This window comes from Barbus barbus (assembly GCF_936440315.1).
Source record: "Barbus barbus genome assembly, chromosome: 39".
NCBI lineage: Eukaryota > Metazoa > Chordata > Actinopteri > Cypriniformes > Cyprinidae > Barbus > Barbus barbus.
Window position 1 is genome coordinate 26,747,929 of NC_136717.1, and position 144,179 is coordinate 26,892,107.

A 144,179-nucleotide genomic window follows, 5' to 3' on the forward strand; every position below is an offset into this window, starting at 1 on the left:
AGATAAAAAGTCGCAATTACCTTTTGAAATGTTTTATTCCATTGCAGAAGCAAAAAGAATAGCGAGATGTAAACTCATAATTTAGAAGAAGGAAGTCACAATTGCAAGATAGAAACTCAATTTTACATCAATTTTGTTTTAAATCTCAGAATTCTGATCCCCTCTCTCAAATTTGAGATAATTATTATTTATTTTTTTAATTTTGTGGCGGAAACAGGCTTGCATATCAAAGTAATCATAAATGGGAATGCAAAAATTATATTTGTTTGATTTCGACTTTTTCTTGTTAAAAAAACACAGAAATGTAAAAAGGGTCTTTTCGCTCTGCAGTCATCTTCAGTGTAATGTAAAGATAATTTTATGTCCGTTTATTCAGTTGATTTATTTGTTTTTAATCTGTGTCGTGTTATTACAGTCACAGTGCATTATTTTCTCTCCGTCCAGGGCGAATCTCTTTCAGGAGCTGCTCTTCAGACGGACCAACATAATGCAGCCCCATCAGGACTTTCTGTACGAGGGCCGACGCCTCATCCTCGACCCCAACCGGCAGGCTCAGACCTTCCCCAAGACCTCCAGAGAGAATCCCATCATGCTGCTGAGCAGAGACCCCGTCAACACCGTCGGCCTGCTGTTTGAGGACCGTGAGTCTGACCACGACCCCAGTCACTAATCACTAATAACTAGGGATGTCACGATATCAAAATCTCACTATACGATATTATTGTGATATGAAGTCCACGATATGATCTTTATTGCGATTGTAAAACAATTGCACTGTAAAATAAATGAAAATGAATATTTCATAGGTAAATCATTTTTGCTTTACACTACAGTAGGGAAATTACAAAACTTCTTTCCAAATTTCTACACTTGAAAGAGATATTTTGAATTTGGAGTGCTTTTAAACCGCTGGCTGTCTGCCAGTAATACTGCACTCTAAGCTTTTATTTCGACGGCAGTAGAGCTTTTATTTTGAAGGATAACTCCAGCTTCAGTGAAAACAGGCTTACAAAAACACGTCTCACTACAAATCTAGTGAAATGCTGTAGTCATCTGCTGTGAAAATAAAGCCTAGCTGGTGGCCGTTTCGTTCCTAAACACGCGCTAAACTCACAGCATGTGAAATAAACGAGTTGACTGCATTGATTCAGTGTGAACGGAGCCGTTGTGAAGACCCCGGATCACCAGCTGATCGCATGAACAATGTGTGCGCTTCGCTTTGAAAACAGACTTGAAGAAGGGATTAAGCCATATTGTGCTTTCAGTTTTAGTTCTTTTGACAGATACTGTACCAAAGCATAATGGCCCAAAACAAATATATTTTAAAAACTACACTTTTTGCCCAGAAGACCTATCGTTTCATATCATCATGTGACCACAATAATATCGAGACAGTTTTGCTATCGCGATATCATCACATCGTTTGCTAATAACGATGGCCTGTGTTCTTCTTCCTTTTTTGGCACGTTGCGTTCTTTGCGTATATCGCCACCTACTTTTGCTGTTGTGCAGTCATGATTTATTTCTAATCAGTTTTTCCTTGCTTGTGCTCTTAACTCTCACACATATCCATAGGAAGAGTTTTATAACTCTGTTTTTTCATTGTGCATTCCGATTAATCTCAAGTAAAGCCGAAATCACAGCACAGCTATTGTCTTTATCTTATGTGTATTTGATTTCATCAGACGACGGCTCGATTATCAGGATTTTAGCAGAAACAGTAAAATATACCAATGAAAACAGATTTATTGAGAATGTAGCTGCATCAAAATACAGCATGTGGGCACAGAGAGGGAAACAAATGTAATAATAAGTAATAAATGTACATTTTGCATGTTCAGGAGAAGTGAGCTGGGTTTGTGTCAGTAAATTGCTCCGTGCAATGAAAGAGAAGTAATGGGCACCTGGTATTTCTTTGTTCATGTGTCTAATAGACATAAACAAGTTCTTTGAAAAACATCTATAACCTTTGAAACATGTCTAGTCTTCATGCTCTGTGTTGACTATGGTTTCAATAATAATAAACATATTTGCATAAAGCATCCGTATTTATCCATGCCCATGTTGATTAGAGTATTAAAAACTTGAGAAGGTACATTTAGAACAAATAAAAATGTGTGATTAAGTTGCGATTAATCACGAGTTAACTCATGACAATCATGCGATTAATCGCGATTAAATATTTTAATCGGTTGACAACCGTAATATATATATATATTTACATATGCATATGCATCCATATACATATACACACACACACACACATACATACATATTTGTACTTCTATATAATTATTTGATGCTCCATCCCACTCCATCTCCCAAAGTCCCATCTGGCGCTGCGTGTTCAGCTCCTCCAGAATAGGTCCCTAAAATCTTGAATAGACTAGACTAAAGCATTCTTATTCTATATTGAAATCCTTTCTATGGCCTGTGTTTGCAGCCAGCCCACCTAAAGTACAGCCGCGCTACGATCTGGATCTGGACGCCAGCTACGCCAAGGTAAGAAACGACTTTCTGTCCGTTTAGTGAAATCAGAGTCTCTTAATCTGAATTTGGTCAGAAATATAGTTTATTTTAATCACTGCTGGTTGTGTCTCTGCCAAGACGTTTGCTGGTGATGTTGGATATCTGTGGAAGACGTCCGATTCTTTGCTTCTGTACCAGGAGCTGGTGAGGAAAGGCGTCCGAGGCCTGATGTGAGTTCATGAATCAAACGAATCAAAGCGACTCGCGCTGATGAAGCAAACTGAATTGAGTCACTATTGTCTTCTGTACAGCAGAAATGACAACAGAAACTTGTCAGATTCAACGGATTGAACCAAAATGAACTGAATTGATCTGAACTATGGCACTAATTGACACTTATTGAATCAACACTGAAATTAATTGTTTTGGATAATGACTCAGAGCTGTTTTTGCAGCTGCAATTAAATTAGTTTTATAATTGATGAATTTTACTACATTGATATTGAACAAAATCAAAATTGAACTGAATTGATCTGAATAATTGCACTATTGAACTGAATCATGCTGGATAATGACTCTGAGGTGTTTTACAGCTGCAATTACATTTATTTCATAATTGATGAGATTGACAACATTGACACTGATATTGAACTGAACTGAATTGATCCGAATAATGACACTATTGTCTTCCGTAGAGCTGCTTTACAGCTGAAATTAATTTCATAAGTGAAGAATTTGCAGTATTAACTTTATCACTGTTATTTTCCTGTTTTCAGCGAGCTGATCAGAGACGAGTACAGTGAGACGGCACACAAGAAGACGGAGGTGATTCACATGTGTAACTACTGCAGCCAGACGCTGGAGCGAACCGAGCAGCTGTGAGTGACGCGTGATTCAGACGGAGCTCTGAGCGAGATCTCGCCAGATCTTCATCGTCCCTGTGTGTGTGTGTGTGTGTGTGTTTCAGGTGTGAGGTTCTGATGCAGGGAAACCTCCTGTCGGCGGAGTACGATGAGATCCGGGACACGAGGAAGAAGGTGATGCGGGTGAGATGCTGATGATTCTCAATGTCTCGTGAAAGTCTGGGCCTGGTTGCATGAAAGCCCTTAAGCTAAGAAATCCCTTAGTTGTAAGGTTAAGGGAACCCTTAATGAAACTTGGGTTGCAAGAAAAAAAAACTAAGGGTCAACTTAAGGAACCCCAAAATTAAAATTGTATGTGTATCTGCTTACCCCCAGGGCATCCCAGATGTAGGTGACTTTGTTTCTTCAGAGATTTTTAACTCAAACTGTTGCAGTCTATCAGTCATATAATGGCAGTCAATGGGACTCACGGCTTTGAGAGACAAAAAACACACAGACAAAACCAAATTAAACCCTGCGGCTCGTGACGATACATTGAGGTCTAAAGATGCGAAACGATGGGTCTGTGCAAGAAACTGAACAGTATTTATATCGTTATTTACCTCTGATCCACCGCACTGTCCAACTGTCCTGAGCGCCACCAATAACATGATATTTAGCCCCTGGAATGTGATTTTTATCAGGGAACTCCCCTTGAAATGCATTTGAGCTAGTTTTAAGTAGCAGTTGGGTGGGTTTTGTTGTGAAAACCTGGCAACCCTGGGCTGCCATTAAGTATTTCCCTTAATTATTTAAGTGTTGCTACAAAGTCCTTATTAACCATTTCACCCTAATACATTTAAGGGATCAAAAGAGCTCGCTTAAGTTATCTTAAACACATTGGCTGATTTTAGGTTAATTGAAGAGGAGGAAGAATCAAGGCTCGTTTTAATAATCAAAATAGGCATGGTTTTATATCAAAACTTAATTTTTGATTAGTAATATGCATTGCTAAGAACTTCATGTGGACAACTTTAAAGGAGATTTTCTCAATGTTTAGATTTTTTTGCACCCTCAGATTCCAGATTTTCAAATAGTTGTATCTCAAGGATACCATTAAGGCAAAATACTTCAGGACTTTAATGCATCCGTGAGCTCTTCGTGAAAGCGTGTTCATCACGTGTGCTCTGTGTGCAGCTCTCCAGCTCTCTGGGCTCCATGGAGCAAACGCTACAGGACATCAGCAGCATGTTCCTGCCGGGAGGAAGTCTGAGCGATACGTGGACGCAGCAAGTGGGAACACACCCGGAGGACAGGAAGTGAGTGTCACTGCTTCAGTGTTCATTACACTGAAGAACCAATCGTCTCATTTCCTCAAAACAAACAGGGCAAAGCGCTGTTCATAACAATGCAACAAATCAGGTTCTTCCTCATTGCATTTGTCTTGTTTTCCAGTACAAAATGAAAATAACGAATAAAATTAAACTTCCCTAGCAGACGTGTTTATCCGAAGCGACTTAGAAAAAAACTAATTTCATTACTTGAAACAAAATACACGTTAGCTGAAGGAAATCAGGATAAATTTACTGGAGAAAATTACTATAGATTTGAAGTTTTGTTTTCTGAATAAAATATCAAAATTAAGCTTAAAACAAGAACAAATATCTGCCAGTGGGGTAAAAATTAATTTTGGTAAATCTGTCAGAAAACAAAACTCAATATTTTAATTAGTGAGACAATTAATCGCATCCAAAATAAAAGTTTTTGTTTGCATAATATATGTTTGTGTTCTGTGTATATTTATTATGCATATATAAATACAAACACATGCATGTATATATTTAAGAAAAAAAAATTATGTTTATATTTTAAATATATTTATATATAATATAAGTAATATGAATATAAATATATATACATGTAAATGTTTTGCAGTATATACTGTATGTACACAACACACACACACACACACACACATATTATGTAAACAAAAACTTTTATTTTGGATGCGATTAATCAGGAATTAATCATTTGACACTAATTTTAAGTCATTTTGCTAATCCAGTAAATGTATCTTGATTTAAGATTGTTTAGATATTTTACTGGAGAACAAGACAAAAAAAGTTATTTTAGTATCATTGAGATATTATTATAGTTTTTGTTCATATTTTGTTTAAATGTGTGTTTTTATTCGTTTTTGTTGTTTTGAAATATCTATGTTTTTAGCTTACATGAAAATGAGAAAAGTTGCTTTGAAAACTAGCTGAAATACAATAAGTTTAATCTTTTTTTCAGTTTATTTTGTTTCAAGGAATGAAAATATATTTTTTTATGGTTTCAGGTTTAGTTTGTGTTGACTCTAATAGCCCTGAGAAAAACACAGAAGAAGATAATGTTCTGCAGTGAACACATTGTAAGTGTTTCTGTGTCTCTCGTCTAGTGTGGAGAAGATCAAGGTTCTGCTGGACGCCATCAGCAGCATCTACCAGCAGTTCAAGAAGGACAAGGCCGAGAGACGTGAGTCTGACAGCTCCTGAGATCTCATTAGCGCTCGTTTGCTTTTTATGTTTTTGACGTGTCTTATCTCCTCAGGTTTGCCTTATAATGAAGAACAAATCCACAAGTTTGACAAGTGAGTATCGTGTGTGTTCGCTGTAGCTGAAGAACTGAACGCATGTGACGCAGAGTCATGATGACACGAATCGCTGTGCTTTCTGCAGGCAAAAGCTGGTTCTTCACGCCACCAAAGCGCGGGCGCTCTTCACAGACGAGTGCGCCATGAAATATCGCCTCTTCATCTCCAAGAGCGAGGAGTGGATGAAGTAAGAGGCTCTCGTTCAGCAGTCACCTGTGATCCAAACAGTCCAGCTAGAAATGATTATAACAGTTATAAATGTTATTATTAGTGCTGCCAAACGATTAATTGCATCCAAAATAAAACATTTTTGTTTACAAAATATATGCTGTGTATATTTATTATGTATATATAAATACAAACACATGCATATATATATATATTTAAGAAAAATGTATGTTTAATATTTTTTTAAATATATAATGTGTATTTATATATATACAGTACACATACATATATAATGTAAACAAAAACTTTTATTTTGGATCATCGCGATTAATCGTTTGACAGCACTAGTTATTATTCAATCATGGATTGATTTGCTCGTTGTTTTTCATTATATTGCTGTTTCAAGCTGCTTGAGTTCATGTGTTCAGGCACGTTCACACTGAAAAGACAACGATAACTATATTAGCATCCACACCAACGGACAATAACTATAACGATAACGCAAGGCAAGTTTATTTATATCGCACATTTCGTACACAATGGTAATTAAAAGTGCTTTACATAAAAGGAAGTAAAATAATCATAAATTAATCACAACAATAAAACAATGAATTTAAAAATAGAAAATGATGATATATAAAAGTGCAATCAGTTCGGATGCAGCACAGTGCTCATTCAATAAATGTATAGTTGTGGTGTGAACTCACTGTTCTTATAGAATTTGAACGATTATTAAAACTTTAACATTATAGTTTTTGTCATTAGTGTGAACGGGCCTTTACGGTGATTTTACCACAGGTAAGTAACCGCAGTCAGTGTCAATGGCTCTTCTGCTGTGTTGCCATGGAAACTGTGTCCGAGATGTTCTGGAGATCCGGCAGACACATGCAGTGACTGATGCATTAACGTCTCCTTACAGGAAGTTCCATCACGTGCGGAAGCACCTCCTGTCTCTGACTGGTCAGTTCAGCAGCATGGAACAGGAAGTGACCCTCTTCATGCAGCGCGTGTATAAAGTGAGTAAACAGGAAGTGCTGTGCGTTTAGCTGCGCTGTAACGACACCCAGATGATGCTAATGGCTCTCATGTGTGCAGCTGCTGGAGCTGTTACCGCAGAAGATGGTGCCCATGACGTCCGGAGGAATCAAACCGCAGGCGTACCTCAGTCCCAACACACTGGTGGAGATGACGCTGGGGTGAGAGATGAGCACATGTCCGCTGACGCCGATTCACTCAGTCCAGATCAGAACGGATCATCACAGACTAAAAGCATCATCCCAGCTAACAAATTTCGGTTCCCAAGAATGTTCCCCATTGGTTAGCCAGGAAAGTTTTCTTAACGTAAACAGAACGTTCCAGAATGCTCTCTTCAATTAGACTCTCGTATAAATATATTAATCATAAGTAATTATTCATTAAATGAATGTTAGTCAGTAAGTAAAACACAATCATTAATTTGTCACTTCCGTGGAAGACAGGAGAAAACGAAGGGCTGGAGAAGCATGTGCAATCAAAGAAACTGTTTATAATATGCTTTTCAGAGGACACTTAACCTTGGCTTAATTTCATTTATAAAATTGGAATTATATTATCATTATAATGTGATTTGACTACTTGATTAAAAGCTTATTTCAGACACGAAATTCTGCTAAAATAGTTTGTTTATGATTAAAAAATACACATTTTGGCATTAGAATAATCAGAAACTAATAATAATTTTTTTTTAAATTAGTTTATATGGTTATGACAACTAAAAATAACCTACAGGGAACGTTCTGGGAAGGTTCCATTTGGGCAATTAATAAAAGAACCTACAGGGAATATTGCTAGAACGTTCTTATTTGGTTCCCAAATAAATAACCAAATGGGAACGTTTGGGGAATGTTGTGTGTTTGTTGGGATAACAGTAGATCAACCTGCCAAGAGCTAGTTTTAGGGCTGTCGATTTATTTCCTTAATTTGGTGTGATTAATTGTTGAAAGAATAATGATTTGTGCATTTAGCACAGCCTCCCTGTTGAGACCTGTCCATCATCTGACAGTGATGCAACTGCTGTTGAACACGATGCAGGACGACTGACTGTGTGATTAGAATGCAGTTATATGAGCCTAAAATTCAAGATATTCATGATATTCTTATATTTATATGATATGATATAGTGCTGTTTTCCCCCAACATCTGCACCATTGCAAATGTGATTTAGTACAACAGTTCAATAAATAAGAATTATTATTGTGTTACATTTTAGACACAATAGAGTGCATTAGTGCTGCCTCCTTTTTCAACGCAGTTGGCTCCAGAAGTATTTTTTCCGTAAGCCATGAACCAAACCAACCATCTACGAGGAGAATTACAACATTAAAAAAATGTATTTGGAGCAAAAAAAGCATTTGAAAATCAGACAAAAAAGACAAAGGGACAAGACTGTGAACTGAAAGAACTACAATCTCATGAACAACTGTGAACGGTATAATCGAATTAAAAAACGAAGTAGAAATCTATCAATTTAAAGTTGTTCATTGTGTATATAGAAACAATATATTATGAGTTTATTGTAAAATATGCATATTTAAATATTAAAGTGTTTTGGGAGACCTGGGAGATTTGTTTGCTGCAACTCTTTGATTGGTGGAATTTTCTGTATAGCATGATGGGTAATGTAGTTTTTCACCAAAGATCCTGCTGTTGAACACGATTATTTAAATAATGCAAACTGATGGCTATGACAAAAGCATAAACCACTGATTAACAACCCAAGAGCACGCAGTAGGTCTGTCCTATAATCGTTTTATAAGTTATCGTTAAAATCAATTTCCCTGTGGAGAAAATGAATGGCTGTTTACTTCTGGAGCCGACTGTTGTGCTCATGAAGCGGTGTTTTGTTGCTGAATGAACCTGCGGTTTTTAATGAATCGAGTCAGTGATTCGTTTCTGAATGAATCAGCCGTTTGAACGAATCAGTTGAATGAATGACTCACTCATTAAGACTTGTTGCCACCTACTGGCGCATTTTCTTTCATGTTTAGAGTATTATTTCATTGTTTTTTTAAAAAAGCATTTGTGATTTCAATATGCTTTAATAAACACTACTCATTGTTATCATTATTTATGCAATGTGTTCCATCTAAATATTTCTTTCTAAAGCTTTTTTTTCGTTAAGTTGATTGATGTGTAATCAATCCACAATTAATTGGATTAATTAACCATCATGTAATTAACTAGATGTAATATTTTAATCAGTTATTTTATTTTAGAAATTATCGTAGAGTTGTAAACATGCAGAGCCGATGATCATCAGGTGTGTGTAATCTACAGGTGCAGAATGGGTTAAGTTATCCAGTGAAAATTCATCCTAAACGCATAATTCTGTTTAACAGGATGAAGAAGCTGAAGGAGGAGATGGAAGGAGTCGTGAAGGAGCTGGCGGAGAACAACCTGTTCCTGGAGAGGTCAGCTTTTACATTTACTCGGATTTCTATAGCGCTTTATACAGGAAAATAACATTGTGAATATTACAAAATTCATCAAATATAAAACAAATTAAATTTCAGCTCTAAAGGACAATAGAGTCATTATTCAGTTCAAAAGCAGTAATAATTTGGGGTGTTGCAATATACAGTGAAGATCATGATCGTAATATTTAAAAATGAAATATCATTATTGTGTTAATTAGGGGTGTCACAATAAATCACAATTACCATGATGATGAATCATAAAATGAAAAGTACATCGTGCGTAATTAGTTTCATTCATACTCGCCGCTGGAGGGCGCCCTCACACAGAAACTCCCCAAGAGAGACTCACAGGAGTAATAAACCAATGATGTTCCAGGAAATCCCTGAAATGGACGAGGGCATCTGTTATCGCTGCAGCTGATAGAAATGTTTGGCTGATGAAACGTGAAGAGAGTTAACACACTATTGCGACAGTATATGGTTTATTTGTGTTCTTCAAGCCATCTCGGGTATTTTTTAAAAGGACAATGTATATTTATAATGCAATGCTAACCAACATAGCCTTTAGCACTGTTCAGAATAAAATAATATAATTTCTGCCTCTTCTGTGATAAGAAGCCACATCAGCCACACAACGCGAGTTTAGAGGAAAAATATGTTGTTATTCTCATGTATTGTTGTACTTTGACGCTGGACGAGTCGGTGATGAATCATTTGAACCAATTGCGTCACAAAATGACTCACTGTTTCGAATCACATGACGTCTGCTGGGCATAAGCTTTTAAAACGGATTGCAAAGGTTTAATAGAAAGTATAATATGTGACCCTCGACCGTCATAAGGATCAATTTTTCAAAATTGAGATTTATGCATCATCTGAAAGCTGAATAAATAATCTTTCCATTAATGTATGGTTTGTTAGGATAGGACAATATTTTAAAATCTGGTATCTGAGGGTGCAAAACAAGAGGTTCACTACAACAAATTCCTCGTATGTGTAAACATGCTTGGCCAATAAAGCTCATTCTGATTCTGATAAAAAAAAAAAATCTAAATATTGAGAAAATCACCTTTAAAGTTGTCCAAATAAAGTTCTTAGCAATGCATATTACTAATCAAAAAATGAAGTTTTGATATATTTACAGTAGGGAATTTACTAAATATCTTCATGGAACATGATCTTAATATCCTAATGATTTTTGGCATAAAAGATAAATCAATAATTTTGAGCCATACAATGTATTGTTGGCTATTGCTACAAATATACCCCAGCGACTTAAGACTGCTTTTGTGCTCCAGGGTCATATATATATTAAATAACATGTTCTTTTATTCATTTGTTTTGTTTGTTTTATGGTGGGCTTGTCTAAACAGGCCAAAGTGTAAATGGCCATGATAATGGTGTGATAGTGTGACAGCCCTAGTATTAATGATGTAAACCCATCAGCGATGTAACTGTAATTACGCTGGCGCTTGTGTTTCAGGTTCGGGACGCTGACGGTGGACGCTGGCATCAGGGCGGTGGATCGAATGTGACGCGCTCGTCTCTCTCGGATCATCATCAGCACAAATGATGCACTCTGTTAGTTGTACATATGAATAGAATGTAAATAATACACATCTTAAACTCTACTTTATGCCATTATTTCAATCTTGCGTTAATTCTCTGAATGTCTACATCAAACTATAGTTGCTCTTAACCCGGAATAAGAGATTTGATTTCTGTTCTTGCCATAAAAATGAAGTATATTCATCATTATGATTCATAAGCATTTGTGCGGTTCGTAAACGCTCGTATCAGTGACTGTTACAGAAGGATTCACTAAAGCAGAAGTGTTTTCCTTAAGTGTAAATGAAAGCACTTGAACTATTTATAGACATTAATGTTTGTTTCTGTAAATGAGTAAAAAGAACAGCTGAGTTCTGAGAAAACCTTTGTGTTTCTAATTTCTTCACACCACACCTGTACCCATAATGTTTTGCTTCTATTCACAGATATATTTATGTAGTTTTTATGTTTTGATGTAAAACTTATCTTTTTTTTTTGCTTATTCATTAAAATGCAGCTGCTCTGAAAACACAGGAAACACTGACGCTGGGGGTCAAAGGTCAGCTGGAAATGTGGTTTCATGTGTGTAAGCTGCGTTAAAAAGCATCGTCCTCCTCTCTGCATCTCTGATGATACAGTTATCAGTCGCCATGACAACAGACACAAAAGCACAATCTCTGCTCAGCCTCTGCTGCCATGGCAACACTCAGACAACAGCTTCAGTGTTACAAGCATCCACTAGCAGACGTGATGCTCTTTTATATTCATATCCACTGATGCCAGAATGATAGTACACAAACAGCTCTGAACGAAACATAATATATAAGTATCGCTTTTTATTTTTCCTCTTTCCTACAACTTGTTTCACTGTTTCAGTTTTTATAACCATTTCTTACTATAAGTGTTGATGCCTGTATAAGTTTTATTTCATTTTAGTGATTTTAGTACTTCATACTATATGGAAATGAAATAATATATATTGATTTTATTTGTATATGTGTGTGGCTGTACACACATGTAGTTGTTTTTTGGCTTATAGTGTTATAAGCATTATTATACTCATACCTTTTGTTGTTTTAATATTTTGAATTGTTTTTAGCTTATTGTTTTCATTTAAATGTTGTATGCATTTGTCAATTTTAAGTAATTTCTTAAATGTGTGTATAGAGTATTTACAGAGTTTTGACTTTTACTTTTTCTTATCTGTAAGTCGTTTTGGATGAAAGCGTCTGCTAAATGACTAAAAGTAAAGTAATATGCAGAAATATAGTGTAGACGATAGAATTTCACTTGCTCAATATTAACACAATCAATTGTTCCCACGAGAAAACATGCTAAATAATGTACAAATGAATATTGTACTGATGAAACTGCTACAGCAATCGATCACAAAGAGCTGAATGAGAGAGAACTTAAAGACAAGGAACCTGGACTTAATAATAATATTAATTATTATTATATGAAAAGTTTTTATTACACATTTTTGCAGTTACTAGTGTTTCAAAGCTGTTATAATAATTACATTTATATATTTTTATTTGTTAAATATGATACAATAATAATGTATTAAATAGTATTATATATATATATAATAAACTATGAACAATTACATTTGCAGTAAGCACATAATCTGTGGTCAAAATGATCATAAAATGCAAAATTATATGCCTAATCAGGGATAGATCCATTTCCAAAAGCATCAACATAAAATTACATTTGAAGTTTGTGAATATGATATAATAAAGTTAGAAAATGTTTGTTAAATACTGTTTTATGTTCTCATATTTATTGGTTTATTTTTGTAATGTGTTTTTAAGTCATAATTGTACACTGTAAAAAATTATCGTGATTTAACGGTAAAAAACTGTGAAAATGCTACGGTAAAAACCTGTTCCCCTTCAATTCGGTCACTCAACATTGCTTTGGGAAATACATTTTCCTCGAATATTACTGAAGCCTTATTGAATCACGCCAGTGAAACTGGCCAATGGCGTTCAAGCGCGCGAAATATGAGGAGGCTCGTCACTATATAAAGCAGCGCTTGTACGTCATCCATTCAAAATTTTTTCCTTCAGCAAGAAGCCTATCAAAGAATCTACGGCTGTGTACAAAACCCGGAAGTCGGTGTTTGTGAATTTGGACAGCCTACCCTTCTTTCTGTTCCCTCCCTTACCCGTTGCTCATATCCTGTCGCCTAGCAACCGTGACAGCGCCAAGCAAGAAGCTGGAAAATGGACAAACAAAGAGTTATTCTCCTCATTTTAATTCTTTTGGAAGAAATAAAGCAATTAAATAAATTAAATACTTTCTTTGCTCGTTGTCGGAGAGTTTTTTATATCAGACTACAAGACAGTCACATCCAGGTAAGCCATTATAGCCTATTTTTATTTGTTTTTAAGTATTCTACTAATTTCTCCTACAAATTCATTGAGCCGAAGCATAAACTTTAGCTTGTTTTGTCAGAGAAACTCCTCTCACACTCCGCTACCGCTCGCTTCGTCCACCATTACGCTCTGCCGAAAAGAATTATGGGATAGGTAGGACGGGAAAGGATCCACCACACCCATCCTTCCAATTCGGGGAAAAGGAGGACGTATTTGTGGGCCGCATTTGAAGGATCCTACGAATTTGGACAGCCTTCGTCGCGGCGCTGTGACGTAACATCCTTCAAATGAGTACTCCGAAGGATGCAGACCCTGAATTTGGACACAGCCTACTACTCACCGTGATCTACACGCTGCAGCGGACACGCCTTCTTCCCCTGCTGTGTTCCGGTAAGTGAACTTCGGACGAACAAAGATGACCTCTCGCGAGTGGGGCAGCCGCGGCAAACTGGAGGGTGAGAAACAACGCGTCTCTCCCCTCTAAGCGATCGGCCGCAATATGGGGAATCTTGTGGTGCTGGATCGTCACCTGTGGCTGACTTTGACCGAGTTGAAAGAGTCAGAGAAGACGGCTCTTCTGGACGCTCCCGTGAATCCCTCAGGTCTCTTTGGAGCGGCGGTAGAGACGTTCACGGAGCGCTTCGTTGAAGCGCAGAAGCAATCGAAGGCCATTAGCCACTTCTTACCAAAGCGCGCTGGCGCGATCCCTCCTGCGCGTTCCCGCTCATCCTCAGCGCAGCGCGCGGGAAGACCGTTCGCCCCTCCTACTGCGGTTCGGCGCGAGCATGAGCCGGCGGTGAGGCCGAGACAGCCTTGGCCAAAGCGCCGCCAGGGCTCGAATGGCCAGAGACCCCGCCCTGACAGAGACAGCAGGCCACCGGCTACGGAATTAAAGCCGCGTTCCTGATGTTGTCTCTCGGAGGTGGAAAGCTACACTCAGCGCCGAAGACGAGCCACTGAGAAAGTCTGCTCGCTCCCCTGTGTGTGTTCACCACGCCCCCCTTGCCTGTGGCGGGCGGCGAGAACGATTGTCATGTTTGTGTTTTGACTGTTCCACAGTGCAGTGCAATAAAGTCAAAAAAATACAAAAATCACCTCCATATCAGGGCAATTTTCCTCCTCTCACTCCCCTTTCCCCCATCACTCACTCTCACACTCGTGTGGTATTAAACTCCCCGCCCCGCAACGGCGAGTTATCCCTCACGGTGTGCAGTCCGCCTCGCCCGCTGTCACAGTTCACAGAAGCGTGGCAGGCACTGCCAGGGGTATCAGAGTGGGTTATGAAATCAATAAAGAACGGCTACACGCTTCAGTTCTTCCGCAGACCGCCCCGTTTCAACGGTGTGTTAATGTCCACTGTACGGGAGCAGAATGTCTCAGTTCTGCGAGAGGAAATTCACAACCTTCTCGCAAAGCGCGCTGTAGAGGCAGTCCCCCTCACAGACCGCGAGAGCGGCTTCTACAGTCGTTATTTTCTGGTGCCAAAGAAAGACGGCGGGCTCCGCCCAATCTTGGACCTGAGACCGCTGAATCGCGCGCTTTCAAAGCGCTCGTTCAAAATGATTACGCTGAGACAAATCCTCTCACATATCAGAACGGGAGATTGGTGTATCTCCGTGGATTTCAAGGATGCTTATTTTCACATTCAGGTAGCCCCCCGTCACAGGCGCTTCCTGAGATTTGCATTCGAAGGGATAGCGTACCAATTCACGGTCCTGCCCTTTGGCTTATGTCTGGCCCCTCGTACGTTTACGAAATGCATGAATGCTGCTCTCTCTCCTCTGAAGCAGAGCGGAATGCGCATCCTAAACTAGCTCGACGACTGGCTAGTGTTAGCCCAGTCAGAGAGCGCGCTGCTCAGCGACAAACTCAGACTCCTCGCTCACGTTCAGAGCTTAGGACTGACTGTAAATATGCAAAAGAGCATGCTGGTACCGAGCCAGAACATCTCCTTTTTAGGAGTAGAGCTGAACTCAATCAAAATGCGAGCGCGTCTGTCGGAGGAGTGCTCACGAAAACTGATCAGTTCTCTCGCAGTCTTCAAACTAGGGCGTTCTCCCCCGCTGAAATGCTTTCAGAGGACGCTCGGCCAGATGGCTGCCGCCTCGACAGTGTGCAATCTAGGACTCCTACATATGCGTCCGCTTCAGCTCTGGCTAAAGAGCCGGGTGCCACAGAACGCATGGCGCACGGGCACCTTGCGCATCAAAGTGACGCGCGACTGTTTGCATACGTTGAACCCTTGGCGCGATATGACTCTATATCGCCGGGGTGTTCGTATTGGCCAAGTGATCAGGAGAAAGAATGTCACGACAGATGCATCGAGTACGGGTTGGGGAGCCGTATGCTATGGCAGACCATCCTTCGGGGCGTGGTCAGAAACGGAGAAGTCATGGCACATAAACTGTCTGGAGCTCCGTGCTGTGCACCTAGCGCTCGAGTGCTTTCTCCCAGACATTCTTCACCGTCACATTCTCATCAGGACGGACAGCATGACAGTGGTAGCGTTTATAAATCACCAAGGCGGTGTGAACTCACGACCACTGCTGCAACTGGCGAGAGACCTCCTTCTGTGGATCTCTTTGCATCAGCGGAGAACAATCAGAGAGGAAAAGGAATCTGTTCTGCTAGTGGCACCGAAATGGCCCAATCAGCCGTGGTTCCCAGAACTGGTGGAGATGCTGGTAGCCCCCCCGTGGACTATCCCACTGAAGAGGGACCTTCTCTCTCAAGCACAAGGGACGATTTGGCACCCAAATCCGGAGTCATGGAGCCTTCATGTCTGGCCGCTCGACGGAGCTTGCCAGTAACAGATGCGCTTCCTCAGCGCGTGCTGAACACTATATCTGAGGCTAGGGCTCCCTCCACAAGGCGTCTCTACGCACATAAATGGAGAGTTTTTTCAAGTTGGTGCGTATCGCGGGGCGAAGACCCAATCAGCTGCCCAATATCAATAATCCTTGTCTTCCTTCAAGAGCGATTTGATAGCGGTCGTATGCCATCCACATTGAAAGTGTATGTGGCCGCTATAAGAGCCTTTCACGCGCACGTCGAAAATCGCCCGATCGGCAGAAATGACCTGATCATACGGTTTTTAAAAGGAGCAAGAAGGCTGAACCCTCCTCGCCCTTCTACTCTACCCACTTGGGACTTGGCGCTAGTGCTTGACGCTCTCACGGGACCCCCGTTCGAGCCCATACAATCAGCGAGCTTGCGAGCGCTCTCTCTCAAGACAGCGCTCCTGCTCGCGCTGGCCTCTGTTAAGCGAGTTGGAGACCTACAAGCGCTTTCAATTGACGACTCGTGTATTGAATTCGGGCCAGGTGATTGCAGACTCACCTTGAAGCCTAGAAAAGGTTATGTGCCTAAAGTGCTTTCGACTCCATTTAAAGCGCAGGTCATATCACTATCTGCTTTCCGCCCCGAAACACCAACCGGGACAGAGCCGCTTAATACACTGCTGTGCCCTGTACGAGCGGTGCGTACTTATATCGAGCGCTCTAGACAGTTCAGACTCTTGGAGCAGCTATTCGTATGTTTCGGTGGACGTACAAAAGGACTGCCTGTGTCCAAGCAAAGGCTGTCACACTGGATCGTCGACGCAATTGCTTTGGCTTACAGCTCTAAAGGTGTGGAATGTCCGATAGGGGTTCGTGCCCACTCAACCCGTGGCCTCGCATCATCCTGGGCCTGGGCAAATGGCATATCTATTCAGGACATTTGTACGGCGGCAGGTGGTCGTCACCCAGCACTTTCGCGAGGTTTTATAACCTAGATGTGTCGTCGCTTGCCTCGCATGTGCTGTCAGTGCGAGCGGCGCACGCGCTTACTCAGCCATGATCTGAGATGTGTATCAATGGTTTCGACTAGGTCGTATACACCCTGTATAGACGCACCACCAATTCAACGCTGTCCCTATCAGTTTATCACAGTATTATGATATAGTTCACCACGTCTTCTAGGACTTGGTCACCATCATACCGGTACGGCTGTGCATTATAACATGATTTCATTGAAATTAAACAATTTCAACTAATCTATTTGTGAAAGCGCCATTTCACATTCTTTGTTTCACCGGAGTTAACTCCGCCCCTGATGTGACGCGGCATCGTCTAGCTGCCGCGCCCCTGACTTTACATGGTTTCGACTAGGTCCTGTAGACCTGAGCTGTGTTTACTAAGAGCGCCAATATCATTGCCGTTCTCATTACGGCTCCGAATGTGAAACTTGACATACTTAGTCGAGCTTGGCTCCATCGCTGTGACACGGCGGGATTTTATACATTCCCAAAGCAATGTTGAGTGACCGAATTGAAGGGGAACGCTCTCGGTTACTCACGTAACCTCGGTTCCCCGAAATGAGGGAACGAGACATTGCTCTTATTGCCGTGTCACCGAGCTCAGGATCTTACAATGCTTAGTTGCTTCAGTCAAAGATTCTGAATGGATGACGTACAAGCGCTGCTTTATATAGTGACGAGCCCCCTCATATTTCGCGCGCTTGAACGCCATTGGCCAGTTTCACTGGCGAGATTCAATAAGGCTTCGGTAATATTCGAGGAAAATGTATTTCCCAAAGCAATGTCTCGTTCCCTCATTTCGGGGAACCGAGGTTACGTGAGTAACCGAGAGCGTTTATCCACTACAGAGACATCAGAGCCAGCGGCAAATGTCAGAAGGACTAGCCGAGGTTATGCTCCTCTCTTCGGCATACATGAGCACGAGCGTCCGGTGATCGCCTGGAGCTCACGGCTCCGAAATCGGCAAAGCACATTTTCAAATAGGGGCTGTTTTTATAAATAAACCGCAGATTTGAGTTTTAAACAACTACATTCTCGGCTGAAATACACACGTCCAGTGTTTCCATAGCACATAAAGGTGATTTTATTTGCCAAATTCTATACATATGCTCTCTGTGGCAGTCATACCTGTGCGCCTGGCAGAAGCCCCGCCCATGATGCGAATTCGCGTCTGTTGTGCAGTGAATTTCCCATGACGCGAATTTCACGCGCGAATGAAGCGAGTAAACCCAAAATGTTCACGCGTCCAACTACGCGCGAATAGCGCGATTTATTCGCGCAAGTCGCGTCCGGTGTGAATGAATGAATGAATGAATGAATGAATGAATGAATGATGCATTTATATAGCGCATTTATTGAATGCATTTATTTACTGAATGCACCATTAGTCTTTAGCAAAGGTCTCAGTTTACTCTCCATTTTTATTTGCCGATGCAGCTCAGTGAAGCTTCTTGTATACAAGGAGTGTAATAGTGTAATAGTCTGGATTATTTTCTGAAGCTAATATGTGATTGATATGTCTTTGAGCAACTAAAACTCTTTGGTAAACTAAAATTAAAGTAAGATAGACACTATTGAGTTAATAGTCTAAATACACCAAGAGCTTTACATGGAAACCAGCTTCAATCATTTGGTCGTTGAACAGTTTGATGAGAATTGTTTGAGTTGAGATCTCTGATGGCAAACTATTATTCTGCCAAATCTGCTCTGAGCAGTTAGCATCATGAGACATTGTTGAGATCTCTTTTGAAACTAGAGGAGAAACGTGAGATTAGTGGGATCTATGGCAAGCCGTTTTGACTTTTATTTCTTCTCAGGATATGAATTCATAGGGATCTTTTTTGCAGGAGAAACATGAGAAGTAGGAGACTTTAGCCAAGGCCTAAATTTACTCTCCATTTTTATATTGCTGATGCAACACAGTGAATCATTTGGGCTTGTAGGAGCTTTAATGTGATCATCAGACTGATTTTTTGCAGCTGATGTGTGATTTATTATAAATGTCATTCAGTCTAGTGTGTGTGTGTGTGTGTGTGTGGTCTCACCGTACCGCGTTCCCAGCGCTCTTACATCGCTTTAAACTCATCAGATCTGAGGGGGGTCACTTTACTGACTCGATTCTGATCCACGCTTGTACTGATGTGTGTACGGAAAATCTGCTGGTATGTTATCATGAAATGATCTCAAAATGAGCAAATAGTTCTTGTAGCCTGTAAAAGTTGTGTGAGATGAGAGCTGCTGGAAAGTGGGAAAAGCGAGTAAATCCCAACAGCGCAAAGCTCCATCCGTACGGCTGATCTCAGCCTTCATTAACTGCTGTAAGCTGCTTGTGTGACTTTCATCAAAGGCAAACAAATAAATGTCAGAGAAATTGAATTAATTCCCAGCATGCTGAGTGCCAAAGACCCCCCTCTGCCATGGAAAACCTGAATGTTGATGCTCTGGGTTTTGGTGTCTTGGAGAGAGAGGGATTTGGGCAATGCTGCTCTGGTTTTTCTAGCAAACCCTATAATGCATAAAAACTCAGGAAAAGCCAGAGACAAATGCATGATTTTTTGAGGCTTTCGTATGTTTGAAAATAAATGTACAAAATATAAAATATTTTTAATGCATATAACTTGACAATGGCTATAGAGACAAATGCATGACTTTTTGGGCTTCCATAGGTTTAGAAACAAACAAATGAATATGTATGCATAAAATAAGTATTTTTCTAATGCATATGAGCTCAAGAAATGACAAATGCATGGATTTTATACAATTTCTAATCTATTTGTGAAAGCGCCGAAGCCGCCGCCATTTCACATTCTTTGTTTCACCAGAGTTAACTCCGCCCCTGATGTGACGCGGCATCGTCTAGCTGCCGCGCCCCTGACCATGGTTTCGACTAGGTCCTGTAGACCTGAGCTGTGTTTATCAATATCAATATCATTGCCGTTCTCATTACGGCTCCGAATGTGAAACTTGACATACTTAGTCGAGCTTGGCTCCATCGCTGTGACACGGCGGGATTTTATACGTTCCCAAAGCAATGTTGAGTGACCGAATTGAAGGGGAACGCTCTCGGTTACTCACGTAACCTCGGTTCCCCGAAATGAGGGAACGAGACATTGCTCTTATTGCCGTGTCACCGAGCTCAGGATCTTACAATGCTTAGTTGCTTCAGTCAAAGATTCTGAATGGATGACGTACAAGCGCTGCTTTATATAGTGACGAGCCCCCTCATATTTCGCGCGCTTGAACGCCATTGGCCAGTTTCACTGGCGTGATTCAATAAGGCTTCAGTAATATTCGAGGAAAATGTATTTCCCAAAGCAATGTCTCGTTCCCTCATTTCGGGGAACCGAGGTTACGTGAGTAACCGAGAGCGTTTTTACTTTGAAATAACTATGTTTCTTCTTAGTTTTTTCTTATGTTATGTTTATTAGGGTTGTATGTTACATCTAATGTTGTTAAATTAATGTTTATAGCATATTTCATTTTAAGGAGTCTCACCATGATGGTGTTTAGTGCTTGTATGAATGACACGGCATCTGCACCGTCTATAAACGTTATTGTTTAAAAGTTGCTTGTGTTTGGCTTTGTCTCATCATGAGATTTTCTCAACATCACCTGCATCTGGTGGTTATCAGTATATTTCAAAAGAACAAAACAGATTTCAGTACTTTAATAGGTTGGTATATTAAGATTATATCAGTTAAAGAAATTACGGTATCTAACTGTACGGACCTGAAACGTTGCTACTGTATTTTATACGGTAGAATTCTGGCAACCACAGCTGCCAGTATTTTACCGTGAATTTGACAGATTTTTTTTACAGTGTATTATATTACTGTTTTATTATCTCTGAGTACTTCGGACAGAACAGAGCTAATATGTGTGGCTCATGAATTAAATCTGGGGAACAAATTCTTCATTCGTGGCCATGATATAGTCCTATGTATAGCATGTTAAATGAAGTCAGACATTATTGCACTTTTCACAGTACACAAAGCAGACATACTTTAACATTGAGCAGTTTTAGCTGGGCGATGTTGATCAAAATGATCCGCATATATTTATATGTAGCCATATTCTTTATTTTAGGATTAGCAAAACCTTATATGATGATAATTCACTGTAGTTCAGTAAAACAGGACAAACCTGCAAATGGTTTTATTTTAAAGAACAACTGCGGTGACAAATAAGACAATAATACCATATAGTCCATCAGCGTGAATAAAAACCTTGCTGAAACAATATTTTTTAATTTATTTTATTTGCATGTAGGCCTATTTTAAATGTTTTTGTTTACTAAAACAGCTGTTATTAAATCTGACCCACAGCAAATATTATTATTAATGTGCTTTAGTGCGTATTTAAGCAATAAATGTTCATATATTTTCTCTACAACATTTTTATTTATACTTTTATATATATATGCACAAATTAAATGACTGGTTTTGTGTCTCAATCCTTTAAAAAGAACCAGGAATCACTGTACTATATTAGGCCTGTACTGATTTTAGATTTGTAGTCTTTAATAAATACAAAAATATTAATCACAGAGGTCTCTTTTACTCATTAAAAGTAAACATTTTATTAGCACTTTATAACCTAGAAGTTTGTGATGCATTGAGCAATGTAGGCTATAATAAACGGTTGTGCTTTAAAACGCTGATGTTCGTGTTTGTCCATCTCTAAAATACAGTAAATTATCATCATTTGCGTATAAAATCCCAATTTAATATGAAGAACCAATGACTTCATCTGACCAAAATTATCATGGCTACTAAACATAATAATCTATGATTCTAGAGTTAGCACATAATATTTCTGTAATATGGCCAAATCAATTACAAAATCGTACACAAAGTAATGCGCATGCGCATCTCATGCAATGTAAATGTAGGTGGGCGGAGCGACACGTGTCGCCCCGCCCCCATCGTCCAGTTGCACTCTGGAGTACTTGCGTCACGGATCGACTCTGATTTGCATACGCTGACTGGAGCGCGCGCGCGTGCCCGTGGCTCTGCTCGTCTGGAGTGATGCTGGATGCTGTGATTGATTTGTGAATCTGATGTAAAGAAAATATAAAGAAACACGCAGATGATGATGATGATGATCGACGCGGATTCACGATGGAGGCAGTAAACGATCCGAGGAGGAGGAGCAGAAACTGAGGTGCGTTTCTGAAGCATCTGACAGAAACACGACGAGTGAGTGAATGTGTGTCAAAACAACACGATCTAAACACGACTGACATCTAACATCTCACAGGAGATGATGCTTATTTAATCTATTCACACCTTATCCGTCATAAATCAGGGGTTTGAGCTGATATGTTGATATGATTGTAATATGTAAATATAAACGAGGGTTTTCCTCGAAGGAATCCGTCATGAATCTTTTGTGTTGGGATTGTTTTGGCAGATGCTGCAGTGTGTTTGGATGAGATGATGATGTTGTCAAGGCTTCGTGAATTATAGCAGCCACCAGAGTAAACACACACACTCACACAGACACACACACACACACACACACATGTTGGTTTTTGTGGTTTATGGGGACTCTCCATAGGCGTAATGGTTTTTATACTGAACAAACTGTGTGCTATTGCCCTACACCAACCCTACACCTAAACTTAGCCCTCACAGGAGACTTTGTGCATTTTTAGATTTTCAAAAAAACACCATTTAGTATGTTTTTTAAGCCTTTTGAATTACGGGGACATAGGCAGTGTCCTCATAAACCACCTTCATATTGTAATACCTCTGTCATACCCATGTCATTATACAAATTTGTGTCCTCATAAACCACATAAACATGCACACACACACACTCACACGTGTACACACACACACACACACTCACTCAAACACACACACATATACACACACACACACACACATCCTAATGAATATCTCTGGAGGAACATCTTCAGCATTTAGTCTCGGGTGGCTTTAATTAAATTTCTGCTTCAGCTCGAGCTCTCTGGAGGATTCTGATCACAACAATTTAATTTAAAGGAATATAAATGAAAATTCTGTTATTAATTACTCACCCTCATGTCGTTCCAAACCCGTAAGACAAATTAAGATATTTTTGATGAACTCCGAGAGCTCTCTGACCCTCCCATAGACAGTAGTAAGGACATCGTTAAAAAAGTCCATGTGGCATTAGTGGTTCAACCAGAATTTTTGTGTGCAAAGAAAACAATAATAACGAATTTATTCAACAATTCGCCTCCTCCGCGTCACCCTGGACCTTGATCGTGTTAGCATCCTTGCTCTTAGGTCTTAAATCCGATCAGAAAGTCGTGAATTAATAAAAAGTCATGACTGAATGTTGCATGCACTGCAAAAATGGATATCTTCCTCAGTATTTTAGTTTTATTTATTAGTACAAATATCTAATAATCAAGATACGTTTACTTGAGATGTAAATTAAAGATAAAGTCCTGTTTTATAAGAAGTTGTACAGAATTAAATAAGTTTATGATTAAAACAAGAACATGTCTGTCAATGGGGTATAAAAACATTTCACTTTGAAATAATTAGATTTTTTTGAGCCCATTGACATATTTGTTCTTGTCTTTAGCATAAACTCAATTCATTTTGATCAGTTTCTCATAAAACAAGACTTCTTAAGTCATTTTGCTTCTAAGGTAAATGTATCTTTAGACATTTGCTCTGGAAAACTGTTCGGTATTCAAACTTAATAAGGAATACATTGAATGGAAAACAATACATATGTGACCCTGGAGCACAGAAGCAGTCTGAAGGCGCTGGGGTATATTTGTAGCAATAGCCATTGTATGGGTCAAAATTATAAATTTTTCTTTTATGCCAAAAATCATGTTATTAAGTAAAGATCATGTTCCATGAAGATATTTTGTAAATATATCAAAACTTCATGTTTGATTAGTAATATGCATTGCTAAGAACTTCATTTGAACAACTTTAAAGGAGATTTTCTCAATATTTAGATTTTTTTGCTCCCTCAGATTCCAGATTTTCAAATAGTTGTATCTCAGCCAAATATTGTCCTATCCTAACAAACCATATATACATATGCACAGTACACAATCATATATTATGAAAAAAAAAAAAAACATTTATTTTGGATGTGATTAATCGTGATTGATCGTTTGACAGCACTATTAAAAACTCAGTTGATGAGTTTTGCTCACTCATCGCTCTAGATTTCCATCTGATTCAGATGTTTCTACAAATAGTCATCATGTCATCATGTACTCACCATCATGTCATTCCATATCCAAGCCGAACGTTTAACCTGCTCGTTTCCAATAAGCAGCATCATGAAGTTCATCTCATCTGAGTGTTTGTGTCTGTAATGACACACTGGGTTCAGATGCTGGAGTCTTTCCTAATGAGCTGCTGAGCTCCATCACATGTGTTCAAGAGCTCGTATCATTCATCTGATTTGAATTTATGTACTTCATGTAAGACATTTCTCACCTGCACATGTAACATCATGTGTTTCCACCTGCCTTCAAATCCTTCAGCACATCGAAAGCAGATGATGATGCACCTTTACCTGTTGAGACCTTCCTTGTGTGTGTGTGTGTGTGAAATGGACCCAGAAATAAATGGTTCTAGATGACAAAATCAGATAAACTGTCCCTGGTTACGGATGACAGGCTTGATTCAATGGGAACAACAGCTGTGGAAACATGTTTTGACGTGTTTTGCAGTGAACACAATTGATTTTCTGATCTGTGAGCAATCAAAAAACCCAGTGTTAGGGTTAAAAGCAGATGATAAAGCAGAATAAAATTATATAAATATCTCTATATCTCCAGTAATATGTCTGATATTTAAATGATTCAAACATATAATGCAATGCTGATTGAGAGATGAAGAAATAAACGCTCCTCAGAAGATGTGAGATGTTTTGGAGGCTTGTGAAGATCATTCCTCCGCTGAGGAACAGAGAAAGTAAAGATTCTGGAAACAAAACGAAGCACGAGCTGAAGGTGGACATTTATAAAATAATACTAAAAACGCTTTTACTTGATAAAAACGTCTAAACTATTAATCAGGTGATAGAAGGCATGGAGTAGATTGTGTGTGAAACAGCAAAGTTATATCATTTAGAGGCCTTACTTTATAAAAAAATCACATTATGAAACACTTGAGTTCAATCTAATATTAAAAATCAAAGATTTCACATTTGCTTATATTGTCACAAATGCAACTATATTACCGTCCAGCTCTAATCTACTTGAAAGTAACTTTATAGGGTGAAAATATTATAAACATTAAAGGGATAGTTCACCCAAAAATGATGAAATGAATGAATGAAAATTCTGTCATTAATTACTCACCCTCATGTCGTTCCAAACCCGTAAGACCTCCGTTCATCTTCAGATCACAAATTAAGATATTTTTGATGAAATCCAAGAGTTTTCTGAGCCTCCATAGACAGCAATGCAACTGAAATGTTCCCAGGTCCAGAAACGGGGTAAAGACATTGGTAATTGAGAATACTTTTTGTGCACAAAGAAAACAAAGGACTTTAATTAACACAAAAAGTATTCTCGCATCTTTGTAAAATTACAGTTGAACCCCTGATGTCCTATGGACTGTTTTAACGATATCCTTACTACATTTCTGTGCCTTGACCATGGTAGTCCCTAGTGAAAAAATAGTATACTTAAGCACATTTTATTAATATTTACTGTCGTATAACTAAATGTATTTGTGGCACACTATAAATAATTTTAATAATGTTAAAATTACAAATACTTAAGACACTTTTAAGGGGCGAAGGAACAAACAAATATCAATACACAGAATGTGATATTGTCTTTTGTGCCATAGTCTTAGGTGTGAGCTCATACAGCAGCCTTGTATATAACTAGGTATTGCAGTCCAAATTCAAAATATTGGAGAGGGTTTTTTCAGCCGGCCCCTCCTGCTCAGACTTGACGCACACACAGGTTACCAGATTAACGACACCAACAGGAACGAGCGCACATGACGATGAATGACATGAAATACGCTGTTTTCCGCCAACTGGCAGCCAAAACTGGTGTTATTCAATAACTGGTGCCAAAATACAATTGGGTAAACTGGCAGTGGGTGGGTTTCACAAACCAAAACAGACATTCGGCCCCGCAACGCACATTTCTAAAGGAGAGTAACTGACTGTAGCATTGTTTTTCAGATAAACAAATATGTTAACTTAGCATGTTTCTTAAATATCTGCAAACATTTTATGTTATTTGTATGGTTTAGTAGAGTCAAAAACCTACATACAAAACAGACATACATTAATATGCCTTCATGCATGTACTCCGGATCATAAGATGAGTTGCCTCATTCATCCCTTACCGAGACTAATTGTTTGGTTGAGTAAGCATGGACATGTCATTGATTGAGTTATGAAGTGAGCATTCTCTTTCAAAGGTTTCATCCAGTTAGTTTATATGGGTGTGTAGGTCATATTTAAAGGTGCTCTGATTTCACCATTATGAAAATCACTTTTTTAAACATGTTTTAAATGGAATTAAGAACCAGTGTACTTTCTTAAGGATAAAAATATATATAAACACCAATGACTTGTATAAGGGTACTGTCATTTTAGACACATCCAAAACTGTTGCAACCGAGATGGAAATACAGTTTTTAAATGCATGAATTATGTTTTACATTAATTTACAAATGAATTTGTAGTGCACTAAGTTTGTGCTAGATGAAAGCATGAAATATCTACATTTAGAGTGTATTTTCAGTTAGTATCTATTTTTAGGATACTTAAAATGAAATAAATATATTTTAATTACAATTAAGTATATTTATTTTTCACTAGGGGTACCCTTGCTGTTTATGAAAGGTCAGAAAGCTCTCGGATTTCATCAAAAATATCTTAATTTGTGATCTGAAGATGAACGGAGGACTTACGGGTTTGTAACGACATGAGGGTGAGTAATTAATGACAGAATTTTTGGTTTTGGGTGAACTATAACTTTAACATCATGATTGTCCTTCGAAACGCAGTGATTTAATTGTACTTGTCGTGTCTTTCAGCTTTGATCCGACACAGAGAGGGCAAATGATGTACTTCCTGTCTGCGGAGGGCATAAAGCCCTCGTTCCACTCCGCCCTCCTCTTCAACCCCGCAATCAACTACTCCGACAGGAATGATTCCTCCACGCCGACACCCGTCGCCTGCCGTTTGGACGCCTCCCCGCAGAGCAACGTCTCGCTGACGTCGTACGACCTGTCGCCGGCGGAGGTCACGCTCCTTGGCCTCGTGTTTGGGGTTTTCTGGGTCATATCGGTGCTGGGGAACTCGCTGGTGTGTCTGGTGATCCATCGGAGCCGCAGAACTCAGTCGACCACCAACTATTTTGTGGTGTCGATGGCGTGTGCGGATCTGCTGTTGAGCCTAGCCTGCGCGCCGCTAGTTCTCCTGCAGGTTTCCGCCGGTCACTGGCCTCTGACCGCGGCCGCGTGCAAAGCTGTACGATACTTGCAGCACCTGTGCCCCGGCGTCCAGGTCTATGTGCTTTTGTCCATATGCGTGGATCGTTTCTACACCATCGTGTATCCATTGAGCTTTAAAGTGTCGCGCGAGAAAGCCAAACGAATGATTCTGGCGTCTTGGCTCTTTGACGCTGCGTTCGTATCGCCGTGTTTGTTCTTCTACGGATCGTCTGCGTCGCAAAACCACTGCGACTTCTTTCTGGCGGACAGCTGGGACGGGTTGGCGTACGCCGTCGCGCATCTTCTCTTTGGTTTCTTGGTGCCGGCGCTGCTCATCGTGTCCTTCTACCAGCGGGTGGTGCGCTACATCTGGAGGATCGGCGCTGACGGGCGAACGGTGCGCAGGACCATGAACATCGTCCCCAGGACTAAAGTCAAAACCATTAAGATGTTCTTGATGCTCAACGCCGTGTTCCTCCTCACCTGGATGCCGTTTTACGTCGCACAGCTTTGGCACCCGACAGAAAAGACGGGCCCAAGCAGGCGGTCGGCGCTGTTCTTCATCGCCGTGGCCTGGATCTCCTTCAGCTCCACGGCATCCAAACCCACGCTGTACTCCGTGTACAACGCTAACTTCAGACGCGGCATGAGAGAGACGTTCTGCATGTCGTCCATGAAATGTTATCGCAGTAATGCGTACACCATCACCGCCAGCTCGCGGGTCGCCAAAAAGAACTACGTGGGCGTGGTCGATCTCCCCGTGCCGGCAAAGACGCTTGTCAAAGACTCGGTTTATGACACTTTTGACCGGGAAGCAAAGGAGAAGAAGTTAGCATGGCCTATTAGCTCTAACCCACCCAACACGTTCGTGTAAAGGCTCAGAAATGAACGTTGAAGAGATGATGACAATTCTGGCGTTATTTACTCACCCTCAAGTTGTTTCAAACCTGTATGAGTTGCTTTCTTAGGGGCCGTTCACACAGAACGCGTTTTTCCATTCCAATGCGCTGCTTTTTCATTGTTTTTTATGTAAACGCATGCTAGACGGACGTGTATGACTGGTACGCTCGCGTGTAGCACATGAGCGCTGCGATTTTAAGATGCCAGGTAAAGTTAAAAGAATTTAAACTTTTACACGCAGCGCCGCTCATCAATGTCAGTTCCAAAACAGTGGACCAATCAGAAGAGTGCGGAGGCGGGGCAAGCATTGCAAGCTTTTGTTTACTGTAGCAAGTTGGCATGGCAACTTTTTTATTTGATGGCAATATGACGGAAGAGGCGTTCTGCACTACGCTTTGAAAAAAAAAAAAAATGTGTCGCGATTTTAGACACAAAAGACACGTTCTGTGTGAACAGCCCCTTGTAAAAGATATTTTGAAGAATGTTGGTAGCCAAACAGTTGATGGTCCCCATTGACTTCCATCGTGTTTGTTTTCATACCATGGAAGTCAATTGTTTGGTTACCAACATTCTTCGAAATCTCTTCGTTTGTGTTCAGCAGAACAAACTCATAAACACTTGGAACAACTTGAGGGTGAGTAAACGATGACAAAATTAAAATTTTGGGGTAAAAGATTCCTTTTACTCATTATAATGATACGTGGGTGGCTAAATAATGAAAATTTTTGAGCAAACTGTTGCTTTAACTGCTGTTGCACCACGATTACACGCAACAGAATCAACATGACTTGACTAAATGCTAACTGGTGCTAACTAGTTCACATACTCGCTGATGACATTGGAGGAAGACTACAAAACACCCTTATCGTCACTGCAGTGATCCAGTGGAAGGAAAGTGTTGATCGTCATGTGTTCTTCTGTTTGTGTTTCTGATCAGTCTGTGATCCTACGGTGGCCTAGTGGCACCAAACAGGGTTCATGTTAATCTTCAGAAGATGCGTTTGTGTTTTTTGTGCCTGTAGTTACAGATAACTTTTGTCTCATAGTTTTGTGTGTCATTTCATGATGTCCCTGTGATTTTACAATTAAACATTCTGTACGATTTAAATGTAAGCCACTGTCTGAATGTCCCTGTTTATATTTACTAAAGCTGTACTTCAAAGAGCAGTTCACCTAAAAATGAAAAGGAACTGAAAATGTGCTCACCCTCAGACCATCCAAGAGTTTGTTTCTTCATCAGGTTTGTAGAAATGTGTCTCTGCATCAGTGTCTCAGCAATGGATGCTCTGCAGTGAATGGGTGCCGTCAGAATGAGAGTCCAAACAGCTGATAAAAACATCACAATAATCCACACCACTCCAGTCCATCAGTTAACATCTGGAGAAGACAAAAGCTGAAACAAATCCATCAAGATGTTTTTTTTTCATAGTCTATAGTCCATAATAACGCTTCCTCCAGTGAAAAAGTGAATCTCCTGTTGTCTGTCGCATCAAAATCCAGCCAACAGTGCTTGATCTGTGCAGATTTCTCTCTTGATTCAGACCAGAACACTTATTATTATGGATTATGGACTTGTATTTTAGTTAAAAATGTATTAAATATGGATTTGTTTATCACAAACACACAGCTTTTGGTCTCTGGAGATGTTAACTGATGGACTGAAGCGGTGTGGATGTTTTTATCAGCAGTTTGGACTCTCAATTTGACGGCACCCATTCACTGCAGAGCATCCATTGCTGAGACACATTTGTCCAAATCTGCTGAAGAAACAAACTCCGATACATCTCGGATGGCCTGAGGGTAAGTACATTTTCATTTGTTCACTTTTTGAATGAACTATTGATGTAAAGCTACACATGCAAACTAATCAAAATATTTTACTCCCACAAACTGTGATAATGAACCAATTAGAAGATTTTAGTCATTCTTTTAAGTTTGATCTTCATATTACTGAGCTGAAATGACTGAACCCGATGAAGACTCGTCGTCTGCTGCTCAGCGTGACATTTCCAGCACAATTTCTCCATGTTCAGTGTCGGATGACAATGCTCTATTGTTATTCAGCATGAAAGGGAAGGGCTTTAATGAAGCACACATCATAATGAGATTTCATATTGAGAGCGAGGACAATGAAAGCGCTTGTGCTGCTCAAATGACAGCAGCAGCACATTTATCAGTCTGCGCTAGAAATATAATCATCACTTTCAGCTTTGTCAGTTATTCTGTCCATCTGACAACACACAGAATTTTATTTTGGGGTGGGAAACCCCCTAGTTTGTAATCACAGGTTTGATCTGAGCACTAGTGCAAGTAATAAACGAGCTCTAATCATAAACTGAATCGATGCAAGAAAGATGAGAAGATTCAAATTCAATGTTTTCATGATCACAAAGCAAAGCTACATTGTTTAATAAGACATTTATCATTAATAAGCATCATCCTGCAACAAATTTCAATCTACATTTTATACACGCCATATAAAAATATACATTTGAGCTCTAAATATTATAGATTATGCCAGCCAGAAAAGAGACTCAAGAGTCAGGAGTCGCGAGGAAAAGTGCTGAAGGCCAAAGAAAGTGTTTCACGTTCATTAAAACTTGAACTTTTCACAAAACACTTCTACCTCTCTGTGTTTGGGCCGATCAACACTGATGAAATAGTTTCACATTCATTACATTTATTCAGATCGTAACTCATCTGTGCTGAAATATTAGTCATTTTTGTTTGTTTTTGGCAAACCTGCCAAATAAAGCAGAAAACTGAAACTGAAAGTACAAAAATTAGAGCTTTGAAGGAAAGTGCTTTAAGTTTCAGTTAGTGAAATAAATACACGATCAACAAGACACCGACAAACTCTATTTGTACGAGAGAAAAGGGAAGTGCTATGCGTTGAAATCTTTCAAATCTCGTAAAGTGCAAAGAGCCGAGCAACAGATTTTGGCAAAAGTCCATCTTATAATGTCTTTGTCTATAGGTTTAAAGGATTAAACTGATTGTAAGACACATCAAAGTGACGAATCGTCACATTCTGCCACATGAAGCTTGTTTCAGCCATGGAATAGTGAATAACAAAGGGACTTTTTCATCTCACAATTTTAAGAAAAACTAGGAACTGCCAGATATACTTTTTTCGAATCTTGCAATTCTATTTTTGGGTTTCACCAAAAAAAAAAAAAAACAACAACAAAAAAAGTAATTGCTACTTTTGATTTCACAACTCTGGTAACTTGGTTGTAAGCCTGCAATTTTCCGTTAATATCTCACAATTCTGACTTTTTGTGACGTGTAAACTCAGAATTGTGTGATAAAAAGGCACAATTAGCTTGGTTTTAAAAAAAATATACTGGTAGATTGGACTCACGAACGCTGAATCCTTCATCAGAAGTGATTTGGTACCAGAACGGTTTCAAAATAAATATACAAAGGAGGAGGAAATGTTTACGAATCACACAGAACGCTCACGCATCAACACAAAACCTGAACGTGAATAACTCTCTAATGTCTGAATGGTCATGTTATTGTGAATGCAAACAGAAAAGCTTATTTTAAACGTCCCATTACTATAAAACACTGAATCAACACTGTCCAAACGCACTCGCTCCGGATCCGTCTAAGACGTCTTGTTCTTGCCGTTCTTGGGGATCTTGTTGCTGGAGCTCTGCAGTGCTTTCTGCTCGTCTCCGGTCAGGAGGGCTTTGATTTCGGACGGGATCTTCCCCTGGTCCATGGCCAGACACCACTGCTTGTACTGCAGACACAGGAACAGCATCAGACACAGGTTAGCGTCAGCGACAGATCAGACGGAGCGTGTGTTTACCATGTCCAGCTCCTCTCGCAGCGCACAGATGGCTCTCTCCTTACTGGACACCAGCTCCTCCAGATACTGGTAGCGCAGCTTTTTCCTGGCGCGACACTCTCTGGCGCTCTGCCGGCTTCTCTCCAGCTTGGCCTTCAGGTCGATCTTGGCAGGTTTGCGGCCACGTTTGCCTGGTTTCTTCACTTTTCCAGCAACCATCTACAGATCAGAAGAGCCTTTACGGTGAAACACTCATGTGGTGATCATGCCACATAAATAAACAACACAATAGAAGATATAAGTGCTGTAAACAAGACAAAATTACAGGTTGGCTAAACGATTAATCACATCCAAAATAAAAGTTTTTGTTTACATAATATATGTGTGTACTGTGTATATGTATCATGTCTATATAGATACACACACATGCATGTATATATTTTGAAACTAGTTACATATAGATATAATTTATATCATATATAAATAAATGTTTCTTAAATATATACATGCATGTGTGTGTATTTATATATACACAGTACAGACATATATAACGTAAACAAAAACTTTTATTTTGGATGCGATTAATCATTTGACGGCACTAAAATTTATGTTTCATAATTGATACATTTTACAATATTGAGCTGAACAATAGCTCTATTTTTCTCTGTAGAGCTGCTTTATAGACTAAAAATGAATTAATGTCCTATTTTATGAGTTTCACCATTGTTAACACTGTTGTTTCGCTGTTGTATTGAGCTCAATTCAAACAAACCTAAACAGAATTGACCTGAATAATAACATTATTGTCTTTTGTAGAGGTGCTTCGCGGCTGAAATTGTGTCTTAGCTGAATAATTAACTGTTATTTCCCTGTTTATTAATGTGTAGCCGCTTTGAAAGAATCTGTATTGTATATAAATAAATGTAAGTTGACGTAATAAACATTACATTTTACATTACAAGTATTTTGACGGTAAAATAATGGTATCAGATTTGATTACCATTGTATTTTTATATATAGCAGCTACCACGATTCAATTATATTAATATGCTACTCCGAGGTATTTGACAGAATATGAGAACTGAAGTCATAGTCAAAGTTATGTTCATATTATTATGTTCATATGACGCACTTTGTCATCCATCGGGTGTTTTCCAATCGACGCGAGTCTGCAGTCGCGCGCTGATCCTCGATCATTCACCTGTAATCGATCAGAGAGTCCGATTGAGATGATTATTGATCAATCTTCCAGTGGAGCTGCCTGTGTTTTTAGCCGAATGCTAACAGCGCTCTTCCGGTTCTGGCGCAGGTGACGCCCACCGCGCTGCATGCTGGGACCTGTAGTTTCTTCCTGATGGCCAAAATGAACCATTCTAGAAAGATCATCAGTGTACAAACACACACACACACATACATTTATAGCCTACACAACACCGATATAATAACTGACTGGTAGCAACACTGACTGTGTGTTATTTCACATGCACTGAAAAAAAAACAAGTTCAATTTACTTCATTTTTATTTTGCAAGTTTTTGCATGCATATTTCTTAAGTGAAATTTAAAATAATGAATTAAGTAAAATCTACTTAAGTTATGTAAAATTAGCAAAGGAAATAAGTCAATTTAACGTGGCCACACTGTAAAAAAAATCTGTCGTTTTTACAAAATAATTTAGGCAGCTGTGGTTGCCAGAATAATTTGGTAAAAAATACAGAAAAACTGTAAAATGTACATTATAAAACAAGGAAATCTGAATGTAAACCAGTAAATTCAACAACACACACTGCAGGGGGTTCGTGAGTTTAATGAAAAGATAATAATTAATTAGAACATAAAAATGTAATATCAAAATAAATTCAAAATGTATTTGTTTTTATTTGTTCGCTAGTCATGATGCCATAGTGCTGTATAACTAATATAGGCAATATTTTATTAATTTTTTCCTTTTTATTTGAAATATTCCCAAATGTGTTAACTATATCATGAAATATCTCCATTCTCAAATATGTGTAAGTAAATGCAATTTGCACCTTTATAGATCATGTTTATTTATATTGTAATCTAAGTAGCCTATCTGTCTTTTTACTTAAGTACCAGATATTGGTGTAATATTACAACATATTTTTAATACGACTGGCTTTGTATTTAACGTGAATTTAATAAAAACATTGTAAGTTTTAAATAAGTCTTAACTTTTGATGAGTGACAGTAAAAAGGCACACATTTTCCATCCAAATAACATAAAAAAGAAGAAACCACAGATGCCATAGGTCAAAATTATACATTTCTCTTTTATGACAAAAATCATTAGGATATTAAGATCATGTTCCATGAAGATATTTTGTAAATTTCCTACCGTAAATATATCAAAACTTCATTTTTGATTAGTAATATGCATTGCTAAGAACTTCATTTGAACAACTTTAAAGGAGATTTTCTCAATATTTAGATTTTTTTGCACCCTCAGATTCCAGATTTTCTAATAGTTGCATCTCAGACAAATATTGTCCGATCATAACAAACCATACATCAATGGAAAGATTAATTAATCAGCTTTCAGATGATGCATCAAATTTTAGATTTATTTATTATATTTTAATATTATATTATGCGTATTATTTTACAAACAAATCTAAGTTAACAATGTATTTTTTTGCTGAGATTTGATGTTGTGACACAACTTTGCGTCATGATTACGCAATGACGTCATTGCGCGATGACGTCACAACATCATTTAGCAACTTTTCTCTGAAAACAGCTGGTTTTTTATGGTTTATGGGGATTCTCCATTGGCATAATGATTTTTATACTGTACAAACGGTCTTTTCTATCGCCTACCCCTCACAGATAGATTTGTGCATTTTTAGATTAAAAAAAAAACTCATTCTGTATGATTTATAAGCCTTTTGAGTTACAGGGACACCGAAAGTGTCCTCATAAATCACCTTCGTGTCGTAATACAAATTTGTGCCTTTGTACACACACACACACACACACACACACACACACACACACACAGACAGACACAGACACACACACACACACACACACACACAGACAGACACAGACACAGACACACACACACACACACACACACACACACACACAGACACACACACACACACACACACACACACACAGAGGGGGCCCTCAGGGGACACTGGCCCCAAAGAGGACATCAGGTATTTGTCTAATGTCTCACCTAAAAGTCTCAGTTAATGATTTTTAGTTAATGTTGACGCGTGTAACTCGTAATAAAGCGAAATGAACAGAGTTCTGCTGTTTATTATGTAATGAGCGCCGGATCAAGCTCCGCCTCTTAAACTAATTTACACTGTTTTACACTCATTTACACCCAGAGTCAGTGTGAAGAGCCTCATCAGCGGATGTCAGCAGATCTGCGGCTTTATTCTCGGTTTTAGCTCTGTTTGTTGAGTGTGTTTGTGGCCGGGGTGAGTTTCAATGACGCCATGATGTTATTTTTACCCGATGAGCTCACCAGCTTTAACTAGTTTAACTACCCACCCGCTCATCTCTACTCATCCGGTCATCTTTATCTGTGGATTTACTGTGAAATGAGACGGACATGAAACTTTGACGGTGAGTTTGACATGAGTTAAATAAGAAATGTATCGCGGAGGGCCGCAGTGTGTGTGTGTGTGTGTGTGTGTGTGTGTGTGTGTGTGGAGACACCATGTTCTTGTTAGTTTCGTTTACTTAGTAAACTTGGTTAAAACGAGTTTAAAGTTCTGGAAAGTTCCGTACGTTAGTGTGTGTTTAGCTGAAGTTTTATAGAGTTAGTTTCATCTTTACTTTGCTGTCATTATGAGACACAATGCGACTGACATCCACAATAACACTGAAAACACTCGTGTTCTGTTGACATTTACTCAAATGTTACTCTTTAGAGTAAAGTACTACTGTGGTGAAACCATGGTACTGTGATGGTATCATACAGACTATGACACTGAATGATTATCACATTTGTGTACTTAAGAGAATACTACCATAGTATATTCTGTTCATACTTATATAACAGCACTAATATCACTAGCAGTCACTTTGGATAAAATGTGTGCTAAATGAATACATGTAAATCCGTCTATTTCAGGGCTGTTACAGTTAACTATAGAAGGATTGTATTGTGCTTCAGTTAACTTTTTTTCCATATAAAGCAACAAAAAATGTATTTCATAAAATCATTTTTTTTTGTTGCTTTAAATGAAAAAGTTAGCTGAAGTACAATACTATATATTCTTATTTGTAAGTCGCTTTGGATAAAAGCGTCTGCTAAATGACTAAAAGTAAAGTAATGTATAGATCATAATATATGAGTGTGTGCTGTGTATATTTATTATGTTTATATAAATACAAAAACATGCATGTGTATATATTTAAGAAAAATTTTATGTTTATATATTTATATATAATATAAATATATAAGCTTATATATTTTCAAAATATATACTGCATGTGTATGTATTTATATATACATAAACACTGAGCACACACGTATTATGTAAACAAAAGCTTTTATTTTGGATGCGATTAATCATTTGACAGCACTAATATATAAACGTAAACCTATTTTATTTCAGCAACATTTCTCATTTCCCTAAAATAACTGGAAATAAAAAAACAACAAAAATAATTAAAAATGACAAAAACATGGCACAATTAGGCTACTAAAACTTTAACTACAAGTGACTTCATATGAGTAAATTCAGAAAGTATATAAAAAAATGTTTTACCAAAACTGTAATAGGATCTCAATAATACAAAAAATAACACTGATCAAAAAAATACTGATCAAATATATCTTTCTGAAAACACGGTAATACCATGGTACTGTTATTTTCTGTTTTCACTGTGTGAGGGTCACATGATCACGTCTCTCATTTCAGGATATTTCTGAAAGGGAAGTTCAGCATGTTTATTCACCAGCGGCGTTATAAAAATCACCTGTGGAGGAACAGAAAGCGCTTATGGTGTTGTGGTGCGACTGTTTCTATGTTACAAACACAAACTCAGAGTAAACATGGCATGTGTTATCAAGGGTCACTACCTGCACTAAAACATCATTTCTTCACAAATACGAGTCTCTGAAAGACTTTCCCATTGATTTAAAGACAGTATTTCCCAACAGAACGGCTCTAACCAGAAGAGTACAAATCAAGCCAAAGATGGGTTTGGGTTTGTGTGTTTCTATCATGTTTAAGCGAGTCTGAAGGTGTTCAGATGTCCATATGAAGGGTCAGTCAGTGTGATGTTGTCCTGTGAGCGTCTCAGGAGGAAGTCGGTCTGCTAATCGCGGCCTGGCGTCGCTCCAGGGGTGTGACGGCACTGAAGGAGAACTTCCTAAAATTAACCTCTCACACTCTTGCATCCATGTTTAAAGAGGATGTCGTGATGTGCGGGTTCTTTACGACTGACAGCGGACAGACGGTGAGAGACATGGTGCGTTTGGAGCTCGTTATCGTCTCCTCGTTAAACACGGGCACGCAGGAGGAGGCCTGTCATTAGGATCTGCCTTGACTTCCTGGCGGTTTGTTGTGGTTGCGAATCTAGCAATGAGGAACTCGTCTCTGTGATGTTTTGGAGGAATCAAGAATTTCCCCTCGTAAAGATGAATGCGCTCACGTCACCGTTTCATTTCTACAAATGTCTTACCTGAAGAAGAAGCCGGTTAGATCAGGCTTGACAAAGCCAACCTACTGATCTACTGTTTAAAGGGGTCATCGGATGCAAAATTCACTTTACAAGTTGTTTGAACATAAATGTGTGTGTACACATCCATCCTATAATAATAATCCACCCAGTGTTGTTTTTTTTTTTTAAATCCCTGTTTTAAAACCTCCTTTCTCAAATCAGGCTGTTCTGAGGTTCCTGTCAGAATGATGTAGTTCTGTACAGGCCCCTCCCACGAGAGTTGATTGAGTCCGTCTTACCTTAGACCCGCCCTGAGTGAGCCGTCATCAGTCTGCCATTGTGTCGACTTCAGTGCAGGGGAAGACAAGATGTCTACGATTAAGCGATTGAGGTGTTCTGTTGTTGGATGTAATCATGACTATAGCAGTCGTCATTTACTCCCAACATCTGAGCCGCTGAAGATGCAGAGGATTAACGTTACTTTCGCTTTGAAGGGAATGTGTCGATCCCGATCTGCCTAAATGCGTCTAATTTCACCTCGGCTCAGAATGCTTTTATGACGCGAGATTAATGTAAACACAGCCCACTGTGAACACCCTTGTAATTCGCTTCAACCTTTTTGAATTTTATGATTATTTTAGGTTCAAGTGTGTGTAAGGATTTGGAAACAAGCAGAGTACGGCTGTTTTGAAAGCATGCAGCGCCACCTACTGTTCAAAACTAAGCTCAGAATCCACTCAAGAAAGAATCGCGATGCATTCGGAAAATCTCAGAATCGATGCTGAATCATTTCTCGATTCACGATGCATCGATTTATCTTCCCAGCCCTACTGAGTATAATTTTTTGACTTTAACTTCACTATATTTCTGTCAAGGTCCTCGAAGTAGAAATTCGTTACTATGTAGCAGCTTTGAAAGTTAGTGTGATATTTTTTTTTATTTTTTAGGCAGCCTATTAGTAATCAATCATGTAGAGCTACGTGAAGTGATTTCCCAGCATTTTTTTAACACTGACCAGTTGCAATTCAATAATAAAAAGTTAACTTTGTGGTATATATTAGACACAAAATTGTCTGATTTTGCAAAATTGTGTAAATGAAACCTATAAAGCCACAGAAGAACTGTTGTGCATCTCCTAACAAAACACAGTAGGTGTTTGACTTGAAGCAGCACTCCACAGACCGCTCTGTGTACAAGTCGACTGATCTATCTGTTTTGCCGATTAATCGGCACCGATAATTGATTGCTGGAACTATTGGCTATCGGCAAAAAACCATGCCGATACGTTACGTCCGTTTCTGGAGCGGCTGAGAAGGTTCGCTGTCATTATACAGTGCGAGAGCGGCCTCTAGAGGCAGAAATCACTGACCGCACGTGTTGTTTGTTTTGACACGTGAGAATGTGTCAAAATGGCTAAATCACCATCGCCAGTTTTCAAATGGAGCGGCAGTTAATACACAGAGCCGTAGTTCACTGACAAGCTAGGCAATATCGCGTTCAATATCGCATGCAATTCATCTGCGATATTGCCTAGCTTGTCAGTGAACTACGGCTCTGTGTATTAACTGCCGCTCCATTTGAAATCAGGTGATGGCGATTTAGCGCCAATCAGGGAACCGGCTTTACTGACGAGATGCGCAGGAGAATCGCATGCAATCAATTGCACAGCCCTAATCTATGCCACATTGTTCATTCTTGAAGTAAACTTTTGCCCGTTTTAAACCGGTGAACGCAAGGCATCTGGTGTGAGTGATGCGTCCTAGATGCAGCGCTGTGCTTTTGTCCGGCGTGTGACTGCCATATTTTGTTATTTTGATTAGATAATCATCAAGTGTTTTAGAATAGAAGCAGTGAAAGTGTGAGAGTATATATACAATATCCATATGTATATAATTTCAGTGCTATGGCCTTTGTGTAAATCTTTAAAAATAGCCATCTTTAAGCATGACTGTTGATATGGTAACACTTTTGTAACATTAAGATTAATGTAAGCTGTTGGAGTATTGTTCCTTGTTAGAGTGTGTTAATTTCAACATTTACTATTACTAATGCATTTTTTAATTTTTTAATTTCTTTTAACATTAGTTAATAAATTATGAACTAACTTTAATGATTAATATAATAATATTTTTATTCATTTACAAAGTATGGTTCAGTTCAGTTTTGTTTTTAAATAGTAAAGCACTATTTTAGTTTTCGTTCAGTATCGGTTGATTAATCGGTATCAGCCAGTGTGGGTCCTAGCTATCGGTATTGGTAAAATCCACTATTGGTCGACTTCAAGTTCTGTGTATGACATCAAAGTATCGCGAGAGCATTTTTGAAGTTTTTGTTTTTAAGACAAATCTTGCTTTTTTTGTTAAAGCAGCATTGCTGTTGTAACGTTATGCAGCTACAGACAGTTGTGTTGCTGGGTTTTAAAGCAGGTTTGGGTTTTTCTTATCAGTCTGTTTTTATAGCAGTTTCACTGTCCACTCAGTTCAAATGTGGATGAACACTGCCAGCGGTGGGTAGGAATGTTACATTGTTTTGTTTTTTTTGGTCAGCTCATTTGTTTCCATTCTGTAGGTTTTTAACATTCTAAAAGCTCTTCATTCCAAAGATACTACAAGCTAATCAGTGTATTCCGTAAGTGTAATGTATTGAAAGTTGTTTCAAAGTAAGGTAGTGTAAGTATTACATACAAAAATAATAAAACAGTGCATTGACCAAAAAAAAAATTACTTTTGGTACTTAAGCAATTACTTTCACTTGTAGTGGAGTAATAGTTGACCAGCAGTATCTGTACTTTCACTCAAGTACATTTACATTTATGCATTTAGCAGACAACTTACATTGCATTCAAGTTACAGTTTTTACATTTTATCAGCTCTTGCTTTCCCTGGGAATCGAACCCATGACCTTGGCGTTGCTAGCGCCATGCTCTACTATTTGAGCTACAGGAAAGTAATAAGAGTTGTGTACTTTGACCACTTAAAAACATGCTAGCAACATGGTAATCATGATATAAACACATTAGCAACATGCTAAGAACATGGTAATCATGCTAGCAACACATTAGCAACATGCTAAGAACATGGTAATCATGCTAGCAACAATGTAATAATGCTAGAAACATGCTAACAACATGCTTAATCATGTTAACATGTCAACGACACTAATCATGTTAATTGTTAACAACATGCTAATGATATGCTAATCATGCTAGCAACATGTTAATCATGCAAGAAACATGCTAACAGCATGCTAATCATGTTAAAACATGTTAACAACAATGCTAATCATGCTAAAAACATGTCAACAATATGTTAATCATGCCAACAATATGTTAGCAGCATTCTAATCATGCCAGAAATATGCTAGCAACATGTTAATCATGCTAACTACTTATTAATCATGCTAGCAACATGGTAACAACATGCTAAACCATGCTAGCTAGCAAGATCTATCTATCTATCTAAACTTTCAAACTTCAAGCTTTTAAAACTGCTTCAAACTTTCAGGATAGGCGTTCTCAAGCCAACCTCAAAGTTTGTTCACAAACTTTACTCATCTACTTTATTTCTCACATCTACTTTATTTCACCCTGTTTGAATGAGCAACTGGAAGTAGTAAAGCAAAGACATTTCAAAATATGTTTATGATTAAATGTCCTTCATTATGCATAAAATCTTTTTTCCCCTCGGCTATTATTGGTATATTGATCACACAACATACGGTATCTTAAATTAGATTTTAGAACAGCTGTTTTTAACATAATTTTAGAGGTTTCAGCATGACTTTCGACTGATGTTCACCTCAGAGACTGGAAAGCTCGGTTTGCATGTTTCATTTACAACGTCTCGGGCCTTTAAAGCATCTGTGGTTTTATTTCAGCCTCGTTTGATCTGTTGGTGTTCTGATGGCCTACCGACGGGTCAAAGTCCTCCGTGACTGTTATCTCTGCCAGGCAGGTTGAGCTATTAACCTTCGATCAGAAAAACACACAGCAAACTGTTTTAATTCAGCTCAACCTTTCGCAAACAAGGTCAGAGAAAATTGAAACCGTGATGCGACTCGAAGAAACCATGATGCCAATGCGTTCGTCAACAAGTTAAAAGCTGAGGAAAAACAATAAAACGCTCCTGAATAAACGTTCGGTGTTTGTGTGCAGCTCATCAGTGTCAAATGAATCCTGAACGGTCCTAAAACAGATCCAGAAGTAAACTTTGTGAGAAACAACTCCATGATGTCTGTAATCTGATCTGTGTTTTGTGAGGAAATGCTCGTCGCTCCAGTTTCATGTTATTAGAGGGAAACACAAGCTGCAGAAACTCTGGTTTTGTTCAATATTTGATGGGGGATGGAAACGCTTTTCTCCCAGAGGCCCAAACCCTGTTCATGATGACGTCACCTGATCTCATGTTGCCGCGTGTGAAGCTGATCTTCTCATGTCAGCATGGCTTCGGTCTCGCTCACATCTGGACTTCGCTTTCACTCTTTCGGCTGATGCTTCGGTGACAGTTTAAAACCGTGATCCTGACGTCATCATTGACTTTGTTTACATTCTGAATTCATGCAGTCTTTATAAAGTCTTGCCAATAATTCATACATTTTAGTATAGTAATGACAGACGTGAGATGAAAGCATTTGTGAAACAAACAGTTTTTCCAGAATAAGCGCTGATGTTGGGATCAGAGCTTTGATTTGATCCAGACACATGTGACATAAAACTGTTCAGCCGCCCGTTCACACTAAAGACAATGACCATGATAACTGTACAGTTTTAATAATCACTCTAACTTTAAAGGAACATTCCACTTTTTTTGAAAATAGGCTCATTTTTAAACAGTGGAGTTTTACTGTTTTCGAATCCATTCAGCCGATCTCCGGGTCTGGCGGTAGCACTTTTAGCATAGCTTAGCATAGATCATTGAATCTGATTAGACCATTAGCATCGCGCTCAAAAATGACCAAAGAGTTTTGATATTTTTCCTATTTAAAACTTGACTCTTCTGTAGTTACATTGTGTACTAAGACTGACGGAAAATTAAAAGTTGCGATTTTCTAGGCTGATATGTCTAGGAGCTATAATCTCATTCCAGCGTAATAATCAAGGAACTTTGCTGCCGTACCGTGAGTGCAGCAGGCGCAGTGTTATGATGCTAAATAGTCCCTAAAAATAGCTGGGGACTACTTTCAGGAGTGTTCCTTTAAGAGAATAGCGAAGTCCACACCATAGCTACAATGATAATGACAGGGAGGAACAATTTTGTTAAAATCACTTTCAGAGTGATTTTTCTTTTTTCCAACTTTCTTTAGCCAATCAGAATCCAGTCGTCTTCAAAGAGATTGTTATTGTCCACTAGTGTGGATACGAAAATAGTTATTGTAATAGTTATTGTTTTTAAGGCCCATGATAACTATTGATTACTATAAAGATTTAATAATAGGTCTAATGCTAAAATAATAGCAATAACCAGTGTTGGGGAAAGTTACTAAAAAAGTAATGCATTACAATGTTGCGTTACTCCATAAAAAAGTAACTAATTGTGTTACTTTTTATGGAACGTAATGCATTAAATTTCTTTTGCGTTACTTTTTGTCGGCTGGGCTTGTTTATTTGTTTTTAATAACAAACCCCAATTTTTAGCAACTGTAAAGGCCCTTTTACAACAAAAGGGAAGATAATAAGCCTCATGCTGAAAGAAGCGTCTCTGCACTTACTCCCAATTTCCCTCAACATGGGGACAAGAGAGATGCAGTGAATAAGTGGGAAAACAACGTAACTTCATATTATTTTAAGGTGAGCTTAAAGCGTACACGATTATGAAAATCACACAGCTTCAGTGTGACATCAATAAGAAAAAGTATAATTTTATAGATATTGTTAATAATAGTTCATATTAAAATATAACAATAACAATTGTTGCTGCTCCAATTAAGCTCTCTTTAAGCTCTTCCACATTGAACGTCTATGTAAATACTTCATAAACAGACTTTAAATATTAACTGATGGTTGTCACTTTAAGTTAATCAATTTTCTATGGATTCTGTCGACTCAAATCTGCAGACTGGCTCTGATCTTTGGTAACTAGCATCAACTTCTCCAGACTGTAAATCTGTGGATAATCATGTAGTGTATTCCAGTCTTAAGAGACTATAGATAAGTTGAAATCAATTTAAAAACAGGTTTCATAATGAGGCTAGTTTCTGTGTTCATCCCCATGAAGAAAATGTTTTATCTGATTTTTGAATGTTACTTAGCTGAAAGTGGACTAGTATAGATGCTTTAATGACGCTTCACTATGAATATATAACTGATCGACTTGAATGCATTGTTGCTTGATTTTAGTGTTCTGCTTTTTTTTTGTGATTGACTTTTTTCCTTTAAAAAATATATATTTTTACAATTATTCTTTAAAAAAAAGATTTTTTGATTAAACATGATATGAGCTCAAAAATGTACCCATTAAGCACAGCCAGACTTTTTGAATTTAATGATGTATATCTTAATTGAAAAGCTTTTGTCATTTAAAATAAAGCTGAATATTTTTGTGTGAGAGATTAATATTTTAATTGAACATAACTTTTTGTACTGAAACCAATGTCTTGTGCACTAAAAATGTCTCAATGTAGATTTTGGTGAGCTTAATAGGTACTTTTACCCTAACTCAGATATTTTCTTGTAAAATTAAAAGTAATGCTTACACTTGTCACTTGGGGAAAAAAAAATCTGATTATGTAACTCGTGTTATTTGTAATGCGTTACCCTAAACACTGGCGATAGCTATAACAATAATGGCACAGAGGAATGATATCATTGAAATCACTTTGTGAGCAATTTTTTCCAGCTGATAAACGACAACACCAATCAGAATTCATCCTGATCATGACGTAATCAGTGGTTGGTGGTACAGCTGCTGTCATTTAGACCGCTGTATCGTATGTTTAATTGCCGGTCTTGTGCTGCTGCTATTGTTGTTGGGATTTTCTCATCATACAGGACTGACTGGCAGGTTTTTATGGCACGCAGGGGAATTTCACTGGTCTCTGTGTAGTTCTGTAAACATTAATGACAGGATGACATAACTAAAGCAGACCTTTCTTGTTTTTAGAACTCACACTAACACACACATGAACTCAAAGCTGCTGTCACCAAAATATACACTATTGAGCCGTTTTAATGATGAAATCACAGTAAACTCTCACATAATTAACATGCATATTACTCTTGGATTTGTTAAATGTCCAATTTAGACCTAAATCATTAGAGTTTACATGTGTTATGTAATCAGATTACCTTTTTAAAGTAACTAGTAAAATAACACATTACTGAAAATACTTTTTCAAATATGTAACACAAGTTGCTTTGTTTTCCCATTTATTGTCTGACAGCTCTCCTGTCCCAGTGTTGAGGCTTATTAATTTCACTCTTGGTGTGAAAGAGCCCTTACAGTTGCCAAAAATATAACTTTTGGGTTTTTGTTATTTGTTTTGTTTTATTTATTAAAAACAAATTAACAAGCCCAGCCAAGGTGACGTAATGCATTATGTTCCATAAAAAAGTAACTAAGTAACACAGTTTTAATGGAGTAATGCAATATTGTAATGCATTACTTTTAAAAGTAAGGGCCCTTTCACACCAAGAACGATAACTATAAAGATAACGATATAGCTCTAAAAATCGTTCTCAATATTAAAGAATAGCAGAGTCCACATCACAGCTATAAGGATAAAGGCACAGAGAAACGATTTCGTTGGAATCAATTTCAGAACCATTTTTTTCCAGCTGATGAACGATACGAACATTGACACCCAATCAGAATCCATCCTGCTATAACGAGCTTGAGATGGGCGTGCACTTAGAATAAACAGACGATATCGTCTGCTGGTGTGAACGCTAATATCTTTATAGTTATTTTTTATAAGATCTCCTTGCTACGTTTCTGAGCCTTGATCGTGTTAGGATCCTTGCTGTCTATGGAGGGTCAAAGAGCTCTCGGATTTCATCAGAAATATTTTAATTTGTGTTCCGAAGATGAACGAAGGTCTTACGGGTTTGGAACGACATGAGGGCGAGTAATTAATGACAGAATTTTCATTTTTGGGTGAACTATCCCTTTAACACTGGACATGAGTGCTCACAGGTTGTTTTTGTGTCTCAGCAGGAGATCTTCATGATGGAGCTCAGTGGTCAGGAGCTGTCGCTCGTCTGTAGAGCCCCTGTGATGGTGTGAAAGAAACTCCCATCAGCCACTGCGCCCCAAACACACACACACACACACACACACACACACACACAGACAGTGTGTTTTTCCTCTGGCTTTTTCTGACACATTTTAGTGACCTCATCTGCTGCTACAATGGGGCCGTTGATCTACTGAGGGTCCGCCGGCAGCGTCACTGAGACACAGAGACTGTTAGCGCAGAGACGGACTGAGGGATTGTAGGTATGTGTGAGCGCATGGTGCGGCCCATCGGGGCCGAGGGTCTGGTGGCTCTGCTGGAGGGCGGTCTGGACCGCGTGCTGCTGATCGACAGCCGTCCGTTCGTGGAGTATAACACGTGTCACATCCTGGAGGCCGTGAACGTCAACTGCTCCAAGCTGATGAAGAGGAGATTACAGCAGGACAAGATCCAGATCAGTGAACTCCTGCAGCACTCGGCCAAGAGGAAGGTGCGTGAAACTACAGGAGTAATGCAGGCCTTCATCTAGGGCTGGGCGATATGGCAAAAAATTGAAATCTCGTTTGACCGTTTGTTTTTTGAAAATCTAACTACAATATGAGTCCAGTAACTTTTTCTTTATTAACCCTCTAGTTAAAGAAAATTCTGTTCCAAGTGCACCATACATGATGTAATGTTAAAGATCTTTGCAGAAAAGATGCATGAACTACAACTACATCTTGTACAAACTTGTATTATACATATTACATGTTCAGAAATAATGCCAGGAAAATGCTTTAAAAAAAAAAAAATCTGAAAAGGTATGGTATAATACCACCAGCAGACTATTATACAACTATTTGAAACAACTATTTGAAAATTATGAATCTGAGGGTGCAAAAAAAATACAAATATTAAGAAAATATCCTTTAAAGTTGTCCAAATGAAGTTCTTAGCAATGCATATTACTAATCAAAAATTAAGTTTTGATATATTTATGGTAGGAAATTTACAAAATATCTTCACGGAACATGATTTTTGGCATAAAAGAAAAATCCATAATTTTCACCCATACAATGTATTTATTGCTACAAATATACCTCAGCGACTTAAGACTGCTTTTGTGCTCCAGGGTCACAAATGTTCTGTAAAAACAACAGCAGCTTTCAGCCTGCCACCATGAGGCAAACATGAAAAATCAGACATACACTAGTAGTTCTTCACAGGTTTCTTATTCGCTTGCGCTGCTTTTGCTTTGTTTTTATGTAAACATGGACGCATTTGATTAAACATTAAATTCGAAAAATCACGCAGCCCTAGTGTCATGTGACTCTCACTGAAGCAGATGTTTAGCGGGATGTTCTCGCTGCTCTTTTACAGTCAAACTGGATGCTGTTTGATGCTCAAAACAAAACAGTGTTTTGAACCTGAATCTCTCAGTGCATGCAAAAGAGCAGCGTGAAATCAGTCAAGATTTGAGAGAAAAAACATATGAAGCAGCAGCTGGATGTTTGTACAATTACACTAAAATACCTTTAACTTTTAAAAAAGCCCCTAAACTATCAATCAGACGACAGAAGGCATGGAGTAGATTGTGTGAAATGGCAAAGTTTGATCATGTTGTTGATCATTGAATGGTTTATAGGCTATAAAGTGTGCAGCAGACCTGAGTGTGTGTGTGTTCACAATGAACAAATGAAACAAACAAGCCATCGTCTCTCACGAGGGCCATTAAGACGCCTTAGCAACAGGTTGCCGAGTGACCTCATCCCATAGTTATCTGTGCGAGTGCTCAGTATCTGTCAGTGCGTATCGCTCTTTATATCCGTCAGTGATCATTTTTTGATTGACAGCTCTCTTGTCCCTGTGTTGAGAGAAATCAGGAGTGAGGTTCAGAGGCAATTCCTTCAGAGGCTTATTACTTTCACTTTTGGTGTGAAAGGGTCCTTACAGCTACCAAATATATAACTTTTGGGTTTTTTGTTATTAAAAAACAAATAAGCAAGCCTAGTCCAGGTGACAAAAAGTCATGCAAAAGTAACATAATGCATTACTTTCCATAAAACGTAACTAAGTAACACAATTAGTTACCTTTTATGGAGTAACGCAATATTGTAATGCATTACTTTTAAAATGAACTTTCCCCAACACTGTAAGCTACTAAGTAAGGTAGAAAACAACACTGACACAACTGGACAAAGAGTAGTATGAATATAGAGCTATTAGATAAACATCATTTTAACAACCAGAACACTAGAGCGACAAAGATTTTGCTCGAAATAAAACTAGAAAACAGGGAATAAGGAGCAGATATTTACTCATTACGTGTGTGTGTGTGTGTGTGTTCCAGCTGGAGCTCCAGGGTCAAGAGGTCGTGGTGTATGACCAGAGCTCGTCTGACTCCGCCTCCCTCTCATCAGAGGCCTTTCTCAGCGTCCTATTGGCCAAGCTGGAGAAGAGTTTCCCATCAGTCCACCTGCTCTCAGGTTCACGTCACATCACTCACACAGACACACACACACACAACTCCGTATAGCTGTCTTTGTGAGGACATACATTGACACAATGCAATCTCTAGCTCCTTACCCTAAACCTAACCTTTACCCAATTATAACCTGATCCCTAAAACCAAGTCTTGACCCTCAAACAGGCCTTTAAAGGGGTCTCAGAAAGTGAGGACCAGCCAAAATGTCCTCACTTTACAAGATTGTCCTCACTGCAATGGTCTAAAACTCAAATCGGTCCTTACAAAGATAGCTGTACAAATGCACGCGCACACACACACACACACACACACGTTTGTTTCCATAGACTTCTATTACTTTTATACTGACCAAATGATATTTTTATTCCCCTAAACCTACCCCTTACAGAAAACCTGTTTGCATACTTACACTTTCAGTTTACTATTTTTAATCTTTTTTTTTTTTTTCTGTCGTGAGGTTTAACTATCCTTGTGGGGACATTTGGTCCCTCCCACAATGTAGCATAAACGAGTACACACACACACACACTCTCTCTCTCTCACTCTCGCTCTTCTCACAGACACACACACACACACACACACTCTCTCTCTCTCTCTCTCTCTCTCTCTCTCTCTCTCTCTCTCTCTCTCTCTCTCACACTCACTCTTCTCACACACACACACACACACACACACACACACACACACACACACTCTCTGTGCAGTGAGAACACAGTCGGATCTCTCTGGCTCTCCAGCTCTGCTTGTGTCAGCCCGTCTCTCTCACACACACACACACACACACACACACACTCTCTGTGCAGTGAGAACACAGTCGGATCTCTCTGGCTCTCCAGCTCTGCTTGTGTCAGCCCGTCTCTCTCACACACACACACACACACACACACACACACATTCTCCAACACAGAAACAGACACACACACTTTAACATTGTTTTTGAGTCTGTTCTGCTTGTATATCATTATTTTGACTCGAGGAACAAACACTCAGTTCAGCTCTAGTATGACCTCATTATTACATAACCGCACACACGTATGTGTGTGTGTGTGTGTGTGTGCGTGCGTGCGACTCTCACCGCTGACATTACACAGGAAGTGACTCCAGAGGTGGAGAGGAACTGAAGCTCACCGGAGTTTTGTCTCATGTGTCTGTTCCTCTTTTCTCTGTCGCTGTAATGTTTCTCTTGTTTTTCCTGGCGTTGATCTGGTCAGGTTCGCTGATGTCATCGGTGAGACTCTGATAATCAGCTCAGGGTTGTGTAACACAGCTAGTGATCAGACTGACTCATGATCAGATACCGTATCATACGTGACCATAATGAGGTCAAAGAGATGAACGTGTTCGGTGCATCTGATTGCTTCTTACAGTTCATCTCGATTGCTAACACACTGTAACTGCTTCATTTGGCACAAAGTTCTCGAAACAAAGACACGCTTCTCAAAATGTTTAACACATTTCACCTGCTTTGACACGTTGCAATTTGCTCAGTTTTTTCTACAAAACTCATCATTTTGCACAGGTTTAACCATGTTCTCATTTAGAAAACAGTATTCATTTATTTATTTACAGTAACTGACAGTATAGTCTAATGTGTGTTTACTGTATATTCTGTTGTTTGGTTTTTGAACTTTTTCTCTTCTAGTGCTTTTCGTCTACTGTAAGTGCTACTACTTTACAGTAGTGTAATGAAAGTAAACTTAAGCCCCTTTCACTCATAGATTCCAGAAAATACACGGGTAATGTGTTCCGGCAATTGTTCCCGGGTCGTTAGATTTGCTGCATTCACACTGCCAGTGATTTTCAGGAAATCTGTGAGAGCGTTCCCACACAACCCGTAAATGTTCCGGAATGACACGTGACGTCATCATGTGACGTATATAATGCGCCGCGCACCATTTCACTAAACTGGCGACCGATTTCAGCTTCAGCGCGGATAGTGAGAAGCTCCGATCGCTGCTTCATTCCAGTTTACACATTCTTTGTTGTGTGAATGTTGATCTGCCTTCAAAACACCCGGTAAAAGAGTCGCATGGTAACACGAGTCACCAGCCTTTACGGCATTTATCCGGCTTTTGTTCACACAGCGCTCGTTCCGGGACTGAACCCGGCAATGTTACTAGGTCCCCAACCCGGGATTGATCCCGGAATCAATCCCGGGTCGTGGTTGCGTTCACACAGAAGGCACTCCGGCAATTTTCCGGGAGCAACATGCAGTATGAAAGGGGCTTTACACTTGGGTCCATAGTGGACAAAAATGTCCATGTAAAAAAAAAAAGGTCATAAAAATTTGAAGCTTGGGAGCACAGACTTAAGTTTGGTCTCATTTTAAAGAAGACCCATGACAGATTATTGTTGAATTAAAAAAGTTTAAAATTTATAGAAGTTTTAAGTTTATGAAAATGATTTATGAACAATATTTTGAACTAAACCTGCTAGGCCATAAATCTAAACGGGTTGTGTTCCAAAGTTGAGGTTGATATCTCACAAAATGAGCTTTTAGTAAGATTTTGTTTGGACGCAGTACCAACTTTTCCCCATTAGATGCCAGCAAAACTCCGCTGGTGCTCACAGTGGTTGCATTTTTGTGATTTACAGTAGAGTTTCTCTCTCTCGCAAATATTACAAGAACACACACAATTTTATTTTATGACACGCATATAAACCACACTCTGACATCCATACCAACACACTCACACAATTATAGCATTATCCAATTGGCTCTATAATACAGCAAAAGCAAGTAATCTCGCCTCGTCTCGTGGGACAAGTGTCTCATCACACCTCTACTGTTTAGGTATCAATTAATTGTGTTTTTCAGCTTTACTCTGTTTTGGTTCAGTTTTACTTTTTATTTTATTTTTTAGTTATAGTTTTTTATTTTATAGTTAGTCATTTTAGTGCTTTAACTTTTAAATTATGACTATTTAAGTTTAATTTAATTTCAGCTTTATGTTATTAATTAAACATTTAATTTTAGTTCAGTTTTAGGTTTTATTCATTTCCATTTAATCATTTTAGTGCTTCGACTTTTTAAATATTAATATTTAGGTTTCTTTTCATTTTGTTTTTCACCTTCACTCTGTTTTAGTTCTCTTTTATTTTTTTATTTATATATTTTATTTTTAATTTAATTAATTTTAATTAAATTTATTTCATCCTTTTTTTTTTTTTAATGACTATATAAGTTTAATTTAATTTCAGCCTTAGTTATTTATTTCCAGTTAGTAATTTTAGTGCTTCAACTTAAACTTATCTAGTTGCCAAGGCAGCATTTCTCATTTTAAGTTGTAATTTTTAATTTTTTTAGTGCTAATTTTCATCTAAAGCTGTTTATAGTGACGACAGACCAACACAAACCTGGATGCAAGCTTAAAAACACGATTTGCTCGACACATTAATCCTTTGAGGGTGTCTCTTTTAGCAGGTTTTTATCGTCGCTCTGTCTTCATCCGGCCTCATAAACACTAGTTTGACCAAACGCACCGGTTCTTCATAGCGTGTTCTCTCCTGGTCCGCAGGTGGTTTTGTGGCGTTCTCGCACCTGTTCCCGGGTCTGTGTGAAGGGAAGTCCACGCTGGTGCCGTCATGCATCTCTCAGCCCTGTCTCCCGGTCAGCAGCAGCGGGCCGACCCGGATCCTGTCACACCTGTACCTGGGCTGCCAGAGAGACGTGCTCAACAAGGTGACGCTCACAAATAAAATCCACATTCGAATGCAAAAAGGTGTGCGTCAGGCAGCTTTATCAGTGGCACACAAGATGCAGTGACGATGTAGTTGTCATTACATTTTAATGTTTTTTTAGCTTATGCAGTTGAACCCACTAGATGCAGCGCTGCTCATTCAAAATATTGCGGAGAAAGAGAACATCAATGCGGATCAATCATCTACGGCAAAACTGAAACCAAGCCGTTCACACAGAACGCACATGTGTCCCTGCAGCACAAAAGCAGTCATGAGTAGCACAGCTATATTTGTAACAATAGCCAACAATACACCGTATGGCTCAAAATTATACATTTTTAATTTTATGGCAAAAACATTAGGATATTAAGTAAAGATCATGTTCCATGAAGATTTTTTGTAAACTTCCTACCGTAAATATATCAACTTAATTTTTGATTAGTAATATGCATTGCTAAGAACTTAATTTGAACAACTTTAAAGGAGATTTTCTCAATATTTAGATTTTTTTGCTCCCTCAGATTCCAGATTTTCTAATAGTTGTATCTCAGACAAATATTGTCCTGTCATAACAAACCATACATCAATGGAAAGATTATTTAATCAGGTTTATGACTGGTTTTGTGGTCCAGGGAGAGCCGCGTGTTTAGAAAGCCATGTAAAATTTATATAATTTTTTAAAAAACATGTCTCGAGACTTCATGGTGGCTTTTCCCATCCCACTTCAAAATACTCTTTGTGATTGGATTTCAGTCCTTTGTATTAAACTATACATACACACATGATGCGGTTTAGTTTCTAATTGTTTAAGCAACTTACTTAATTCTATTTAGTTTTATAAACTTTATTTTAAATATCATGCACTTTTATCAAAGATAGTCGTGTTATTTAATTATTTGAATAACCGTGGATTAGTAATATTTAGCTCGATGCTCAGGAGCGAAGGCAAAACCTTTTTCCCGCTAATTGAAATTATGCCTTTTAACCTCGAATATTGATCATATTTAAATACAAAATTCGAATTTTGTTTTTATTTGATACAAGTTAATAATTTTAGTGCTTCAAGTTTTTAAATATGACTGTTTAGGTTTGTATTAATTGTGTTTTTCAGTTTTAGTTCACTTTTTCCTTTTATTTTTGTATTTTATAATTAGTCATTTTAGTGCTTTTGTTTTTTTAATGTGTATTTAAGTTTAATTTCAGCTTTAGTTTGTTTTAGTTCAGTTTTAGGTTTTATTAATTTCTATTTAATCATTTTAGTGCTTCAACTTTTTAAATATTACTATTTAGGTTTCATTTAATTTTGTTTTTCACCTTTAGTCTGTTTTAGTTCTGTTGTATTTTTAATTAATTTATTTTATTGAATTTTACAGTCAGTAATTCTAGTGCTTCAACTTCAACCAAGGCAGCATTTCTCATTTTAAGTTTTTTAATTTTTTATTTTGTAGTGTTAATTTCCATCTACAGTTATTTATGGAGATGACAGAAGAGTTTTGTTTAGCCATTTTTCTGTTGTCTGTGTTCCCGCAGGAGCTCATGCAGCAGAATGATATTGCTTATGTGCTCAACGCCAGCAACACCTGCCCCAAACCAGACTTCATCCCCGAATCCCACTTCCTGCGCGTGCCGGTCAACGACAGCTTCTGCGAGAAGATCCTGCCCTGGCTGGACCGATCCGTGGAGTTCATAGGTCAGACACCATCATATATATCTTTAATATATATATATTTTAATTGTTCCATTCCAGAGGAAACGTTACATGACCATGGCAGTTCAGGAAATGTCTGAGCGTTTTGCTTTTAATATAATCAATCCATTTAGTCCATATTTAAAAAAAAAAATTACTTATTTTTTCCGTCACATATATATATTATTTAATACATCAATCCATTCTTCAACTGTGGCTCTGATTTGAACCATTTCTTTTTCATTACTTTACTAGCTGCCAGAAAAATCAGTTTCTTGTTCCACCCACATCTTTGAAGTTTCTAATAATATTGTTAATTCTTATTTTCAGTTTTCATTTTAATTTTAGTGTATTTTTCATTGCCTGTGTAAACATTTTATTTCTTCCACATATATACAGTGCTGGCCAAAATTATTAGAACACTGTATCTTTGCAGGAGCTTTCTTGAAGCTTGGAGACACAGTTCTTCTGGATTTAGTCTCAGTTTGTTCTGTTTCTTCATGTCATTCCAGACAGATGATGATGATCAGATCAGATCTCTGTGTGGAGATTATTACCATTAATGACTAAATGAATATTTTGAAATGTAAACTGATATTTCCTTCTGACACACGACAGCAAAAGATACAAATACTGACTTAAAACCAGTTTTAGCTGCTGGAGATACTAGTGTTATAATCATTTTGGCCACCGCTGTATTTTCATAGACACAATCAGACAGGATCATGTGATTGTAGAAGTAATAATGAGGGTCGTGTTGAGAGTGGGAGGTCAGCTGACAGGAAGTGTTTTTGTGTGTTTCCTGTCAGAGAAAGCCAAGGCCAGTAACGCCAGAGTCCTGGTGCACTGTCTGGCAGGAATCTCTCGCTCGGCCACCATCGCCATCGCCTACATCATGAAGAGGATGGACATGTCTTTAGATGAAGCGTACAGGTACTACAGCAGATTCTGTTAGTCTTAATTCATCTGTTAATTAAAGACTGAATCTCAAACACGCCCAGCTCATATTTCAGCATCAGATCAACAGAATCCTCCTCGTATTGTGATATTATTATTATTATTATTATCATTATTATTATTATTATTTTGATGACAGTTCAACACATTCTGACTACTGTCATGCAAAATATTTAGCTTACACTGACCGTACTTGTTGAGCTGATTTTAATTTGTAGATATCTTGCAAGTCTGACTTTTTTTTCCACAAGTTTGACTTTTCTAGTAATTGTGAGTTTATATTTTGCAATTCAGATTTTCTTGTAATTGAGTTTATATCTTGCAATTTTGACTTTTTTCTTGCAATTCTGACTTTTTTCTCACAGTTCTAATGACATTTGTTTTTTTATAATTGTGAGATTAAAAACTTGCAATTATCGACTGATCTGAGATCTGTGTCTGATCTCACTAAATGCGTGTCTGTTCTCAGGTTCGTGAAGGAGAAACGGCCGACCATCTCTCCCAACTTCAACTTCCTGGGTCAGCTGCTGGACTTCGAGAAGAAGCTGAAGAGCGCGAGTGACGCGCCGCTCAAACCCCGACCGCCGCCGGACGAGGAGAAGCCGGAGCCGCTGACGATGCCCTGCGTTCTGGCCGGCGTCCCCGAGGAGCATCTTCTGGCCCGAGCGCTCTGCAGCCTTCAGCTCGGCGAGGAACCGGAGGAGAACGTCCGGCCCAAATGCTCCTTCTCCCTGGACATCAAGTCGTACGGCGAGCCCGGAGCATCTCTGCGAGCGTTTCCCGTCGGCGAACCCTGCCAGTTCTCGCCAGTGCAGGAGGTTTCGGAGCAAAGTCCAGCTGAAGATCAACCGAATAAAACGCCCCAGCGCAGCGGCAGCGTGGATGGAGCTCTGTCTAAAACGGCCAAAGCGCTAAAAGGCTGGCACTCAGACATCGTCCTCGGACCCGTAACCGGAAGCTGGTTCCTTTCCTCCGAGTCGGCGTGCTTCTACAGCTGCGCTCCGGGTCTGGAGGCGGTGAGGAGACGCGGCCGGCAGCGCAGCGGAGACGGAGGAGACTCTCGCAGGAGCTGGCACGAGGAGAGCAGCTTCGAGAAGCAGCTGAAGCGCAGGAGCTGCCAGATGGACGGCATGACGGCCAGCCGATCCCGAGAGGAGATGGCCAAGAGGAGCAGCCAGTCCAGCTTCTCCGGAAGCATGGAAATCATTGAGGTCTCCTGAGGACTCCACACGCAGTCATTGGTTTCTTTGCTTTGTTCTCATTCAGATTTGGACTCCGCACGGACACATGAATGAAGGTGGAGAGTCTCTCTGAACGCCAGACATCCAGTACCTCACAATACAAATGAATGCAAGACACTACAGGCAAAACACAGTCAAGTTTAAGATTTTGGGCTTTTTGGTTTTTCAGACTAGTGGAAAGAAAACATCCTAAAGACGCTGTTAAGTGTTTCTTTTATAGCACTTTATCTATTTGTGTCAATAGATTTAAATTACAATACATGTTTTTAAATCAAATTGAGTTTTTTCTCCTAAACTGAGCCATAAATCTCCACTTCAGTAGCACTTACACACACCAAACTTTTACATTTTTATTCCTGCCTATATTGGGTTTTACAGAGGGATTTGTTCATTTATAATTTGCTTGATAATATACAACATTTTAATCCCCCCAAAATTGTGAAATTATAGTGTTTTTTGTCCATTCTAAGCATTTTCTGAATTATGGAGTGACAAAAATTAGAAAATTCCCTCTGTAAAAACTTTTGACTCTAATATGTGACCCTGGAGCACAAAAGTAGTCATCAGTAGCACAAGTATATATTTCTAACAATAGCCAACAATTCATTGTATGGGTCAAAATTATACTTTTCTCTTTTATGCCAAAAATCATTAGATATTAAGTAAAGATCATGTTCCATGAAGATATTTAGTAAATGTCCTACCGTAAATATATCAAAACTTCATTATTGATTAGTAATATGCATTGCTAAGAACTTCATTTGAACAACTTTAAAGGAGATTTTCTCAATATTTAGATTTTTTTGCTCCCTCAGATTCCAGATTTTCTAATAGTTGTATCTCAGACAAATATTGTCCTATCATAACTAACCATACATCAATGGAAAGATTATTTATTCAGCTTTCAGATGATGTATAAATCTCCATTTCTGAAAATTGACACTTATGGCTGGTTCTGTGGTCCAGGGTCATATATGTCAAAAAAATTAAACAAGAATTTTGAAACTGACATCATCCAGTGTTTAGATTTTTGTACTAGAAATTTATGCAAATTAGTGCATTTTTCATTAAAAAATTACTTGTTTGCATATCTAAACCTAACATTTTTTACTGCAGAAGTGGAATCATTTCAAAATATTAAAGTATCAAAAAGTTATAGAAGTTTAAATTTAAAAATGCACTTTAGCAATTTTTTTAGTTTTATATAAAATTAATATTTTACAACATATTTTTGAATCCAAAATTGCTATAAAATGAAAGGCTTATGTCTAAATAAGTTATGTTCCAAATTTGAAGTTGATATCAAACATTGAGGTTCCTGTGAGATTTTATTTAGGGTGTTATACCACAAACAGCCACCAGGTGCCATCAAAACTCCATTGAATGTTTTTGATGCATTTTTCTGTCTCAATTCTGTTAATTCTATCAAAAAATAACCAGCAAATATGGAATCTTGAGACTCCGACCTTTCACTCAAACCAAAACGTATTCAGATGCCTTTGACATTCCTCACATTATCACAGTTTATTCGCTATAGTTTAGAAAACAGTAATAAAATATGAGAAGAGCTCAGAGTTAAACTGTGTCAGAACAAATTGATCTTGATAATGTCAGATAGCTTTGATAGAAAGGTATGTAATGAATTGGGTTGAATAGCTGGCAGCTGAATATGTCACAGTTTACTCTATTTTGCTGTCCTCACTTGCATAAATGATCTATAGTGTCCTGCACCCACTAGTAAAAAAAAAATGAAACATTATATCTGGAGTCTGAATAATTTGTGGTTTGACTGTACATCACCAGCTGACTGATTACATCAAATCTTAAAAATATGACATATATATATTTAAAAATATGCATAATTATTTAATTTACATGCACAATTCAATGTCAGAATTAGTTATACACACATAATTCATTCTATAATTAAATATGGGCTAATTTGCATACATTTCCAGCACATAAATCTGAACATTTAATAAATCCAGGTTGAATATTCTTGTTTGATTTTTTCCAGAGGGGTTATGGACTCCCGTTTTTATTTGAGAAAATACTGTCAACAGACAGAAAGCAGTTACGTTTTCACCATGTGTGAATGATTAATGGACAAACCCCTCACTAAAAGCCTTCAGAATATAGATGGGAATAAAACTGTAAAGTTTGGTGTATGTAAGAGGAAAAAAACACTTCAAAGATATGGATTGCAATTGGAATCTACAGATGCAAAATATATATAAACTAAAGTGCAATAAAGTGTGTGTATATTGGATGTTTTAGTCTACTAGTCTGAAAGAAGAAGCAAAATAGAACTCAAAACTGAGCAGTGCATTAAAACGCCTGTAGTGTCTTGCCTTTAGAGCGTCTTTTGATGTATTTTTGACATGCATGTGTTGAATTATGATCTCAGGAAGTTGCAAATCTGTTGGAGATCTAGACACACACACGTGTGATGATGCTCTTTCCATCAAGGTTGAACAGACGTGACGTCTCTGTTTCTCTGATTCACTGATGCTGCATCCAAAACCCTTGAACCTCCAGCAGCTTCTTCACACGAGCCGTCAGACCTGATGAGACACCGACGAGAAACACTTCATTAGTCTGAGCACTTTACAGCCAGAAACCCTCTCTCCTTCATTGGTGCTGTAGTGTGGATCCAGAACAGTGTTGATGTTCATAGACTGAGCTGTGCAGGTTTACCTTCTTAAACTTGCTCCTCGCATCACTGCTCATCAGCATTGAATCGTCTGTTCCAGGATCAGCTAAAAGACTCCTAAAAACCATCTTCCTCTGATCTGCGTTTGAAGACTTTGAGCAGAAGGACAGAATCAGAGTTTCCTAAAGCTGTGAAAATAGAGCTGAAGACAGAATCAGAAGCAGAAGCATATCTACAGTGATCAATTTTTTATATTCTTACAATAAAGTCAAATGACTGATATAATCATTCATAAGACAGATCAGCAGTTATTTTTGTGATTTGTGTCTCGGAAGGTACTGCTGTGAGATGAACGAGAGTGTTTCTGGAGATATTAATCATCAGTAGCTGTTTATTGATTGTTGAAATAAAACACAATGGTACTTGAACATCTTCAGCTGTCTCCATTAAAACAGTTTAGAGCTGATCTTCATCTGGATGCACAGGTGTGAATGCATTATAATATACACTTAATAATATATAAAACACCATGAAAGCAAATAACAATGGAAATCTTGCACATATGTGGCCCTGGAGCACAAAAGCAGTCTGAAGTCGCTGGGGTAACGTTATATCTGTAGCAATAGACAACAACACAGTATATGGGTCAAAATTATACATTTCAAAAATCATTAGGATATTAAGTAAAGATTATGTTCCATGAAGATATTTTGTAAATTTAAATATACTGTAAATATATATAAAAACTTAATTTTTGATTAGTAATATTCATTGCTAAGATGAAGAAAAGAAGAGACCGGTAACGGCAATGATTGACGTCTCTGAGTGGCCAATAAAAACGCTTCCAGTAAAACCCGCCCCTCGGAACAGGATTGACGTCAGGATACTCCGCCCTGCTACTTCCTCTTTCACAGTGGCCGTCAGCGAGAGACACCATGAAGGCGTCTGGCACAGTACGTAAAATCCTTTTAAAATCATTTCACAGTCGCGTAAACCTCACGGTTGTATATCGAAAACACACATAAGACACTAAACTATCCATAACGGTGACTTTACGCGACACATGTCTCGGATTAAAGCGCTAGATTTGCTTTGAGGCGTTGATTGTAGCGGAGAGAGGAACATGGCGGCTCCATGTGCTCATCATCGAACACACACACACACACACATCTCAGGATTAAACACACACACACACATCTCAGGATTAAACACACACATCTCAGTTAATCTGCTGTCTAACAAACTCTCAAGGGACTTATTCTCATATTTTAGGCCGTTTTATTAAAGTTATGCGGTTGTTTTCCTGCAGCTAATCTCAAGCAGTTAGCATGAAGCTAGTATTCAAGCCTGATTTAGAAATGATTTGATTGTTTTGTGCTCTTTTAAATAAATGTGAATCAAGTATAGGGACATCTAGATCAAAGATGCTCAATCATTCTCCTTCCTGCAGGGTTTAATTAGTCCACTTTGAACGTGATAATTTACTGCTAAAAGTGTCCGCAACGAAAAAGTAAAATACCTAATAATCCGTAGAAAACAGGGTAAAAGGTGTTAACTTTTCACTTAGAAATCGCAAGTAAATTCAATGCTTAAAGAAGTGACAGGTACCACATTGAGTTAAGTGAATGTTTGAAGTAGAAAGACTGAAATATTTTCATAACACACTCTGGATGTTTTTATTTACTATTTAAAGGCATAGTTCACCCAAAAATGAACATCCTGTCATTTACTCACCCTCAAGTAGTTCCAAACCTGCATGAATGTGTTTGTTCTGCTGAACACAGAGGAAGATATTCTGAAGAAAGTTTGTAACTGGGCTGTTTTGGGTCACCATTGACTTCTATAGTAGAGAAAAAAAATGCTATGGAAGTCAATGGTGCCCCAGAAGTGCTCTGATTCCCTCATTCTTCAGAATATCTTCCTGTGTGTTCAGCAGAACAAACACAATCATGCAGGTTTGGAACTACATGAGGGTGAGTAAATGACAGAATGTTCATTTTTGGGTGAACTGTCCCTTTAAAGTAATTGTTTTACATGCTTCTCTAATCATTCACACCTGAACTATTAAAGAGTCAAGTATTCAGCTTCAGGTTTCCTAATGTGATCATGTAGGACTCAAACTAATGTTTGCGTTTATCTCTCTCTCTCTGCAGCTTCGGGAGTATAAGGTTGTTGGGCGTCTCTTGCCCTCTGCTAAAAACCCCGCACCCCCTCTGTACCGCATGAGGATCTTCGCCCCAAACCATGTGGTGGCCAAGTCTCGCTTCTGGTACTTCGTCTCCCAGCTGAGGAAGATGAAGAAAGCCTCCGGAGAGATTGTCTACTGCGGCCTGGTACGAATAGGGCTGTTTGATTCCCAGATGGGTTGTGGAGTCGATTCCCTTTGCCTGATTGGTATTTGTTAGTAGTATGCCATTTGACACTCAGTGTTACAGAACAATACTGACGACAAATCTGTTTTAGTGAGTGTAAGGTGATAAGCAATATGCGTTCTCACTTACAGCTTTATTGTAGTTCTTCAGCTAGACATACCATGACTTAGTTGTTAAAAATGCATAAAAGAGCATCTGCAATAGTTTTTGTTTTAACCAATTTGTTGTAAAGAATAGTCCGAAAGAACCAGACATCCCATCCCTATTAGTGAAAAAAGATGTGAATTAATGGTTCACTCTATTGAAGGCTGTTAAAGAAGAGTCAGTCCCTTTCTGATGGAGGTGGGCTGATTCCCTTTGGCAGTGAGTGCCGTGAATTTCACAAACACTCGCGTTCAACCTGCACACATTAACCCAAAGGTCATTACTTCCCAGTGTCATGCCCTTGCCATGCGTGCGAAAAGAAACACCGAACCTTGTCGCCTTTCATAGGCTGTGAAATGTGCCACTGAAAGTGAATTCAAGGTGCGACACGATCCTACTGCATGAGTGATGCTGCTCTGTTACTCTATCAGCCGTCGTTTCTTATGTGAAACATGAATTGGTTGCTTTTTGATGGGTGTGGTTCGATTCCCTTTTTGACAGATAGGGGGTCGTTTCCCTTTTATTTGACGAATCTGTTCCCATTTGTTGATGTGGGGTTCAGTTCCCTTTTTGATGGGCTAGGGTTGATTCCATTTTTTGGCGGGTGGTGTTCGATTCCCTTTTTTGATGTGGTGTGATATGCATGCGTTTCTCATCAGTAAAGCCGGTTCCTTGATTAGCGGTAAATCTCCATCACCTGCTTTCAAATGGAGCGGCATTTAATACACAGAGCCGTAGATCACCGACAACTGACGAGATGTGCATGCATATCGCATGAGATATATCGCCCAGCCCTAGGTGGGGTCGATTCCCTTTTATTTGACAGTTCGGTTGCCATTTGTTGATGTGTGGGGGTGGATTCCCCCTTTTTGGACTGAGGGGGTCGATTCCCTCTGCACTGATTCTTTTTGCAATCGATTCCGAGCTGCTAGTAATGAAAGCATTAAGCATAGAGCTTTTCCTGTTACTTTGAGATGCTACATGCGTTTAATGTAGTCGAACTATAACTCATGAGTTTTCTGAGACAACATGCCTGGAGTTTAACCGCTTGTTTATTTCCATATTGTGTTCCTGCACAGGTCCATGAGAAATCGCCCCTCAAGGTGAAAAACTTTGGCATCTGGCTGCGTTACGACTCTCGCAGTGGAACCCATAACATGTACCGCGAGTACAGAGACCTGACCACGTCTGGAGCCGTCACTCAGTGCTGTGAGTTTCACAAACACACTCGCGTTCAACCTGCACACACAAACCCAAAGGTCATTTCCTCCCAGTGTCATGCCCTTGCCATGTGTGCACAAAGAAAAACCGAACCTTGTCGCCTTTCTTAGGCTGTCAAACGTGCCACTGAAAGTGAATTCAAGGTGCGACATGTAACCCTGCTGCACGAGCAGTGCTGCTGTGTTTTTACTCTGGAGTAATGTCATGTATTTGATTTGTGCATCAGATCGTGATATGGGTGCCAGGCATCGTGCCCGCGCTCATGCCATCCAGATCATGAAGGTGCAGATCATCCCAGCCAACAAATGCCGCAGACCCGCCATCAAGCAGTTCCACGTGAGTTTGCATGTTCAAATGAGTTTCTTTTATCAAATGCACATTGATGCAACCGTAATTGCGAGTTGTTTAAACTTGAATCTAAAGGCTTTAATGTTTTTTCTCGATTCAACAGGATTCCAAGATCAAGTTCCCTCTTCCTCACAGGGTTCTGCGCCGCCAGCACAAGCCCCGTTTCACCACCAAGAGACCAAACACTTTCTTTTAAAGTGTATGTTTGTGCTTTTCTCATTACAGATGAATAAAAGTGCAGAATTTCCAAGTCTTGTTGTTGCATGGTTTTTAATTGACTCAAAGTCCTTGACTGATTGGTGAGATCCTTGAAGAATATGTCTGGTTCAACTTCAAGATTCAAGATTTTTTTTTGTCACATACACAATTATACAGGCTATAACCAGCTGTGAAAGCTCCAAGGACAGTGCAATTATAAAGTATACAATCAGAAAGGGGGACATTTGCAAAAAAGAAACCGTTTTAGGACCAATAAAATTGCATTGTGACATTTGGGACTGTGTGTTATTGAAAAATGTTTCAATTGCTTTTGCATCATTGGTTTTTCTACCTTTTTTTTTTTTTTTTTGCTAATTGTTGGTCATTTTTAATATGCCGTTATCTGGTCTTTGTGTCACTGCGAAATAGTGTAATGCCTAATGAACTTTAAAGGAAGACCGTAGTAGACAGTTATAAGACTATTACTCTGGCGATGAAATGGCTGGAATACATGTATAGTGAGTTTCTCTTAAAATCAAGAGTAAATATTGCTAACATTGGCAGGTGTTCATAAACCCTTTTTATTCATATATTTACCCAGTGATATAGTTGTAATATCAATGACGATGTTGACCATATTTGTAGTTTGAAAGCCACATGTTGGAAAAAGATTTTATTGATTAGTGTTGGGGAGTGACTAGTAATGGAATTACATAATTACAAAAATATAAACTTTTACAGTTAACTGAGGAAAATGTAGTTAAATTAGTTACGAAAATGTTACATCTGAATATTTTCACACATGCACAGATTTGATTGCTTTCTCTTATAAATTGCATTGCTCTAAAATATGAGACACCAATGTTTGAGTTTAGGACATGTTTATTTGAGAAGTCCTTTATTTCCTCTAGGTTTGTGTATATGTTTTTAATTTCTTATATTTCCAAGGCATTGTTAGATGGCAGTGTCATAGCTGAGCAAAGATTTGATTTCAAAAACAGCATCATAGCTACTAAACTATTTCATTGCATGATTTTAACCTCAGAACGATCTCAAAGCAAAAAGAGGTGTTAAAGTCTGATTTTGTAGTGGTTGTGCTTTAAAATTAAATGATAACCTTAATTGAAGTGAAGGTTTTGAAAGTCTGGCAGTAATCGGTGTTGTAAGGTTGACCCTGCCTGCTTTAAAAGTTTGAAAATGATTAACAGTTTAGAATAAGTAGAAATCTAAACTTAGAAAAGTAATCAAATGTAATCAGTCTCATTTAAAGTAATTGAGATAGTGACACTTCTTACATTTTAAATAGGGGAATTTGTAATCTATAACCTTCCCAACACTTGATGAGAACAAATAGGTTTGAAATATTGCAACTGTGTTTCTCAGTCGCTGCCACAAGATGCCAGGGTTTCTCCAGGAATGGAGTTTCTTTGCAACATGGTTATGTACTATATTGAGACCCAGCTCTGGAGTTTTTGCCTCTGTAGTGGACATTCTGTTTGAGTGAATTTCTCTGAGACCTCACATGTCAGTTTAAGTCTGGATGTCCTGTACAGAGCACATTCAGGGCTTTTTAGAGATATTAAATGTGATCCTGGAGCACAGAACCAGTCATAAGGGTCAATTTTTTTAAATTGAGATTATTACATCATATGAAAGCTGAATAAATAATCTTTCCATTGATGTATGGTTTGTTATGATCGGACAATATTTGTCTGAGATACAACTATTTGAAAATCTGGAATCTGAGGGAGCAAAAAAATCTAAATATTGAGAAAATCGCCTTTAAAGTTGTTCAAATGAAGTTCTTAGCAATGCATATTACTAATCAAAAATAATTTTAGAAATTTACTAAATATCTTCATGGAACATGATCTTTACTTAATATCCTATTTTTAATATTTTGAAAAAATGTTAAATTCACAAAGTTTTTTTTGGGGGGGGGGTTCAGGAGGATATTTAATTCAGATACTGAGCGCTGTAGTATCAGCGTATAACAGTGACATCATATGATAATTGTGCTCTTATTATGGCATTCCCAATCTCAAAGCCAGTAATATCTTTAGGTATCATCGATCTCATTGGTAGAGTTAGAGTTAATTCAGATAAATGAACTTCAGGTGTGCTTGATTACACATTTAATCAGATACAGGCACCACATTATAGCAAAAGAGTACATGTTTGAATAATGAAAGAATTATTAGGAGGCCATATATTAATATAGATTATGACATAATCTTCAACACTGTGCCAAACGACATCATTCTCAGGTAAACAAACTTTGTTTTGGTGTTTGTCTGTTCCTGCTACAATTATAACTTGTTGTGGGCGGTTGCTAAGGTGTTCTTTTTGGATACTAGATCACTTAACACTGACTGAAGTCAAATCCAAAGTCTGAAAAGCCAGGTTCGTAAACATAGCCTATTTTTATGCGGATTTGGGACTAAATGTGTCCCTGGAGCACAAAAGCAGTCTTAAGTCTCTGGGGTATATTTGTAGCAATAGCCAACAATACATTGTATGGCTCAAAATGATTGATTTTTCTTTTATGCCAAAAATCATTAGGATATTAAGTAAAGATCATGTTCCATGAAGATATTTTGTAAATTTCCTACTGTAAATATATCAAAGCAATGCATTTTACTAATCAAAAATTAAGAACTTCATTTGAACAACTTTAAAGACGATCTTCTCAATATTTAGATTTTTTTTTTTGCACCCTCAGATTCCAGATTTTCAAATAGTTGCATCTCAGCCAAATATTGTCCTATCATAACAAACCATACATCAATGGAAAGATTATTTATCCAGCTTTCAGATGATGTATAAACCTCAATTTTGAAAAATTGACCCTTATGACTGGTTTTGTGCTCCAGGGTCACACATCATAAAAATGCTGGATAGAAACACCAATATGTCCAATAGTCCAGCCTGGACAGAACAAGAGCTTGATAAAGGACCGGGCAGTTTTAGCAATGTGGTCTGAGAAAGTCAGCTGATCATCAATCATAACTCCAAGGTTTCTGGCTGTTTTTGAAGGAGTTATGGTTGATGAGCCTAACTGGATGGTGAAATTGTGATGAAACAATGGGTTTGATGAAACCATGCACAAGCAGTTCTGTCTTGGCAAGGTTGAGTTGAAGGTGATAGTCCTTCATCCAGCAAGAAATGTCTGTTAGACATGCTGAGATGCGAGCAGCTATTGTTGGATCATCAGGATGAAATGAGAGGTAGAGTTGAGTGTCATCAGCATAGCAGTGATATGAAAAGCCATGTTTCTGAATGACAGAACCTAGTGATGCCATGTAGACCGAGAAGAGAAGAGGTCCAAGAACTGAGCCCTGAGGCACCCCAGTAGTTAGACATTGCGTCTTGGATACCTCACCTCTCCAAGATACCTTGAAGGACCTGATAGAGAAGTAAGACTCGAACCACTGGAGTGCGGTTCCTGAGATGCCCTTTCTCAATAGGGTTGACAAGAGGATATGGTGGTTAACCGTGTCAAAAGCAGTGAACAGATCTGAGCTGTATCTACCTTTAAATATGTTCAATTAAAAAAAAAAGAAATAGCGCTTGCATACAACTACTAATTCTGCTAGCTATATAGTGATATGCATACAAATTCCACTGGTTTATTTTTCTAAAGACAATCTATAGCCTCACTTACACCAAGAACTATAACTATAGCGATAAAAGTAAAGATTTAAAAAACATTCTAAAACTGTTGGAATCACTTTCCAGAATGATTTATTTTTTTCATCTGATGAAGGATAAAAACATTGACAGCCAATTATAATTCAAAGTACGTGAGTACGCTAGATCAGGGGTCACCAAGTTCGGTCCTGGAGGGCCGGTGTCCTGCAGAGTTTAGCTCCAACCCTAATCAAACACCCCTGAAGCAGCTAATCAAGGTCTTACTAGGTATACTTGAAACTTCCAGGCAGGTGTGTTGAGGCAAGTTGGAGCTAAACTCTGCAGGATACCGGCCCTCCAGGATCAAGTTTGATGACCCCTGCGCTAGACAGTGGGCGGGACACTTCTGCGCATGTCATGAAGCGTTACTCACCTGCTGGTGCATTAGCATAAAGGTGGTTTATTGATATATCGATCGGTGACTCTGTGGGTTTGGCAGGTTGATTTGTGGGATGACACGTTCCAGGAAGCATCCAGCACCCAAACCTCAAGCCTCATATTCTCTGGGTTCAGACGGTTACTGGCAGGTAGAACGAGTCTCACGCCTGTGACAGCTTCTGTGTGTGTTTGTGTTTTATGAGGGGAAAAGTGGAAGATCACAAATCAGATTCTCTGCAGGACCGTCCAGCGAGGACGATTGAGGTCAAACCTGTGGATTCTGCGATTAAAATACTTGGTGTGTGCTTTTTTTACAGTCATCCCAGAATCAAAAATTATATTTTTAGGGGAAAATTAAGGTTTCTAAAGTACTATGCAGTATGCAGTGATAAACCTGTCAAGCAGCCATGCTTTATTATTGTCACATGACCGCATGGTTACATTTTACAAATAAATATACATAATAAAAAAAAAAAAATCAATATATAGGCCTACACACAATAAAATTATAGAAAATACAGTCCTCTAAGAATCAAAAGGAAAAAATAAATTTTATTAATACATTTTACACACTTAAATCAGCAAGTGTGTGTATATTATTTTTTGCACGTATATTTTAAAGTAAAATTTAAGTATGGAATTAAGTAAAGGAAGCAAAGGAAATAAGTAAATTTAACATAGCTAGTTAGAGTTTGAGTAAATTCTACTTAATTATTTTAAGTTTACCCTGCAATGCTCATGTGTTTCACTCAATCAGTCTCAGTTTATAAACTTCACTCAAACAATGCACTGAATATAAATGCTAACAGAGCATGTGGTGCACTTATAAACATGTGCATAAGCAAGTAGAAAGCTCACTATTCTTATTTTATTTCAAGGTAATATGTGTACTCAATATAGTTATTAACTGAATGAACACCGAGACCTGAATACCTGGCACATGATACACAATGACCGTAACAATCAGTGAATAATTGAGTATGAATGGGTCAATCTGAGTAGAAAATGAACTCCAGATGTCATAAAACATCAAGTTACTTTACCTAACAACAAAAGCAACCATAAAACGGTGTAAATGCATCTCGAAAACAGCAAAAAAATTAAACCTGATTAATTATTCATGCCCAAGTGCATGATGGGAACAACGGGATCATGACTTTGATATTTACTTAAACAATCTTTGTAAAAATAACAAACAATTCCAAATAAAATATACTTATAAATTCAAACTTTAAATTCTTCAAGCTTAAATCGAGTACTAATATTGAATTTACTGTTTGTTTGTTTTTAAATTCTCGCCTGAACTAAAGTATTTAATGTAGAAATTACATTTGCTTTTCTGTAGTATTTACTAAACAACAAAATCATATTTATCAGTGTGGGACAGTAATGACAAAATTGCTTTGTTTGCTGTGGACTCAAGACATCTGCAAATATGATTAAAAGATGAATACGAGACAAAACTACAGAATGCCACATTTACAAATACATGCTTTACCAAATAAAAAGTTCAGCACTTCAAGAGTTTCATCCCCCTATCTGATGTGAGCATAAGTATTGGGACAGTTGAAACCCAGCCTCCTCTGTGAATCCTTCAACATTAATATTTCTTCTATTGTCAGCATTTAGAATAAAAGCGATAAAAGATCTGCTAAATGACTAAATATAATGTATAGAATTTTGAATTACAAACATCGCATGACTTGCAATAAGAATATGTATTAAAAAAGTAAAAGTCAATTTTGATTACGTTGACTTTAAGTTTATCCCAATTTTTTAGTTTGCCTCTTTAGCATTAAACTGTCCTGAGTAGAGTAAATGTTCTCCCACACACTACCTGAGTCAGAAGCGCTGACCCAGCAGCTCACGGCCCACGGAAGCCAATTTGATTGATTGGACTGAGAGTTCCCACATTCAGGACACAGGGAGAGTTTCACAGGATGTGCAGTAGAACGCAGAGAGCCATGTCAAAACCTCCCACTGCGGTAGTGCTTCAACACTTGGTCCAAGCAAACACTTAAAGTATAATGTTTTTGAGACACAGGCAGGCTACTGAAAACCTGCCATGAATGACTGGCCTCACACACGGATCTAAAAAGAGAGAAAATCAACATGGGAAAGAGAAAAAAATCATTAAATAGAACATTTCATGCTGAAGTATCAGAACAGATGACTGTAGTATGCAGTATATACTGTGTGGGAATGGTCTGCATGCACAGAATACACAGATGATCTATTTACAGTATAACATCGTCAACAAATTCCATATAGCTGGAGTATTTATCCATTAACATCTGAATAGCAGTCATTCTTTTGGCTCACAACACCCTGGAAATATGTGATTTGAATTCTGACACACTTTACACACTGTACAGAATATGCTTTGTGCTGAACCTTCAATTTCTATGGAAGCTTGTTTCCACCATGGGCTAAAAAATAAATAAATACTCGGAACTGAAAAAATGTCAGAATTTTGAGATAAGCAGTTACCTTTAAAAAAGTCAGAATTGCGGGACGTAAACTCAGCATTCTGAAAAAAAAAAAAAAAAAAATCAGAATTTTGATATTTTAACTCCAGAATTCCGAGAAAAATTTAGCAACTGCGAGATGTAAACCGAATTCAGAGGGGAAAAACTTGAGAATTGTAAGATGTAAACTCAGAATTCCTGGGAAAAAAGTCAGAATTGCAAGATGCATGCTCAGAATTTCAAGAAAAATTATTTGTAATTGCAAGATGCAAACTGAATTCAGAGAGGGGAAAAAGCCGGATTGTGAGATGTAAACCCAGAATTCCAAGAAAAAACTCAGAATTATGAGAGAAAAATTTGCAATTACCTCTTTTCGTTTTTATATTTTGTGACAGAAACAGACTTAATTTTCATTCTTATAAAGCGAAAAACAAGTCTTGTTCTAAACTTCTTTTGATAAGACTGTTAAGATGAAAAAAATGCAAAGACTATAATGCAAAATAATAATTTTTGTTAGATAAGTAGAATGGCCAAGGCCCGCCCAAGAAGCCATATCACGTTTCGGTCAACGAAATCAATCAACAGTCCGAGGGCGTGACGTCTGGGGCCAGATGATAAGTGGATGCCACACCCTAAATTAAACATGAATGTAATAAAGTCACATGACAACAGCATATCAGGAATCATTCTATTATTCACGGGCCGAAGCCCTTCATGGGAATATATCCCGGTCTGCTTAGTTCAGTGTCTACTGTGTCCAGAGTGACGAATCGTGGCATGGGACTCCAAACGAAATGCCTTGTGTTCACTAACATGGGCAACAACGCATGCACAAGGTCTCCATTCAGACTCGCGCTCCGCTTGGCGTGAGCAACAATGAGGGGAAAGTCAGAAATGGCTTTGAAGCGGCTGCCCGTCAGTATCTGTTTCACAGGCTAAGCGTTCAGCACAGAGCGGCGCCAGCGGCCTCCGGGGAAAAGAGCTGCAGCACGATTGAGAAGCTGAACACGATGAGTCGGACAGAAACCTAGACATTAACCACCTACACTCGTGCATTATAATATACTATAGTGTACATGACAGCTTTCGTGAGAATCAGTTTCCCTAGGGAGAAAAAGAATGCATTTTTTACTTCTGGATAAGTGTAATCTCCATTCATTTTTTTCCATAGGGAAATTGATTTTTAAAAATAACTGATAAACTTAAAGACAGGCCTTTGTTGACTGATTGCTAATTGATTGTGTATGCTTTTGTTGAACCCATTTGTTCGAATCAACTTTTTTTTTTTTTTTTTTTAACACTGTGTAGTTAAATGTAGGTTTTAAAAACTACATTACCCATGATGCTTTATAGAAAAACCCACCAATCAGAGAGTTGCGAAGAGTGCCAAAAGAGATTTTTAGCCCTGGCCACAATCATGAAATGCACTGAAAAAAAGGATTAATTGAATTTACTAAATTTTAAGGTAAGTGGTTGCAATCAATTTATTTTAGCTACAGTTATATAAACAAATTTAGTTGACAACTTTCAACGTGTTTTTTTTTTAATGTAGCTAAAATAAATTGGCAACCACGTACCTTAAAAAAATGTAGTATAATTTTATTCAGTGTACTGTACTCGAGTCAGTCTCTCTACACTCTCAATGCTCAAGTATATGTGTGTGTATATGCATATTTTGCAATGAACTTAAATATGGTTTCGATAGATTCAGCCAACAACTTTAAATAGTTTTACATTCCTACATCAATTTGAATGATTAATGTCATACGCAATGCTTCATGAGTTTGTAGTTCTTTCCCTCACTAAAAGTTTGCAGTCTTTAACTTTTTTTTGTCTTTTTATATGATTTTCATTTACTTTTTTGTTTCAAATCAGAGTTTGTAATGTTGGGATTCTCCTCATAGCTGGTTGGTTTGGTTAATGGAGTATAATGCATTAGCAAAGACTAATTTTTTTTTTAAACCCTATGGGAAAAATGAATGGAAATACTTCCAGGATCAGTGCAGCTGAAAAGTGGGCGGGTGCTAATGCACTCTATTTACTCGTTGGAACTCTCTGATTGGTGGAGATTTCTTTGCAGAATCATGGATAACATAGTTTCTCACTACGAATTCCATTGTTAAACATGATTCGTAGTAGAAATAATGTGAAAAGTTGGCTTCAACAAAAGCATATACCATCGATTTAACAACCTAAGAGCTCACAACTGGTCTGTCTTCAAATGTTTATGTTATTAAATATCAGTTTCTCTATGGAGAAAATGAATGGACTTTTTACTTCCGGAACAGACGGTTGCACTCTATAACGCTCACAACTCCCGTGAATTTCTTGCTTCGTCCAGCTTCTGCAAGGACAACGCTCCTTGGTGCGTTTCTGGCCAAAATCCCCCTCGCTCGCTGAAATGAAGCCAGCATTATCAGAGGACGGCGCTCTGGGTGCTGAAGGAACCGAATACACATGCTTTTGTATGTTCATTGAGTTTAAATTGACCCCTTTTCCTCTAAAGGTCAAGTAGTCTTTCCACAAATGGATTTTTGATCCATTAAGAGAAAAAACACAGGAGAAAGAAGGCCTCTCCTTTCAGGTTGACAGCAGGGGAATTCTGGGATGTGTTGCCAATGGCGACCACAGGATGAACTTGAGGAACGTCAGCGAGAGCGTTGGCCGAAGCGGAGCTCAAATATATCTGCTCTTTGATTCCCACAGACAGGAGAGAAGCTTATTTTAACGTTCCAGAGGTTGAAAGTGCACTGCCAGCATGTCAGCGTTGCTATAAAAAGATTTATACCCAAAAAAAAATAAAAGCAACTCAGGCTGAAATATAAATACTAATCACATTTCATGGGTTTCACAAATTACAGGCATCAGTTCATCGCTGTTATGTTTTATTGCAAAATCTTGATTCAGAATAGACTTCATTTGCAGAATTGGATGAATTTTCACTTATAAAACCCTCCTGTTGTGTTGAAAATATGGCCACTGGGTTTGTGTTGGGGTCAAATTGACCCACATTGGTTTCCATGCAATTTGCCAACAATAAACACAATGAAAACGCCAAAGAGTCATGTTTTTACACTAAAACATTTGTTGTAGCTTGTTGGTAACAAAAAAAAGAGAAATAATGAATATGGTGATTTTGATTTTTGGCAAATTGCATGGAAACCAAAGGGGGTCAATTTGGTGGCCATCGTAATCATCAAATTGTGTTCAGCCTTTTCAAAACAAATTTATGTGTTGAATCCTTGCTTTTATATTCGTGACCCCAAATGAGACAAATCCACCAAATTTCAAGAAGAAATAAATAGTTTAACTAGCAACCAGTTTAAAAATCAAATATGGGTCAAATTCACCCGCAATACAATAGGAGGGTTTTAAAAACTGTAGTTTAATTGGATAAGTTCTCATGTATTTCATATTTTAGTCTTTGACGCCAAGGATTTTCTGAGACTCTTTGCTGTTTTTCAGAGTTTTGATTTTTGGCGAAGTGCATGGAAACCAATGGGAGTCAATTTGACACCAACACCATTGCAGTCACCAAATTGTCTTCAGCCGTTCCAAAACACATCTATGTCTCGAAACTTTGCATGCATGTTCCAGACCCCAAATAACAAAAATCCACCAAATTTCAAGAAGAAATAAATAGTTTAACCGGCGTTTAAAGCAGTTTAAATATGGGTCAATAAACAAATAAAAAAACTATTAAAATAATGTATTCTAAAAGAAATGGGTTTGTCATCTTGTAGAGCACAGATTCACTGCTGTAATATCATAATGTTGTTTATTTTAATGCACGGTGGTCAGAATATCTAGAGTACATCTGCTGAAACAAACGTGAGAAATGGTTGTTTTTCTACGTCCATTTCTTTCTGAGCCAAACCCTGATGGAGGCCGCTCTCACGTGGCATGTTGGGAGTTTTCAGCGCAACCTGAGAGGGTGACGAGGCAACCGCACGCTGGAGACACACCGGGACTGTCATCGACGGGAACCCAGAGTTTGACGAACTGTTTCCCTCTTTTGCAGGACCAGGCCTGTTCCAGAGCTCCGGCCATCTGAATGGAGGCTTGTGTTTGTACCGGACCTGTGCCTCTCTCACGGGAAACTTCACACGTGTCTAAATCACGCAGGTAAAGGCCGCTCAGGACGCGGATGTTGAGCTGATTTAAAATAAGCACACATCTGAGGCTCAGATTGCTTCATACTGACTGGGTGGGCAGTGTGGCTGTTTAGGGAAGAGAACTAAAACGTCTGCACACTTATGCTTTATTGTCCGTATTTTACTGTCACATAATTTATAGAAAGATAATACATCTTTTTTCTGTATAGCTTTTAAGTATAAAAATGTATAAATTTAAGTGTGTATGAATATAAAAATAAAACAAATATAAAATAAGTAACTAATTAATAACTTATAATAAATAACTAAAATATAAAAATATTTATACTGACAATTTAGATATATATGTGTGTGTGTGTATATATATATATATATATATATATATATATATATATATATATATATATATATATATATATATATATATGCGCATGCATACAGTGTCCTCCATTAGTACTGGAACAGTAAAGACAATATTTCTCTGTTGGCTGTGGAGTCAAGACATTTGCAAATATGATTAAAAGATGAATATGAGACAAAACTACAGAATGCAACATTTTATTATTAGTCGATTCAACACTTAGATGTTTTACCAAATAAAAAGAGCAGCACTTTTAGAGTTCATCCCTCTATCTGATGTGAGCATAAGTATTGGGACAGTTGAACATAAGGCAGATATAAAAGATTAAAAGCTATTATTTAGTTGCAGATCCCTTGCACACAATCACAGCAGTGAGTCTGTGACCCATAGACATCACCAGACTCTTGCTCTCATCCTTTGAAATACTTTTCCCAGCCTTTAATGCAGCCAATTCCAATTGTTGCTTGTTTTGGGGAGTTTCTGCCTTTACTCTCCTCTTCAGCTGCTGAAATTCATGTTCAATTCATGTCCTGAGGACAGTAGATTGTCAGAGCATCACCCCAGCTTTCTGGAAGTTGTTGGTGATTTTACAGACATGTCTTTTAGGATTCATTTTCACAGCTTTTATGATTTGTCTGTCATCAACTACTGTTGTTTTCTCAGCCGATCAGGTCGTTGTTGGTTGCTGGTGTTGCTGGTGGTTTCCAAACTCTTGATTTCTCCATGCCCTTTGATTTTGCTAGAGCTCTAATTGACTTCCTCTTTTCTTTTATCATCCAAATTGCTTGCTTTTCTCTCAAAGTCAGCTCCCTCGTCTTCATCCTGGTTTGTGTGTATCATCATCGAATGCAAGATTCAGAATACAGAAGTAATGGATATAACTGATACGACACATTCCCTGCTTTTAATATCTGAAGAATGAATGCAACAGGACACAGCTGATCACTTAGAAAGACCTGTGAGGCAACTGCTCCAATACTTATGCTCACATCAGATAGAGAGATGAAACTCTAAAAGTGCTGATCTTCTTAGCTGGTAAAACGTGTGTGTGTGTGTGTGTGTGTTGAGGACAGTATTTCTGCTGCCAGCGGGATTGTGGGATGGATCCACTTCCTCTGAGCACAGCTGAGTTTCACTGCACTTTACTGTAGTTCTACAGCCAAACCTGAGCAAAAATTAAATATTAAACCCTTTACCTTTTGTCAGCGGGGGGGACGGAGGAAAAACAGCGTGAGCTGCGAATGACAAGAAAACGCCATCACTGCGTGTCAGCAGATGAACCATGCTTTCCCATAATGCACTGGGGCGAGACTGAGTGGATGATTCAGTTATCGGAAGCTGTTTAAAATTTCAACATTAACTTACTGCCATTTGACATCATTTAAAGTCTTTATTGTTTATAAGGTTGTAAGTTGTTGATATAGTTTATAAATGCTGTTTAAAGTAGTTTCAGGTGAACTGTGAAATGTCAAGCATCTAATATTCAGGAGCAATAGATAGTTTTGTCATTTCTTGATTTGTGCGACAAAAGCACAACAAATTAAATATTTACAAACACACACAAAAAAGAATAAATTCCGTTTATAAATAAAATAAATAGTTAAATTTTATTTATTTATTAGACCTTCTAAAATTAAGTGAATATATTTATTAAGTAGATTATAAAAAAGATTATATATGTATGTAAATAATAAATTATATTTATGGTTGTGTGTATCTGTATTCGGCTGATTTTGCAGTTTTATTTATTTTATTTTTTTTATGTGTGTTCTTGGAAATAAATATGACTAACCATTTTGAATATGTTCTAGAAAAACAGACAAAAAAATTATAAATTATTATATATTAAATAAACATATATTTACTGTCGTGTGTCCACGTCCGGAGACTAGACGGCTGGATCGGGATGCAAGGAATCTTTCCAGACTGTGCAGTTTGCTGTGAAGTTTTTACAGCTTTATTTCTACGTTACACACGTAACACATAAATACATGCATGAGCAAGAGTGTATTTCACATGGAAACTCTTCTCCTCAATGTATACCGTGTTTCAGTGCTGTTATGGAAAAGTAATTGCAGTAATTTTCTGGGGAATGACATGCCTCATGAGCTCAGGGGCTTTCCCTGCAAAACGCCAATGGAAACACTCTCACCTTTCCCTACACACACACACACACACACACACACACACCTCAAACCAATGCACTTACTCAAACACAAAAACACACAGACCGATCTGTGCTTCTGTAGGTGGCTCCAGGAATATTCAGGGTTAAACTGACAGTATTTGTGGCGTGTAAAAAGCAGAAATGTGTTTTTGTTAAAGCACTTGCATTAATTATTCAGTGAAAATGTTTATTTTTTCCGATAAGTCGTGCAAATCATCCATTCTAGGTGAATGAACTTATACTGACAAGAGTTTCCGAGTTCATGTATTTAGTTATTTTTAAATATGTTATTGAAACAAACAGTACATTTTATGTTTTAATTTTTTAGAATTTATATATTCCATTTTGTTTAATTTAACTTGGAGTATTAAAATAACTAACTCTTATTTATATTTATTTATAAAACTAATGGAAATGACAAAAACACAATAAAATAAACTAAATCATAGAAATTCTATCGACTTATATAATCAATTTAATTAAATTATATTAAAGTGAAAACGGGTGTAAAACAAGTGCACTTCCATAATGTGCTTAAAGTGCTCTATTTTCACGCACTAATTTTATACTTAATATACTAAAATTGGTTATTTAGTAATTCTTAAGATAAACTTAAAATCATCTAAGTGTACTCAACTGTGCTCTATTTTGAGACACCTTGAATATGAACTAAAATGCACTTTTAACATACTGTCTCTGTATTAAAAAAATAAATTTTACATTTTTAATACATTTAATAAATGTTTTTTAATACAGAGTTAGTGCGTGGAAATGGAGCACTTTAAGTACATTATTAAAATGGCTGTGAATCTATAAATTAAGGACTCATAAGCATTTCAGCCTTGAATGAAAGGGTTTTTGTGAGCGACACTTGTGCAAATCTGTACTGTGGTCATTCTGTAATAGTTTCATCATCATTAAACCAGTAGTTCGACTCTTTTTCTCTCTCGAATCTCCGTCTGAAGGCTCGAAGAAACCTTCTGCATGACTAAAAATAACCTGCGCTTGATTAATGAGCTTCAAATGGGAGTTTCCCATGCGTGAAACACGCCGGTGGTCAGCGGGCCGTAATTCTCAGTTTAAATGCTGAACAAATAACCAGAGAGTGCATGTGTCCTGCAGCCGGAGAGAGAGAGAGAGACACACACATCTGTCCATCTTCTGCTGCTCGGTCTGTCTCACAGCTGGAGTCAGGAATGTTTCCTACAGCACATGATCATCTCACATCTGCAGACGGCATATCTAGATCCATCCGTCCGAAGGGCCTAATTAACCCTTAAAATAGGCTTACTGTTCTTGAAAATGCTTAAAAAAAAAAAAAGTATAAAAAATGCAACCTAATAAAAAGGACTAAATATAAAATGAAACCCCAATAAACCCCCCCCCCCCCCCCCCCCCCCCCAAAAAAAAGTATAATAAAACAAATAAAACAAACAATGAATAAATAAGTTAACAAACTAGCAAACAAATAAATAAGGAAAAAGAGGGAAAATATCAGAAAAAATGTTATAAATCTTAATGGTCCTTAAAATTATCTTGAAAATGTGAACAATATTATATCAAATATATAAAAAAAATAAAAAAATATATATATTAATTTGGAAGTTAAATATGACCTGGACATGTTTATCAAGGAATAACAAAAGAATGAAAACGCAACAAATGCACAATTAAACAAATAAATAATACAATTATTTAAAAACACACACAAATGAACTTAAATGTCATAAAAATAATGTCACAAAAAATCTTAATGGTCCTTAAAATAGGCTTAATTTTATGGAAAATGTTAATAATGTAATATAAATAAATTTCTTTTGATTTGGAAGTTAAATGTGACCTGGACATGTTTAAAAGAAACCTAATGAAGAAAAATAACATTTAGAATGAAAACACAACAAATGCACATTTAAATAAACACACAATAATAACAGAAACTATAAAAAATAGTACAACATTTATATGCATTATTGTAATGAGAATATGGGGCAAAATTTGCTTAAATGTCATAAAAATAAGCTTTATTTAATTAGAAAAATATTACATTAAAAAAATTTATATTTCAAAGTAAAATGTGACCTGGGCATGTTTTGATGATATTGTGTGTGCAAATGTTTTCGGCTGCATGAGCGCGTATGAGAATGGATGTTTCGGTGAATGTCCCACCAGACAAGCTGAACATAAATAAACCCAGATTCTGGTTTGCGGAGGGCGAAAGACAGATGGATGGAAAGAAAGAAGAGAGAAAGACGGGGCTGGTTTGGGGGGTGAGGGGTCAGACAGCAGCTTTATGGGCTGTGCCTGACGCTTCACCAGACCAAACTATTCAAAGCAGCTCAGAGAAACTAACAGACAGATGTCTGGGATGTTCCACAGATGGAGATCAGACTCCACCTGCTCTTCTGTGCTGTGCTGCGGACCAAACTCCACCTTACATGCCCTGAATAACTAAAGATTTGTTTCAATGACATAACTGCACATTTGCCAAATACTAATGACTTGATGCCTTTTATTAGACAGGACAAGTGGGAGAAACACACTTGAAACGAGCTCATGAATGAATCACCATTTTGAACAAATCAGTTGAGTGAATGATTCAGTGTCTCACTAATAAAAACAGCCACTTGATTAGTTCCTTAATGAATCAGAACATTTGAATGAATCAGTCGAGCGAACGATTCAATGTCTTGTTTATAAATACGGCCACTTGTTTAGTTCCTTAATGAATCAGCATGCTTGAATGAATCATTTGATTGATTCGGTGTCTTACTCAATACAAAAAACAACCACCACAATCACCTTAGAAACCACATTGCAATACCCTGGCAACCACATAACAATGCCCATGACATCACTGATGGGCAAACACCACTCACAATTTCTTTACAAAAATCTATTTGATATTTTGATCTTTTTGCTTGCCAAGTCATAAATTGTATGTGACCCTGGAGCACAAAATCAGTCTTAAGTCGCTGCCTGGTGTATATTTGTAGCAATAGTATAAACAATCAACTTCCATGCAGATATTTTGTAAATTTCCTACTGTAAATATATCAAAACTTAATTTTTTATTAGTAATATGCATTAATAAGAACTTCATTTGGACAACTTTAAAAGCGATTTTTCTCAATATTTAGATTTTGTTTGCACCCTCAGATTCCAGATTTCCAAATATCATCCTATCATAACAAACCATACATCAATGGAAATATTATTTATTCAGCTTTCAGGTGATGTATAAATCTCAATTTTGAAAAATTGACCCGTATGACTGGTTTTGTGGTCCAGGGTCACATGACTTCTACAGTGAGGAGCCCTTTATTTACAGTCATTTGCCTGGCATCACCTCACTCTCACTCTCTCACACACACACACACACACACACACACACAAAAACAAAAATGCACCGTTCATTATTTTGGTTTCAGACTTGTCTCATGAACACAGTGACATCTCCCAGACTCCTCTGATGATGTGCGTCTCCTCATCCAGGAGACTGGAGCTGCTTTAGCACTTATCCTCCGCTCTTTTACCCCATTTACCCTTCACCCGAATCCAGTGACCCGTCACAGCACTCCAACGCAGGTACAGGGAGTTCTGCTCACTGAGAGGGGGAAAAATGTGCTAAAAATATTCAAATTTTTATGGTATTAGTATGAAAAAAAAGTAATATTCAACACAGGAGCGATTCTAGGATTTTTTTTAATGGGGTGGCACGGCGGGACCAAGAACCAGCCAGGGGGGGCCCATAGGAAAACTCATGTAAAAGTCACATAAAAATGGCACTGCATAAGTGCCTGGACAACTCATCTCTCTTTTTATAAATAAAAAACACTTATCAGACAATCAACTTTTATTGTCCAAACAGACGGTGTGTGTTTGTGTCTAGTGAACTTTTTGTAAAAAAATGTTCATGTTCTGACCTTCACCTGTTGCTGCAGATAGATGGACTACACCTCTCTGGCTGTGCCGTGCCGTGCCGGGTGGATTGGCTCTGACATGCACTGCACTGTATCTACCTGTCTTTGACATGGTTTCTTCTTGAAGAAACCTTGAATGTATTGCTGCTGTTGTCCCCTTTTAATTTTTTACGCAAAATTATGTCTAAAAACTCTAATCATCAAATGGTATATTTAATAGCCATAATCTCATTTCATTAAAGACAAAATAATTTAAATGTGAAGCTGTTCTTGGACACTGCAAACGAAAATAAAAAATACAAGACTATCACGGTACCACGCAAAAACTTTTGTTTTTCAATACAAACAGGTGTTTTTACTATTCTACGTCTTAAAATTCCATGTGTCAGAACGCTAACGTTATTAAACCCCACATTTTAGTGTTTACCACATTACTGCAGACTATTTGGGAAAGTGATTTTGCCTTTAATCTTTGAAACAACAGGAAGAAACATAACGATTTCTATTTTAATTGGTGCAGGTGCATCACGGCAACACAAATAAGTACAAACTCTAAGGAGCTTATATATATATATATATATATATATATATATATATATATATATATATATATTAGGCCTATAATTATTATTTAATACTTCCAATGAACAGAGATGTGGTCTGCAGCCTATGAAATCGCGCTACTCCTGTTTGAGCTGTGCAACTGACAGCACTCTAATCCAATGGCATCTTATATGGGAAATAATTGGCAGTGAACCAGACAGTGAGTAGGTGTGTTCTACTTCAAGCAGCGCTACGCTGAAGATTAGTGTATGATCAGGAGATGGTCCTCACTGCAGAACACAAGATCAAGGGGGCGTGGTTGGATCTAGATCAAACTCCTCCCACCTTACATATAACTGAACCTACCCACCCCTAAACCTACCAATCTCCACCCCCTAGATGTGGATCCAACTCCGCCCCCTGGATCGTTGTTCTGCAGTGAGGGGCTACTGATGATCAGCGGGAGCGCGGGGAATTTTAAACGCACCCAGACTGCTCCCGCGGCGCAGATGTTATTCTCTGATCAGTCTGCGTGTTGGGGGGGCCAAGCATATTTTGAGGGGGGCCGGTCCACCCTGTGCCCCCCCTCTAGACACGCCCCTGATTCAAAAGTCTCAGCATTAATAACAGTAATTTTCAATCAGTCTTTCTCCAGGTTACATAGTTGCACCAGTAGGTGGCGACACAAAACTGTCAGTGAATCATTCACCAATTTGTTCAAACATGCTGATTCATTGAGGAACCAAACAACTTTTTATTAAAGAAACATTAAATCATACACTCAGCTGATTCGTTTAAACCTGCTAATTTGATAAGGAACGAAACAAGTGACTTTTTATTCATGAGACATTGAATCATTCACGCAACGGATTCAAACATTCTGATTCATTAAGGAATCAGATGCTTTTTATTAGAGAAAAAATTGAATCATTCACTCAGCTGATTCGTTCAAACATGCTGATTCATTAAGGAATAACTATTTTTATTCATGGGACATTGAATTATTCACTCAACCATTTTATTCAAAAAGGCTGATTTAGTAATGAACTTGTTTCATGTGTATTTCTCCCACTTTGTTTCCTTTCTTTTACATTATCCTGTCTAATAAAGGCAGCATACATCATCAGTATTCAGCAAATGTGCAGTCATGTCATTGAAACAAATCTTTAAATATCTAATGCATCCTAATATTGTAGACATTGAAGATAACAGCTTCAGATTTTGAGTGTGGATATTAATGTCAACTTGCATTAAAACCGATGATCTCTCTCTATATAAATATTTTGAAATGTTTATTCTGTGCAATATTAGTGCACATATTCAGAGAATCAAAGAGAAGTTGCTTTCCAAATTGTGTACAGATTACAGATTTGACTGATAGTGGTGCCTGTGCAAACATCGCTAATTAACCAGAATATGGCAATTGGATGAATTCTACATGTAGGTAAACACTTTTCCAAGCAGATATTATCCCAACATCATGCACAGTCCTCCTGTTGCAGCTTCACACACACAGCGTCTCGGAACCGTCTGAAATTGACTGACGGTTGCAGCTCTTTAGTGATGGAGGCCGTTGAAATAATCAGATATTACTGCTCCCCAGATGTCTGTTTTTTCCCTTTCTTTCTCCTTCGCTTGTAATGACTTTTCCAGCAGCAGCAGCTTTGATGCCGGTCATTTGTGCGTGTCACAGTATTTCTCCTAACACTTTCCCTCAGTCTCTGTCCAGAGCCGATCGGCTCCTGAGGGCTTCAGAGTTACAGCATATGGCACACGGGAATCGCTATAAACATTCACTCCTAATGCCTGCGTTTCATGAAGACCCAATAAGATGTCAGTGCAAATCCAGCAGAGTACGCAAAAGAAATGCATGTCTCCTCTAACTGTGTTCCTGAAGAAAAAGACAGTAATTGCACGTTTTTATCTCACAATGCAGAATTTTTACCTCGCAGTTCTGAGTTTATATCTTACAATTCTGACATTTTCCTTGCAATTTTGAGAAAAAATGTCAATTGCAAGATATAAGCTGCCTCGCATTTCTGAGTTTAAATCTTGCCATTGTGACCTTTTTCCCCTTAGAATTCACAATTCTGAGAATTATGAGAAAAAAGTCAGAATTGCAAGGAAAAAATTTATAATTGTGAGAAAAGAGTTGCAATTACCTTTTATTATTATTATTTTTTTTTAAGCTTCCATACCTAATTTTCTCAGAATTATGAGAAAAAATTGTGAGGTAAAAATTGCAATTATGTTTTTATTTATCTTTTTTTTCTGTGGTGTTAACGAGATCTGCAACAGTTTGATCAGTGTTTAGTGAAATATGTTACATTAGCGCAATGTTGATTGTTTATATTACTGACAGGGATGTCAAAAAAAGTTTTCCATCCCAGATTTAGCATATTTAGCCAGCAATGAGAAAAAACAACAACAACAACAAAGCAATTGTGCAACCAGTGTTGTTTTTAGCAAAACAGTTAGGCGGCTAATACATTCTAAATGATAAATTGAAAAATAAGGTTATAATTTTGACTTTTTATCTCACAATTCAAACTTTTTTTCAAGCAATTCTCAGTTGATATCTAACAATTCATACTTTTTTCCTCACATTTATATTTTTAGAAATATAAATTCACAGTTCTGAGAAACAACGTCAGACTTGTGAAATATAAACTCTCAGTTCTGGGAATAAAAAACTCAAAAGTCCCAGTTACCTTTTTTTTAATTTTCATTTTTGGAAAAAATGAGATGTAAGAGAAATGTGAACTCGGAATTTAAAAAAAAAGAAGTCACAATTGTTTATTTTTATTATAACACAAAAACAAAACTATTATGAGATAAAGTCTGAATATCTCGCAGTTGGTGAGACAAAAAGTTGCAATTAAGTCTTTTTTTGTGAAGTCGTGGCTTAATGGTTAGAGAGTCAGACTCGTACACCAAAGGTTGCGGGTTCGAGTCCCCGGCCGGCAGGGATTGTAGGTGGGGGGAGTGAATGTCCAGCGCTCTCTCCACCCTCAATACCACGACTGAGGTGCCCTTGAGCAAGGCACCGAACCCCCAACTGCTCCCCGGGCGCCGCAGCATGGCTGCCCACTGCTCCGGGTGTGTGTTCACGGTGTGTGTGTGTGTGTTCACTGCTGTGTGTGTGTGTGCACGGTGTGTGTGTGTGTGTGTGCACGTTGGATGGGATAAATGCAGAGCACGAATTCCGAGTATGGGTCACCATACTGGCTGTATGTCACTTCACTTTTTTTGTTTTTGTTTTGTTTTTATGCTGTGGCAGAAACAGCTATCCATATTTTATTCTAAGCAGCTCTCCATTCAGCAGCACTGAAGTTGTTTTAGTGCCAGTCATCTGCTCTGTCCTCATGCTGCTCCTCGTACCCATCGCAGCCCAAGTAAACACGTCAGCTACAAATGAAGTGTGAAGCAGACTGATGCTGATGTACTGTAACTCAATAACAAGTGTTTGCACGGCGTTCCAGAAGATTTGACCGAAGGAAGTCTGCAATAACAAGCCAGAATCCATTTTTAGCAGCAGTGTCTTAAAGTAGGTCAGTTTTTACATTTGTCAGCGCTCTGTCATCTCATGCGGTTTGTAGGGATCACACATAGTTTAGGTTTGGGGTATTTTGAGGGTAATTATCAGATTCACAGAACAGGGTATGAATTACAGCAGGTTTGGAGAATCTGAATCCTCTTATTAAAGCACACATACTAAAACACTTCATTGAACATATTTACCGCTTTAACCAGCAGATGTCCTCAGTGTCCAGAACAATTTAAATCAGTGAATCATTTTGCGAAGTAACAGATTCGTTGATTCAGAACTTTATGTATTTACACTGCAGTTTACATTTGCTTAAATAATGTTAAATATAAACCATACTGAATATAGAAATATGAAATGTTAGGAAAAAATGAAAGGATATTTTAAGTATAAAACTAAAACCCCCAGTAGGTGGCGGCAAACCACCGTCTTAATGAGTGAGTCATTGATTCATTTATTCATATGATTTGTTCAAAACGGCTGACTCTTTCAGCAACAAACCAAGTGACTGTTTATGAATGAGTCATTGAATTGTTGACTAACCTGATTCATTCATTCATTCCTTCATTAAAAAAAAGAATCATAAAGGAACAACACAGTTGTGTTTATCTGAGATGCAATGTTTCTGCTGCTTGATACTATTTAGAGGAAAAACAGTCAATATTGTGTACAAAATGTGTTGCTTAATATTATATTATTTACAAATGGGAAACTACACTGTAAAAAATCAAAAGTTGAGAAGTTCATAAAACAACAAGTTGAGAAAACTCAAGCTGGTTGCCTTAAACGTTTAAGTTCTCTCAACTTTAGATTTTTTACAGGAATTTCAGATTATACATGAGTTGCAGAGTTGTAAAGTGAGTAGTGTTTAAAAAAAAAGAGGTGCAAGAGAAATGTAAACTCAGAATAAAAAAAAAAAAAAAGTTTATTAATATATTATAGATTCAGGAAAGCAGATAAGCCCAGAATATGAACAGTGCTAAATTGCACGTTTAGCATTTTCATAAAGAAAACGCGGCTTAATGAAGACTGTGATTTAAAAAAAAAGGACCAAATATGCTTTAGAAATTATTAAAAATATATTCTGTACACAAGCAGACAAGCCCAGAATATGAGCTGAACTGCATAAGCGTTTTCTTCCCTATAGAAAACCACGCTTAACATGGCTTAATATAACAAGACCGTGATTTTATATATTATAGACCACATTTTATATATTTTTTAAAAACATGTATGGGCAAGCAATGCGGTAATGCATTAAGACACGTTAAGAGTTTATAATGTTTTTCTACGGGGAGAAAACGTGTGAAACTTGCGTGTTCTGTTCATATGCTGGGCTCGTCTACTTTCCTGTGCTTAATATATTTGATAAACTGTGTATCAGAGTTGGTCTTTCTATATTACCGTCTTTGTCCATTAGCCTACCTTAAGTGTTTTCTATAACTTCTGTAGGAGTCTAGGAGAGAAAAGGCTTAAAGGGATAGCTCACCCAAAAATGTAAATGTGATGTTTATCTGCTTACCCGCAGGGCATCCAAGATGTAGGAGACGGTTTCTTCGGTAGAACACAAACTAAGGTTTTTAACTCAAACTGTTGCAGTCTATCAGTCATATAATGGCAGTCAATGGGACTCACGGCTTTGAGAGAAAAAAAAACATACACAGACAAAACCAAATTAAACCCTGCGGCTCGTGACGATACATTGAGGTCTAAGTTCAAACTAAAACTTTATGAAACGCTACATTGTGAAAATATACAGAGCTGTATGAACCACTACAGGCTGTAAAGTAAACGGTAAGTGTTTGAATGAAATCAACTGGTTTTGCGAGAGAACAAAAAAAATTAAAAATATTTTTTCCTTCCATCCCAAATTTTTTCCACCACCATGTCCCTTTAGGGGCTCCATACTTTTGTATTATGTTTTGCATTTGAATACTTGACACATTATAATAATGAATGCCAGAATTGAAGATGCGAGTTCATTCAGATATTTTCTATAATTCCCCAAATAATAACTAAAAACTAAGTAAATAGATTGCAACATCCAATACTACAAATTTGTTATGCTACAAAGTCATACAAAAAAGTGCAGACTAAAGTAACATAATATATAATAAACTATATACTTCATGGGCAACTTGACGTTAAACAAAGTAATAAATGTGGCCTGCTAATCTTTTCAGTCTGTAAATGGTCTTTTTTATGGCTTGGATGTGTGTTATTGTGGCTTTGTGCTGATGTTGTTTTCCAAAGCAACAGACCTGGGTGAAGAAATAAGCATTTTTGGGTGACCTTTATGTCCTAATTTTACCTCAAAATCCGCCTGTGATGGCCATCTCTAGTCTGAAAGTAAACCCAAACCCTCCATCTGGCGTTCACGTGTAGACAAATAACTGAGTAGCAACTGCTGCATAAATGCTCCATTGAATAAAGAAATAAAAACACTGAGATGTAGAGTTTCTGCTACCGAACCCGCAGTATATTTCTGTAAGACATTTACATGGAACAAACAGTGCTTTTTATTTGCTGCAAGGCCTCACGCAATCCGAGGAAAGGGAACGTGGCGATAAGTTTTATCTGCAAACTCCTACTGCTGCTGGTTAATGTGAAACATACTCTGTCATAACAGACCGCTTTGCAGACCATTAGTGAATGATTTGGGAAAGTGTAATGGGTTTTGGAGCTGGGTGACAGGACTGTAATGGGATCCGGCCCCCTGTAGGTCTTGCTGACTGCTGTCTTTGTTCCAGCACGTCGTCTGCTGCAAGTTTGATTGTTCCTGTCTGCGTCATATTAAAACTCAATTACACAAGGATTATTTTAACTTAAATGCAAGTTTTTTGCAGAAGGGGTCAAATCGCGGCTTTCTCTAACTGCGCTCGATCTCGACCCGCCTCGTTGCCGACACACATCGATAAGACAAACACAGCAGAAATTTCAGTTATACTAGAGCCCCGGGAACATGACATGCATTTAGCGTTTTCACGAGTGTGGATCCATTACAATCAAATTGAGCTTGACCGCTGTTTAGAGTTTGGCTGCATATTTCTGACCAACACAATCACCAAATTATATGATCATGCTTCATTACCTTTACAATCAAATCAAGCTACACTAAATGTGAGATTTATGTATTTGAATTGCTTATACAACTTGGATTGCACAGTTTTAACAAACTCAACATGATGCACATTTGTTAGTCGAACATGCATGACATTTCTGTAATATTGTTTTATATACACAGTATTATTCACCAATCACTGAAAAAAATTATTCATTGAATTTACTCAATTTTTTTAAGTTAAGTGGTTGCAATCAGTTTATTTTAGCTACATTTAAATTAAGTCGAAAGTTAGTCAACTAAATTTGTTTATTTAAATGTAGCTAAAATAAATTGATTGCAACCACTTAACTTAAAAAAATTGAGTAAATTCAATAAATAATTTTTTTTCAGTGACATCCAATTTATTTTAATCGCATGCATTTTAACTAATTGAATATTGCTTATAATATATTATTTTAACCATAATTTTAACAGAATGTAATTATTTTTGCAATTTTAAAATATTTTTTTTTGAGCATTTGATTAAATGCATTCCGAAAATATGCATTTTTTTCAAATATTTAAATAAAATAAAATCGATCAAATAGTTAATAATAAATTATGCCATAATTGTTTTTTTAGTGCATTTATTTATGACTGACAAATAGTTGGTTTATTATAAACTGTGTAATCCAAATATATAGAAATTTTTCAAAATATATAGAAATTTTTAATAAATGTAAACAATTCTTTTTTTTTCTCATTTATTTATAAAATGTTTCATTTAAATCTTTAAATCATGTCATCAGTCATAATTTAAATGTATGCATTTTATGTGTTCTTATATGTTTCACGGTTTATGTACATATTCATACAGACAGAAACATTGCAGATTGTTTTTTTTGGAGCAGAGCAGAACTTGCTTAGGAAGTGGCTAAGGTGATAATGAGTTTATTTGCGATGTTCATTAAAGTGGAGAAGCTGAAAGGTCAGCCACAGCTTGTGTGCTAATTAAACACTGAGAAACACTGCAGTCGTTAAGCTGATCTGACAGCAGACGTTCAGTGTGTGAAGAGCAAGTCCTTCAGCGATTCTTCACCTGGAAGTGCACTAGTTACTCATATGGTTCATTACAAGTTCAGTTGTCAAACTCCAGCAATGATCTGGCTTCTGGACGAAGTCTTCTAAAAAATAATACAGGATTTTCAAATTATATGGAAAGTCCTTACTGATTTTCTCCACATTAGTCATCCAGAGTGATCACATTATGGTCTTTAGATACTGTAATTCTCTGTCTGCTGGATTGGTTTGCCTCCTTTGTCTTCTCACACACACACACACACACACACACACATACACACTCACACGTGTACACACACACACACACACACTCACACACACACATACACACTCACACGTGTACACACACACTCACACACACACACACACTCACACGTGTACACATACACACACACACACATACACACTCACACGTGTACACACACACTCACACACACACACACATACACACACACTCACTCACACACACGTGTACACACACACACACACACACACACACACACACACACACACACACACACAGTAAGAACAATAATAATAGAAATAAATAATTAAACCAATATAATAAGTTTTATGGTTATAAGGGTTTGTTGAAATCACAAAATATATAAGAAAGTTTACTATTTAATAATAATAATAAAACAATTAAACAAATATAATAAGTTTAATACTTATATGGTTAAAAGTGTTTGTTTAATTCACAAAATAAATAAAGTTGAATATTTAATAATAATAATAATAAAACAATTATCATACAATTGTTATAATAAGGCTTGTTCATCACAAAATAATAAAAACAATAACAATGAATTTTTTTAATATAAGTTTAATACTATGGTGATAGGAGTTCAAGCCATAATAATAATAATAATAATAATAATTATTATAATACTACAGGGGTTTGTGCAAATCATTCATGATCAGTCAATCAATCGAATTGCAATTGAAAATAGGCCAGTGCATTTCTGGCATGGTAACATCCCCAAACATTTGCACAAAAGTAAAAGATGCCTCAGCAGCTATACTCAGAGCTGATGTTAAGTTGATAAATCAGGTTGATTAATGAGTTTGCGTGCGAGCTGCTCTTTTCAAACAGCAGGCCGTGATGGAGCAGGACAGGACATCCACACAGGACACAGAGCCCTTTACTCTGACATTTAATACCTGATAATGTCCTTAAATAAAACACTCGTCCGCCTGTCAGCTCTGATCTCGTCAGAAATTAAAACATGCTGACCAAACGTTAACCAAGACCACTAATTGTAAGTGATTACTGTGCATTTACACCCAAATAATAAGCTAACGGCTCAACTTTCCTATGAATCTGAATCAGAATTATTCTGCACAAAGAGCAAGGTTAGTAATTGAAAAGGGCGTCCAGATGTACGTGTAAAGCCTCATTCATTTCACTTGGGCTCTCTGTGATTTGAGAAAACAATTTGAAGTCTTTGGTTAACCACTGTAAGCACACAGTACATGTATAATGTACTTAAGGGGGAAACATGGTTTCCCTCTGAAAAATGAATTTGTGCGGCGCGGCCCCCGACTGTGCTGCATGTCGCAGGAAATGTGCAGGACGCTGAGCAGAGGGAAGTGTGTGCAACAAACACAGTTGGATTTAGTTTTTCATCTAATTATTCTCTCGTTTCTCACACAGCACTTGTTTTGGTGCTTTTCTGGCCTGAGCAGCTTTGTGCGAGTGCATTACAAGTTAAGTCATGTTTATTTATATGGCGCTTTATAGCAGCTTCACAGTAATAGACAGGAAAATAACAGCGTTACTGTTGCAAATTCTTCACTTAAATTAATTTCAGCAGCTCTACAGAAGACAATAGTGTCATTGTTCAACTCAATTTAGTTCAGGGCTGATTCAGTTCAGTTCAATAATGAATGAATGAATGTTGTAAAATTCATCAATTATTAAACTTTCAATTTTAGAAGATAATTGTGTCATTATTCAGTTCAATTTAGGCAACCAATTATGAAAGGAATTTAATCTTAGCAGCTCTATGGAAGACAAAACTCAGAATTGTGCAATATAAACAATAAGATATAAACTCAGAATTGCAAGATACTGTATGAACTCATAATTGCACAATATAAACAGTTGCAAAATATAATCTCAGGATTGCGAGATAAACTCAGAATCACGAGATATAACAATTGTGAGATATAAACTCACACAAGATACAAACTCAGAACTGCTTGACACTCAGAATTGAGAAGCTTCCTTATGAACTGTGTTCTGGAATGAATGGCAGTAAAGTCTCGCATGCATAGAAATTTGATTGGGTGCGGGCTGGTGATATAACATAATTAATTACTTTTATTAAGATTAACTGCCACGGCACCTCAGAGGTACTTTGCTCTATAAACGCTGGTCGTGTGTAAGGATCTGGCAGCTGTGCGCGGTGGGGGGTCCGTGTTTCAGAGCGGCGCGAGCGAGCGAGGCTTTCCTGTACACTCAGGAAGTGAATCGCTCTGAAAGGAGATGTGTGTGCTGCTTTGTTTCAGAGACCGCACAGCTCCCATGAGACGGCCGAACACGTCAACAGGGTAAAAGAAGAAATCCTTCGTGAGCTAAAAGCTGTTTGTTCTTCGGCTACCTGAGGGATTGGCACGGATGGGGAGCCCAAAATCAAAGAGGAACTCAAAACCGGTGCCAAATTATTAGCTGAAGGCAATTTATCTCACATCTGGGATTCATCCGGGCTTTAGTGATTTCACTGATCGTCGCTGTCAGGTCGCAGATGGGCCAAACGATCAGTGCTGAGAGGAGCATGAAGGGGTGGCAGATATTTAGAGTCCAGTGCGATTCCTCATCTGCTTCACGCCATGATTTCATGCACATCAGCGCAGCTGGAAAACATGATATCAGTACTACCTTCAGCACCACAGAGGCCCGTCCCACGCCAAAACAGACGTCCCGTTCCAAATCCACATGATTGATTTAGAAACTGAAAGGATATTTCAACAGTGGAAAGCCATTCTGTCTAATTCTGTCATTATTGTTTCTGGATAGTGTTTTGAGCTTGTTTGACATGCTGTGACAGTCATTCAGAAGGCCATGGATGTCTGTGGTTTCAGAATGAGAGACTATATTTTTGGCCAGTGATATATTAAAAGATATACACTCACCTAAAGGATTATTAGGAACACCATACTAATACTGTGTTTGACCCCCTTTCACCTTCAGAACTGCCTTAATTCTACGTGGCATTGATTCAACAAGGTGCTGAAAGCATTCTTTAGAAATGTTGGTCCATATTGATAGGATAGCATCTTGCAGTTGATGGAGATTTGTGTGATGCACATCCAGGGCACGAAGCTCCCGTTCCACCACATCCCAAAGATGCTCTATTGGGTTGAGATCTGGTGACTGTGGGGGCCATTTTAGTACAGTGAACTCGTTGTCATGTTCAAGAAACCAATTTGAAATGATTCGAGCTTTGTGACATGGTGCATTATCCTGCTGGAAGTAGCCATCAGAGGATGGGTACATGGTGGTCATAAAGGGATGGACATGGTCAGAAACAATGCTCAGGTAGGCCGTGGCATTTAAACGATGCCCAATTGGCACTAAGGGGCCTAAAGTGTGCCAAGAAAACATCCCCCACACCATTACACCACCACCACCAGCCTGCACAGTGGTAACAAGGCATGATGGATCCATGTTCTCATTCTGTTTACGCCAAATTCTGACTCTACCATCTGAATGTCTCAACAGAAATCGAGACTCATCAGACCAGGCAACATTTTTCCAGTCTTCAACCGTCCAATTTTGGTGAGCTCGTGCAAATTGTAGCCTCTTTTTCCTATTTGTAGTGGAGATGAGTGGTACCCGGTGAGGTCTTCTGCTGTTGTAGCCCATCCGCCTCAAGGTTGTGCGTGTTGTGGCTTCACAAATGCTTTGCTGCATACCTCGGTTGTAACGAGTGGTTATTTCAGTCAAAGTTGCTCTTCTATCAGCTTGAATCAGTCGGCCCATTCTCCTCTGACCTCTAGCATCAACAAGGCATTTTCGCCCACAGGACTGCCGCATACTGGATGTTTTTCCCTTTTCACACCATTCTTTGTAAACCCTAGGTTGTGCGTGAAAATCCCAGTAACTGAGCAGATTGTGAAATACTCAGACCGGACCGTCTGGCACCAACAACCATGCCACGCTCAAAATAGCTTAAATCAGCTTTCTTTCCCATTCTGACATTCAGTTTGGAGTTCAGGAGATTGTCTTGACCAGGACCACACCCCTAAATGCATTGAAGCAACTGCCATGTGATTGGTTGATTAGATAATTGCATTAATGAGACATTGAACAGGTGTTCCTAATAATCCTTTAGGTGAGTATATAGTACCTCCTACTTCACTTGCGTACATATAGTACACTTGCATAAACCAATCTATGCACTGTATAACAAATATCACCCACATAAATATTTGTAACATCACAAAAATGTAACTATATTATCGAATATATTATACACACACATACATGTGTATATATATATATAAGTTGGATAAATTGTCCAATTTTATCTGCATACATACAGTACACTTACGTAAAGTGATATAGATGGATATATATTATAACCAGTATATTATACATATACTATAAATATATTTTTTATTTTGTTGTGTAATAAAACTATATTATTGCCCATTTCTAGATAATATTAAACTAAACTGAGCTAGACAATGACATCTCTGAATTCAATAATGAAATGCCTTTAACGGAAAATTGAGTGTTTAATCTTATTATTATACATAACTGACACTCTATCCTCCAATCTGATTCTGTTAAGTGCTTTGACACAGTCTGTATCGTTAAAAGCGCTGTATAAATAAAGGTGACCTGGCTTGACTTATTTTTATATTTTCAGTTTTCATTTTTATTTAGGCCTAAATGAAAGTTTTAGTAATTTTGTTGAGTGTTTTATTTATTTATTTATTTATTTATTTAACTAAATGTCCATATAATTTTTATAAATTTTTATTACATTTGTTGGTTATTTTAGTACAGGAAAATGTTGCATTGGTAACTAGCTGAAATCATTTTTTAAAATTATTTAATTTAATTTTAAGTTTAATTTATTTCAAGTAACAAAAATGTCTTTGTTTTAGTTTTAGTTAACTATAATAACCCTGATATACCAAATCTCAAATGAAAAATGTAACTATATTATTGCTCAGCTCTAATCTGTTAAATGCGAATGTAAGGAATGAAGATATTAAGATATTATAAACATTAACATCATGATTTTCTGTAAAGCTTAAAGCTTAAAGTGCTGGAAAAAGAGATACCTGGGAACAATTTGCTGAAGGACCGGTAACAAATTAAACCGGTAATTTTGACTAATTGCCAGTCATTTGATAACCAGCAATCTCACACTCTGGAGCCGTGGCGGGATTCTGTGAGGTTTCTATCAATGTTGTCATTGTTCCCAGAGTAACCGCTGTGATATATAAGATTTTTTGTCAATACAGTGTTGATGATACCAGAGCCATCATAACTTAATAAGCTGACCTTGAACTGAAAACTGAACTTTATGGAGTGGTGGTTTACATGAGCGCTGGAGTTCTGTAGAGTTTTGTTCTCCTGAAATGAGTGCCATGCAGACTGAGAGTCTAGTATCATGGAGAAACACTCGGATGCAGTAGAAATCCAAAACCTCGAGCCAAAAGACTATTGCAGTTTGTCTCTGGACTCTTCAGCGGATAAGATAAGAGCATGCTTTAATCATGACATTCAGCCAAATGCTTGAGGATTGCATTGTTGCTTGAAAATATTTGTGTTATTCATCACACTGATTCAAATCTTTTGATTCTGTTCAACAAAAAGATTCATTCATTGACTTCTTCTGTGGATTGCATTATTACACCAGTAGAGTGTCCTCTTTATTATGAGTAAACCATTGTTTCATTCACTCAAAAATATTCTTGAAACTGTTTAAGCAACATTCACGTTTGTCTTTACAAATGAACAGAATTATTATATTATTTCTTTACTGTGTCTCTCAACTGCTGGGTTTGAGTTTTATGATTAGAAAAAACAACAGTTGTATAAATAAAAACACATCATTATAGCGTGTCGGGAGAACATTTGACTTATTTTGTTACAATGCACACCAAAACACTGGATTTCCAATAGGCTACTAACAATTAATCTCATACGCTATCTATCTAACAAAAAAAAGTATATATATATATGTATGAATAGACATGAGTTCTCTCATTTTTATTTTTTGTTTTCAGGCCAAAATATATTTGAAGTATATGCTAATTATATGTTGTAAATAATGAAGCTCATTGAAATATATTTTTGAAATTGAAAATATATTTAGTTGCAACTTTCATATACCAGAATTCTAAATTCAATTCAAAATGTAAAATAAAATCTGGTGTTACATTGCTTCCATTTAGGCTTCTATAATGTGTTGTTGACACGTATTATTGACAACAAATGTGTGACATATGTGTATTTTCTTAGATTGAAATACATTTTTAAACGCTTTTAAAAAAATTATATTGTTAAAATATACAAAAATTGCCAAATAAATTATTGTAGAAAATATATTGATTTAAATATGTTTTGAAACATATTTTAGCAAATGTATTTTTTGAACATATTTTTGTATTTTGAAAGTTGACTTAACTTAAAAAAACTGAGGGAACCCATTGCCTTAAAATGATTAAGTAAATAATAATTTAATTTAATCTAATCTGAATTGTCAAATTCACTTAATTTATTTTTTAAAATGATTCTTTACTTAATAATTTGAAGGCAACGGGTTTCCTCAATTAGTTTTTTTAAGTTAAGTCGACTTATCGCTTTTTACAGTGAATGAAATTAAATGCAAGTAAGTAAATAAATAAATAAAGGCTGTATGGGATGTCCTTTTAATTGTTTATGATCAAGCTACTTCTGAATGATAATTGAATTAATTTTTTCGGAGTTGGCGACTGACCTGTTTCTGACCACTCGGACCACATTCCATGTTAATTTTTGACTCATTTTCTGTGTTTTTGGAAGCATAAAATTGGCATTAAAAGTGGCGCTGGAAGTGGAGTCACAGTGCCAGCAATCCTAGAACACTGACATCATCCAAATAAAAAAACACTCCACCCAGCTCATGCATCGCTCCAGTGGAGTTCAGTTCATCTTCTCCCCTCCTGAATCACCGAGTCCATCAAAGAGGGAAAAACCTCTGCTCAAAGTGAGCATTCATGGCAAACTCTCCTCCGGTACATGACGTCTTTTTTCCAAAAGTTTTCCTTTACAGTCGAGGCTACACATCATTACTTCTACCAAGTTCTCTCTCTCTCTGGATAAAACCAAAATAACTTTTAATCACTGAGAGGTGTTTAAAAAACCAAAATCCATAAATTACAGGTATAGCATTTTATAATACACAAAATAAGTCAAATGTATTTTAATTATGGTAAACACTTGATAAAATTAAATGTTTGCATGAAACATCGATATAAGTAATATATGTATATATATATATATATGTAATGCATTTTCTACAGTAAATTAAAAGGTCAGATGCATATAAAAAGTTATCCATCCATCCATAAGTTGATATTCCGATCATAATTTTTTCCAAGCACATTTTACTAATTCCAAACCACATTAATCTTAATAACTATTCATTTTGTATTTAATCATTTATAAGTGATATATAATTGTCCATGAAGTCTGGAAGTGAAAACTCCTTAGGTGTGCAGAAATATTAGGCAGGTGGATAATATGAGCCAAAAAAGAGATTTAACTCTTTTTAAAAATGATTAAATGCCCATGAGAAGGATGCAATACTAGTTAAGGCATGACCATTGGACAGCAAAATGCCTACTGGGTCAGAAAAAACAGGTGGAGAAGAAAAGACGCATGTTAACTGCAAAAGAATTAATGTGAAGAATTAGGTGTAAAACCATCAGGAACCATTTAGTCTCCAGCGTCACCATTTTCCAAAACTGCAACCTACCTGGAGTCTCCAGAAGACAAGGTGTCAGGTTCTCAGAGACTTAAGAATCCTACTAAATAATCCCCACTTAATATGAAATGGTACTTTACATGCTTTATGGACAGATAGGTTAGGAGTGAGTCTTGAAGGACCAGAACCTCTTCCATCTGTACCACTGTTTGAAGAATTTATCTTCCAGAATCTAGCATCTTCTTAGTCAATTAAAAAATAACTTGCTTTTATATTATCTGTTTGCAAAATAGGATTTCATATTTTTCTTTGTTTCATTTGATTGAGGGTTGAAATATGGCATGATATTCACTGGTGTAAAATTTCATTTATGTTTTATTAACCTACGATTTTCAGTTGTATGAATTGACGGCATTAGGATTAACTCAAAAAAAAAGAGGCGTTATTTATGTGCAACACTAAAATTTAGATTATTAAGACAACTATTGTTGTAGAAATAGTTATAAAGAAATTCTATGATTTTTATTTCTTATGTGTTTCTTCTGACTTTCAGGAATTCTCATCCGTTTACCCAGCATCCTTAGCAAACCTCTCACACTTGACGGCGTCGACAGACTTCTGCATGATGACAACAGAGAAGAATGTGAACCATCTGTTATAATATTTCAGCATGCACGTGCTTCTCATTAATCATAACATATTCAGACCTCATCAAACTATATCACCTGAATATAATCTACGACATATCTATCACTCGAAATCCTCACTCAGCACGATCTCCGCTGAAATATGCTCCCAATTCTGCTGAACAATAAACATCCATGAACCTCTCAGGTGGAAAATGACCATCAGCCATCAGTGAGAGCAGGTCTAAACACACAAACACATGCATGCTGGGCCAGCGGTGACAGCATTACATCGCTCCTACTGGAGAGACCACACAAGCAGAGGGAGGACTGCTGGAGCCTTTCATCTGGATGAGGAATGAAGGATGAAGGGGCGATGCTCATTCAGAGACCTGCCAGAGCGTGAGATGACAGTGAAGTAAAGGTAAAGACAGAGGAACAGCTTGGAAAGTAAGCTTAAGTTTGAGGGGTAGCATGTAAAAATAGAGGGAAGACAGAATTATGGTATAATTGTAATTGTTGCAAAAGAAAAACAAGCATTATTAGAATGCAATCAATATGACCCTGGACCACAAAACCAGTCTTAATTTTCTGAAATTGAGATTTATACATAATATGAATAGGTTTTCCATTGATGTATGGTTTGTTATGATAGGACAATATTTGGCTGAGATACAACTATTTGAAAATCTGGAATCTGAGGATGAAAAAAATCTAAATATTGAGAAAATCTCCTTTAAAGTTGTTCAAATGAAGTTCTTAGCAATGCATATTACTAATCAAAAATTAAGTTTTGATATATTTACGGTAAGAAATTAAAAAAATGTCTTCATGGAACATGATCTTTACTTAATATCCTAATGATTTTTGGCATAAAAGATAAATCAATAATTTTGATCCATACAATGCTACAAATGGCTATTGCTACAAATATACCCCAGCGACTTTTTTTGTGGCTGGTTTTGTGCTCCAGGGTCACATATGTTTTTTTTGTCTTACATGAGACAATTAAGCAATAATTACGTGAGTATGAATGCGGTTACATCAGCATAATTGCAAATCAAGTACAGTTAATATTTTGAGTTAAATGACTGTTTTAGTTCTATCTTGTCCACAAAATTCGTCCAAAACCAAGTAACGTACAGTGCTGTTTCCTTCCTGAATGATTCAGCATTTTTGAACCCTTCAATGATTCAACAGTCCATTTATAAACATTTATGTTGCTTGCTTTGTTCCTAAATGAATCAGTCATCTGGATGAACTGGTTGAGTGAATAATTCAATGACTCACTCATTAAGCCTCCTACTGCACTGTAAAATCTTTTTTTAAAGCAACCAGCTTCAGCAGATTTTTGAGTTCTCTCAGCTTATTTTTTAGGAGATTTTTGAGTTCTCTCAACTTTTTGTTGTATAACAAAATAAGTGAGTGACGTATATAAGTTTATACAGAAAAAAGTTGAGAGAACTCAAAAATCTGCTGAAGCTGGTTGCCTTAAATATTTAAGTTTGCTCAACTTTTTTTTTTCTTTTTTTTACAGTGTGGTGATTTTAGTTTCATATTTAAAGTATAATTTCATTTTATAATAATAATGTCGTATTTCAGCATTCAAATGTTTAGATGCAGCTTCTGTGCCACTCCTGATTAAAAAAGTTAATATTATGAGACTCAATATTGACTCAATACTGTTTTTGATGACGTTGTCAACAAAAATAGTTCAAAACTGAGCAACACACAGCAGTGTTTCCTTCTTAAATGAATCACCTTTTTTGAACAAATCACTGATTCAAAGATCCATTCATAAAGATTCTTGAATGAATGCGTTGTTTGGATGAATTGGCTGAGTGAATAATTCACTACTGGTGCTTTTAGTTACATGTTTAAAGTATCATTTAATTAAAAAAAGGTAACATTTCAATTTTCAAATATTATTTGCAGTGTAAATACATCTAAAGATGTCATCTAAATGCATCTTAGATGCAGCTTCGGTGCCATTTTTTGTAGGGCAAAATTGGATTTTGTTGATACTGATTTTATTAGATTGGTAAAAGCATATAGTGTCTTGTTATTCTAATCAAATTTATTGATTACATTTAAGAATTTGATGCATACATCTGATAAGGGTAGAAAAAATTGCCATTATGAAAGTAAAAATGCCCCTGTAAATCAATTTAAGGTGGCAAATATCACCCATTTAAGGAAGAAGTTCACAGAGGTTTGGGTCACAAAAAAGTTTGGGAATCCTTGAAGTTAATAATCAAGACTTTCAACTTTTTTCACAGACTTAGAATGAAACAACATGGAGTAGTACAACATCCCTTCCTTAAGAACTTAGACAACAGCTTCTGTTCACACATAACCTCTAAATGGAAAAATGCTGTAAAATATTCAGAAAAGGCTTTATGTTTTCCATTTTATTCGTTTTACTTGATCTTGCCAAAGAATGACCTGACATTTGTTCAAACAGAAAATCCAATGACTGCAAAAAGTCAAAATGTACATCCCAAGATCACTGGAACCGAAATCTTTTCAAACATGTGATGAAAAGAGAGATAAAAAGGAAAAATCACACAAATGTGGCCAGAAAACTTTGGCGAGACTCTCTTTTCTTTTGCTCAAGTGCTTTATTATATTAAAGCAAAGCATATTTGAAGTAAATTCAGCCGTTAAAGACTACAAAATAAAGTGTAACCCAATCCCGTCGTTTAAATGGAGGTACAGAGGAAAGGGTGGGCAGAGGAACAAGCCAGCAGGAAAATGGCTTTTATGCAGGGAAATAACGCTTGGCGCATGTTTGTCTTGCTGTGGCATTAAACCTGTCGCCTTTTTTCATCCCTAATCCTTACAACAACACAGCCTTCGGGAACTAATAAATGGACGGATTCGATTTCCTCCGTCCATGCCAAACACCACAGCCTCACCTTCACGAGCTTGAGGTCAGACGGGAGAAGAAGGGGACGAGTGGGCTGTTTATATTCTGGGCGTTCCCCTTATTGATATTACATATCAGTTGGTGCTCAGCACAGTCGGTGAGTATTACAGATAAGCTCAGGCTGAGTCGTGTATCATGGATCATATCAAAGGCCTGAGCACAAACACAGATGCCATCGTCCTCAAGCACATTTGTGTTTGTACAGTTTTTACATAGATCTTCAAAGATCCAGACCCTCCCAAAGTAGAGTCAACAGCGGCCCGTGAGAACGGCCAGCTCAGGAGAGGACCTGATTGAAAGCCGCGCCATGACCTCATTGCAGTTCCTGGCCGGTGGCGGCAGAGATGTGTCTGCTGATAATAGACGAGAGGCCGAGCGTGTGTGGTTTGAGTTAAGACTGAGACAAAAAAGCGCTTGTTTGCAATGGCTGGAATTATACAGGCGTAATTGCGTACAGTAAATATTAAAGCATTTCTACAGATTGAGTTTGATTTTAACAGCAGAGCATGGAGAACATAATGGCATTTTTAACCTAAGAAATCTAGATCAAATCACTTTCAGAAACTTTTTTTCTAGCTGATGAACAATAACAACCTTGACAGCCAATCAGAATCCATCCTGAATTAAAGAGCTCGTGCATTTAAAGTGGCAGATGACAAAACTGCAGCTTGTTCTTATAATAAACAATGTTTTTATGAGCTAGTGTGGGCGCTAATATAGTTATTGTTGGTGTGAACGGGCCTTTATTCTAAAATCGTGACTGCGGGACAATGATTTGCATGCAAGTGATATCAGAGTAATAGGAAAAAAATCTAGGTGTGCCATTTTTATTTATTTTCTTTAAAAGTATTATACCCCCCCTTCTCAAAAAGAGCACTGTTTAATGCATTTACATGCTTTAACCTTAAATAGCCACATAATTGGGTTATTAGGCATAACCAGTAGATTGTACATGTAAACGCACTCAGAGCCTTTGTAATTGTCACAGCTGATTGTTATGGCAGCTGCATTAGGGAGTCGACAAAGCTTTAAAAACCAGTTGGTTGTTCAGAGATGGAAGGGTGTGCTCAGTAGATAGCCCTAAATAATTATTTTATACTGTAATTTTATGTAATGCTGCTCAACCAGGGCCAGGGGAAGTTATAACCATAACACAGTTAGGACAATATCCCTATATTTGTACCTGAGATGTATTTTTGTCTTTTTGTAGTGACTGGCTGAAGTGACCAGTGACAGATCATAACAATCATCTCAAAGCTGACCTGCAGAGGAAGAAAGTGTTAAACAAATAAAGCTAAAGAATGACCCTGATGTCAGACATGTGGTCTAGTCATTCATAAGACACCGAAGCTGGCCAGAAGATGAAAGCAAGAGCTGGGAGTTTTGATTTGCAACAGACAGTGTTGTGGAAAGTTATTTTTAAAAGTAATGCATTACAATATTGCGTTAATCCATAAACAGTAACTAATTGCATTACTTAGTAAATTTTTAATGCAATATGCTACTTTTTGTCACATGGGCTGGGCTTGCTAATTTGTTTTTTAATAACAAAAACCCCCAAAGTTACAATTTTGGCAACTGTAAGGGCCTTTCACACCAAAAGTGAAATAAATAAGCCTCAGGCTGAAGGACGTGCCTCTGCACCTCACTCCCAATTTCTCTCAACATGGGGACAGGAAAGGTGTCAGCAGTGTTGGGAAAGTTACTTTTAAAAGTCATGCATTACAAAATGCGTTACTTCCTTAAAAAGCTAATGTAACTAATTATGTTAGTTACTTTTTATGGTAAGTAATGTGTTAAATTACTTTTGTGTCACTTTTTAAATTTGGGCTGGGCTTGCTTGTTTGTTTTCAATATAAAACATTTACATTTTTGAGTAAATGCATGTCCACGTTAAGTTTAGAGTTACAGTAACCATCATGTTTACACAACACCTCTGCACTTACCTGATTTCTCTCAATATGGCGACAGGTGACCTGTCAGTCAATAAATGGGAAAGCAAATTAACTTGCATTACTTATTTGAAAAAGTAACTCAGAAATTTTCTTGTAAATTAAAAAGTAATGTTACTTGAAAAAACTAACTCAAGTTACTTGTAATGCATTAACCCCAACACTGTGTGTCACGGAGTAAAAGGGAAAACACAGTAAGCTACTTATTTGAAAAAATAACTACGATATTTTGTTGTAAATTAAAAAGGAATGAGTTACTTTACTAGTTACTTGAATAAAGTAATCTGATTACGTAACTCATGTTACTTGTAATGCGTTAACCCCAACACTGGATGTCAGTGAATAAATGAGAAAACGTAAATACATAAAACATATTTCAATAAGTAACTCAGATATTTCATTGTAAATTTAAATGTAATGCATTATTGGTTACTTGAAAAAAGTAATCGGATTACATGACTTGCATTACTTGTAATGCGTTACCCCCAAACACTGGCAACAGGACATAAAAGAGCATGAACTCTGCACGACGAGGTAAGAAAACATCTGCTTTTGTCCACTGTAACAAACCAGCTTGAGGGCTTGGTACTGTCTGGATGCCGATAAACAACACAAAGCCTCATTTACAGTCTCAGTGCTGTTTGGCTGAGCCTATCACACATCCTGTTATCCATGTGGCGGCACTTGACCTTTGTTTTTTTTGAAACACATCAACAGTGACACACACGCTGAGAGGCAACGAATTGCATGACTACTCCGCACCATGTTGGACACGGAGATCTTCTACAATAAACACATCAGGAGATGTTTCAAACACCAGAACTGCAAGATGCTGCAGCAGTATGTTTCAGGATGTGCACCAGGTGTTCCTCTTTTCATCTGTGGCTTTGCTATGTGCAAAATACTCACGTCTTTCTCCATTCTCATCTTTTTTCCATGAGATTTTTACCTCTTGCCACTCACTCCACCGTGGCCAAAGCCTTCGTCTGTTTATTTGCTAAAAGACATACCAGGAAGTACAACTTAAAACAATGGCCTGAAGTTATAAACCTCATTCCTTTCTATGGCCCACCTGGATGAAGCCATGAAACGGAGGGAAAATTCCTAAGGAATGGAGGCACATGCTAGTGTGAGGACTCACCAAACAAAGACTGTCTGGGAAAAAGAAAGAAAAGTATAATTGAGAAAAAAAATGACCAAGATGTCTATGGTACCAATTTTAGCTCCTCTGAAACAGCTGCAACACTTCCTCGTTCTCTGGATGTTGGCGGGACTAGTGTGGAAAACATACTGAACAAAGAGCATAGGAACTCACAAATTTTCACATTTTTATATTAGCAACAGAATTTTTTTGGCTGCTTATTTACACAATAACAGAGTGCCTAAAAATGCAACCTTTTTAAAACGGATTTCAAAGTGCATGTTTTCGAAAACGATGCCATTATCTTCTCCGTGTAAACTACAAAAAAGTGTATTTTTGTGAAAACGGTGACATCATGCATATGCATATTACGCGTTCAGGACTTTCTTTTTAGAATGTATACATATGCAGGTGCATAGTGTTTATTTACAAAGTGACATCGCCATCTACTGGCCTGGCATGCATAATACAGCATTTTCAGTTGTTTTCGCAGATCCGTGTAAATGGGGATCATTAATGTTTGCACGCAAAACTTTTCAAATATGGCACGCTTGGATGTATGTTGCATTACGGAAGAAACGATCTGTTGCCTTAAAACTGTTACTAAAACAAATTCCGGCAATAAAGCTCATTCTGATTCTGATTCTGATTGGGACTTTTCCATACTGTTTCTGAGTCAATGTTTCCTTTGCCTTAGTAGGTTAGCAGTCTATAGTGAATTTATTAAATAGACATCACATCTTTCCATTTTGTCTGTTGGTTTTTGTGCAACTAGCAGTGCAGTCCGATTCATGTAGTCTTTTGTTCAGTATGTAATTATGACCCATTTGGATGACTCAAAATAATCAAGCAAGCACAATGGACTTTTCATTCCCTCCACCATGACATTACAGATTTCATTCCAAATTCAAAAAAGTGTAGATGCCATGAGCACCCAAGTGAAATCCGTACATCTAGACGTTATGATGTTTGATGGTCTGATGGTGCATTTAATGTAATTTCCCCCCATTATTAGAAACTAACATGCTGTTGTATAATATGTTTCCTTGTCCAATATATTTTCTTATATATGGTATCAATAATGTAGTCTTAAAAAATAATATAGTAATATTTGAAAAATTGTTTTATGGCCTTCACCATCTGCTTTTCATATCGAGCGTCCGAATGAAACCCTTCTGTCTGTCTTTGAAAGAATTCTTCTGCTCTGTTTCAGCTTCTACAGTAGAGCGGCTTACATAACACACAAGTTGGAAAAAAGACGTTAGGGAGTTGTTGAAAGGTGAAGATTCTTCAGGCCACAGAGTTAAAGCTATTCAGGAACTCAGTGAGAACAACATATCTCATGAAGGCAGAGCGTAATCATCATTTGTCACTTCAGTGATTTAATTATAAGGTCTAATTGGCATCAGTTAATGCTCAATCATCTGAAAACTAGACGTGAGTTAATGCATACCAGGAAACATATTTATTATTGAATGTGTTGCAGCTTTTTTGGAAAGAACTATGCACAGCAATAGGAACCATGCGACTAACAAATGGGGTACCAAACCCTTTGTGGCCATAGTTTTAAATATAAAAAGCAATTTGTTACTTTATTAGTTACTTGACATGTATTCAAATGTGCTATTACTTCTTTTAAGCTAAAAAAGGGAAGTATACTTTTAATCTACTTTTAATGTACTTCTCAAAAATATACTTAAAATGACATTTAAGTATACTTAGAAAAAGCCTAAATATATTTGAGCTATACTTGTGCTCCTGGTGATAGTCCTCTGTCGCGTGTGTCACGTGTTCCCGCCTCATGTTTCCATATTTGGTTTGTTTCCTGTCCTTGTTAAATGTAATCATTAGTTAATTCTTGTCCAGCTGTGTTCGTCTCATTATCTATGATTTACCTGTGTATTTATAGTCCTGTCTGTTCAGTTTGATTGCGTCAGGTCTACTCGTTACCCCCGGTGTTCCTGGCTTGTCTTGCCCTGCCTTGATGTCTTCAGTAAAGACTGTTATTTTGAGTTACAGCCTCGTCTCCTTGTTCCTCCTCGTGTGTGCACCGCGGCACCTAGAATCCGTGTTTTCGTTGTTATATGATAGGGGGCGCTAGTACACATCTTCTGTATAGAATTCCCAAAAAACACAAGTGAAGAAGAAACCTAAACAACAGATGCTTCCACATGTAATCTATCACGATCATCAGACATAAAACAGCATCAAAACTGTGTAACGTTATGGAATAAAATGCTGACCAATGAAGAATTAATAATGAATGTCAAGCTTTGGGGTGTTGATCGACTCCGTCTATGTTTTGATTATCATTCTGAATCCAATTCATAGTCTTTTTCAGCTTTTTGTTCAAAATGTTTATTTTTTATGAAACTTACCCACATTCAAGTGTTTAAGTATGCATGAAGCTAGAATACAATGTTTCTGTTTACAAGCAGATATCCTGTTCTTTCTTTTGATGTTTTGAATGTTCAGATATTCATATAACAAAATATATACAAATTAATTCCTAAATAGGGACATAGTAGTATACTTAAAGTATGATGTAAAGTTCACTTTAAAAAAAACTTACGAGTATACTTGCGGTATAAAACTACTAAGCTAGTAGTTTACTGAGACTATACTTCAAAGTGTACTAAAAATGCAAGTATTTAATTAGTAAACTATCACTATACCTATAAGTTGGCGTTTAGTATAGTTGCAGTACAAGCTACTGCAACTACTACTGTTATACTGAAAGTATACTTAAAAGTGTACGTACTATATAAAGTATACTTAAAATATATTTGAACTTTTCTTAATAAAATAAACTTGAAGTATACTACTTTTTGGTAAGGGTGACCAAAATGTCAGCGGTTTCCAAACTTCAGTGAAGTAAGCTGCTTGTAGTTTTTATCATTAGAGTTTATTATAGCTGTGAGCTTCTGACGAACATTCTATTTCTAGAACATTGGGGTAAATTAATGTTATGATTAAGTATTTTGCAAAGTTGATGCATTTGACCATTCCTGAGTTTAAGGACATGAACAGTTCAGAGTAGAATTTCAGAGCTGCCATGGCATAATTACAGTAATTGGATGATGTTAATGCAAGATTATACCAAGCTCATTCTTATCTTATGAAAATGCAGTGTTGGGGAAAGTTACTTTTAAAAGCAATGCATTAAGATATTGTGTTACTCTATAAAAAAAGTAACTTTTTATGGAAAGCAATGCATTATATTTGTCACCTGGGCTGTATTTTAATAACAAAAAAACAAAAAGTCATATTTTTGGCAACTGTAAAGGCCCTTTAACACCAAACGTGAAATTAATAAGCCTCATGCTGAAGGAAGTGTCTCATTCCCAATTTCTCTCAACATGAGGAGAGCTGTCAGTCAGTAAATGGGAAAACAAAGTTATGTGCATTACTTATATGCGTTACATAATCTGATTACGTAGCTCATGTTACCCCCAACACTGTGTAAATGCATTATACAGATTTATTATGTAGAATTTTTAAGCATTTGGCAGAGACTCTTATCCAAAGTGACTTGCATTGCTTGTTTTCATCAGTTCTCTGATGTTGGTTAATGGTCACATCGGCATGCAGGTAAACAAATGAAATATTTCTGGTTTTATCAACTCACAAACCCACTGCAGTTCTTAAATTAACCCCAGTTTGGGAAACTCTTGTGTAATAATATTTAATGCACTTCATGATTTTAATATCAAATACAGATACAGATTTATTATTTAGAATTTACATTTAAAGGGGACCTATTATGCCCCTTTTTACAAGATGTAAAATAAATCTCTGATGTCCCCAGAGCGTATATGTGTGAAGTTTTAGAACAATATACCCCACAGATAAATTTTTATAGCTTGATTTTTGAACGTTGATTTTGCTTTGTCTCACACAACTTGTCCTTGTTGGCTTTTGCTTGAATATGCTTGTTTCTGCGATTGTCGTTGCCATGGTTGTGTATGTAGGCTAGGCCTACATGTGGATGCTGATATTTTTTTTAGTTTCACTTTAACTTTCGAGATTCGCAATCGCACATAATCGATATGTTTATACCATGCAGCAGCAGTACTAAGCCAGTACTATGAAGCTAGATTCACACTTCGGGCAATCCCCCCCCCCCCCCCCCCCCCCACACAACTGGACTGCTGACAGCTTGGTCCCCCCAGTTAAAAAATCCCATCTGCGCCCCTGGATCTGATAGTTTCCTGGACACTGTGCACTGGGGGGCCTTCCTGAAAGCGCACCCTTCAGAGTGCTCCGCACAGCTCGTTAACCTCCTCAAACGTCCCACACACAGACAAACTCACCCAGGCCTATTTTTAAACATTACCTCAAACGAGAACAGAGGTCAGCTGCCCCTTTTCCCCAATCCTGCCCATGTGTGTTCCAGAAAAAGTCTTGAGTTGATCACTTTAACAGACGAGCCATTCAGTTTGAGTTTTCTATTTAAAGAAAGACCCCTAGATATACGCGCCGGGACTCCCCTCACTCGTTTGTTTACCTCAAACCTCCCGGGAGGCCAAATATAAGAGTGTGAATTCTTGAAGGGCCCCTAAATTGGATGGAAAGTATCTTGTAAAGAGCTGGAACATTTGCCGTCTTTCAAAGCTTGTGAACCTGTGAGCGTCTTTCTGTTAGTCTTTGGTTTACTTTATAATTTGGGCTCCTTTCGCAGCCATTCTATGTTTTACTTTCTGCAGGTCTTAAAAAGTATTAATTTGCCCACAAATGATAGACTTAAAAAATTTCTTAACAAAGTCTTAAATTCATAGTCATGGCATTAATGCATTGCAAAAATGAATATCTTCCTTAGTATTTCTGTCTTGTTTTCCAGAAAACATATCTAAAAATATTTTTCAATTAAGATGCATTTACTTGAGGTGCAAAATGAAGATAAACAGTTGTTGTTGTTTGAGAAACTCATCAAAATTAAGATTAAAACAAGAACAAATATCTGTCAGTGAGTTATGAAGACTTGTTTTCCCTTTGAATTAAATTTGTTTTTCTGAGCTTTTTGGAAGATATTTAATTTTGTTATAATCATAAACTCACTCAATTTGGATCAGTTTCTCAAAAAAACAAGACTTATGTGATTTTGCTTCTCAGTGTGTTTTGAGTTAAGAATCTTTAGACATTTGCACTGGAAAACAAGACGAAAGCTGTTTTTTGCAGTGTGATCAAACGCTTCAGTAGAAGTTGCATCTAGCTATTTTAAAACAAATTGGAGATTGGTTGGAAGTTGTATTTTCAAACTTTGAAGTGTCTAATACAACTCATTGTGTGTTCTCTAGACATTAACATTTATAGAAGATATTTTGATGTATTGAGTTCTGTTCAATTAGTTCCTTGAATTTTCTTTAATTGGTCTTAAAACTATCTTCATAAAATCTGTAGGATGTTCTCATTTTCTAAAATTTGTGTTATAAAACTGCTGATGAGACTTTAGTTATATGCATATAAAACAGGCCTTTCAATGCAATCAAATACTACATCTCACAACTTCTCCGCTGTTTGTCCCATTTAATATAAACGTGGCCACTTCAGACAGCCATAGGACTCTCATTAAACTAGACATGGGCCATTTATCAAGCACCTGCAGCACAGCGTAAACCTCTGCTCAAGTAATCACCTGCGGTTCCTTGCAGATCTCGCTGGGATATGTAAGAGCCCAACCAAAGGAAAAACCTGGAACGAAATCCATAGTCCAACAAAAACCATTTGGCTCCGCAACAAGCCTATTTCCTTTCTCCGCAATTACTGAATTAACATTCCGGCTGTTTTGTTTTCTATGTTCATTGTTGAGGTGAAATGTGGTCTCATGCAGGACTTGAGTGATGGCGTATGAGCATAACGGCGTCTACGCCGGACACATTGTGATGTGATAAAACAAGGTCCTGATTTGACACATTGAAGTTCCTTCAGTGCTGCATAGTCATTCTTAGTATAATGGCATATGTGTAATGCCATTGCTGTGTTCATGTTATCATGTTAATAATGTTGGTTCATGTAGTGCAGAGATTCCCAAATGTTTTTGTCAGCCAAACCCTTTTGACTTAAAATATCAACAACACTTGTTCACAGTTCTCTGATGTTGGTTAATGGTCACATCGGCATGCAGGTAAACAAATGAAATATTTCTGTTTTTATCAACTCACTGCAGTTCTTAAATTAACCCCAGTTTGGGAAACTCTTGTGTAATAATGTTTGATGCACTTCGTGATTTTAATATCAAATAATGGAATATATTTTCTTAATCTTAGCATTTTTTTTACATCAATATGATACAATTTTCATCATGTAATCTGTAATCAGTAATGGATTACAATTTGTAAATAATCTACCCAGCACTGCCCAACTCAGTGTGTGTTCATCAGTGAAAGTTCAGAGAGAAAATGCATTGATTGTGTTACTTTTCTGAGCAATCACACTTAAGCATATCTAGAATCCAAAACATCGTAGAGAGTTGGCGAATTTCTAGAAGATGCTGTATATGAAAATCACTCAAAACACTCTGGCAATCACATTGCAGCCTCCCAAAGCACCCTAGCATTGTGAAAATTGTTTTTTGTAATCGCAAATTCAAGTCACATTTACTTCAGAAGATGTAAAATCTACAAATGAGAGCAGGCTGCCAAACTGTGCTGTAATGTATTGATTAAGGACACTGAAGGCTGCGCATGTGTGAACCCAGCATGAGATTTGCAGTCTTGGGTGGCAGTGAAAATCTGCAAGTGATTAAAAGACTTCAGATTCTTTCATGATTAGATATAAGTTCTCCCCGGGTGTGTTTTGTAAAGGTAGGTCATCTATAAAGTATAGTTACCGCTTTTAAAAAGATTACAGTTTAAAGTCACATTTCATAGTCTGTGGGTGGCTTACTGAGCTTAAGTGTGTTGTTTAATATGTTGTTTAGTTAAGTATCTTGATTTCCTGTTATCGTCACCCGTCAGTTTAATTGCTTTCTGGAGTGTGGAGAAAGTAGATTAAACCACACACTTGACATATTTTTGGCACTAGGTTTATTGTGCCTGTTTATAGGGGACCGGTCGCAATAATTTACACAACTCCATGTAATAAATGTAGTGCTTGTGCCAATAATGAATCACCAAGGCTTGAATCGACTGTAAAGCTTAGTGACTCTTTGTGTGAGGCTGCTATATGTCTATGGCACTTGCACTGTGGGATAAGCACAGTTCAGAGAGGAAGTCACAGGTATTTATGTCATGAAAGGTCAGAGCAGAAATATGACGTTACTGAGCGTCAAGAGTTACACAATGCCGGCTGATCGGGGTTTGAGGTGCAGCTCGGCTTACGATGAGAACAACTCTCAAAGGCACAACAACTATGACCTTCACCAGACCGTGCGGTGATAAAAACAAGCAGAAATGTCAGAAAAGAGTCAATTCTGAACAAAACAGGATGTTAGTAAAGGGTGGCAAAAATGTTAACCTATGCTAGAAGGAAGAAAAGGCAGCATCATAGTATCGTAGTTGGGTAACATTTGATTGATGCTGTGTTTCTCGCTTTCATGAGTTTTTGGTGATTATATAATATGCCTTAAGGTTTGGTTTCTCAATATTACTTTTAATGCAAAGCTTAGCATTGATATGTACTGATGTACTTTTTTCCAACGAACACTGGAGTGCATAATTATCTTAAGAAACGAAATTAAGATATACTGATGAAGAGCCTGCTTAGACAGAGATTATTTTTTATGATTGCTTCATTCAGGACAAAATGCATATGAATATGCTTAAAGAACCCCAACTTGTCCCCACTTTCGTTTAGCTTGCCAAATAGCACTTTGGACACATGAAATGCCTACTTTTGTTAAAACACTCAGATTGGTCACGTTATAGACATAAAATAGGTTGCAAATGCAAATGTTTATATTGTGCATGGCTTTGGGATGATGTTGTGTTGTGGTGAAAAACTCAAGACTGGTAACTGGAAGGTATTGAGTATAATCCATGCAAAGAATGAGCCATGAACTAATGGTCTTGAGTAAGTTAGTTAACACCAGTTTGCTCCAAGGCAATTATATCTTCTTAAAGAGTAAAAAAGGCACTTTGGATAGACTTTAGATGTTTACTTGGGACCCATTTAATTTGTTGTACTAACCAGGCCATGTATTGTGCTCAACAGAATGTCTATTTACACTTAATGCAAATAGCCCACCTTGTTGGCAGAGGCTATTTACACTAACTCCGCCCACCAACATGTGATTGAGATGATTGAAAATAAAGTATCAGGTAGGGCTAGGGAAGGTGTTGGGAGGGCTAAACGGTGGCATCCATTTAATAATTTGAATTAAAATGATAATTTACACTCAATACGTTATTATTGCGTACTGTTTTATAATGTAATACAATACTGAAGTGAAGATAATTGCCACTATTTGCAACAAGTAGTATAAATAGCAGAAAATCCTGCTATTTTAACATAGTGTAAATAGCATCTAAGAAAATATGCCATTTGCACTTAGTGTGAATAGAATCTAATTGCTATGTACACTTAGTGTAAATAGCCGCTGCCTTATTTTATAGCTCTAACAGTAGAGCATGGTACTGGCAATGCAAAAACATTTTGATTCTCAGGGAAAACAAGAACCGGTAAAATGTACCTGAAATGCAACGCAAGTCACTTTGGATAAAAGCATCTGCTAAATGCATAAATGTAAATGTTCTATAACAAAAGGGATGGACTCCATGCCTGTTTATGGGTTCATTGTTAAACAGTTTCCATTGACAGTTGAGTGTCTGATCTCAGCCATAAGGCTCCCAAAAACCACAAGCCCAAACACACTTAGCTTCGGGCCGAGCCACAAAGGCCTGCTGTTCACCTCCCCTCTGACCAACACGCACCCGGCATGTTTAGAAAACAGCAGCGCGGTCCAAAACACACAACCAGTTTCACCACTGAAATAAATCTCAATTTCCTTCAGCCTTTCTCTTCATTTTGCAGTTATGTAAAAAATTAGCAACCGGGTTGACTGCTGAAACCACCCACCATCTCACTCAACGGCCAGTTAGCGAGGCTTTGCGATCTTCACCATGCGACTTGCGAAGATGTCGTGCAGTCGCGTCTCTGTTGATCATATACAGAACTTGTCCTGGTATAGCGTGAGGGAAACTGCTTAGCTGCTTACCGACGACCAGCAAAGCCATGTCAGATTTAATGGAGCTGTCAGGAGAAGCTAAGGTGTGTTGCCAGTCATTTTCCAAATAATTACCCTTTCTAACAGAGGCCTGATTGTGTTGGGCTATGTGGTCCGAACGCAGAACGCACAGGAGGGAGCCGAGCGGGGATGAAAGCCAGAACGTCTGGGGGGTTCATCTATGATTCACGCTGACTATGTGGGCCACGTCAGTGTCAGGCGTTTCGGAAAAATTGCCATCATTCGATTTATCAGTATCCCATTATTTAGACCCGATTCGGATGAGTCCTGTTGGCGCAAACGAGCCAATTAGTCATAGGTAGAGGAAGTGCATCGCTGCTGAGTAACACAGTGGGTGGAGTGACCATGAGATCACCTCAGGAGCTATTGCACAAAACGGTGGGTCACACATCAGACTGGGTTTTTCTGAACCCTAAAGAGTGTGCAGGTTCAAGTTAAGGCAGTCTTCCAAAAGCTCAAATATAGATATTTTCAACATTCATACCACCTTTGTCTTGAGCGAACTCTTTTGTTGATGCATTTTTATTTTGCAGATTTTAAAGAGACCTGTTTGCACATGCTCTGCTTGTTGACTTATGAAAGTGACTAGATGTTTCATAGTTTGGTGTTCATTCATGTCGTGCTTCTATGCTTTCTCAAACACGTCATTTGAGGTAGATTCTACTGATGTCTGTCACATGCTACTGTTCTTACATACATACCGTATTGTGATGCTGTGTCCTGGTGCGATGATTATAAACGAGGCATTTGCTGCATCCAGTGGGAACATAATTACAGATTATAATGCCTTATACATTACCATGTCTGCATTTGTGATCGGAGTAATTATAACAACAGGCACTACTCTACACTGCTCAAAACTCACGTTTGAATCGTCAGTGGCAAATTCTTTAAATATGAAAACATACTTACAGGCTGTGAGTCAGAAGCGCCAGACTGTCCTTGCAAAGTTGGAATTGCCCCACTTTATAGAAACAGGCTTTGTGCAGCCAGCATTGTAGACTGACGTTACTCTTCCAGGTTCAGGAAAGGTTCAGGTCCTCCATAAAATGCGCTGCACACACTCTAATACTTGGGTTGAACTGTTCTGGAACAGTGTTGTAAACACAACTTAACCACTTGCTTATGCCTTAAGCATCAGTGAATCTTTGCAGCTTTTGCACTTTTTTCAATGTTTTAAAAAAGCTGAACACCTCTGGTGTGACTTTATATGCAGACCTTGAGCCAAAAACTCATCACTAAACACCAATGACTTGTATAGACACTATAAGGACAAAAGTGTTGGGACACCCCCTTCTTTAGAACAGAAGAAGGCACTAACAAAACTGTGGCAACAAAGATGGAAATATAATTCATGTATTTAAAAATTGTATTTCCATCTCTGTTGCAACAGTTTTGAAAGTGTCTAAAATGACAGAACCCTTATACAAGTCATTGGTGTTTGGTGATGAGTTTTTGGCTCAAGGTCTGCATTTAAAGTCACACCAGAGGTGTTCAGCTGGGATCAGGACTTGGCTTTCTGCAGACCAGTCAAGTTCTTCCACACTGACTCAATCAATCATGTCTTTTTGAACCGTGTCTTATACACAGAGACACTGTCATGTTAGAATAGAAAAGGGTTCTGTCCAAACTGTTGCTATAAAATTACAAGCACAGAATTCCCTAGAATATCATTATATTCTTAAACATTAAGATTTGTACTTATAGAAATTACTAAAGTAGTCAAACCTGTTCATTAGAAGGGGGTGACCCAATACTTTTGGCAATATAGTGTATTTCCCACAGGACAAAATAATACACAGTTTGCGTCCATTTGGTTGCACCTTCTTGAGCATCAAATGATTGTCATGCATCAGATCTTTGCATCTTTTTCCATTGACTTTCATTGTATTTTCAAAACATGATCTTTTGTGGTGCACAGAAGAAAGTCAACCAGGTTTTGAACCACATGAAGGTAAGCATATTATGAAGAAAAAAAAATGGTTTAACTATTTCAAGTTTCCAACTGATGGCGTTCATGTAAGCTCATCTCGTAAATATGATCATGACAAGACATAGCAGCAGCGTATCGTTTTGTGCAAGTGTTTCTGAGCCTAACTGTGCGTATGAACAGACCTGCATGAGTGTATTTATGTGTGTGGTCAGGCCGAGTGCTCTGAAAGTTGCAGTAGTCTGGGTTATGGGTGTCCTGTCATGGCTAGACAGACAGTTTGTTCAGACATCGGGTCTCCTGTGTTTGTGCAGCCTCAGGACCGGCAGAGTGAAAAAATCCCAGCATGGCAGACCCAAAATAATCAGGCTGTAAATATTTGTACAAGTTAGAGCAACATAATCACTCAGGGCTCTTACCTGCCGTGGGTCTGGGCTTTATGTTTCCTGTTTTAATCATACTGTATAGATGGCCAGTGACACACACACACACACACTACAGCTCTCACGTTTGACCACTTCAAGATATTCAGCCAGTACCTTCAAATCCGGAGCTTAACAAATCCTACTGAAAACAGGGACTAAATAAGCAAACCGTTTCTCAAGCCTAACCATTCATAACACAGTACAGGACACATGCAATCAGTCCAGGATAAACTAGTCCTGTAGCGTTAGACCGCCCACAATCCAATTACAGAGGGAACCATGCATATTAAACACAAAAATGGCAAGTTCTGACAGAAATTTGAGGATTTAGATTCAAATCTGACTTCATATTGAGTTGTCAACATATTTATTCTGCTTTATTTTGTACATACAAGCAGCGTTGGGGGTAATAATGCATTATGAGTTACATAATCAGATTACTTTTTCAAGTAACTAGTAAAGTAATGCATGACTTTTGAAAGAAAGTCTCTGAGTTACTTTTTCAAACAAGTAATGCAAGTTGTTTTCCCATTTATTGCCTGACAGTTCTCCTGTGCCCATGTCGAGAGAAATCAGGAGCGTTTAATTCTTCATGCAATCCAGAATGGCAGCACAATTGCAAGGTTTGTTTGAGCTTTTTGAATTTACCTTTACTTCAGCCTGAGGCTTATTCATTTCACTTTTGGTGAGAAATTGATTTAATGTTTGCCAAAAATATAACTTTTTTATGTTAAAAACAAACAAGCAAGCCAAAAAAGTAACTAGTAAATAAATAGTAACTAAGTAATGCAATTAGATATTTTTTAGGGAGTGACACAATATTATAATGCTTTACTTTTAAAAGTAACTTTCCCCAACACTGCATACAAGTCTATAGATGTATAAACAATTTTAGATGAAACTGAGCAAGGCAAACAATCGTTGCTCGTTTTACATGTCAGTCTCTTTTAGCTGGCCACAGTGGACCAGAAAATTCATCAAGACTTTGCCATGCTCCTTTTTTTGCAAGTATATCACAGTACTGTAACAGGGGACAAAGTGGACCTTCAAACGCATCATCAGAAACGGTGAACGGCTGTACCAAAAAATGGGTCAATACATTCCTTTCCCATGTAGCATATATGAGAGTCGAGCAAATCTCTGGTTTCAAGGAAAGGAAAAAAATGAAGGAAAGAGTGAAGAGAAGGGAAAAATATAAATGTGTCAGTGAGGTGTTTAGGAGTAAGCAGAAGGCAGTCTGTTTTGAAGACAGGAGCGTGTTTAATTACTCTGTGCATGCTGTAATCCAGGAAATGCGGCCATGCAAAATCAAGAAAGTTAGTGTGCGTTTGCAGACGCCATCCATTAGAGGGCAGCGTTCGTGGATGGCTATCATACCCCTGACCTACTGATGGACTTACATAATTCCTCTGGAAACTTTTGTTCAGTCCAAGTGCGGGAAAATTAATTAAAGCCCTTGGAGCGTGGGGTTATTTTAAGTCATGCTCAATCAAAAGCAATAATCCGGCGCACGGATATAAACTTCGAGGGTCTCCCGGGGGGTGATGGGGGTCACGGTTTCCCAGAGGTCTCTTTGGCAGGTAAGACATCATGCAATTCGTCATCATGATCTCTGAACAAGAAAACTGACTTCCCAGAAACAACCAGGATAAATTAATTAGGTCATGGTTTAATTTCAGTACTACTTGTGCTAATTAATTGTGTAATTTTACCCTTAAAGCCATGCACAGGTCTCCGTTTATGCTGGGAAATAAAATAAACACCTGCTGTAGAAAAACAAAACAGTGATGTAAGTTTTAAATATTTGTTTTTGACTTGGGCTGGGAACATTGTTAATTAGCTGCGTGTGTGTGTTTTTAATTTCTCTAATTCTTACCTCATTTAGCTTGTTTCAAGTGGTTTATGAGACGACGCATGACCTGAGATGATGGCTGTTGTCCAAAACCTGTTCTCTCCCCATGCCATCCTCGTTCAGGACGGTGGGCTCCGATTGGCTCCAGTGACACAGACCCCCCTGACTCTGGATCAGTTGTGTTGAAGGAGCTTCATAATGGATGTGGACCACACAAACTCTGAGTCTGCATGTCGCAGCTATTTCCTCTTGTAAATATTTTGTGCTGTTTGCGTGTGCCAAGCTGTCAGAGAGAGAGAGTGTGTGTGTGTGTGTGTGTGTGTGTGTGTGTGTGTGCTACGGCCCGGGGATATTCTTTAATTAAACGGTGCGGTTTAGGTGCTGCCTTTCATGTTGTTTAAACCTGTTTCCAGATATAGTCCAGGTATGCATTCGAGCAAGTCATTTATTTCTTTATGAGAATAATTTCTTTGCTGTAATATGATGCATAGCATTAGTGCTTTGTGCAAATTACACTTATTTTGTTATTATCTGCAACCACATTATGGGAGTTCATTTGGCAGCAGATTATCCTGGTACGGTTTAAAAGATCAAGATAAACTAAACTAGTGTTCTTCTTTGAAAGACAAATGATTTATATTGAGTGATTTATATTGCCTAGCTCCAAAAAGCACTCAAAATAGTCTGCCAAAGTGTTTAGCACATGGCAAACCACAACAATGCCAGTGGGAATAGTAGACATTGTAAAGCTATAATCAGTGGCTATGTTGCTTGATTTATATTTCAAACTATACTAGTTGTTGTGGCACACATTTTGGAGAAATTGAAAATTTTTTCCTAAATTAAAGGATATATTTTTGAGCGAAAGACTAAGCTGCCTTTTTGCTGTCTCCAACAAATGATGGACCGTAAAGGCCTTTTCACACTGAGCGCGAAGGGCAGCAACAGAAAAAATTAAAAAGTTATATTTCTACAAAATAAGAAAAAATTGGATCTTCATCCTGTTCAAAAGTTTTCACCCCCCAGCTCTTAATGCATCGTGTTTCCTTCAGGAGCATCAGTGAATGTTTGAACCTTTTCTAGTTGTGTTTGAGTCCCTCAATCGTCCTCAGTGTGAAAAGATGGATCTCAAAATCATACAGTCACTGCTGGAAAGGGTTCAAAAGATGCTGGAAAACTGAGGAATCTGCAGGACATGGAGGATTTTTCTGAAGAACAGAGCTCAGTTTAACTGTTCAGAACAAACAAGGGACTCATAAACAACCATCACAAAACAAAAAAACAGTCGTAGATCATCCAGGTAACCACACACAGTATTAAGAACCAAGGGTTCACAAACTTTTGAATGGGTTATTTTAATAATTATATAAATATAAATATCTTACTCAGGACAGCACTAAATAAAAAATAACATGCATTTTGTACGATCTCTCTTATTTTGTTAAAATTCTGCAAGGGATTCACAAACTTTCTAGTAACACTGTATATATATTTATGTATGTATGTATACGTGTAAGCTGTACCTTAACCGAAGATTAACAAGGCTTCCTAGTTTTTAATAGTTCTAAAACAATGAATCATTTGTGGTCGCCTTGTCACACAACCATTTCCTTCGCAAAGACCACTTTCGGTCCAACCGCGTATGTGCGTGAAGTTACGAAATCATCAAGTGTACATGCTGAAAAGATTTATGTTCTGTTAAGTCACTGTGTGTAACTACCTTACTGAAAGTGAAAATGAATCATTACCTGTGAGTGGACGGATGTACACAGAGCTCATAAAGCTGTTTAAATATGAGGTGTTCACACAGCCACAGGGCTGATTTGACTTGGAAACCACCAGCTTAGTTAAGACAAGCTAGTTTACACCTCGTCATTGGCTTTGAGTGTGTTGTAAGACGTGATAAGGCTCTGTTCTTCTTTGAAATTAAAGACAAAGAAGATTTTATACACCATTCCATGCCACTGCAGGACAAATCAATATTGGGGAAAAAATTCAAAAACATTTAAGAGAGATTAGTAATGAATCCAGTGGCACCGTGGAGGTCTGACACTCATCTTTTCTGTGGTTTTAAAGACTTAATGCTGTGCTACAACCGCGTGTGTCCAAATATAATCATGCTCAGGAAAGAAAAGCGTCGTGCCAACTATTTGAGAAAAGTGGCTGAGATCAGAGTGGAACAGCCAGGATATTCCCATCCATAACCGAAGGGGAAAAAGCAGTTTGATTAATGAACAAATCAGGAGTCAGACATGCATGGCACATTACCGCCACCTCTGCAGAATCATTCTCTGCCTCGTTTACAGAGGAACCCCATCCAAACGCTGCAATATAAAGTCCTGAGCCAGTGACCCGATAAAGTGAGAGACCCCAAACAGGATGCTGCAATGCTCACTTCCTTTATTTGATGAGATAAATGTCCACTTTCTTTAAAAACGCAGAGTAGTCTAGGTATTTTTTTTCAAGCAATAATCAGACTATTAATTCATTTCCATAATTTCAAATCAAGCAAAGAGGTAGTTTGCGGAAAAGAGCCTTAAAATTACTCTTCCAAAAGAATCAGTTTAATTAGTGCATAACGACTTAATACATGTTGGCTTTTATTATAAAAATCTACTTGACAATATTGCTCAAGGGTTGCTCTGATCAACATTTTGTCAGATTTTTCTTCCATAAGGTGAAAAACAAGTGCATTTCCATAATGTACTTAAAGTGCTCAATTTCCGTGCACTAATTTTGTACTTAATACACTAAACATGATCCTTTAGTATGTCTTAAGATAAACTTAAGATCATCTAAGTGTATATATGCATCTAAGTAATAGTAGCATGCTTGGTAAATATAGGTCAGAGACACATTACAAATAGTACACACACACACACACGTATATATACATACACATATATATATATGATATATATACAGTGCTGCTTGAAAGTTTGTGAACCCCTTGCAGAATCTGTGAAAATGTAATTTTAACAAAATAAGAGATTCTACAAAATGCATGTTATTTTTTATTTAGTACTGTCCTGAGTAAGATATTTTTCATAAAAGATGTTTACATTTAGTCCACAAGACAAAAAAAAAAATAGCTGAAATTATTAAAATAACCCCATTCAAAAGTTTGTGAACCCATGGTTCTTAATACTGTGTGTGGTTACCTGGATGATCCAAGACTGTTTTTTTTGTTTTGTTTCGTGATGGTTGTTCATGAGTCTCTTATTTGTTTACAAGTACAAAATTACTTGTACAGATTAAGTACAAAATTAGTGCATAAATATAGAGCACTTTAAGTACATTATGGAAGTGTACTTGTTTTTCACATAGACCAGTGAGTTGGTTGATGACATGCAGCACAAGTACAGAGCTATAAAATTATTGTGGATGGCATAGCTGTTTAAATCCATATTAAAATCTCTGATTTTTTGATGGCAGACTTTGGTATCTCGACAAATTTATGGCGTTTTTACACTTCACCGTGTAAAGTGTCCCTCAGTATGTCACCCCGTTGTAAATGATGAGTGACGGAGCAGGAGCGGGGAAATCTGCCCACAAGCTCCACACCGCAGACCAAAATGACAGAGGTCATAACATGCCTCAGTGTCAGGAAATAAGACTTATGGCTTGGCCATGGGTTATAAATATAGCATGAAGGGAATCACTTAGACTCATGGCTCTCTTAAAGCCAGAACTTTATTTGGAAAGGCCTGTGTGCTCTTTTAGAACGACTCTCCTGAAATACACAGAGGAAGTTCGCAGTGTTGTGTTGTGACCCTTTACGCAGCTGGAAAGATGTGATGGTGGGTGTGCAAAGGCCACTGGACCTCTAAGATCCTAACAGAGGATATAACACAGGAAAATCCACTGGTGGTTGGTTTAAGACGATGTGAAGAAGTAGCCACAGATTGAATTGTTTGTTGATGTTGACAGTCTTTGTGTTGGTCAATAAATCATCCAACAACCGTTATACAAGTTCTGATATAACTCTTAAGTTCTCTTATGAAAAATAAGTTTATTTAAGTGTGCTATTAGTATACTTCTTTTAAACTAAAAAATAAGTATACTTTTAGTTTACTTTTCATGTACTTCTCAGAAATATACTTAAAATGACATTTAAGTATACTTGACTTATACTTAGAAAACGTCTATATATTTGAGCTAGTAATATCCTTAAAGTATGATGTAAAGTTCTCTTAAAGAAAACTTACGAATATACTTGAGGTATAAAACTACTGAGACTATACTTCAAAGTGTACTAAAAATGCTACTACAAGTATTTAATTAGTAAACTATCAGTATACCTATAAGATCACTTTTAATATAGTTGCAGTACAAGCTAAAAACATTGATGTAAACTAGTAAGTTTACTACTGTTATACTGAAAGTATACTTAAAAGTATACTTTTATATACTAGAAAGTGATCTAATTTAGTCCCAAGGAGTATTGAAATAGTACACTTACAAGTATACTACTAGTACACTGATATTTGTATACTTACTACATAAAGTATACTTAAAATATACTTGAACTATACTTAAGTATACTTAAAAATGTGTAGTTTTGCAAATTCCTAAACACATGTTGGAACTGAGCGATAAAAATGACACACACCTAGATCCCTATGACATCACTCAGAAAACTGCAAACACAAATGTGTGCCTTTATCCAGTAAACATGAGTCGTAATCACGTACAACAAGGTTGGATATTAAAGTGTAGCTGGTATTAAATAACAACATTGCTGTAAAACATGCCATGTTCTGTTTATCCTACATCTTCACTTAAAAGTACAGTGGCATTTTGAAATACGCATTTGTGCTGCTTTTTATGGAGATTGAAGACATTCCATTAAGTGAATATAGTGTGCATGTTTTTATGGGAAATTCTATGGAGCGAATGTTTCAGTGCACTGGAATTATTTTGACTATGTGACAGCCCTAGAAATGGTATACTACTGAACTAGAGAGTACATTGAGCCAAGCAGAACAGCATAATGCATTACTTTGCTGATGCAGTGACAGGCTTACCTGTGCACCAGGTGTGTTCCTCTCTGTCGTATCCTCTGCAGCTGTGAATGCATGGATGTGTGTGTGTGGCATAACCGCTCTATAATCTATGAAGGCGCCTCGCTCTGGTTCCCCCGTGACCTGGATTTGGCTCTACTTCTGACTGCCTCCCCTAACTATCGGCCTAATTAATCACTAGCAAGATATATTACACAACGAGCAGGAGGAGAAGGAGCGCAGACATTGAGACACTTGTTCATTTGTCCTGCTCTTAGCTTCACCAGAAATAAAACCCTGTGTTTCTGAGATGAGGGTCCTGAGAAAAGCCTCTCCTATGACTGCTGCCATCACCCACCTGGGGCCCTTTGGTTGGCACTCACCAGTAATTGGCAATTACTGCGCTTGGAATTAAAGCAAACAAGAATAATTGGCAGGCATTGCACTAGACAGGGAGTCTGTGTGTGAGAGAGAGAGACCTCCCTTAAAAATGAGAATCAGAGGAACCGGGCCAAAGGCAGTAAGACTTGTGGCCGTCTCAGCGGTTCTGTGGCCTCGCTGTCTGAAGTCATTTCCACTTAAAATCAAATATAAAGTGTACAACCATAGCAACTGTGACACAACTAAGACAGTGCAACAAAATAAATCTCTTGAAGGTTAAGCAGTTATTTGAAAATTAGAATGGATTAATTAATCACAGACATGAGTCAAAACACAGAGAATTTGTACAGAAAAATCAGCATTTAATGCTACTGGTGTAGCCAGTACAGAACATAATGAAAAACATACCACTATATTATCAGTGTTGGGGGTTATTGCAAGTAACACGAGTTACGTAATCAGATTACATTTACACAAGTAACCAGTAAAGTAACGCATTACTTTTTAATTTACAAGAAGTTATTTTTCAGATAAGTAACGGCAGTTCCTGTGCCCATGTTGAGAGAAAGATGTCACTTTATAGTTCTACAATAAATGTGATCATCCATGAATTCATCACACACACACAAACACACAAACACACACACACACACACACACACACAGGGGTGGACTGGCCATCTGGCAGACCGGGCATTTTCCCGCTGGGCTGACGTACTTTTTGGGCCGGGCCTATACATTCTCATACCATATTTGTCTGATCGGCCCATAAGACTCTTAGCAGCCTATAGTTTTTCTGCCTAAATAGTTGACGGCGCTGTGGTCTTTGCGGCTATTTAATGTATTTGTCAAAAAAAGTTGGTTTAGGATTTTTTTCCTCCAGACAGTTATTTTCTTAATTGACATTGGGCTGACCCAATCACATCTTTAAACATCTCCACTTTTGGGCTCTCTCTCTCTCTCACACACACACACACACAGTGGTGTATTGTAAGGATATAATAAGTTATAAAAACAGTTGGATACATTATGGATAAGTAGTGCACTATTATTACTGTAACTTCAAGCGAGGAACATGTTCTGTCTCTGTTTGATAAAATCATAAATCACACACTTAATCAGCCAATAAAGTTGAGTTCGAGGATACACCAGCTGACTCTGACACCAGGCCAGAACGTTACGGGAAAACCATCACTTGATTGTCAGGAATTACGCATCGGAGACTGTTGGGAACTGTAGCAAAAGACAACGGCAGTAAAATCTGTATTGAACCCAGCATGCATGTAACATGCAAACTCAATCTAATATGCACATAGTTGCTGCTGTTCAGAAAGCGACAGGCTTTCTGTGTGGTCTAGACTGTGTTTTCGGTAAAAGCAACAGAAAACAGGAGTCACCGATTGGTGTCAGAATGTAACTGGCGGAGACGCTGCCGTTAAAGAGATGGGTTAGACGAGTAAAACGAAGCTTATTTTTAGAGGAGCTACAGGGTGGTACCGCTCAGCAGGATTCCTGTAGGATGACTGACTAATAACCCACATCAGACTCGGAGCGACAGACACAACTCAACCCACCAGCCGTGTTTACAGAGATGAAGGGAGAATGGTCTTCTACAGCAGTGACAACACTCTGTGCTGGAATTCCCCGGCATACCACAGCCTGACCACAGTCTTACGGCCTGCACATCGACACACAAACCCTGAACATGCGTGTGCTGAGCCCTCGTCTAGCCTTCTGTACCACAGGCTCATTAATGCTAATCGAGTCCAAACTTTCTCACTCTCTCCTGTCTGTTTGTGTAAACAAGCGTCCCACCTACAGCTAGGGGATTCGGTGGCAAGCTGTGTGGTTTCAATAACGTGTGTAGGAGAAGCCATTAAAGTCGGTCCACCCAAAGCGGGTGACTGAGCTATTCCCTTTTGGTGGCACTAAAGAAATAACGAAGCACTAACAGAGCGATGTTTGCAGTATCTGTCTCCGAGGCAGAGCAGTTCAGCTCAGCTTTACACTTTAACAGATGAGGAAGGCTTCAGATATAGTATGAATGTGTTATTTATGCCCTTTTTTGTGGGTGTGGATATTTTCTTTGCTCCGTGAGGCATCTTCTTTTGCAAGGTTTGAGAAACCTAAGCCTACCGCAGAGCTCACGGAGAAAAACATTGATGTGTTCGCATGAAAACAAGCTTAAGTGGGTCTTTGGTTCATTTCGGATCGCATCAAGTTATGTAATCGGATTACGTTTTCAACACTGTAAAAAAAAAAAAGAAAAAAGTTGAGCCAACTTAAAAGTTTAAGGCAGCTTCAGCAGATTTTTGAGTTTTCTCAACTTATTTCTTAGGAAAGTTCTCAACTTTTTGTTGCGTAAACTTAAAACAAGAAGTTTAGAAAACTAAAAAATCTGCTGAAGCTGGTTGCCTTAAACTTTTAAGTTGGCAAAACGTTTTTTTTTTACAGTGAAGTAACTAGTAAAGTAACACATTACTTTTAAATGTACTTTTTTAAATACTTAAGGCAAGTTGCTTTGTTATTGACTGACAGCTCTCCTGTCCCCATGAGGCTTATCTATTTCACTTTTGGCATGAAAGGGCCTTTTCAAATATAACTTTGGGGTTTTTGTTACTAAAAATAAATAAGCAAGCTTAGCCCAGGTGACAAAATGTAATGCAAAAGTAATGTAATGCATTGCATTCCATAAAAAGTAACCAAGTAATGCAATTAATTACTTTTTTTAATGAAGTAACATAATATTGTACACTCTTATAAATAAAGGTGCTTAAAAGGTTTTTCACAGCAGTGCCACAAAAGAACCATTTTTGGTTCCACAAAGAACAATTCAGTCAAAGGAACCATCTCTTTCTTGCCTTTTTAGGCTTCTTTCGCCACAAAGAACACATCAAGGTTCTTCAGATGTTAAAAGAACCATTCAGACAAAAAGCTTCTTCTATGGCATCGTCAAGCACTTTTATTTTTAAGAGTGTAACTAAGTAATGTAATAAGTAACTTTTTTTTATGAAGTAAAGTAACTTTTAAAAGTAACTTTCCCCAACACTGACTGGTAGATACTCCACTTTCTTAACCAATCATTTTTTTTGCCTTCTAAGAAAGGCTTATTTATATGGTGAAGATTGACAAATTCCACCTCATTCTTCTTGATCTTCATAATCATACATGACACCATCCTTCGTCATTTCCTGACTATAAACATTGCCAGGAAGCATACCAGACAAAAATGCAATAAGTAGTATTTACCTACTGATCATACAACCCTTCCCATTATGTTCTGCTTCATTGGCTTTGTATTAAATGACAGAATCAGGGACAATAAACAGATGGACGAAGATCTGAGGATTCAATGGTTACTTTTACAGAGTGTGGAGCTTCTTTCCATGCTGGAGGAATTAATGCACATCCTCACAGACAGGAATTCCAGGTAGCACTATAGTGCACTATTATCCTGTATAATCTGGAAGTCTTAACATCCATATGTACAGAATGATTGTTAGCGTTTCTACAGGATGCCTGCAGGGCCTTGAACTTTCCAAACATTCCTCAGCTCACCTTCAGATAATTTCCGCTCATACTGGCTTCAGACGGCACTTCTAAAGCATTAATGCTCTTTACAAGCACCGTTAACAGCTTCTCCTGCTCCCTCCTGCTGTTCAGGAGGAAATACACGGCAGCGAGAGACAAAATGACAAAGCTTTCACACAAATCCAGGTGTTCTCCTGTAAGCTGCTTCTTAAAGTTTTCTTGGTATTTTATGATAAAATTTAAAATACTCCATAATATTGCTTTATAATGTTAAATCTGCAGTCCGTAACATTTTTGGGTTAAAAATGATCCAAAATCAATATTTGAGCAAGCACATAACCAGCCAGTGTTTAAAACTATCACCTTACTTCTGATATTCTGTTCTTTCTTTGGATGTTTTGTATGTTCAGATATTCATATAACAACATATATACAAATTAATAACTAATAGGGACATAGTAGTATGCTTAAAGCATGAAGTAAAGTTCACTTAAAAAAATATGAGTATACTTGCAGTATAAAACTATTCAACTACTGAGACTATACTTCAAAGTGTACTAAAAATGCTACTACAAGTATTTAATTAGTAAACTATCAGTATACCTATAAGATCACTTTTAATATAGTTGCAGTACAAGCTAAAAACATTGATGTAAACTAGTAAGTTTACTACTGTTATACTGAAAGTACACTTATAAGTATACTTTTATATACTAGAAAGTGATCTAATTTAGTCCGAAGGAGTATTGAAATAGTACACTTACAAGTATACTACTAGTACACTTATATTTGTATACTTACTACATAAATTATACTTAAATATACTTGAACTAGTAGCCTATACTTAATAAAATAAACTTGAAGTATACGACTTTGTGGATTTAGCATTTTTTTGTTGTTGTTTGTTGGTTTATTCAATATTTGGAATGTTTGAATTAGCTTTCAGCTATTTAAAAAAAAATGTGTAGCACTTTTTAAAATCCATTCTGAAAAATTCCACAGATTTCCCTCCGAAATGCAGATGGAAATCGGCCTGCAAATTCTGTTTAGACATGCACATCATTTACATCACAAATGTGTTCCAGAACTCCAAAACTCCAAACTGGACTCAGCGACGATCCCAGTGATATAAAATCATTATTTCCACGTATAAATGTCCCTGCATTTCCCTTTCGTCCATGGAACTGACTTGTCTTTGAAAACAATGAGCTCACATTCGCTGGCTTCTGTGCTGATGAAGAGGCGCGGGAAACTGGGCCAGTGAGCTTCTGCGCACAGAGGTGCTTCTCAAAGAAAGATTTGTGTACAGAACTTAATTACAAATCCCATGATTTCATCTTTAGGGTCGCCTATCAGGTTGCTTAGCTCTTCTTTTCCCTTTTGAGGCAACCCGCTGGCATACAGCACTCAGTTTTTGCGACTCAAGATTATCTGAATAGATTTGTGTGCTTGAATCATTCTATGGAATCAACATTATTGTGCATTCATACAGAAGCTCAGACTTGACTCACCTTATATGCCTCATGGGAAAAGGGAAAGATTAAAACAACTAGACACAGAAAGAACTCAGTGACTGGCTTTAACAAAAGGCTCACTGCAGGAGGAGAACAGTGACTTCAACCAAACTTCATCTGTCTGTGAATTATGACCACGATTCCACAGGCATCTCCTTTCCACAAACAGCTACTGATGCAATTCCTTGTTGGTTGGTTTTTCTTCTCTTAATTTTTCTGGTTAAACCCAAAACAATTTGTCCTACAAAATAGAGGTGGGTGTGTACAGGCTTTCATTTTATGAGACTGGAGTCATTAGTCTGCATTGTTTTGTCTTTGGAGGTTTATGTATTTCATTTCAGTCTCTCTGTAGGGAGCGTTTGGTCTTTTGCTTGCTTGCTTTCTCTTAATGTACTTCACTAAACTACATGCTACTGACAAAAAAAGTATCTACATAAGGGGCCGACATCTATGGAAGCCCGTTTGCACCACTAAATAAAAAAAAAGTAAATGTGAATTTTTGCTTGCATTTCTGACTTTTTTCTCAGAATTGCATGATATAAACTCAGTTATAAAGTCATTGTCTGATAAAATTGTGATAAAAACTTCTGTGAAATAAAGTTATAATTCCTAGAAATAAAGTCAGAATTGTGAGATATAAACTAATTTTATATCGCAATTGTGACTTTTCTCAGAATTGCAAGTTTATATCTTAAAGATATCTTGGAGTTTTGACTTTATAACATGCACGAGTTATAAAGTCAGAATTGCAAGATATAAACTCGCAATTGTGAGAAAACTGTCAGAATTGTGAGTTTATATCCCACAATTTTGAGGTGTATGCAATTGTGAGGGAAAAGTCAATTTGCAATTAGCTTTATTTTATTTTTTATTTCAACAGATAATTTACTGTCAAAAAAACTAATATAACTTTAAATAAATAAATACGGTATATACTGCATATATATGTGACCCTGGAGCACAAAACCAATCATAAGGGTCAATTTTCTGAAATTGAGATGTATGCATCATCTGAAAGCTGAATTAATAATCTTAATCTTAAACCATTGATGTATGGTTTGTTATGATGGGACAATATTTGGCTGAGATACAACTATTAGAAAATCTGGAATCTGAGGGAGCAAACAAATCTAAATATTGAGAAAATCTCCTTTAAAGTTGTTCAAATGAAGTTCTTAGCAATGCATATTACTAATCAAAAATTAGGTTTTAATATATTTACGGTAGGAAATTTACTAAATATCTTCCTGGAGCATGATCTTTACTTAATATCCTAATGATTTTTGGCAGAAAAATCAATCATTTTGACCCATACATTGTATTTTTGGTTATTGCTACAAATATACCCCAGCGACTCAAGACTGCTTTTGTGCTCCAGGGTCACTTATAGAAAACAGAAAGTCATAAAAGTGTGGACTGATATGAGGGTTAGTAAATGATGACACAATGCTCGTTTTTGAGTGAACTGTCTCTTAAAGTTAGTAACATTGCTACTTTTAGTGACTCTCCGACACTGAATTGGTAGTATGATCGAACTTAGAAACAAGACCACTGTAAAATATGTCTTTGACGTCAGTGTAGTAAACTATAAAAAGAACAAAATCTTGAATGAAAAACATATTATGCTGGCCAGCTTAACCAGTGACCACTAAAGAGTCCCTTTGCTTGCTGGTGAAATGCCAGGCCAAAGCCCGTTTAGTAAAGAGACAGAAAGTGAGAGAAAGGTGCTTCTAGTGAAGTGCGTCACCTTGGCCGGGCAACACCCTTCCGCAGGGACGGTTGCATCATCGCAGTTTACTGCATCATCAAAGCGGTGCGTCTCCGCTCAGTAGCATACGCGTGGGAGTATAGCCGCAGTATGAATAAAACAAGCACCATCCGCAGTCATATCATCAGAACAAAGCCCCGGTGGCCACAAACACAGCTTTACCTTCCATATTTACAGTAGGGCCAACGGTTTACGCATGTTTTAGTCTAAGGAGAAAAATACACTATGTGTATTTGGGTCGCTGGATTTTATACTTAGCCACCGCTGCACAGCATGTGACTTTTTTGAATGCACTTAAACGTCAGTAGCAAAACAAACGATGTGTTTTCGCAACACAGGAACAGACATCAGTCTCCAGCAGCTAAAATGCATTTGGGACTCAACCAGAGCTGAAATACAGTCAGTACGGATCAGTTGATGGAAAGTCTTGTTTGCAAGCTGCAGTTTTTGGGTGGTGCCGGTTGCACGGTGGCTCCAGCAGAGCTGGCGCTGATCTCCTTTCATAAGTCCCGTTACTCCCAACACTGCAGCCAATTTCCATGCATCCCTCTGGAATCGCAAGTGCCTCCGCTTCTCTCTGTAAATGTAGACCCGTTTTTTTGGGCCCCACATCAAAGTGCCATATCAAAGTGTTACGGCATGTTCTTTAGACCCGTTCCAACAGTTTTTCAGTTTTTCAGTCAGATTGCTGTCTACAGCAGATGTCACAGTGCTGGGAAAAGTTATTTTTAAAAGTAATGCATTACAATATTGGGTCCCACTTTATATTAGGTGGCCTTAACTACAATGCTTAACTACTAGCAGAGTTCACACCACAAATATAACGATAAAGACACAGAGAAGCGATATCGTTGGAATCACTTTCAGAACGTTTTTGTCAACGTATTTGAAAAAGTAACCTTTGCTGTTACTTTAAAAGTAATGCATTACTTGAAGAAAGTAATCTGATTACATAACTCATGCTGTAAAGTGTCACTAAACATCTCGTCATGGTTAACGTGGACGTCACCGGGGGCTGATCAAACACATGTAGAGAGGGGTACAGCTCAATAAAGCTGCTCTAGTTCCTTTATTTGTTGTCCCAATTTGTTTTGGGGCTGCTTCGCCATGTCTTCTGGTTGGCCTCAGCAGGGCTGTTAACACACAGCACATTTTACATGCTGCCATTAAAAGCCACACTCTTTAAATCCCAGGCTTATTTTTAGCCCGTCTCTGTTCTGGGAAGAAAAAAAAACAGGGAAAGTGGTTTGAATGCAGACTGGAGTTCATCTCCTCCAAGCGTCCCGCGCCAGCTTAAATAACGCCTGTAAAAGCTCCGACTGAATCATACAAATTTGAGACATTTGGTGTCTGAAAATGGCAGTTTGATAGAGTGCTTTTCGGTTGATGTTTCTAATGCCTGTAAGAACATGCAAGCAGCAAATACTCAATGAATCATGTTGACGTCAGAACAACGCTGTGCTAATATCCTGCTAACCCTACACAACACCACATATTATTCCTGCATCACTCCGTGGGAGGTCAATCAAAGCCGTTACGACATTACATGACACACATGTAGCGCATTATAAGCTTGAACACAGTGTGAGCATTGTGTGTCGTAATGAAAAGCAGAATTAAAGTTACATGAAAAATGGATGCAATTTCAATTGGAGCCCACTGATGTCAGTTTGGGTGTAAAAGCAGTGTTCTTGTTAAAAGGTGGTCTGGGGTATAATTATGTAAATTCTATATCGTAAGTCTTAGGACAAAAGCGATGAAATGTGATGAAAATACAAATGTATTTATAATGCTTTGAAAGATGCAACCACAAAATACACCAGGCATATGAAAATTATTCACTTTCTTGGAGATTATTGTTTGGCAACTCTATACCATATAGACTTTTTCACAGTGATCAACAGAAAAATATATTGTTTTAAAAATCTACAATTTGGTCACAGTTATTAAAATACTCATTTGTGTTGAATACTGGTAAAAAAAAGCCTAATTTACAGTGATTGTGATTCAGTGCTGTGGAGAAACAGAACATGGAAAAGGAGGTGAACACTTTTATCGGAGCTATATTTTAGAGCTGATTTATAGCCGTTCAACCCTGGGGCTGAGCTGGAGTCAGTTACAGTACTGTTTACTAAGGAAATTAAATAAAAGCCTGCAGTTGTTTCCAGCAGTGAATTCATTTGGCTGAACTCAGATCAATCTGTGAATAAGATAAAAATATAAACCAGCTATGCTGTGAGCTCGCCACTTCAAGGCCTGCTCATATTTTTTCTTGGTGAATAACACAGTCAGACTTTTTTCTGGCCGTTGCACGTTTGTCTTGCAATTCTGAGGAAAAAAGGACTATTTTCTTACAACTACAAGTTTACATATAACTCGCAATTGTGAGTTTATTGCTCAGAGCTGCAAGTTTAAATCAGATTTTTTCTTGCAAAAAAGTCCCAATTATTTTTATTCAGTGGCAGAAACGGGCTTCCGTAGAATTTGTGCATTGTGACAACAGATGTGTTTTGTTTCTGTCAGTTTTTGTGGTATGGTAATTGAATATCTTCTCTTTTATTTGCCACTGTTCACTGACTGTAAAATGTTCTGTAAGGCATATTTGATGGAGAACAGTTGAAGTTTCGAAATATTTACACATATTACAATGTGTCTATTTCACATAGCTAAACATTTCTCAGGAAATAATGTACTGAACTACTTCCTAATACCATCTTTACAAACAGCCTAGTTACAGTGGCCATAACAATTCCGAAAGAACAATATAATAGTAGTTAATATTGCATTTTGCCATTTGCGAGGGTGGTTGGTCACTATAACTTAAGAAGAGGTGTCAGTGTGCATCTGCACCTTATATATACAGTAGATTCTGCACAGATTTCTCATTTCTGAGAAACACTATCTTAAATCAGAAAAGCCAGGGGACAAGGAGCATGGGAGCCCCTTTGAAACCAGGAGAAGTTTTGGCCGCCCGCTGCTCTAGAAATTGAGAGGAAAGGATTACGAGATTAGTACTAACAGGATGCAGTAAATTCTCATTATGCTATTTGGAGAGAAAAGGGCAGAAAATGTCAGACAGCTCTTGAGTAGTCAAGAGAGAATACCAAATATTTACACACACACATACGCCAACACACACACAAACAGGGTTGGACGGGCAAGCGTAGAATATGTCAGGCCATTCTGGAGGGGAAGTTTTTTTGGAAAGTGTACGTGAAAGCTGCAGTGTTGGTACTTTGGTCTTCAAGTGCAAGAGAGAGAATCTCATCTGGATTTGACTTGGGGAAGAAGTTAAGTTTTAGTGCCCTTTAAAAATATGCATGCATTTTTTTTTTTCAAAATGGTTTATGGACATGCATTAATGCAGTTTACTGTTGCTGCTCTATGTATTTATGGTATTGTTATTGTCTTTCAGTTATTTTTCATGTGATTTTTGTACCTTTTACTTTTTTTGCATTTTAGAAATCGACTGCAGTAAATGCCTGCCCACTCCTTGAATTCTTTCACTCTCCACAAAGACGTTTTAAACAATTTACAGCAACAAGGACGCTTGTAGCTGCAGCTGAGGATCTCTTTCACCGCACAGAGGATGGTATTGTCATTAAAACGGTACTTGAGCCTGAAACATCTCACAGGTGGATCTTCAAGGACTTTAAACTCTCTCTCTTAATTCTTTTGTCAGGCATCTCGTTGGGCCCACAGTAACACGGATCTCGGCGGCTTCATTAAGGCAAATCAGGCGGTTCTTGAAGCCACTGCAGCTGCATGCATTTTCCGTAAAATACGCCCTTGCGCATGCCCAGTGGGATTCAGCATTTAGTGGCTTGATAGATATACCATAATCCTTGTAAAATGATATGAGATGGAAAGTTTTCCAAATTTTGCGCTCCAAACGAAATCAAGAAAATGTCAAAAAATAGCCGTTTCGTAAATCACCTCCTCCCTTGAAAAACGAATGCGATGGCTGACTCGCTGGAGAGAATTTACAGTCGGAAACATCAGGGAAACTAATATCTGGCTGTCAAACAGATTTAACATTCAAAAACAAAACATCAATTGTCCACTGAAAGTAGAGACGGCTTTCCTTCTGGATTCCCATGGACGTGGACTAACCGAACAGCCGCTGACCGCTGGACTGTGGACAGGGTTGGCCTTTAGAGCTCTGAGGCTTTCACCAGATCTTCAGTTGAAAATAAGGTACACTCAGAAAGAAAAATTAGTCAGTAAAAATTGTACCTTTGGGGTTTTAACAGCTTGACACTGGGGCAGGGGTACTGTCTTTAGTCCTAAAAGCTTCATAATAGTACTATTACCAGTGTTGGGGTAATGCATTACAAGTAACGTGATTTACATAATCAGATTACTTTTAAAGTACTTTTAAAGATTACTCGTAAAGTAACGCCTTACTTTTAAATTTACAAAAAAATATCTGAGTTAATTTTTCAAATAAGTCAAAAAGTAATGCAAAAGTAACATAATGCGTTACAAAGTAACACAATTAGTTACTTTGGCTTCACTTTATTGGCCCCTTTAACACATTCTGTTGACTATGAGTAACATGGCACCTACATTTCTACTAACTCTCATTAGAGTGTTAGTAGTGTATTAGTAGACTGCTAGGGTTAGAATAAGTTGACATGTACTTGAAAAGTTACTTAGAGTCAGTAGAGTATCTGTTGGGGGACCATCACAATAAAGAGTTAGCAGATATGAAGCAGACAGTCTACTAATACTCTAATGAGAGTTAGTTGGCATGTAGTTGCAACATTACTTAGTATCAACAGAATGTTCAAAAGGGACCATCAAAATAAAGTGCTACCGCTACTTTTTTTATGGAGTGACGCAATATTGCAATGCATTACTTAAAAGTAGAAATTATGGCCCGGTTTCACAGACGGGGTTTAGTTTAAGCCAGGACTAGGCCTTAGCTAAATTAAGATATTTAAGCAGCTTTTATACAAATGCCTTAGAAGAAAACGTTACAGGTCAAGATCAATGGCACTGACATATTTTAAGATAAGTCAGAGCAAGATATTTTTAGTTGAGACTGCTCAAACATTCATTTTAGTCTGGGACTAGCCTTATAAGCCTTGTCTGTGAAAGTAACTTTTCTCAACACTGCTTAAGTGGTAAAGAAGGTACAAAAGTGTCCCTTTGAGGAAGTGACAAGCTGTTGTATCTCTAAAGGTAACATTTTTGCACATTTTTCTTTCTGACAGTGTACAGTTGGTCTACAGAAAGGCTCCCCAGTTTGTCTTAAAAGCAGTTTTACCATGTAAGGCATTTGCACAGTCTTTCATTTTTCAGGCTGAACACAAATAGCAGAGAGAAAAAACGCTGACACATCACACAAACACCGATCAGCTACACAGCTTTCAGGAAACGGCAAGAAAGCAGATCTAAACGGCAGTCGTGGTAGCAAAGTTTTACAGTGACCACACAGACCGAAGCACACTGAATCAAATATATACAGACAGAGAGCCGTAGAGGGGGGCGTGCATATATTTCGCTCACATTGCTGAATGGATTTATTTCCTTGGCCTGACTTCTATGATTCAGCAGACAGAAATGTGGCATTTCAACAGCTACACACATACACCTTTTCATATTAACCTGCTGGTAAAGACATTGCGCCGTTAGAAGTGCTCTTAATGATTTCTATGAACTGCTTCCAGAGGGTAAAATAATCATACCATCACATGTTCACATTAAAGTGCACTTAAAGAAGTAGAGCAAAACCAGATTTGCCTTAGTGAGCTCAGAGAGGTCTATGATGGAGAGTTATTCTTTAGCATTACCATTTATCTCAAAGGCAATTGCTCGGCAGGACCAAGCAGACAAGTCTGAAATCTTTGCTCATGGATGCTCAGGTGTGAGAAATGTTGGGTAGAGATGAAAAAGACGACTAGACTCAACTCCCTCCTGTTTGTGTGTGGCAAAAGTCATCGTTTGAAGATGGTAATCGAATACCAGGCAGAATGTGTTCGTTTATGCCAGTCCAGTCAATCTCATCAGTCTTATTCCAGTGTAAAGAAGAATAAAGCCCTGCACTGTGGTGGTAACCGTTTCTTAACTGTTGGGGAAACGCTTCATCAATGCCGCAGCAATTAAAGTTCTTCCATATGGAAAGGCCGTTTAGCTAATTAAATAAGCTGAGTGAGTGAGTGCTTGAGTACATCAAGGTTTATATGACCTCTTGGCTTATAAGCCGGAGAAGTTTTTCTGCAATGCGGCCAAAGAAAGCCAACGACAACCAGTCGGCTTTTGACTTGAATGACAACACAAACCCAAGCAAGAACAACACTCGCCAGGTCAGCGACTGCTAGGAAAATAACTGACTCCATGCAACCAATTTTTCAGCTCCTCAAGGGATGCTGGGATACAGGAGACGGCTCTGAAAGCCAGAGTCACAGCAGGAACCTGCGGCTCTCATTAGGAGACTTTCCCGGACTCTCAAATGCACGGCCGTGTCCATGTCTCCTCATCTTCTCACTCTCTCACTCGTTCAAGTTCCTCGTCCACTTGCTGACATTTATTACAGGTCTTTCTCACTGCACCAGTCAGCAAGGCATGTTGTTTAAGAATAATATTTCTTACTTGTGTATAGTTTAGAGTAAATACTCTGCTTCAGCTAATAGCTTCTTTGCACTGCAAAAACTCCTAATTCAAATTACGGAATGCAATTGTGATCGGTCACAAGGAGCCGTAAATATGGGAGTGAAGTATGGGGGGTTTCGGCATCCAAAAAATGTGTTTATTTGGAGCAAATGTGCAAAAAAATTCCGTTTAAAAACTAGAACAATCACTGTAAATAAAAATTGAGGAAACCCATTGCCTTAAAATTATTAAGTAAATAATAATAAAAAAAAAAAGAGTTAAGTGAACTTTAGTGATAATTAACTTTTTCAAAAAAATATTATTTAATCATTTCAAGGCAATGGGTTTCCTCAATTTTTATTTTTTTTAAGTTAAGTCAACTTATTACTTTTGACTAAAACAGTACCAACTCCCTTCTAAACAAATGAGGCTATTTAAAATACACATCTTTCCCGCTCTTACAAATTGGAATGTAGCATTTTTTATAAATTAAACTCTTGCCTTACAATATGGTTAATACATGAGAATTAAGAAGAAGAGTTAAAAGGTAAATGCAATAGATGGATAAAACCTATTTGCACAAACATTTCCAAAAATGAGCTAAAATGAGCGCTTCCCCAAAAGTTTGTGCTTCTTTATGCCACATCCACCGCAATTAAGTGCATACTTTTCCTGCGCTTACAAATGGGAATGCACCATTTCTTAATAAAATAAACTGTTTCCTTACAATATGTGACCCTTGACCACAAAACCAGTCTTAAGTGTAAATTTTTCAAAATTGAGATTTATACATTATCTGAAAGCTGAATAAATAATCTTTCCATTGATGTATGGTTTGTTATGATCGGACAATATTTGTCTGAGATACAACTATTTGAAAATCTGGAATCTGAGGGAGCAAAAAAATCTAAATATTGAGAAAATCTCCTTTAAAGTTGTTCAAATTAAGTTCTTAGCAATGCATATTACTAATCAAAAATTAAGTTTTGATATATTTACAGTAGGAAATTTATAAAATATCTTCATCTTACATGATTTTTACTTAATATCCTAAATTTTTTGAGCCATACAATGTATCGTTGGCTATTGCTATAAATATACCCCAGCGACTTAAGACTGCTTTTGTGCTCCAGGGTCACATATGATTAATGCTTGAGAATTAAGAACAAGAAATACAATAAAGATGCTGGATAAAACACAAACATTTCCAAAAATAAGTTAAAATGGGCGCTTCCCCACAAATTTGTGCTTCTTAGTGCCATTCCCTCTCAGCTAAAACAGGAAACACAAACCAGCAAGCCCCACGTAAATATAATAAAATTAACAGAAACAGTAAGAACACAATAAAAACAGTGATGGAAGACAAATGAAAGGTCATTGATTTCAAGAATGTTTCAAAGCTGCACTTCGTAGTGGTCTTTTTCTCCCTCAGTCTCATACTACACATAAAGTGGATATTTTTAGATTCAATACCAACAAATTTACTCATGTTGTTAGTGGTTTGTGCAGTTGGCTACTGGATTGCACCGGTCTGCCGCAAGTTTTCTCCTCACCACGGGCCAGCAGTGTCTAGGACAGAGGTATTTTGTGCTGTAACCACTGTGTTTGTAGTGTGTGAGGTCCGGTTGTTGTCCTTGCTCTATACCATATGTGACCCTGAACCACAAAACCAGTCATAAGGGTCAATTTTTTTTAATTGAGATGTATACATGATCTGAAAGCTGGATACATAATATTTCCATTGATGTATGGTTTGTTAGGACAGGACAATATTTGTCTGAGATACAACTATTTGAAAATCTGGAATCTGAGGGAGCAAAAAAATCTAAATATTGAGAAAATCTCCTTTAAAGTTGTTCAAATTAAGTTCTTAGCAATGCATATTACTAATCAAAAATTAAGTTTTGATATATTTACAGTAGGAAATTTATAAAATATCTTCATCTTACATGATTTTTACTTAATATCCTAAATTTTTTGAGCCATACAATGTATCGTTGGCTATTGCTATAAATATACCCCAGTGACTTAAGACTGCTTTTGTGCTCCAGGGTCACATATGATTAATGCTTGAGAATTAAGAACAAGAAATACAATAAAGATGCTGGATAAAACACAAACATTTCCAAAAATAAGTTAAAATGGGCGCTTCCCCACAAATTTGTGCTTCTTAGTGCCATTCCCTCTCAGCTAAAACAGGAAACACAAACCAGCAAGCCCCACGTAAATATAATAAAATTAACAGAAACAGTAAGAACACAATAAAAACAGTGATGGAAGACAAATGAAAGGTCATTGATTTCAAGAATGTTTCAAAGCTGCACTTCGTAGTGGTCTTTTTCTCCCTCAGTCTCATACTACACATAAAGTGGATATTTTTAGATTCAATACCAACAAATTTACTCATGTTGTTAGTGGTTTGTGCAGTTGGCTACTGGATTGCACCGGTCTGCCGCAAGTTTTCTCCTCACCACGGGCCAGCAGTGTCTAGGACAGAGGTATTTTGTGCTGTAACCACTGTGTTTGTAGTGTGTGAGGTCCGGTTGTTGTCCTTGCTCTATACCATATGTGACCCTGAACCACAAAACCAGTCATAAGGGTCAATTTTTTTTAATTGAGATGTATACATGATCTGAAAGCTGGATACATAATATTTCCATTGATGTATGGTTTGTTAGGACAGGACAATATTTGTCTGAGATACAACTATTTGAAAATCTGGAATCTGAGGGAGCAAAAAAATCTAAATATTGAGAAAATCTCCTTTAAAGTTGTTCAAATGAAGTTCTTAGCAATGCATATTACTAATCAAAAATGAAGCTTTGATATATTTACGATAGGACATTTACAAAATATCTTCATGGAACACGATCTTTACTTAATATCCTAATGATTTTTGGCATAAAAGAAAAATTGATCATTTTGACCCATATAATGAATTTTTTGGCTATTGCTGCAAATATATCCCATGCTACTGATGACAGCTTTTGTGCTCCAGGGTCACATATAATCTCAGTCTTTTTACTAATATCGGTCAAAAATACAAATCATTTCTAATACATCAATGAGGAAAAACGATTAAGTGCATCTTTAACATTTCAGCACAGGCGAGAGTGCATGCATGTTGAATCCAGATCTGCGGTGGGATCTGTCTCCTGTCGTTTATCGATCTGCAGTGGGTTCTGCTGTGAGTATACGGTTACAACACCCTTAACTGCAGATATTATGGGTCGAGGACTTGTTGAATAATGAATCATATTTTCCATGGTAGGGACCCGTCTGCTGTTCTGACCACAGGGATTGTGGATGAAGCTTCAGGTATCCAGCAGCATGGTTCTTGTCAGGAGGGTGTTAATCTTTAACGGCGCTGTCTGTGAGGAGACAACCACCGGGGAGACGTCTGTCGGGCCCTTCAGAGCCCAGGATTCCTTTGACTCTCTTTTATTGTGTGCTCGAGTAACTCCAATCTTTCCTGAGGAGCTAAACTGTTTTCAAGGTAAAGTTTACAGCATCTTTATGTGACACTGAGATTGAAACTCAATCAGAAACAACAAAAACATTCATGCAAACCCAAGCAGAAAATCACAGCGACATGTCCACAAACACACATAATGGACGAAATTCATGCATTTCACCAGAGTCAGATTAAAATGAACTAATGCAATAATGCCTCCGAAGACTAAACACATGGCACTGCTATAATACAAGATATTAAGAAAAGAGTCCATTTCAACTGAATGTTTACTCTTGTCTTTTTAAAGTTTCTTTACAGCAGAATTGATTGAATAGTGTTTGCATCATTGAATCACTGGTTCATCAATGCAAAGCTAAAAGGTGATAATAAAGGTGACTTAACTTGAATATCAGACGGTCTTACTCAACAACAGCGTCATTCTTGAGAATTTCTTTCAAAGATATCTCCTTTAGGTTCCAGAGAAAGCTATACAGGTTAGGAATAGCATGACGGTGTGTGTAAACGACAGAATTGTAGTGACAAAAATTTATTGTATAAAGCAGGAAAAGTAGAAATATTCATTCTTCTCATGGGATATAATGGAACTTTAGTCCAATGAAACTTTTGAAAATGAAGGTTCTATATTGAAACGATATGGTATTTAAAAAAATCAAAACACACCAAAAAAAGATTTGAGGTATTTGTGTATACTGTTTATCAGGGACATTTTGATTTTCCATTTGTGTATTTGTCTGAGATACAACTGTTTGAAAATCTGGAATCTGAGGGTGCACAAAAATCTAAATATTGGGAAAATCGCGAGAAAATATTGAAAAAGTTTTGATATATTTACAGTAAGAAATTTTCAAAATATCTTGATGGAACATGATCTTTACTTAATATCATAATGATTTTTGGCATAAAAGAAAAATGCAAATTTTGACCCATATAATGTATTGTTGGCTATTGCTACAAATATACCCCAGCGACTTAAGACTGCTTTTGTGCTCCAGGGTCACATTTAATGACCCCTTTAGAACGTTTTTGTTAATGGAGGCAAAATGTGAATTCTGACTCCATTACTCCATTATAGTCCTAATGGGATCATTTACTAATATGTTAACAGTAAGTGGGATATAATGATCAATGACTAAAGAAAAAAGCACTTTATTTTCTGAATTATAATTTTTTTTGAAGCTTCGAAATAAAAGTATGTATTACATAAAAACTCTATTGCAGTCTTCCTACTTTAAAATTTTATGTCATTTGGTTTTTTTGGGGGGGTGGGGGGGGGTATTTACTAGTGATTTCTAAGTGAAAATTGCTTCAATATAAATCCTACACCAAATTTTATTCCGTCTAGGTTTGCTTTGGATAATAGCCGCAATGTAGTAAATTTAACAGAGATCCATATTCGTCAGAAGTGTGAAAAACTGACAACTATGTGCATAAATGTTGTCTTTACTTTCCCTGCCGCAAACACAGTTATTACTGAATAAAAACATATTTCACGTTTACCACTGTATATACAACATCAATATAAGGTCGAACAAGCTACATTAACAAATACAAAGAGGGCTATTAATCGCCCACGGCTCTGCTCTCGGGAGCTCTGTGGGACACAGACACCGCCCCTGGTTAACCAAACTTTCCAGCGGCCACACTGACTAAACCACAGGCCTAGAGGACTGTAGTGAACCCATGATGCTGTGCGTAAAACTGTCACACTGACTTTAACTCTCCTACAAGACTCTCCTTCGTCCCCAGGGCCAATGGAGACTACAGCTGTGTCTCTGTTGAATTTAGTTTGATCAAATAAAGCTGTTAAACACCCTGTTGATCTGATATCTTAGAAGTGTTTGGGCTGTACTTTGAACTGTAAGTAGTAAAAAAACAACATTGGAACCTACTGACGTTCATTGTGTGTGTGTATATATAATATATATAAAAGTTTAAGATTTTATTAAAAATATTTTCTTTTGTGTTCTGGAGAAAAATAAAGCAAAAGTAAAGAACAGAATTTTGGTTTAAAAATTAATATTATTATTATTATTATTTTGCAAAATTGGAGTAGAATAAGAAAATCTGGACATAATTCAGAACAATAAAAAAAAAAATTAAGGTATCTGAGGTTCCACAAAAGAAAAAAATAATTCAAATATACTTTTAAATATATTTACATTTACATTTATATTTAAAAGAGAAAATATACAAAAGAGATTGCTAAAATGTATTTTAAAATATATTTACCTTAATATATTTTCTACTAATATATGTTTTTGGCCATTTTAAAAATATATACTTACTTTTACTTTACTTACTTTTGTCATTTAGCAGACGCTTTTGTCCAAAGCGACTTACAAATAAGAAAAAGTAACTAAAACTAAAAAGTTACAACTCTATAAATACTATCTACCCACATATTTAAGAAAATAAAGAAATTAAATAAAATTAACACATGCATATAACAACAACATTTCAATAATAAACATATCAATGAAAAAATTAAATAAAAAGCTACTACTATCCCTTGCCGGTGTCCCTGCCCGGTGGAGTCGCACGGTAGAGTCGATGGTCTTTACACTCTTTACTTTTTTACTTTTGTCATTTAGCAGACGCTTAATATATAAAGAATATATATTTTCAAAATATAAATACACTGCAAAAAAAGCTTTTCTTACTTTTCCAGCCGAAATATCTAAAAATTCTTAAATCGAGACTTTTCTAGACAAGTAAAAATTATTGTCTTGTTTTCAGAAAAAACAAGTCAAAATTAAGTGAGTTTTTGCTTGAAACAAGCAAAATAATCTTGTTTTCTGTTTGAAATAACACTATTTTGTTTACCCAACTAGCAGATTATTTTGCTTGTTCTAAGCAAAAACTCACTTAATTTTGACTTGTTTTTTCTGAAAACAAGACAATAATTTTTTACTTGTCTAAAAAATCCTTCTTGATTTAAGAATTCCCATTGATTGCACAGAAGGCTCTTTATAGAGGAAAAAAAAAATTTTAAACAAAGAAAAATGCTACTTTTTGGAACCCAAAATAGCTCTTCTATGACATCACTGCATTTTATAACCTTAATTTATAACCTTAATCATCCAAGTGGATGCTGCACACTGGTGGTGGTTGAGGAGAGACCCCCCACATGATTGTAAAGCGCTTTGGGTGTACAGCAATACACAATAAAGCGCTATATAAATGCATCATTCATTCATTCATTTTTTGCAAGTGTTGCTGCAATTCTTGCTCTTCACATTTGTTTGCAGCCTCTCTCTCTCTCTCCCTCTCTCTCTCTCCCTCTCTCTCTCTCGCTCTCTCTCTCTCTCTCTCTCTCTCCCTCTCTCTCCCTCTCTCTCTCTCTCCCTCGCTCTCTCTCTCTCTCTCTCTCCCTCTCTCTCTCTCCCTCTCTCTCTCTCGCTCTCTCTCTCTCTCTCTCTCTCTCTCCCTCTCTCTCCTCTCTCTCTCTCTCCCTCGCTCTCTCTCTCTCTCTCTCTCCCTCTCTCTCCCCCTCTCCCTCTCTCTCTCTCTCTCTCTCTCCTCTCTCTCTCTCTCTCTCTCTCTCTCTCTCTCTCTCCTCTCTCTCCTCTCTCTCTCTCTCTCTCTCTTCTCCTCTCTCGCTCTCTCTCGCTCTCTCTCTCTCTCTCTCTCCTCTGGAGTGATTTCACTGCTCTGGCTCTGTTTCCCCTCTCTTCATAAGGGGCCCCACACAGTCACAGCGAATGACACTTTTACACTCTCATTGGCCAAAAAGAACAAGACACAGTGCTACACTAAGCTTTCCTTATTGGGGGAGGTGGCGGCGTGCAAAAGAGAGACGAGCGTAGACTTTTTTAATTGAAAAGTGCATGCATTTTTCTAAGGTGGACAAGCGTTTGGAGGACTTTTATTTGACATGTCACGTCATGCGGTTTGATGCCAAGTCCCTCTGTTTGAACTCGCTGCCATTTCCACACTGTGCTTATTCATTTGTGAAATAATTGCTACAACCTTCAAGGGTTTTCTTTGGCCCACCTGGAAATATGTTGTTTTTTCACCCGATCTTGGTTCTAATTAACAAGCCTTTGCAAGGTTTTTTTTTTTTTGTACGACATACTTATTTTAATAGAGTTCTGTCGTAATGGCTCCGTGTGAGGTTTGGTGATGTGTCCTGTGTATGTGTGTGTTGTGATGAGGAGTTATGTGTTTTAGCCATCACAGAACGCTCCTGTAAAGATGAATATGTTATCCGTGATTTCTATTTTTGGCGTTGAAAAAATAAGTACACAAAAGGCTATTTACAGTACACACAGTATTTGGTTTAAGTTTGTTTAGACTCAGAGTACACTAATGCATGACTGCAGCAGACAGATGCATGTGTTCAGCTCACCGGCTCTGTTTATTTACCCCGCAGCTGTTTTAAATGGACAGTATTCAGCACAGAGGGGCTGCAGAAGAGTGAATCTCACCTGAGTCAAAACATGAAGAATGTGCAGGTCATACTTTACCCCAAAGTCAAAAGAAAAAAAGAAAAAATAATAATGCATTTTAATAATAAATTCATAACATTTGCATAAAGAGAATGAAGCCTTTTTAGGACCATTGTTGGCGTCAAAGCATCATATATATAAAAATTGTATTAAATTATTTTCTTTATTGTAATGCAGCAATACAGTCAAGAAATATATATATATTAGTGATGTCAAATGATTAATCGCGATTAATCACATCCAAAATAAAAGTTTTTGCTTGCATTATATATGTATGTGTGAAAATATTTACGTTTATACATTTATATATTCATATTCTTATATTTTATATGATATATAACTATATTTAATATATAAACATATCATATTTTCTTAAATATATACATGCATGTGTTTGTATTTATATATACATAATAAATATACACAGTACACACGTTATGTAAAAAAACTTTTATTTTGGAAGCGATTAATCGTTGGACAGCCCTAATATACTGTATATATTTGTGTGTGTGTGTGTTTGTGTGTGTGTGTGTGTGTGTTTTATTTAAAAATTGTATTAATTTTATTCTTTATTGTAATGCAGTATTACAGTTATGATACACACACACACACACACACACACACAATTAAATGTTAAAATCAGTACAATTCATTACCATACATACCTTATACACAAATCATTTAGTTTTGCTCACATTACAGTAATTTTCCACATTGCAGAAATGAGCATCTCGAGGGAAACTGGGCCTAATTGTCATCAGTATATTGCAATTCAAACAAATCTTAATGCTGCTTAAAAAGGCTCCACTGGTACAATATAACGTCTAGTCTTTTCTTTTGGATTTTAATGTAAGTTGTAATCTGAACATGTTCTTGGCAGGTTTGATGAGATTCATCCATGACCTCTGACCCGAGCTGGGCTGTGAGAGCTGGCGTGAGCGGCAGGATTCGAGAAGAGAT

General features: G+C 37.5%; 5 protein-coding genes across 12 annotated transcripts in view; 4 read left to right on the top strand and 1 right to left on the bottom strand.

Annotated features, from left to right (window-relative positions):
* Positions 1-12,379, top strand: part of LOC306858612 (serine/threonine-protein kinase TBK1-like) — a 16,947-nt gene extending 4,568 nt beyond the window's left edge. The window contains exons 9-21 of one of the 4 annotated variants that reach the window (XM_079399221.1): positions 445-641; positions 2,444-2,502; positions 2,608-2,699; positions 3,246-3,347; positions 3,437-3,515; positions 4,509-4,630; positions 5,752-5,828; positions 5,904-5,943; positions 6,032-6,133; positions 7,034-7,130; positions 7,210-7,310; positions 9,492-9,563; positions 11,053-12,379. In XM_079399221.1, coding sequence (XP_079255347.1) covers positions 445-641; positions 2,444-2,502; positions 2,608-2,699; positions 3,246-3,347; positions 3,437-3,515; positions 4,509-4,630; positions 5,752-5,828; positions 5,904-5,943; positions 6,032-6,133; positions 7,034-7,130; positions 7,210-7,310; positions 9,492-9,563; positions 11,053-11,104 — 1,192 coding nt within the window. In that variant the 3' untranslated portion in view covers positions 11,105-12,379. The remainder of the gene's footprint in view (positions 1-444; positions 642-2,443; positions 2,503-2,607; positions 2,700-3,245; positions 3,348-3,436; positions 3,516-4,508; positions 4,631-5,751; positions 5,829-5,903; positions 5,944-6,031; positions 6,134-7,033; positions 7,131-7,209; positions 7,311-9,491; positions 9,564-11,052) is intronic. The other 3 variants (XM_079399223.1, XM_079399222.1, XM_079399224.1) reach the window with 3 other exon arrangements.
* A 9,838-nt stretch (positions 12,380-22,217) lies between these two features.
* Positions 22,218-29,744, top strand: LOC306858789 (putative G-protein coupled receptor 19). 2 transcript variants are annotated; one of them, XM_079399512.1, is made up of 3 exons: positions 22,218-22,463; positions 27,117-27,228; positions 27,335-29,744. In XM_079399512.1, exon 3 carries the CDS (start codon positions 27,360-27,362, stop codon positions 28,605-28,607), a length of 1,248 nt encoding a protein of 415 aa, XP_079255638.1. In that variant the 5' UTR covers positions 22,218-22,463; positions 27,117-27,228; positions 27,335-27,359; the 3' UTR covers positions 28,608-29,744. The 2 variants fall into 2 exon arrangements, with proteins under 2 accessions (XP_079255638.1, XP_079255639.1); XM_079399513.1 differs by lacking the exon at positions 27,117-27,228 and having other exon boundaries at positions 22,302-22,463; positions 27,335-29,740.
* Positions 29,745-30,687: 943 nt separating this feature from the next.
* Positions 30,688-33,755, bottom strand: LOC306858467 (cAMP-responsive element-binding protein-like 2). 2 transcript variants are annotated; one of them, XM_079399034.1, is made up of 3 exons: positions 33,634-33,750; positions 32,454-32,651; positions 30,688-32,384 (listed from the first exon to the last, which is right to left on the bottom strand). In XM_079399034.1, the coding sequence occupies exons 2-3, from the start codon at positions 32,649-32,651 to the stop codon at positions 32,247-32,249; spliced, it is 336 nt and encodes a 111-aa protein (XP_079255160.1). In that variant the 5' UTR covers positions 33,634-33,750; the 3' UTR covers positions 30,688-32,246. The 2 variants fall into 2 exon arrangements, with proteins under 2 accessions (XP_079255160.1, XP_079255159.1); XM_079399033.1 differs by having other exon boundaries at positions 30,695-32,384; positions 33,565-33,755.
* A 1,688-nt stretch (positions 33,756-35,443) lies between these two features.
* On the top strand, positions 35,444-59,367 carry LOC306858614 (dual specificity protein phosphatase 16-like). Of its 3 annotated transcripts, XM_079399225.1 has the most exons (8): positions 35,474-35,616; positions 35,794-36,034; positions 46,234-46,742; positions 48,582-48,717; positions 52,235-52,398; positions 53,928-54,087; positions 54,894-55,017; positions 55,511-59,367. In XM_079399225.1, exons 3-8 carry the CDS (start codon positions 46,518-46,520, stop codon positions 56,259-56,261), a joined length of 1,560 nt encoding a protein of 519 aa, XP_079255351.1. In that variant the 5' UTR covers positions 35,474-35,616; positions 35,794-36,034; positions 46,234-46,517; the 3' UTR covers positions 56,262-59,367. The 3 variants fall into 3 exon arrangements, with proteins under 3 accessions (XP_079255353.1, XP_079255351.1, XP_079255352.1); XM_079399227.1 differs by lacking the exon at positions 35,794-36,034 and having other exon boundaries at positions 35,444-35,616; XM_079399226.1 differs by lacking the exon at positions 35,474-35,616 and having other exon boundaries at positions 35,792-36,034; positions 46,231-46,742.
* Positions 59,368-59,799: 432 nt separating this feature from the next.
* Positions 59,800-63,271, top strand: rpl18a (ribosomal protein L18a). The gene is made up of 5 exons (XM_079399934.1): positions 59,800-59,888; positions 61,089-61,268; positions 62,531-62,660; positions 62,899-63,008; positions 63,124-63,271. The coding sequence occupies exons 1-5, from the start codon at positions 59,871-59,873 to the stop codon at positions 63,214-63,216; spliced, it is 531 nt and encodes a 176-aa protein (XP_079256060.1). The 5' UTR covers positions 59,800-59,870; the 3' UTR covers positions 63,217-63,271.
* Positions 63,272-144,179: the final 80,908 nt, after the last annotated feature.

Bases quoted from the DNA above. Each gene is read 5' to 3' on its own strand.
- LOC306858789 (XM_079399512.1), top strand. From the start codon at position 27,360: ATGATGTACTTCCTGTCTGCGGAGGGCATAAAGCCCTCGTTCCACTCC.
- LOC306858467 (XM_079399033.1), bottom strand. The intron at 32,385-32,453 runs GTAAACACACGC...CTGTGTCTGCAG, and splicing joins TGCGAGAGGAGCTGGACATG to TACAAGCAGTGGTGTCTGGC.
- LOC306858614 (XM_079399227.1), top strand. From the start codon at position 46,518: ATGTGTGAGCGCATGGTGCGGCCCATCGGGGCCGAGGGTCTGGTGGCT. The intron at 48,718-52,234 runs GTTCACGTCACA...CCTGGTCCGCAG, and splicing joins ATCAGTCCACCTGCTCTCAG to GTGGTTTTGTGGCGTTCTCG. The intron at 54,088-54,893 runs GTCAGACACCAT...GTTTCCTGTCAG, and splicing joins CCGATCCGTGGAGTTCATAG to AGAAAGCCAAGGCCAGTAAC.
- rpl18a (XM_079399934.1), top strand. The intron at 62,661-62,898 runs GTGAGTTTCACA...TTTGTGCATCAG, and splicing joins TGGAGCCGTCACTCAGTGCT to ATCGTGATATGGGTGCCAGG. The intron at 63,009-63,123 runs GTGAGTTTGCAT...TCGATTCAACAG, and splicing joins CCGCCATCAAGCAGTTCCAC to GATTCCAAGATCAAGTTCCC.